At 33.8% G+C, this 130034-nt stretch overlaps 7 protein-coding genes and 1 long non-coding RNA gene across 13 annotated transcripts; 3 read left to right on the top strand and 5 right to left on the bottom strand.

Annotated features, from left to right (window-relative positions):
* The first annotated feature begins 439 nt into the window (after positions 1–439).
* LOC132609431 (uncharacterized) lies at positions 440–1462 on the top strand. The gene is made up of 2 exons (XR_009570832.1): positions 440–825; positions 1113–1462. It is a non-coding gene; the product is annotated as an uncharacterized LOC132609431 (long non-coding RNA).
* Positions 1463–26413: 24951 nt separating this feature from the next.
* On the top strand, positions 26414–30894 carry LOC132610057 (putative vesicle-associated membrane protein 726). Of its 2 annotated transcripts, none has more exons than XM_060324307.1 (5): positions 26414–26769; positions 28531–28672; positions 29182–29302; positions 29891–29953; positions 30511–30894. In XM_060324307.1, the coding sequence occupies exons 1-5, from the start codon at positions 26490–26492 to the stop codon at positions 30655–30657; spliced, it is 753 nt and encodes a 250-aa protein (XP_060180290.1). In that variant the 5' UTR covers positions 26414–26489; the 3' UTR covers positions 30658–30894. The 2 variants fall into 2 exon arrangements, with proteins under 2 accessions (XP_060180290.1, XP_060180291.1); XM_060324308.1 differs by lacking the exon at positions 26414–26769 and adding an exon at positions 27660–27944.
* A 1059-nt stretch (positions 30895–31953) lies between these two features.
* LOC132610056 (protein SULFUR DEFICIENCY-INDUCED 2) lies at positions 31954–35956 on the bottom strand. Its single transcript, XM_060324305.1, has 4 exons — positions 35681–35956; positions 34377–34589; positions 33370–33525; positions 31954–32530 (listed from the first exon to the last, which is right to left on the bottom strand). Exons 1-4 carry the CDS (start codon positions 35807–35809, stop codon positions 32123–32125), a joined length of 906 nt encoding a protein of 301 aa, XP_060180288.1. The 5' UTR covers positions 35810–35956; the 3' UTR covers positions 31954–32122.
* A 13558-nt stretch (positions 35957–49514) lies between these two features.
* Positions 49515–55124, bottom strand: LOC132610201 (uncharacterized). 2 transcript variants are annotated; one of them, XM_060324488.1, is made up of 8 exons: positions 54910–55124; positions 52344–52424; positions 52169–52254; positions 52008–52082; positions 51787–51881; positions 51390–51485; positions 51077–51229; positions 49515–49869 (listed from the first exon to the last, which is right to left on the bottom strand). In XM_060324488.1, the coding sequence occupies exons 1-8, from the start codon at positions 55030–55032 to the stop codon at positions 49733–49735; spliced, it is 846 nt and encodes a 281-aa protein (XP_060180471.1). In that variant the 5' UTR covers positions 55033–55124; the 3' UTR covers positions 49515–49732. The 2 variants fall into 2 exon arrangements, with proteins under 2 accessions (XP_060180471.1, XP_060180470.1); XM_060324487.1 differs by having other exon boundaries at positions 52169–52257; positions 54910–55122.
* A 3115-nt stretch (positions 55125–58239) lies between these two features.
* LOC132610218 (uncharacterized) lies at positions 58240–70335 on the top strand. The gene is made up of 13 exons (XM_060324503.1): positions 58240–58547; positions 60470–60619; positions 61471–61641; positions 61977–62120; positions 63190–63295; positions 63641–63789; positions 63875–64000; positions 64544–64687; positions 64906–64993; positions 65978–66351; positions 67391–67714; positions 68965–69186; positions 69974–70335. The coding sequence occupies exons 1-13, from the start codon at positions 58338–58340 to the stop codon at positions 70115–70117; spliced, it is 2352 nt and encodes a 783-aa protein (XP_060180486.1). The 5' UTR covers positions 58240–58337; the 3' UTR covers positions 70118–70335.
* Positions 70336–70742: 407 nt separating this feature from the next.
* Positions 70743–78996, bottom strand: LOC132610219 (uncharacterized). 4 transcript variants are annotated; one of them, XM_060324505.1, is made up of 10 exons: positions 78886–78996; positions 77504–77600; positions 75531–75630; positions 75136–75279; positions 74707–74765; positions 73530–73597; positions 73392–73443; positions 72486–72647; positions 71797–72396; positions 70743–71093 (listed from the first exon to the last, which is right to left on the bottom strand). In XM_060324505.1, exons 1-10 carry the CDS (start codon positions 78891–78893, stop codon positions 70878–70880), a joined length of 1506 nt encoding a protein of 501 aa, XP_060180488.1. In that variant the 5' UTR covers positions 78894–78996; the 3' UTR covers positions 70743–70877. The 4 variants fall into 4 exon arrangements, with proteins under 4 accessions (XP_060180488.1, XP_060180487.1, XP_060180489.1 ...); XM_060324504.1 differs by having other exon boundaries at positions 77492–77600; positions 78886–78994; XM_060324506.1 differs by lacking the exon at positions 78886–78996 and adding an exon at positions 78711–78746 and having other exon boundaries at positions 77492–77600.
* A 2476-nt stretch (positions 78997–81472) lies between these two features.
* On the bottom strand, positions 81473–88407 carry LOC132611518 (uncharacterized). Its single transcript, XM_060325939.1, has 3 exons — positions 88057–88407; positions 85973–87620; positions 81473–81978 (listed from the first exon to the last, which is right to left on the bottom strand). The coding sequence occupies exons 2-3, from the start codon at positions 87587–87589 to the stop codon at positions 81637–81639; spliced, it is 1959 nt and encodes a 652-aa protein (XP_060181922.1). The 5' UTR covers positions 87590–87620; positions 88057–88407; the 3' UTR covers positions 81473–81636.
* Positions 88408–110350: 21943 nt separating this feature from the next.
* On the bottom strand, positions 110351–113543 carry LOC132611133 (S-adenosyl-L-methionine:benzoic acid/salicylic acid carboxyl methyltransferase 2-like). Its single transcript, XM_060325536.1, has 4 exons — positions 113402–113543; positions 112571–112975; positions 111656–111910; positions 110351–110901 (listed from the first exon to the last, which is right to left on the bottom strand). The coding sequence occupies exons 1-4, from the start codon at positions 113474–113476 to the stop codon at positions 110563–110565; spliced, it is 1074 nt and encodes a 357-aa protein (XP_060181519.1). The 5' UTR covers positions 113477–113543; the 3' UTR covers positions 110351–110562.
* Positions 113544–130034: the final 16491 nt, after the last annotated feature.

The following is a 130034-nucleotide window of genomic DNA, read 5'->3' as shown; positions in this document are numbered from 1 at the left end:
TTCAGGAAGGAGTTACATTTTAATTATAATACTGATAAAGTTTATTGATATAAAATGAACAGTATGATAGTAATATTATTTTAAGAAATTGTAAATTTTTCATTGTTTGAAAGTTAAGATGTTAGAGTTGATATGTATTCTATAATAACTTTTATTTCATTGTATTGTTTATACTTGTAAAATTATGTTATATATAATTACAAGTTGTAAGCAGGGGTGGCTAGAGGGTGAGGCTAGTAAAGCTTTTGCTTTAGGCCCCAAAAAAAATTTACCAATGAATTTTATGGTTTAAATTTCTCTTAGATAATGTTGAAGATTGTAAAAAGAAGTATAAAATATCAATATATATCTATAAAGCTGGGAATGAACAAGGTGACGTGGCATGTCTCATAGGCGAGTATTACCATTTATCTTTTTTCTCATAATTTTGCATTTTTTTTCATAAATTTTGTCCTCAAAACCTCCAAAGAGATTTAATATATCTTTCATCATTATTGGCATTTATTCCTTTTTATGATAATCCCTCTCTCTTCCTTCTCTTTATATATTCTTTCACAATATACCGAATGTGATTTCCCCCTCATTTTTCTGGCATTTACTTCTCATTAATATCCCATTAACTATATGTTTAACTTCTTTTTTCCAAAAGAACGAGTGTAACGGCTCAACAATGAACATAATGGTGCAGTTACATCCTAAAAATTATACTATCTATTTAAATTCCAGCTAATGAATATATGGTGCAAGATTTTCTTTCATGCTTCATATCTAAATTCTTAGAAAACCGTGGCTCCTTTCCCGTCGAAGGCTTGAAGGATTGTTAAGGTGAATTATGTTCTCTCTCTCTTTTTAGTTTTGACTGTATTTTTTTACAGTTTGATATTAAATATTCAGTATGTTCATTCTATCGTTTCTTTCTGATTTTCATTGTTAGCTTCATCAAAATGATATAAAATGAAGTCTTTGTACCATAATTGGACCATAGGTTTGCGCTTTATATACTTACAGATAATTCTTATACATAAACATATAATTTGATACCATCTGCAATTTAGTTTTGTCATTTTGAGTACAATGGAATTCTTCTAACAAATTCAATTTTTTTTTGTCAGACAAGCAAGGGGAGAGTCAAGAAGATGGCATGAGAAAGTGCAACCGTGAGAACTAAAGACTGAGATTTAAAAAGATTTTCGATATTTTCTTTACAAATATTTATGTCTTTTATTTTTCTGTACCGAAGACGTTAATAATATTAGTAGTAATATACACCACTTGATAATAATACAATTTTAAATAATGTTGATTTAACTATGTTTAACCATTCAATCCATATGTGTAGAATATTTAACTGCCTTAAACAACTGGACGATAAATTATTTGTTCTTCCCATGAAAATCGATGTATGTAAAAATGTCATTTAATTTAGGAATACTGCAGTTTCTTTCTATAAATGCATTTACAATTTCTTTTTTTGAGTAAATGATTAGTAAAAATTATGTTCTCGAAGCAGTCATATGAGTAAATGATTAGTACAGATTATGTTCTCGAAGCAGTCATATGTTTTATTGCCTTTTCAGGTCTTTACACGTTGACGATTTCTTTATATATATATATATATCCAAGGTGAACATATTTAGGGAGGATTGGAATACCATATCTTGCCCATTTGACAACTTTGATTATTTTAATGAACTCTTAGTTTTAAAAGGAGAAAATTGAAATGTAAACATCCAACTCTCTGATTTGGTATTGACGATTTCAGGAGCAGGGAAGAAACTCTTGACAAATTGCATGGCATCTGAGCAGATTATACTATGATGAGACGACTTTAATAGCATAGAAGAAATTCTAGACAAATTGCATATCATGGTCTGAGAAGAATGATCAGATTGTATCACAAAAATAAGATAATCAGAGAGATCAGACAGCCTTAAAGTTATATATGACATACATAACTTTAAAACCTATAGACATCTCTCAGTAGGACTTTATGTGATTCTTTTTATTTCTATTAGAATTCTCTGCATTTTAGTACTCTTTAGATTTTCTCAATTAAATAAACTCAAAACAAACGTCATCTATTGAACATAAATATCTTCTCTAAATAAACAAACTTTAGTAATAATTGAAATATATGTTATTATAAATGATTCGTTCTCATAAAAAGAGGGATAATTTCTAAATTAATTAGTAGCATGTGAATTTTTTGGTAAAGTGGATTATATTTTATAACCGTGCGAAGCGCGAGAAAATTCACTAGTATATAATAAAAGAAAGAAACACACTATTTATGTATTAAGAGCAATATTCTAAAACTTTGAACTAAACTATTCAAATCTTCATATTATTAAATAAAGTTTTTACAATAACATCTTAGGTAATGTCTTTAAAACACATGATTAATATCTTATTGACTTGAATTGATCATCTCTAATATAAATACTAATGTTACTATATGAAGTAAAAGACAACAATTATGAAGAAAAAAAAAAGGCAACACTAATTTTTTTATGTAATTTTATCTATTTATAAAAATCTATTGTAATTATATTATTTTATGAAATACAAAAAATTAAATACCCATGGGCTTACGCCCCGTGCCTCGGGGCTTACGCCTTGCCGAGGCAAATGTAAAATGCCCTACCTTACGTAGGGATGTTCAAAACCGAACTGTTACCGATAACCCAACCGCAAAAGTTGCTTATTGGCTTATTAGTATTGGGTTATCGGATTAGCGGTTGGGGAATGGATTAAAATTTTATAATTAACGGCTTATCGGAGCGGGGGCGGATTACTCAATTTTCTTATCGGGTAAACCGTTAACCCGTTAAGAATTTATCATATTTATATTTTTAGCCCTAACATATAAAATTTGTATTGTAATTGTAATTTGTGAATCTAAAGCTAAAGCCCCAACCTAAAATATGTATCTATGCTTCTGTTAATTGTGAAAACTGTTTATTTTCTATCAATTAATTCATTCACTGTTTCTTGTTTGCCTTATGGTTTGCTAACTTTCTTGGAAAAATGGATTAACTTGCTGCATTCTTGATAGAAATATCGAATCCACGATGTCAATCTTTTTAGTTATATTCCTATCCATTTTTAAAGGTAAATCAGTATCTTCTTTCACAACCTAAACAATGTAAAATAAGATGAAACTATCACATTTTAAGTCACTTTAAAGACATATAATTTTTCTTGATTACATGTGATTTTATCTTTCATTTTCTCTTAGATTTAACCGATACACCGCTCGATAACTGCCCGCTAATTGTCAACCTGATACCCAACCAACCGATATTTTATATGTTGGCTAGCGGATTAGTATTTTTAAAAACCGATAACCGTTAAGCGTAATTATCCACCCGATCCACCCTATAAGCAGCCCTAGCCTTACACCCTCGCCTTTTAAAACACCGTGCAACAATAACTCTATTCTTGTTATTCTCAACACCAATACAGAACATAATTAGGATCCATTTGGCCATGAATTTTTCACTTTTTCCCGATTTTTTTTGTTCCCCTTATTTGAAAATCAGTGTTTGGCCATGAAAATTTCTAATAGAACTTGAAGTTCTACTTGATATTTGCAAAAACACTTAAAATCACGTTTTTCCTTTTTTTTTAATCACTTTTTACATTCAAACAACCAAATATCTTTTGCAAAAACTATAACCAAATACAATTCCATCTTCAACTTCAAAATTTCAAATAAAATGAAAAATATTAGAATAGAAAAGTTTAAACAGTGTTTGAAGGTATTTTGTTGCTTGTTAAACAAAAGTTTCGCAGTTGCTTGAAATGAAGAAATAAATCTGATGATTGGAGAAGGAAGCTGAAGCTAGAGATAATTTCAAAAAAGATGTGGATACTACAAAGGTTAGTGAAAACAAAGGTGTAGTGGATTAGGGGCAGGTACAAAAGCAAGGACAAGTACAAGAGACAACAAATGGGAAGCAGGGAAATGGAAATACTGTTGACAAGGTTAATGTGACTGAATTAATTTCTGAAGATGCGAAAAAGCAGACTAAATGGGGTGATAGGGTGGAGGAACCTGAGTGTATTGAAGATGAGGAGACAGAGAGCATTTCACAAGAAGTTTCTTCATCAGATCAAAATGATTTAAGTATAGAGAAGAGGACAGAGATAGAGGGTAACTCTTCACAACATAGAGAGGAGATTTCCACATGTGCATCTTCTTCAGATAGTATAGAAGGGCAATATATAGAGAAAAACGAAAGGGAGCATAGTCAGGAGATCAATACAGGGAGAATCCAGGAACTTGAAAGGAAACCTCCTGATGATGAATCAAAGTTACCCATCAGTAGTTCAGAGGAAATTAAAGTAGATGAGACTGAAGATACAGATAATAATTTTCAGCATAGCAATCAGGAAGTAGTCATGGTACATACTAGTTCAGGCATGCTGGATACTGTCAAGCAGTGCAATACAAAGGTCACACAGTCAAATGCAAATGATGAAGCACAAAAGCATATGAAGATTGATTTGAATGAAAAGGTTGCTGATAGTTCATCTTCTTCATTACAGCTGCTCCATGCTGAAAAGGAGAATCATGTGTCTGAAACCAAAAATCTGAATTTGTTAGCAATAAAACATAATAGCCCACATTCTAATGCTAATCTCCAAGATATTGTCTCTCATAAAGTTTCTAAAACTGAAATTCAAGAAGCTTCAGAGACGATGCAGCATATAGAAGAGGATAAAGGGATGGAAGACAGGGCCAACAACATCCATGAAGTAGCTAGAACAACTGGTTTATCACCAAAGGCCTTAGCTAAAAGTGGGAAGAAACCTAAAGTTCAGGAGGTAACTAAAACCAAGAGTTTGCATGGACTATGCTTGGGGGAGACAGTGCTAGTGGACCAGATGGTTTTACAAGCTTATTTTATCAACAGAGCTGGGAAATAGTAGGAAATGATGTCCATGCTGTAGTTCTGGCCTTCTTTGATGGCAAAGAGCTTCCTAAATCTATTACCCACACTAACCTTGTTCTAATTCCTAAGAAACAGTCAGTTCACACTTTTTCAGATATGAGACCTATTAGCTTATCTAATTTCATTAATAAGGTGATATCAAGGGTCTTACATGACAGATTGGAAAGCATTCTCCCTACATTGATTTCGTCAAATCAATCTGGACTTGTAAAAGGGAGGAGTATATTTGAAAATATCCTACTCACTCAAGAAATAGTCTCAGATATCAGGATTAGGGGTAAGCCTGCAAATGTGGTTATTAAATTGGATATGGCCAAGGCTTATGACAAGGTATCTTGGAAATATTTAGTGCATGTTTTAAGAAAGATGAGTTTTGCAGAACATCTTATTAATTTGATCAGAAGGCTGACAGAGAAAAATTGGTACTCTGTGTTATTAAATGGGCAAGCTACTGGATTTTTTCATTCCTCAAGAGGAGTGAAACAAGAGGATCCACTTTCTCCTGCTTTATTCCTACTCTCAGCAGAAGTACTGTCAAGGGCTCTTAATGCTTTATTTGATGATGATAAGTATGTTAGGTATGGGATGCCAAAGTGGAAAAATCCTCTGAATCACCTGGCATATGCTGATGACACAATCATTTTTGCTTCTGCTGATCCATATTCACTAGGGAGAATTATGCAGGTTTTGAAGCAATATGAACAAACATCTGGGCAATTAATTAATAAATCCAAGAGTTCATTCTTTATGTACTCTAAGGTGGGAAGTAACTTGTTGCAGGCAGTTGAGAACATCACTGGTTTTACTAAGGGGCAATTCCCCTTTACTTATCTAGGTTGCCCTATCTGCCATTCCAGAAAGAAAAAGATTTTTTATGCTGATCTATTCAAGAAAGTGAAAGGGAAATTGCACTCTTGGAAAGGAAAGCTACTTTCTGTTGGAGGAAAAGCTGTATTGATCAACAGCGTTCTTCAAAGCATGACAATTCATATTCTCTCAGTGATTGCACCTCCTAAGTGTGTAATAAAGGAACTTCATAGGATCTTTGCTAGATTCTTTTGGAGTAGCAAGGAAGAAGGGAGGAGTAGACATTGGGTATCTTGGAAGGATGCATGTCTTCCAACTTTGGAAGGTGGACTAGGATTTAAATCTCTCTTTGATGTATCTAATGCCCTATTTGCTAAGCTATGGTGGAGATTCAGAACCACATCTTCTGTGTGGGAAACTTACATGTGGAATAAGTATTGTAAGAAGGTGATACCTACATTGGTTCAATAGAAAGGGGGGACACAAGTTTGGAAGAAAATGATTCAAGTAAGGGAGAAAATTGAGCACGAGATTTGGTGACAGATTAAAGGAGGTACTTCCAATGTTTGGTATGAGAATTGGACTAAGTTGGGTGCCTTACACTATGTAGTTCCCATTGATTACCCTTTAAATGAAGAACTATAAGATGTGGAAGATCTTATAGATGGGGGAGATTGGAAAGGTCAATTGCTTATACAATCTTTTCCAACAGATATAGTGGAGCACATCAAATCAGAAATTCAAATAGGAGAACTGGAAGGAAATTGGGACATACCTTGGTGGATGCCTACTAGTACAGGAAAGTTTTTTGTAAATAGTGCATGGAACATTTTGAGGCAGAGGAAGCATGAAGAAGCATACTTTAAGCATTTGTGGATTAAAGGGGTGCCTTTCAAAAAATTTTTTTCTATGGAGATTATGGAAAGCTGTCCTTCCCACAGATGATACTCTAAGGAGGATAAGAATTCCTATTGTGTCAAGATGCTATTGTTGTACTAATTCACAGCAGAAGACTATGCAACATCTCTTTTTAACAAGTAAGTTTGCAACAGATGTGTGGAATTTTTTTAAGCAGGCAGTGGGAATTCAAATGAATCTCATTCAGATCCATCAAGTTATCAGACCTTGGTGGAAGATGAAGTGTGCAGAGAAATTCAGACCTATCCTACATGTTGTGCCTGCTGTGATCACATGGGAGTTCTGGAAGAGAAGAAACACTATTAAACATGGAGGACGGGTGAGCTTCAATAGAGTTATTCATGAGATAAATAGGAACTTGTACTACTTAACAAAGAGCAGATATCCATGGTTGAAAAACATTCCGTTTCTTTGGCCTGAACTGGTGGTATTTCTTGCAGGATATAAACCTATTTTGATTTATAAGATTGTCTATTGGAGGTTGCCTTATGAGAGATGGTATAAATGTAATACTGATGGAGCATCAAAGGGCAACCCTGGTCCTAGTTCTTATGGTTTTTGTGTGAGAGATTGGCATGGAGATTTGATATATGCAGAATGCAAGGAATTGGGACTTAATTCTAATGTGGTTGCAGAGGCAAGAGCAATGATGGAGGGTCTGGTATATTGTGTAAATCATGAATTTCACCCACTGATTTTGGAAATGGACTCTTTACTAATGAAGAATGTGATTGATGGAATATGAAAGATACCATGGTGTATTATCACAGAGGTGGAGAGAATTAGAAGAATGAAGGCTGAATTCAATGTACTAATACAGCATGTATACAGGGAGGGGAATACATTGGCAGATTTTTTAACTAACCTAGCTTTTGATTTTGCAGGTACAATAAGCTTTAATTCATTTACTGATTTACCTAGTGCAGGAAGGAAGATCCTAAATTTGGATAAACATCAAGTCCCAAACCTCAGGATTAGGAATGCTAAGAACTCAAGAGGCATTGATGTACTTTGACTCTGTGACACAAATATTGATAAAACTTCTAATGGTGGTATTAGCTTTGGCTCATCCCATTGAAGTTGAGTCAATAAATGTGCAGCAGCAAAAGTACAGTCATTACAAGAGTAAGATGGGAATGTCACTGAGATATTTAACTCTTGGGTTTATTGGGTATGTGGGTCACTACCAAGCTACTACTTTGGATCTGAAATTAACCATCTGGGTTAAATGAAGGAAACTTAGTTGTAGCTAGTAACAAACATATTCTAGTTAAATTGAGTTAAATCAGTGTATTTTCAAAGATGTTTCTTTTCAATCGCAAGTTGAGGACTACAATCCACCTAACTGATTAGGATTATAGAGATCGTTTGCAGCACAAATCCCAACACTTATAACAGATCAACAATCTCCAAGAATATAACAGGTCATTTCCATCACATTAGAGAATACAGTAGAAGATAGGGGACATAGCATGCGTTTTCTCACTCAGATGAAGGAAATTATAGTTTGGGAGCACCTCTTACCTGAAGGAAGATGATCTGTTTGTTATGAGATTATAACTCCTTGGATATGGATTTGCTGCACCGGTGAGAGCTTAGGTGCGAAGATGACGTAAAGTCAAATTGGAAAACCAGATCGCTCAGCCGTGGTGAAAGTGCAGTGGCTTTTACTCCGGTGAAGCCACCCACTCTAGAACTTTCCTAATTTGTGTGAGAGGAGAGAGTATATGTCGGCTACTATTTGTTTTTGTTGAACTTCATTTGGGCTGGACTTGTTCCAGCTATTCTTTTTTTGTCTTGGTTTAAAAAAAAAAAAAAAACCTGGTCTTGGTGCAGCAACTTCTCAATTCATCATCAATTTTTTTTTTTTGTTGTTTTAAGAAATCAATTCCAGTTATATAATATATTGAACCTAAATAGTAGTTTCAGTTCTGTATTAATTAATTTGGAACTAAAGAAAAGCTCCAAAGACAACCACTAATAGAATAGCTTCCACACCTTAATGCAATACAATACGTAAAAGAATCATGAATGCAATACATAAAATAATCATTTATACCTTATATGAAGTTCATTGTAGAGTTTTTGCCATTCATAATCAAGATACGCCATTGTTGCTTGTTGGAAAAGATGATGATCAATTCTTGGACAATCTTGAAAGGAGCAGGAAACGGTAATGTTTAACTTAATTGTTGACTCACCCTTTTTTTATTGTAAATTTTTTATAAACAGCTACCTTTTAGCTCTTTCTAACAATCTATAACTACATGTTCTACATTTATAATTCGTAGCTGGAGGACCTATATTTAGCTAGTAGATGCGTCGACTTAAATATAGGATAAATATAACGGAAATACACACGCTGAGAAAACTGAAAGTGTTATATTTATGGAAACAAAATCTATTCCAATTTAAATTAAAATCAATTTTTAATGTTCCCTGATTCACGCAAATATCCTCCCATTCCATATCTGATCTCATATCTCATTCAAACAGCTAACAAATTCAAAAAAATGTGAATTCAAAAAATACATTCATATTTTTAACCAAAAAAAAAAAAGGTTCAAAAACTAATTCATCAAAAAACTTTGAAAAATAACAATCTCAAACCAGTGAACAGAGCTCGTTTTAAACGAAGAATATATATCTAAATTCATCTGTTGAAATATCGAATTCAAGTTGAGTGCATAATTGAGGTAACAACGTTTTCACTGCAACTTTTTTTTTTCTGAAATTTTGAAAAATATAGTCAAAATATATGAAAAATATATCTGAAATATAGTCAACAGAAACCAGAAGAAGTAATATTGAACATAATAATCAAAATACAATTAAAATATAGCCAAAATATAGTCATATGAGTTCATAATTTAGGTAGCAACGTTTTCACTGCAACTTTTTTATTTTTTTGATTTTTCTGAAATTTTTCTAAATATAGTCAAAATATCTGAAATATAGTCAACAGAAACTAGAATAAGTAATATTGAACATAATAATCAAAATACAATTAAAAATATAACCAAAATATATATGAAAAACAACTATTAAAATATCAATCCAAAACATTAGGAATTGAAAATTCGGGTTCTATACCTCTAGTCCTCATCGGAGTAGAAGCTTTCTTAGCAATTTCACTTGAATCTAACAAAAAACAACCAAGAACAAACAGTGATAATTAATTATTTAGAGTTGCATTGTTGATTCAAACGAAAAAAAAACGAAAATATAAGTTAAATACACGGTGAAACGTAAAAATCAGTATAGAATCATATATTTTTTGGGAATTAGATTTGAATTATGAGTGAAATTAATGAGTAGTTAATTAGAGATAAACAAGGAAGTTGAACTATTATAAAACTGATTTGAAATTGGAGGAAATTAACGGATATTGGGCATAATGACGTGTATTTAGGGGGATAGGAGAGAGGGACGTTTTTTTTTTTTTTTTTTTTGCTTAAATTTAGGGGTGTGAGAAGTTATCAGATGAGTGGTAAAAAAGTGGTAGCTATAGGAAGTAAATATGTTATATTTTAGCTACTAAATATAATATATGTAAAGTTTAGTTATGTTCTATAAATAGGTAATAATGTAAGCTATGCCAAGTAAATTTTACTTTTTTATTAGCTCTTTTTTCTTTAACTTAGTTAATTCTTTTTTCTTTTAGAGATATTTAACTTTATAATCAAAATTAGCATATCTAGTTAAATCTTATTCTATTTAACCCATTTTGTACATAATTTTAAATACTTATGGAAAAAATAATAATTCTTTAATTTGTAATTATGATTTTCACTTTTTTTTTTTTGCTTAAAAACTGATTGATCGAGAGTGATATCCATGTTTATCATCACAGTTTTAAACATTGTTCGATGAGTTTATAAAGTGAAAAAAAAAACTCTGTTGTCGGGGATTTTAAAAGCTTGTACAATTTTTGACAAATTGATGATTGTGGTTCATTGCAAATGTCATCTTGAAGTTGCAGTTAAAATTTGAAGCTCTTCGAAGAAGATTTGTGCAATGTATTTGGTGATGATTTTTTTTTTAAAGAAAAGATTATCACTTTGTAATTAATAAAGAATAGGCACTTACCTGCCCTAGATATTTGCATTAAGTCATTAAAGTGAAAATATGAATTAATTAACCATGATTAAGTTCTAGAAATACATATATACAAATACATGACATGCATCTATTAATTTGGTGAACACCCGATACGAGTAGGTTTTTACTGTAATACACTACGAGATACTACCTAGCAATTTTGTAAAAAAATGTTAAAAAGAAAAATAAGTGTTGGGGGGGAGGGGGTCCAAATTAACGGGACTAATATGAGAGAATTTATATTTTATCTTAAGGGTGTGTTTGGTAGGGAGGAAAATAGTTTCTCAATTTTTGAATGTTTGGTTGATTAAAATTTTTGATTTTTTTTTCTTTAGAAAAACAAGTTTCTTTAAAAAAGTGGCATTCCACATTTATTGTGTTCTCACCACACTCCTACAGAACCACATTCCTACCCACGTAGCCCTATCCCCACCACTTTACACCTAGATCACCCACCTCTACCTCCCATAGTATTTGCCTAGATTATATACAAAAAAAAAAATGGGATAATATTTTCAACTTAGTAGAAAACCCGAGAGAATAGTAAAGAAACAATTTCTACTTAGGTGGCAACACAAGAAAATAAGTAAAGAAACTGATACTAAATTGATGGTATCAAGTCCAGAAACACAGAAGAAGAACATAATTTAGGAAGAAGAAGAGAAGAACTTAGGAGAAGTTGAGGAGAAGAGGTAGAAATCAATAGAAGGATCTTATATCATAACAATCATGCCTTGTGAATGAATACAATATCCTATTTATATTACTAGATCATGCGTAATGGAAAGGCAAATTGCAATTTGAAAACATATGAAAGGAAAAATGCAGAAAATGTGACTAGTAACTAATTTAACTACTTTTCCCGACAAAAATTGAAATAGGCAAGGATGGTGTGAGTTGGTCCGGGCACTGACATGGCATCTACGTGTCTTCCTCAACTTATAATTCACCTCTTATCCACTAATAGTTGTATCAATACCCCCTCCTTGAGCAACATCCATGTCCTCAAGGGTGAATGAAGGAAATCTTGCTCTTAAGTGAGAGGCAAACTCCCAAGTAGCATAGGACTGATCCAAGCCAGTCCATTTAATCAAGCACTAATCTACAGCTTTATTGCCCTTCTTGATCATCCTCCTATCAAGAATAAGTTCAGGTTTAGGGCAGTGGGGATTAGCAAGATCTAACAAAGAAGGATGCACAATAGCAGTTTGAATTTCATGACAGAACTTGAGTTGGTGAGATATGAAATGTAGGGTCAATGAGAACTTCTGGTGGAAGAAGCAATTTATAGGCAACAACACCTTCTCTTTCAACAATAGTATAAGGGCCAAAATATCTGGAAGTGAGCTTGTGATATGGGAAAATAGACAAGAAAGACTGTCTATATGGTTGGAGCTTCACAAAAATCCAATCTCCAACCTTAAACTATCTGTTAGACCTATCAGAATTAGCCTGAGAGATCATCCTTTGTTGAGACCTATGAAGATGAAACTTGGCCAACTGCATCTTGAAATCTCTAAGCAGCATTATGTCTTCAATGGCATCAGATTCACAATCACAAGGAAGGTAGGGCATATGTAAGGAGAGAGAGTAACCATAGAGTAGTTCAAAGGGAGAGGTGTGGATAGAAGAATGATGAGTAGAGTTGTACCACCAGTCAGCCAAGGACAAGTAAGCAACCCAATCAGTTGGAGCATCAAAACAAAAACATCTTAAATAAGTTTCAAGACACCTATTGAGCACTTCAGTCTGACCATTAGTTTGAGGGTGGTAGGCTGTGGAAGTCTGCAATGACACACCCTGAGTAGTGAGGAACTCTCTCCAAAATGTGCTGATAAAGATAGGATCCCTATCACTAGTGATACAACAACAACAACCCAGTGAAATCCACAACGTGGGGTCTGAGGAGGGTAGAGTGTACGCAGACTTTACTCCTACCAAGGTGTTGCTTTCGTTATTTGCATTTTCATATTGCTTTGAATTTATTAGCCTTATCCAACCTCTTTTTATGCTAGTGATAGTAGCAGGGAAACCATGCAATTTAAAGATGTTATCCAAGAATATAGGCATCAAGGACTGAGCATTGTAGGGGTGTGATAATGCAATGAAATGGCCAGACTTGGTGAGCCTATCAACAATCACCCAAATCACAGTTTTGCCCTTAGACTTTGGCAATCCCTTAATAAAATCCATGCTGATATCAGTCCAAGGAAGAGTAGGAATAGGTAAAGGCTGGAGCAGACCAGGAGAAGCAGAAGTGTCATATTTATTCCTCTAACAAGTAGAACACTTGTGCACAAAGTCAATAATATCAAGTCTAATACCCTTCCAATACAAATAAGCCATGACCTTCCTGATAGTAGTGTCAATACCAGAATGGCCACCTGAAGGGGAAGAATGCCATAAGGATAGAATTTTAGTCCTTAATTGGGTATCATTGCCAATCACCACGTTACCCTTCCTTCTCAGCTGATTGTTGATCCAAGAGAAATGCCTTTGAGGGGCCTGTTGCAAGGCATGGATCAAGTTCTGTAACTCTGGGTCATTAGTCCAACTAGCTTGTATTTCCTCCTATAGTAGTTTGAATTAAAAACACCAACATAGACATAAGTTCAGCCTCTTGCACCCTTGATAAGGCATCCGCACCAACATTCTCCTTACCCTTTTTGTATTGTATCTCAAAGTCAAATGGAAGTAGTTTGGCTACTGTAAATGCTTAAAGTGATACTGCAAGTTTAGGCTATACACAAGGATGTCATCAAAGAAGACAAGCACAAACATCCTAAGATGCTGCTGGAAGATATGATTCATTAGGCATTGGAATGTTGAGGGGGCATTAGTGAGGCCAAATGGCATCACTAGAAACTCATAATGCCCCATGTGAATTTTAAAGGCAGTTTTTGGGATATCTTCCACCACCATTCTGATTTGGTGATAGCCAGACCTCAAATCCACCTTAGAAAATATTGTAGCCCCACATAATTCAACCAATAAGTCATCAATGAGGGGTATAGGAAACTTGTCCTTAATGGTATGATTATTTAATTCTCTGTAATCTACACACAACCTCCAACTCTCGTCCTTCTTACCTAGTAACACAATAGGAGAAGAGAAGGGGCTATTACTGTACTGAATAACTCCTTGCTCTAACATATCTTGTACCAACTTCTCAATAATATCCTTCTTCATGGAAAGACACCTATAAGGTCTGATGTTAACAGGTTGACTACCAGGTTGTAGGGGAATTTTATGATCAAATACTCCTCTCTGAGGAGGTAGAGACTTGGGTTCTTCAAAGATTTGCTGATAATCCATGAGCATTCTACTTACTAACTCAGGTGTGTTAGTGGTTTGGAGTAGGTGCAAGGAATTGAAGTGATATTGCCCCTCTCCTGCAACTGCTTCAGGAAGTAATTGCAACATGAAAAATTGGGCACCAAATCCTTGGAGCTTGTTTACAGCCCTTGAACTGGTTAATCTGAAGTTCTCATCAACCCCTTTTAAGACATGATGCTTACCCTTGTGATCAAAGGTCATAGTCAACTCATTAAAGTCCATTGTTACAGGACCTAATGTTTTCATCCATAAGGCCTCTAGAACCATATCATATTTGCCCCCAGGAAAAACTATTAAGTCTAGACAATAAGTGGTTCTATGCATCATCCATTTAAAATCCTTGACTATGCCAGATGTGGTTTCTACAGAGTTATTACCCAAGCTGACATTACTTGGAGGAGTAGGAACAACAACACATCCCAACTTTTGCACAACTTTAATATCTATGAAATTTTGAGTGCTTCCACCATCAAGCAGAATCTGTATAGGTCTCCTTTCATTATAGCCAATAACATGAATAGTCTGAGCTCCTTGGACCCCAGTCAAGGCATAAAATGAGATCATGGGAGTCTCAGTATTGGTCCAATTCTCAACTCCCTGCTCATTCTCAAGTAATTCTGACTCCTTTACAACACCTTCAGGTTCCCCTTCCTCCAATTCTAGAACAAATAGTTGTTTTGGTAAAGCACATTTGTAGCCAGGAGTGTACTTGTCATCACACCAAAAACACAAACCCTGGGCCCTCCTAGCTTGCATCTCTTCAGGAGAAATGGTTCTCGTAGGCTTAAGGTTGTTCTGTGGGTGTGCAACTACTGGTGCTACCTTAGGAGCCTGTGGATAACTGAAGTTAGCAGACCTTCGAATTGAACCTTATCCTTTTGTTGGAGTAGCAACCATGCTGGTAGACCTTTGAGCTACTATTAGCATTCAAAGTTGCCTTAGCTAATTTAGCCAATCTATACACCTTGGTTAAAGTTTTTGGGTCATGCATCAGAATATGACCAAGAAATTCATCCTTCAACCAACTTAGGAAGCACGAGATAGCTTGCTCATTTGTAAGATTGCACTGGGATAACAATCTATCAAAGGCAAATTGAAATTCCCTCACTGAACCTGTCTATCTTAACTTTTTCAATTCAATCATGGGATTAACAAATTCATCCCCAAACGTTTCAGTAATTGCCTTCAGATACTCATCCCAGCTAGGTAGCATCGAGTTCCCTCTACATTTCAAATAGTATTGGTGCCAAGCTAGTGCTTTATCCTCCAAATTCATAGATACTAGTTTAATTCTAAGAGGCATGGAAGTCTTATCTACAGAAAAGTACTGCTCAATTCTATAGAGCTAGGTTTTCAAATTTTCTCCATTAAAGAAAGGGAATAACAGATTGTGGTTATGAGTAGTGTTATTAGTATGAGGATTGGGACCTATAATACCATTACCACCTGAATTTCCAGTTGAGCTGTTCGTATCCTTAGCACCCGGAGTAGCCATTGCTTCCTTGTTCTTATACTGGAAGTGTAGGCCATCCACTGAACTTTTAAGAGCATTAACCACCTGAAGTAGTTCAGCTTGTCGTTTGTCCATCTCATCACGCATCTCTTGGTGTTTCTGTTCCATTGCAGTACGAAGTTCCAACTACTGGGCAGCGAGATCTTCGTATTGCTCTTGTGCTACTACAAATGGATTTTCACTCGGAGTCTCAGTTGTCTTTCGTGGGCCCATGATTCGAGGTTAGGAACCTAGTTTTGATACCAATTGATACCAAATTGATGGTATCAAGTCCAGAAACATAGAAGAAGAATAGAATTTAAGAAGAAGAATAGAATTTAGGAAGAAGAAGAGAAGAACTTAGGAGAAGTTGAGGAGAAGAGGTAGAAATCAATAGAAGGATTTTATATCATAACAATCATGCCTTGTGAATAAATACAATATCCTATTTATACTACTAGATCATGCGTAATGGAAAGGCAAATTGCAATTTGAAGACAGATGAAAGGAAAAATGCAAAAAATGTGACTAGTAACTAATTTAACTACTTTTCCCGGCCAAAATTGAAATAGGCAAGGATGGTGTGAGTTGGTCGAGCTGGGCAGTGAATGGCATCTACGTGTCTTCCTAAACTTATAATTCACCTCTTGGCCACTAATAGTTGCATCAGAAAAACACTTATTTTTTGAAGAAACGTTTTCCTTCGCACCAAACGCACTCGGGTAGTAAAATGAGCCTATCCCTTTTGCGAAATATACAAGTCATTATTGTCGTCTGGGTAGGAATTTGTTGGCTGTGAGGATAGCGTATTAAAACTGGAGCATTTTGTTGGTTGTGAAAGTAGATGTTGGCATCAAACATTTAAACCATGAACCAATTTGCGTCCATCAATTGTGAAGTAACCGTCTTGTAAAAACTTTCTGCAAAAATAATCAGTGTCGGATTGAATTGATAAATTAGAAAAAAGGTTAAAAAAATTGAAAAAAGATAAATAGCATCCCTGATCAGAATTATTATTTAATTTTCCAATATATGCTGATTTTGACCACGAATTAGAATTTTATTTTCAATTTTTTTTTATATTTTTTATTATTGTTCTCGATTGCTTTGAAAGTTTTATTCTCTTTAGCTAACCAGAAGTAGGTGCTAAGAGATTAAATAGTGATGAGAGTAACAAGAGTTTAATTTGTGTTCAAAAGTAGAAAACTTAATTTGTTCACTGGTAACAGACGTTTCTGTTACCGGAGTATTCAAAACTGCATATCAAAAATAGGAATAATTTCTGGAAACCAAACTAATTGTTTTGAGGATGCAAAATAAGTAGGAGGGAAAAGGCAATTAGGAAGGTATTCTAGGTTGCCAACTTCACCAGTAAATTACTAAAAGGTCACCCATGTATTGATTATTGCCTTCAAATATCACTGTTGTTTCCTGTAGGACAAAAATATCACTATTTTCCTCAGAATATACTAAACACACAAAGTACTCCTTCTCTCCTAGTTGGCATGCCATGTCACATAAAAATCTACTTTTTTAATTATAAATTTATCTAATGGAAAACTACGTATATATACATGTTAAGGAGAAATATTTACGAACGTAATGATAGTTTTCCTTATATACAAAACATAACGATATTTTACGAAACATGATGGATTTTCATATATTTTTCGTTTTTTTAATTTTATTTTAAGAAAATAATTTTTTTTCAAAAAAAAATATTTTAAACTTTAAAAAAAAACATTTTTTTTTTGCTCAAAGGCTTAAAAAATTACCTTATATTTTTGTGTATGAAAGCTGTATAAAAATGTATGAAATGTGTATGTGCGAGTGAAATTTTTAATATAGTTTTTCATACACAAAATGTGAATGAAATTCTAAGTCTTGAGCGAGATATACATATTTCATACCATTCTCATACATAAAATTTTGAGCATAATGTTTAAGCCTTGATCGAGATATACGTTTTTCATACGCAAAATTTGAGCGAATTTTTCAAGCCTTGAGCAAGATATACACATTTCATACACAAAAATTTAAGCGACTATTTTAAGTCTTGAATGTTGTACAAAAGTTGTATACAACATTGTTGTAGTTGTATTAATTTTTGAGAAATCTAACATGAACTTTATACACAAAAATATCAGCGAAATTCTAAGCCTTGAGTGAGATATAAATTTCATACAATTTTCATACATACAATTTTGAGGTGATTTTTTAAGCCTTGAACGAGATATACACATTTCATACAGTTTTCATACCGTTTTCATACACTAAATTTTAAGCGAACTTTTTAAGCCTTGAGCGAAATATACACATTTTATATAACGTTCATACATAAATTTTTTACCCAAAAAAATAAAAAAATAAAAAAATATTTCATAAAAGTATGTTTGTTATAGGGTTTGTAATGTTATGTTTTGTAAATAGAAAACTATCGTCACGTTTCGTAAATATTTCTCATTAATATGTATATATACATAACTTGGAAGAATTAACTGAAGGTGACTAAAAAGTCTTCAAATTACTAAAGGAGACGTGTGAGGCCCACCCCACATCAAAACCCAATTAAATTTGGGATTAAGAAGATTGGGGTCCAAAATGTAATTTTTAAAACTTCTTAATCTTTTACAAACTATAAAAAAAACCCAAAACACCCACCCATTATGCTAAAACACCCACCCATTATTCAAAACATCCCAAACCCCCCACAACTCCCTCGCACTTCTTCCATATTTCAAAATTAAAACTCCCAAGCAAACAGTTAATCTCCTTCACTTAGACGTCTCTCATCTCTCCTCTTTTCTTGTCATCTTCTTCTTCACCCTCGTCTATAGGTGCCGCTGCTGCTGCTTCTTCTTCAATATCAAGGTAAAGTTTTTGTTTCACTTGTTCCAAAAGTTATTTGGTAGAAATTGATGATTTTGGTCGTAGAAAAAGAAGAACATGGGTTTGTCTTCAATGTTGTTTATTTTGTTGTTCCTTGTTCGAGAAACACTTATTTGGGGTATTTGTTTGACTTGTTGGGGGGGTTTTGCATTTGTAAATAGCGTACATTGTTCTCAAATTGTGATTTTTTGTGATGTTTTTGTTCTTGTTCTCCTTAAGATTTCGAAAAAATTGCTTTCAATCTTGTTGACTTTTTCACATAGATGAGTAAGTTGCTGCAGCAACTTCAGCACTTGTTTGACAGTTGCAGACATTTGTTAAGGTTGCTTGCTTTAAAAACCTCTATTTAGTGTATTTTGTAGTGAATATTATTGTTGGTGTTGGTATTAGTGTTGCTGTTGGTGTTGGTGTTGATGTTGGTGTTGGTGTTGATGTTGATGTTGGTGTTGGTGTTGTCCTGTTATGGTATGGTTTAGGAAAAGAAAGGATAAACAATTATTGCACATACATTTGGTGTATTCTTTTTAACTTGTATGATTGTGTGTCTGTAGTAGACGATTTGGCTGTTGTCTTGGAAGTAGATGCTTGTTGTTTTGGTTTGGTTAAGTGTTTAGGAAAAGCTTAGATAAAATCCATCGTGTTGTTGTTATTGTTGTTGTTGTGTTGTTGTTGTTGTTGTTGTTGTTGTTGTTGTTGTTATGTTTGTAGTGAAATAAATGATTTTTTTCTGTTGTTGTCCTGTTATGGTTCAGGGTTTAGGAGTAGATATCCAATAGATGATTTTTTTGTTCTTGTCCTAGTATTTATCTGGTTCTGTTTATAGAAGCTATGTCCAATAGATTTTTAGTTGTTGCAACAATTTCTACACTTGTGCCAACAAGTAGATAATATGTTGCCACAACTACAAATCTGTTGGACATAGCTTCAGTTTTTTTATTCTGTTTGTAGAAGATATCCAACAAATTTTTAGTTGTTGCAACAACTTATACACTTGTTGCAACAAGTATACAATATGCGGCAACAACTACAAATCTGTTGGACATAGCTTTAGTTTTTTGGTTCTGTTTGTAGAAGATATCTAACAAATTTTTAGTTGTTGCAACAAGTTATACACTTGTTGCAACAAGTATACAATATGTTGCAACAACTACAAATCTGTTGGACATAACTTCAGTTTTTTGGTTCTCTTTGTAGAAGATATCCAACAGATTTATAGTTGTTGCAACAAGTGTATAACTTGTTGCAACAAGTATACAATATGTTGCAACAACTACAAATCTGTTGGACTTAAGTTCAATTTTTTGGTTCTGTTTGTAGAAGATGTCCAACAGATTTATAGTTGTTGCAACAAGTTATACACTTGTTGCAACAAGTATACAATATGTTGCAATAACTATAAATCTGTTGGACATTACTTCAGTTATTTGGTTGTGTTTGTAGAAGATATACAACATCTTAATCACTTATTCAACAACTGAAGAATCTGTTGCAACAACCTATTCACTTGTTGCAACAGTTACATCATTTGTTGCAACAAATTCTTCAGTTGTTGGGGAATTCTGTTACTTGTTGTATTTTGTTTGATCAAATGTTGCACTTCTTATTATCTGTTTACTTTGAATGATCCACTAATCAGTTGAAGTTTTTTTTTTCTCCTGTGTGTAGATAAAATGTCTCCAGCCAAAAGAAAAGTTGAGAAATCAACTGAGGGTCATAGAGATAATAAAAAATCTAGATTGCAATCATCATTAGAGAATCTTGCTGATTTAGCAAAATCTATTGTTGAATCAGCAAATATAGAGGAAAGAGACGGCCAAACTGACAATCAATCCTCAGAAAGAGAGGAAGTACAGAGCCAAGAAGCAGTAGATACAAATGAACAAAGTGAAGAAGAATTAGAAGCTGAAGAAACTGTTGATGGAGTAGATGGATTGGATGAAGATGATGAAAAGGACAGTGCTTCCGAAAATACAGTTCAATTGTCGACGTTCATAGCTGAATTAAGAACAAAGAAGAGAAATAGTGTGAATGCCAATTTAATTGCAGAATCTTCTAGTAGATTGGACATAGATCATAACAGACCTTCCATTGCTGAGGTCGTCAAGGTTTTTAGTATTGACAAGTATGCCGTGAGGATGCCGTTGAATGAAAATAATGATTTGACTGTTGATCTTACGGTCAAATCAGGCATGGGCAAGAACTTTGATATGTTTAGGCTAATTCTTAAAAAGCAGGGGTTGGAGGATTTCTTTAGGAAAAGTTATTTTGGGGTGTATTTGGATCTTCCTGAAGAGACCGGTGCACGATTTCAAATGAAAATGGTATATGGGCTTATGAAGCGTAGAATTCTTTCGGATGCGAAGAATGAGCTTTGGATTAATTATTGTGGCATGCCGGTGTGCTTTGGCTTGAAAGAGTTTTCCATAGTTACTGTCCTTAGATGTCATCCTTGTGAGCTTCCTACTATTGTATTGAATAAGCCAGGCCGGACTAGCAAGACAGCCAAAGAAGCCGAGAAAGTAGGAAAGAGTGGAAAAGATAAGAGTGAAACTGGTTTGGTGGAGTTAGTTGGAAAAAGCTACAAAGGAGATAAGCTGCTTGTAGATTTACAGTCCAAAACCATGTCAAAAAAGCATAAGCAGTCCTTGTGTTTAGTTTGATTTGTGCACTGTGTTCTTATGGCAAAAGATACAAGTCTGAACATACCACTTGGTTTGCTTAAACTTGCGGAGGACTATGAGGCATTCAACAACCATGGATGGGGCCGGGAAAGCTTCAAGTTGACTGCTGAGTATTTATCGAAAGAGCTTAAGCCAACAGTGAAGACAGTCAATCTATATGGCTTCCCTTGGGCTTTCATGGTAAAGCATTTGCAATGTCAATTTCTTGTACTTTTTGTATTTCTATCATCATTCTGATTTTGCTGGTATCTTGTTTTCTAGGCTTGGGCATTTGAAGCCATTCCTCACCTCCGACAACAAGTGAAGGACTACCCTTCAAAAGTGCCTTTTCCAAGAATGCTTAGATGACTGACTGCAAAGAGCAACACAAGATTGAGTGTTGATCTTTTTAACCCTCCTTTGGAAGAGGTAAGCCTTAATACATGTATATAGAATAAACTTGATCATCTGTTGGATAATGTCCAACAAGTATGACACATGTTGCAACAAGTTACTAATCTATTGGACAATGTCCAACAAGTATGACACTTGTTGCAACAACCTAGTCATCTGTTGCATTTCATGATTTAGGACCATTTTAATATATCTACTTTTTTGTTGTGCACCCGTGGCTTTTCCCAACAGTACGGGAGTTAGAGATGTCATTCCTTGCTTCCTTTGAGCCCTTACAATCTGTTCTTAATAAAATGATTGAGGGGATGAAATTAGAATTGGCTGGAGTGACAGCCATCAAAAGGGAATTAGTTGTGGTAGATGTTGGTGGTAGTGGTGTTATTGCTGGTGGTCAACCAGTTGGTCATATCAATTCACTCCAATGATCACTCCATTTAGTGCGTATTGGACTTAGTTGATCATCTATCCTGACCCAAAACACCATGAAATTGCTTAAGTATATATATTGATCAATAAATATGATTGATTTCCATTGTTTATCACTAAATGTGGGTGAATCAGGAAGTTCACATCAATTCACTCTAATGATCACTCCATTTAGTGCATATTGGACTTAGTTGATCATTTATCCTGACCCAAAACACCATGAAATTGCTTAAGTATATATATTGATCGATAAATATGATTGATTTCCATTGTTTATCACTAAATGTGGGTGAATCAAGAAGTTCACATCAGTTCACTCCAATGATCACTCAATTTAGTGCGTATTGGACTTAGTTGATCATCTATCCTGACCCAAAACATCATGAAATTGCTTAAGTATATATAATGATCAATAAATATGATTGATTTCCACTGTTTATCACTAAATGTGGTTGATATCCATTGTTTATCACTAAATATGGTTGATTCCCTTTATTGATCACTAAATATAGGTGAATCAAGTAGTATTTGTTGCAACAGATGTAGCATCTGTTGGAGCAAGTTTAGTATCTGTTGCAACAAGTCTAGTATCTGTTGCAGCAAACTGAGTAAGTTGTTGAACAAGTCCTTACTCTTGTTGGATAAAACACAACAAGTTACCCATTTTCTGTAACAAGTCACTCCACTTGTTTGATTTCCACTCTTTATCACTAAATATGGCTGATATGCATTGTTTATCACTAAATATGGCTGATTCCCTTTATTAATCACTAAATATGGGTGAATCAAGTAGTATCTGTTGCAAACGATGTAGTATCTATTGGAGCAAGTTTAGTATCTGTTGCAGCAAGTGTAGTATCTATTGCAGCAAACTGAGTAAGTTGTTGAACAAGTCCTTACTCTTGTTGGATAAAACACAACAAGTTACTCATTTTCTATAACAAGTCACTCCACTTGTTTTATTTCTATTGTTTATCACTAAATATGCCTGATTCCCTTTATTGATCACTAAATATGGGTGAACCAAGTAGTATCTGTTGCAGCAAGTTTAGTATCTGTTGCAGCAAACTGAGTAAGTTGTTAAACAAGTCCTTGCTCTTGTTGGATAAAACACAACAAGTTACCCATTTTCTGTAACAAGTCACTCCACTTGTTTGATTTCCATTGTTTATCACTAAATATGGTTGATTCCAATTTTTTATCACTAAATGTGACTGATTCCCTCTACTCAATAATTAAAACTTGAGTCACTCCACTTGTTAGAAAAAAACCCAACATATAACTTAGTTGCATCTGCTTAAAAACTCCGATTTTTTGTAATATGTTCAACGACTTACTAGTTGCTGCAACAAGTCCTGTTACTTGTTCGATAAAACCCAACAAGTTACCCATTTTCTGTAACAAGTCACTCCACTTGTTTGATTTCGATTGTTTATCACTAAATATGGTTGATTCCAATTGTTTATCACTAAATGTGGCTGATTCCCTCTATTCAATAATTAAATTTTGAGTCACTCCACTTGTTAGAAAAAACCCAACATATAACTTAGTTGCATCGGCTTAAAAACTCTCATTTTTTGTAATATGTTCAACGACTTACTAGTTGCTGCAACAAGTCCCGTTACTTGTTCGATAAAACCCAACAAGTTACAGAGTTGTTGCAACAAATTCATTACTTGTTGGAAACTGCACAACAATTTATTAACAAGAATATACACATTAATGATTTGAACACGAACAACATATCATATAAACCAAGTTCATAATCACCAAGAATATAAATTACCATGTTAAGAAAGAATAACATTAAAATGTAATAAAGATCCAACATATAACTATTATTACAGCACAATGCAATCTACAACTATGGAGCATTTCGGCTTGGACATGTTGTTTTTTTATGGCCAACTGTTTTGCATAAGGATCATTTGTTTTTCCGCATAGCCCTCTTTGTCCACCTTCTTCCGTGTTTTCTAGAACTTAAACGCTTCACATCCCTTGGCCACCACTTGCACTTCATATGTTCACATCTAAAGCAATACACACTTCGCGAATTGAATGACATTCCTTTATAAAAGCCCGTTTCATCATCTTGAACATGGCTGGACTGTGACGATTGTGCAGCACACGGTGTATCTCGCAAGTTCGGGTATAGGGATCGGCTCACCCCCACTTCCATGGGGCTTCGCACTTCTATTATTTGGAATATCCATATCCACCCCTTCCAATTTATCATTTAATACATCTTGTTGGTCTTGAGCTAAATTATGGTTCTCGACCGAGCTTCCAACCACGTATACCCTTAAAATGGGCCTAGCTACATCTTTCAAATAAGTACGCAAACGACTCTAATCGGTTATCTTAAAAGGCAAGACCCTCTGGTTTTCAAAAGAGCTATGCATGTAAGTGATGACAAGGTCTTTCGGTTCACAAGTTAATTCATAATAGTTAATGATTAAGTTCACAAAATCATCAAACTCAACATCTCTTGGGACAGTCATCGCTATCGTCTCTAACATGTGACTACCCTTCCATCACCAAATATATCGATTGTTCACCTCGATCCATTCACCATGGCAATCAACACTTATTATTATTGAGTCCCCCATTAATGGTACCTGAAGATATTTTGTTTTAAGAAAATCAGTCATGACCAGCGCAAGTCAAAGGCCACTTAAATTTATGATTAAGTTAATTATTGAATGGTTTTTTCTAAAATTTTGGACCTAAAGTAGTTAACTTAATCACAATTTTGAGCGGCCTTTGAGCTTGGATGTTCAAAGCTGTCACAACTAGTAATTACAATGCTTGAATGTCAAGTGTTGAAATTACTCTAGGTGACAGCTTTGACCACCCCAAGCCCAAAGGCCACTTAAATTTATGATTAAATTCATAATTTAGTGGTTTTTTCCTGTAATTTTGGACCCAAATTAGTTAACTTAATCACAACTTTAAATGACTTCTTGGAACAAATAACTGACTTGTTGCAACAAGTAGGTTACTACTTGCAACAGCTCGCTTATTTGTTGGAGACAGCTTCAGTTTTTGTCTCTGTCTCGTATCAAAATGGAACAACTCTATGACTTGTTGGAACAACTAACGTACTTATTGCAATAAGTATGTAACTTGTTCCAACTACTTGGTTACTTGTTGGAGATAGCTTCAATTTGTCTGTTTGATAACAAAATGCAACAACTAAGTGACTTGTTAGAATAAATAACTGACTTGTTGCAACAAGTAGGTTACTAGTTGCAACAACTCACTTATTTGTTGGAGACAGCTTCAGTCTCTGTCTCTGTTTCATAACAAAATGGAACAATTATATGAAATGTTAGAACAGCTAACGTACTTGTTGCAACAAGTATGTAACCTGTTCCAACTACTTGATTACTTGTTGGAGACAGCTTCAGTTTTTATCTGTTTCATAACAAAATGCAACAACTAAGTGACTTATTGAAACAAATAACATACTTGTTGCAACAAGTAGGTTACTAGTTGCAACAGCTCACTTATTTGTTGGAGACAGCTTCAGTCTCTGTTTCATCCAACAACTGTAAAATATGTCCAACAGCTGTTGTAATTGATGCAGCGAGTATCATACTTTTTGCAACAAGTAACTCAGTTGTTGGAAAGAATAGGAGCTCTCCAACAGATTTCATAGTTATTGCATAAAGTACAACAGTTGTTGTAAATTATTTATTCACATTTTTTGTAATTGTTGCAACAGATTAGTAAACCTGTTGCAACAACTTCATAATTTATCAACAACTCTTGCAAAAACACTAAGACTACAACAGCTGATGCAAAAAGTTCAGAAGCTCTTACACAGCAGCTTTAGAACTTGTTGCAACAACTATACTGCTGTAACTACGAATCTGGGAAAATCAACAAATAAGGCAACTATATCCAGATGAACAATTGAAAGAAACAGTATTGTTTAACTTACCAATGGACCCGAAAACACTTATGAAGTAATGCCAGTGCCACACCAATGACATTCAATCAAAAAATTGTAAAATCGGATGATTTTTTTTTCTTGAGCAATGGCGGATGAAGAAGAAGAAGAAGAAGAAGAAGAAGAAGAAGAAGAAGAAGAAAAAAAAAAAAAAAAAAGGAAACAGCACGAAGAACAGATGGGAAGAATAAAAATGGAGGAAACGGCGCTGAAAAGGATTTTTTTTTTTCCCGATTTTTGTATTTTAGGGTTTATAGTGGTTGGGTCAAAGTGTTAAAAATAAAACTTTGGGGAAAAGTGTTAAAAGTAAAGTTTAGGGTCAAAGTGTTAAAAATAAAACTTGAGGGCAAAGTATTAAAAATAAAACAGAGGGCTAAAGTGTCAAAAATGAAATTATTGGGCAAGCTCAAAGCCCCTTAATCACTAATCAAATTTAGTCACCTCTACTCAATAATTAAAACTTGAATCACCTCCCTTCAATTTTAAAACTAAAACATCACCTATAATTAAATGTCCCACGTAACTTACCCTTTATGCTAACTCATCAAGTCCATTTACCCCGACCAAACCCAAACCCATTTAATCAACCAGCTCATGTTTATACCCATTTATCCTGGAGGATCAACAAGAGAGACAACGGAATCTTGTTGAAGTGGAGCGTCGACAGAGTAGTAGTAGTGATGGTCGTCGTCCTTCTTGCAAGACATCAAGATCTGGCTATTTATATCATGTTTGCATCGGCTGTGGCGAAGATTGACGAATTGGCGATCTTCAATTGGAGAACGCCACGATTTGCAAACATGTTTGAACCTTGTAAGTGACTTCACATGAAGTTTTATTAGTATATCAATGATGATATCATGGGGAAAATTATTTGGCATTGTGATATCTAAAAGATTTTGAGTTTTGAGCTACGTACGGCTTGTGATGTCGAATGATTGTTGCTAGGGTTAAGGTTTCATAAAATAAAAGGTGTGGTGTTGGGGTTGGGGGGGGGGGGGGGGTGCAACCAAACTAATAAGCAACGTTAATTTCTTTATTAACTTGCATTTTTCCTTTATTTTATTTCGTTGAACAGGTAATGAGTTCTACTGTTCAAAAAAAAAAGCTCTTCTTATTTTTGTGACAAAATATATTTTTAATCATCATCAGAGTCTACTGTTCAATTCAAATTATAATTACTAAATGAAACAAGAAAATAACCAATAACTTCTTCGTGTAACTTATTAACTTGCATTTTTCTTTATTTTTTTTTCGTTCAATAGGTAATAAATAATAAGTTCTACTGTTACTTTGTTTTTCGTAACTTTAGGCCTTTTAAGCTCGATTAAATGATTTAGCTAACTTTTAAAATTAGGTTGTATATACTATTCCTAAATTCCCTGTTTGTAAATGGCTAAAATTTAGAACTTCATTCAATTTGCTTTTCTTCTTTTCCATCTATTCTTTATGTCTTTCCTTTCTCCCATCTTGCGTGAAACCTATAATCAAATTTGATAAATATTTACTTGCATCGGTTGTTTACAAAAATAACTTGAAAAGTTAAAAATTAAGGTAAGAACACACTTCCAATTCATAATTCAAAAGACTTAATTAAAATGAAAGCAAGTGGAACATAATAATATAAGTTTGAAACCAAAAAATACGGAAATGCGCAAAATGCATGTAAAATATTATCCCTATTTCTCTCCTCTCCATTCCTCTCCTTTCTCCCCCGTCTTCTCTTTCTCTTTCTCTCTCTCGAATCCCTTTTTTCCTTCCATTAACAAAGGATTCAAGAGAAATTGAAAGAGGGGAGATGGGGCAACAAACGTTGATCTATAGTTTCGTTGCCCGGGGAACGGTGGTTTTGGCTGAATACACCGAGTTCACGGGTAATTTCAACAGCATTGCCTCGCAATGCCTTCAGAAATTGCCCGCGTCGAATAACAGGTTCACCTACAATTGTGATGGCCACACTTTCAATTTCCTCGCCGAGAATGGATTCAGTCAGTTTCCTAATTTCTTTCCCATTCATGATCATGCATTCTATAAATAGAAGATTTTTTTTGTGTTTGTAAATGGAATGATATGAACAATGAAGATTCATATTCTTGATCAATTGTATCTATCTATTTGTGAGGTGGTCGCGATATGGTAGAAACATAGTAAAAGGAATTCTTTCACACAAATAAAAAAAAAAATCTTGTAGGGTAAAGATCTACATCAAAGAAAGGTTTTTCTCTTTTGATGGTGGTTACCCAAAAAAAAAAAAACTTTTACGAGGAAAATACATACTCAGAAATTTTCTTGAAAAATGACCTCCGCCATACCGCTTGATGGCAAATAAGAAGAAATGTTACCGGAATTTGTAAAATATATTCGTAAATTGAGGTTTGCTATTATGAGATATGATTTTGGGTAATTTTCAATATTTGTTTGAGAAGGGGGAAGCTTTTTGGATGGCGATCGATTTTTCTTGTATGATCAACCAAATATTATATAGCTTAGATGAAATTTTATGTTTTGATTATTTTTGTTAATATGATGAACCAAACAAGTATGTAATTAAAATTTCTATGATGGATTTTGCAGCCTACTGTGTGGTTGCTACTGAATCAGCAGGCAGGCAGCTTCCAATTGCCTTTTTGGAACGTATTAAGGATGATTTTACCAAGAGATATGGTGGAGGAAAAGCTACTACTGCTACTCCTAAAAGTCTAAGCAAGGAATTTGGGTAGTCACTTTTGTCTATTATTATTTCAAGTTTAATTTATATATATCGATGGTGTAAAGAAACTTTCACATTATCGAGTTATCCAAAATATATTATTAAGAGTCTAATTTATACGCATTGACAATGTGAAGAATTTTTACATTGTTACATTACCTTTACTTATTATAACAGGTATCATTTCTTATTTTCAAATTACAAATTTCACTTTTTTATAAAGAATTACTTATAGGCTGTAGCTATCTTTTGAGTGACCTGATAGTGTAAAAACTTCTTTATACTATCAATGTATATAAGTCAAAGGTAACTCTTCATACAAAAATGAAATTTATAATATCAAGAGTAACACATTTTACATGTTATGGATAATCTGATAGTATAAAATTATTTACACTAACTATCCATATGTATAAATTAAACTCTAAATTACTTCATGTACCTTATACTATTTGTCTATAGGCATTACCAAACATTTATTTACCAATTAATCAATCAATCCCCTGTTGTTGTAGGCCAAAATTAAAAGAGCACATGAAGTATTGTGTTGATCATCCTGAAGAAATTAACAAGCTTGCTAAGGTGAAAGCTCAAGTTTCAGAAGTTAAGGGAGTGATGATGCAAAACATTGAAAAGGTAACTCTTTTATAATTAATGTTGTTTGCTCTAAATTGTGAATAGGGGTGCCAAATTTAGCCTGTAAAATTATGCCCTATATATACCCATTTGATAACTTATCAAAACATAAAAGTAAGTTCCTTTTTAGTTTGGCTGGTTAGATAGAACCATCATAAATGAAGGTATTTTTTTTAACTTTGATTTTGTAATTAAACAAATTATTAAAAAAAAAAAACAGTATTTCTTTTTAACTTGGATTATGACTTTATCTAACCCAAGCCAAATTGATTCAAGTAATCTTGACCTGGACAAATTCGGGTGGGTTATAGCCGAAGTGATTTATCAATTCAACATGTTTTAACAAGTTTAAATTTAGTGCAACTCGCCTATTTGTCATGCTAATGTCACACTTGGATCATTTTCGCATTTTGTCATGCTTTATTATTTGAGTATTCATATCTTTGTTTCGTGTGTTTTTGAAAGAAATTTTGATGTCAAAATACTACCTCAATAACTACGGTGAGAGAGTCAAATAAATCGAAAGAAAAACCGATGACAGGTGTTGACTGCACTATGAATTTGCTTAACCATGTTCAACTTTGCCAGGTTCTTGATCGTGGTGAGAAGATTGAGCTTCTAGTTGATAAAACAGAGAATCTTCGATCACAGGTTAGCTTGATGTAGCAATGTATACGTTTAATTTCTTCTATTATTGATTAATTTGAGCTTAGAAATTGTTGCCTTTTGGTCCTATATTTGGTAATAGGGGTAGGAAAACTAAATCATGAAAATATGATTCGCCCAATCTGTCCATCTGGGCATGTTATTCATAGCTCAACCTATTTTGACTTGTTCAATTTAGTTCATCTAAAATTAGGCTGACGCGTAGTTCAATTTGACCCATGAGTAACCTTGTCATGATATTTAAATAAAAAAATATTTTTTGTTTCAGATGTTATATATAGTCACAATAAAGAGAAGAAAAAAAGTTTTACTGTATTAGGTAATTAAACAAATAATAAGAAAACAACTAAAGAAGTTAAAACTTGGTAAGAGTTGGCCGGGTTGGGTTATGACATATTGTTTAGCTCATTTTGACCTAGCCTATATTAATCCAAGTAATTATTAACCCGCCCATATTAACTCATTTTATTTTGATCCGCTTAAATTCAGTCCAACCCGTTGATTTGACACAATAATTTATTTATTTTGTGTGGCATTTTCAGGCTCAAGATTTTAGGCAACAGGGGACCAAGATAAGGAGGAAGTTGTGGTATGAAAATATGAAGATAAAACTGATTGTGTTAGGGATTATCATAGCTTTGATTCTCATTATCGTTTTGTCAGTTTGCCCTCGCTTTGACTGTTTTTAATTATTTTGCATCAGACTCGCGATTTATTTATTTACCTCAAATCTACTAATTATCAGTCAATTAATGGGCTTTCCTTTCATATGGTATATTAGCACATAAGAGAAGCTGGAATTGGCCTATATTATGATGTAGATTGTATATTAATCAGGATTAGTTTGTCCTAATTACTTTGGGAATTATTCGAATTGTACTATGTTAATTTTCTTTGATGTTGTTTTCTCCAAATGAAATGTCACAATTCCGATACAACTATTTAATTTTCATACTTGGTGATTGTTTATATGACCCTTTTCACAGGAGATCAGTAAATAATAATACATGAGATCGGTAAGTAAAACACAAGAAATCCTTGTAAGGTTAATATTTTCTATTCGAGTTGTAACTTGTAAGTGGACAAAGGAGATCATTTCCTCACAATCGTTCTAGGCAGAAATGTTTGTTGACGAAAAATATTATTATTCCGACTTTTGTGTTTGAATAACTCATACGTTTTCACAGAATCAAAGGAAGAAAAGGTACAAAAAATAAAAAATAAAATGTTGGCATAGAGATCTATTCCATGTCCAGGCGATTCAAATATGCAAATATATTACACCAATTAGGAGTTAGGATTGGCATGATGTGTTCATCCGGAGCTTCGAGCTCCTCAAGCTCTTCGAGGCGATTGCTTATCGATTTGAATTTCCCTCCTCAGCCGGAGGCGGAACCAACTCCCTCTAAGCAAGAGCTACTAATTGAGTGTTAGCACCTAGTTGTTGTTAGTAAGAAGCTAACCGACGCCTTCTGGAGCACTTTCTATTTCTAGTTAGCAGCTTTTTTTTATTGCAGCATGTCAGTAGAGACAAAACATGAAATATAATTGGCATTAAAAAGAATCCAATGATGCATATAAATATGACATTTATCGGAAGTAATTGTGTCTCTCAATAGATTCAACTATTGCAAAGGATAAGGGCAGCTCGGTGCACTAAGCTCGGGAAAGGGATGGACCACGTTGCTATTGTATGCAGCATTACCTTGAACAAGCATTACCTTGAACAAGCGATCAGACAAAGTTGTTAGAAAACGTCTACTGGAATGGACCATCAGTTCTGTTTTATCCTTTTCCAGAAGGTGTTAAAAGTGAAGAGAAATGATGTTCTGTCAAGTTTCAGCATATGAAAATTGACTATAAACACTCATCAAAGAGGTCCTTCATCTAGTTACAATCAGAAATGAACTCATTCTACAAGGAATATAATCACTCTTTGCAAAAATATATACCACCATCCAGCCTTCACAACACAAAAGCAAATCAAAACTGTGCAAGAAACGTATTCAAATTGGCATAACACCATGTATGTGACAGAAACACATATGTGCATCTCAACTAGCATTTGACACAAAGAACAGCTGATGTCAAATTATCTAAACTAAAATTGCCTATTCTTCACTAACAAGTATGATTCTACTCAAACGTGAAAGATCAACAAGCCAATTGATCTCTACATGGTGAAATTTCTTCAAAAATGGGAAGTCGCCTCGATCGAAACGGGGCATTCTGGTTTATCAACTGATCAAGACCCTCAAGAAATGCATCTTCTAAGTTCCATTGGGGAGAAGGGGAAGTGTATCCAAGTGATACAAATGGCTCCAATTCTTTCAACAGTTCCTCTACGCGAATCCTTGATTTAGGATCATCCGAGCCAAAGATTTTACCTTGTAAAATGTCTTCAAGGACCGATCTTGCTTCAACATATCGCGCTTGTTTTAGTAGACACGTGGATAGATTGCATGCCTTATTGGCATCAGGGTCGATTTGTTGAGCTTTGCGATAAACAACTTCAGCAGCTGCATAGTTGGTTTGTTGCATGTATGCCCAACCCAAATTACCCTACACAATGATCCATGTAGGAGAACTGTCAAAGACTAGAACACAATATTTTTAAAAGCGAAAATGAAAATTATATCATCGACAAGGTCCATGGGGCTTGAAGTGAAAAGCGAGAGGTGAAGCAGACACTTCATTGAAGTGAAGCACCCAGTTTATAAATAATAAGGAAATACCAAACATATGTGAATATAATACTTCGATAATCACATTTCAATTAAAACAACTAATTTCAGTATCAAATATACAACAGCGTCGACATTAATCCAACTCCTCAAAGTTGAGACTCACATAATTGATCTCTTTTCGCTCGATTCACTTAGCGCGTCATTGTTGGAAGGAAGCACACATTTCTCTGGGGCATTGCTTTGCCCATATGAAAAGGACTTAACTTATATATCCCGACAGTCAAAAGAATATTTGCACTACAATGTATTTTACCTGTTGTAGTAGGTAACATATCTTATTCTACAGGTTTTTGATTCCATTAGACAAATACATTTAGAGCCCGTTTGGATTGGCTTATAAGTTGCTTATAAGCTGTTTTCAGCTTTTTTGAGTGTTTGGTTGGCCAGCTTAAAGTCATTTTGTGCTTAAAATAAGCTCAAAAAAATAATTAGGCCCATTTGACTTAGCTTATCTAAAGCAGCTTATAAGCTGTGCCAAAAAAAAAATAAGTTAGACTATCCCAACTTATTTTTTTTAGCTTATAAGCTGTTTGCAGCTTATAGACATAAGCCCATCCAAACAGGCTCTTAGTAATCTTCTAGGTGAATTCTTTCATTTTCTCAATGTTAAAAAAGTTAAAAAGTCCTGCGAAAACAGGGCATAGTTGAAAGTACCAGTATTCTGGACGTCTCTTGCTTGATAGTAACTTGGAACTTTCTTCCATGGGAACGAGCTGTCTTTGTAGGTTTACCATTAAACGCTTCTCCTTGGTAAATCATTCGTAGCTTCTGCTTCAGCAGTTCAATCTGCTCCTCTAATTTTCCGCATTTCTGAAACATTCATCATCAAATCAATCAGTGCATTGACCAAGAGAAAACTCTTGCCCAAAAAAACACTCCAAGAGAAAACTCTTGCCCAAAAAAACACTCTATCTTCAAACTAACCGTTAACATTACTAGGAATAGGAAAAGAAAAACAATACTACCTCCGGTCCCAAATATTAGCCTTTTTAGCAAACTGAAGTTGTCTGAGAATGTTCAGTGTTCTAGAAGAACAAGAAGTCGATCATTTATGTTTTTTTTCTTTCAAATCTATACTACTATTCCAATTAGTGAAGTGTTAATTGAATAAGATATCTAAGGAGAATAAAGGGTAATTTTCGACAAATGCTTCTAATACTACAGCTTTATTCGGTCTAAAAGTGCGCCCCAAAGCTTAGACGGATAGAAAAAGATCTTGTTTCATAGACTTCCTTGCTTAACAAAAAAGGATGCAGAATAATGGACTTATCAGCTCTTTTATTCCTTTTTCCAGTTCATCAAACTGTGACAAACACATAAAATTGGCTGCTAACTAGATGTCCATATTCTCTTTAACACATTCAAAGATAAAGGCAACTTCTCCATTGGATTTTAGCAACTTAAGACTAGAGAAATGACAACAACAACTCAGTCTAAGACTAGAGAAATGACAACAACAACAACAACAACTCAGTCTCAAACAACTTGGGATCAGCTATATGAATCCTCACTTCTTCATCTAAGCTCATTTCACATCATCATCAAGACAGAAAAACGGCAACAAATAGAAATCATTTCCCACCAGCTCATGCACTTGTTTGAAAAAGAAAACTAAAGGTCTTTTTCTTTTCACAATCAACAACTAGTGTGTGTTTCGTTACCTTGTATAAATCGATGAGGACATTGTCTAACGATTCTTGTGCTTGTTTGGAGCATCGGTCTCTAAAGGACTTTATAGCTTCAATAGCTTCTTCAGCACGATCTTGTTGTTTCATAACCACTGCCATGTCTTTCAATGCGCTATCCACTCTATCTCCTGCATTAATCGCCTTCCAAAATAGAACTATAGCACCCTCTGGATCTTTCTCCACTAGCTGCAAGTAACATGCATGATAAATTAGTATCAATGGCAGTACTTAGAAATTTTTACACTTATCAAACTTATACTTAGTATGTTATTTATCATTTTTACCAGGCTACCATTCATATGTCTTTACTTGCAATTACCTAACATGTCATTTTAACGGTAACTTGTACTTAACGAAATTAGTAACCTGAAAAATAAAATTGCGCTGATTTTGTAAAAATATTATTTATATTGTTAGTGGATTAAGATAAGGGAACCAAGATGACAACCAGAACAGGTACAAGGGTCTCCTAGGCCATTCCGCCATTTATATGGGAGATCAATAAGCTAAACTAGGAGAAAGTTCAAATTTAAGAACTTTAGGCTAAGCAAATTTCGAAGTTAATTTCCAGCTTGCGTATAAGAATCGTGAAAGCATATAAATACAAAAAATTCAGAGCTAATTCATTGGATGGTCATCTTAGTTAATAGACTTATAGAAATGATTTAGTAAAGTTACTTTTGTTTTATACCAATAAAAATCACTCACGTTTTACTATTACCCCATAATAACTCCTATATGAAAATTACTAGTAGAAAATGACATAAATGGCCTCTTAAGTTTGCAGGCATAAGTTGTCCTGTAAATATACCTTTATGCATAGTAAATCCTTTAAATTTATCAGAACTAAGCATTTTTGGTCTCCTATTAACACCAATAGTTAAAATTAATGGACAATCACCTGAGGAATTTATGTGCACATAAATGAATTTACATGAACCACTGTTTTAACGAAAATTCAACAACTGAAGAAAGAATAATAGCTGCATGAAATGTTAACTAATTAAAAGCCATACCGAAGATCTAAGGACACTGGAAAGGACAAACTAATTAATTAACTGGTAGTAGCAAATTAATTACTCCATCGTTTCAATTTGTTTGTCTTACTTTCCTTACGTGACACCACAAAATTAAAGGATATTTTAGCAAATTCTATATATTACCTTTATTTTAAGACGACTATAAGATTTAAAAGTTATTTTTATATTTTTAAACTTTGTGTCAAGTCAAAGTCAGACAAACAAATTGAAACGGAAAGAGTATGATGAATTAATTACCTGTGCATATTTGGCTCTAACATAGGGACTATCACCAGGAGGAAGCTTATGAATAACATGATAATTAGACTCTAACAATTGCTGCTTCTCTCCTTTCTTTGTGCATCCAATATTGTTGCTCTTCATCATCTTAATTGAAGTACTTAACAATTACCTCTTCTGTTATAAAAACAAATGATGTATCAAATAACTAGATCTTTTTTGGGTGTATACATAAAAGGGTAATTGAAGAATTTTTTCTGCAAATTGAGAGGAACATAATGAATAAAGAAGAAGCTTTTAACATGCTAAATGTTGTATCACAGTGTAAAAATGAACCTAGACTAAATATTGTCTAGGTTCATTTGTTTGTTGGCTTTTCCGACAGGTTTGTTCACCACGTATATAGTCTTGACACGTGTCAGTTTACTTTTCTATATTGGGCCTGATTTCTAGAGGATAGACTTTTGCCCTTTTCGTGTTCTTAGGTTCTTAATTGCAGCTTTCTAAATTGCGAATTAAGCGCTTTACCTCTCCGTTTACTTTTACTTGTTTACTATTTTCTTCGGATAATTAGATCAAAAAAAGAGTCCACTTAACAAATCAAGAAAGAATTAACCTTATTTTTTCATATTTGTCCCTATTAAGTGTTATATGATCAAATCTCAATGCCTATTTAATTAGGGATAGTTAAATCAAATTACCTATTTTTGTCTAGGAGTTAATATTTTTTTAAGGGATGTGCAAATTGCTAAGTGAACTTTTTTTTTATCTCGAGGCAGTATCTACTAAAAATATACTTTTATTTGTCACTGTTGACGTATCAAGAGAATTTTTCATATTTTACCCTTAATATTAATTATTTATTCTTTAATTTCTTTTCCAAGACCTAAGATTAAACATTGTAGACATCGAAATTTTAATTGAATTAATCCATATAAGATTTGGATTAAGTTCTAAGTTCGTGTTGACCAAGTCAAATTTTAGTTAATAAAGTCAGAATAATTATTTGAGTCAAATATACATGACTTGAATGAAATCCAAATTACATTTGGGTTGGCCCATTAACTTGACAAGAGAAGCCCAAGACCCGCTAGAATTACTTGGAGATCAAATTACCCCCAAGCTCTAGCTCACACCTATATAAAGGGGTCACATATCTCATTTTGAAGACATCTTGAAAGTTGCATACATCTTGACTAGAGGCAAAGGAGAGCAAGGACATCCACATTAATCTTCTCCAAAGGTCTTCAACAAGAAGGGGAGTTCGAGAGACGTCTTCCCTCAAGAACAATCCAAAGTGCTGCTCAAAGTTCTTCCAAGATTCGACACATCAACAGAAGTTCATTCTTCATTCGAGAAAGAAGCTACATTAGTCCTCAAATCAAGACGAACAACACGGAGATTAGAATCAAGGGATACATCCAGAGTTGTACTCACAACATAATCAATAAAATGATTTTTTTCTCACATTTGTTTTATGATTGCAGTTATTTATTTTCTGCTAGCAAAATTTATCGCGAACAGATTTTTGGCGCGAGCCCAGTAGGACAACTCTGCCCTTCATCTCTTTATCTCCAAAAGCAATCTACAAATTCTGAGATCTACTGTTGTAATGGCCTCAGAGAAAAACTTTGATGTTCCATCCACAAGTGTTATTGTTATTGCTTGCCCAATGACTCGTAACATGTTTAAAGCTGGTGGTTTGGAGGGATCGAAGTGTTTTGTCTTCTTGGAGATGTTAGACAAGAACAAACCGACAATGACGACTACAAGATCTGGGGGCAACACCTCATTTTCGTCGTCTGGAGAAGTTTCTCAAGAAGCTTCTACATCACACGTCAAATGGTAAGCATGATAGAGTTGACGTCTACCAAGCAACAGAAGGATGAACCAGTGATTGAAGATTTTGAGATCAAGCAAATTCAAAAAAATAAGTTTGACGAAAATTTGAGAAATGTTGGCAAGATTTTGGGCAGATTTTTAGTCAACTTTGGAGGGGCATATCTCCTAGTATATTAGGAGTTTTAAGGTGTTTCAAAAGCCTAAAATGAAGTTCGTCGAGCCTAGTTTCCAACGCAATAAACTGTTCATCGATACGACGTCGGAATAGATAAATATGGACGTTACAAGTTATGCGGGCAGATCAGAAACAGCACTGCTACAGTGCTACAGTACTGCCGACTTTGGCACCCTATATAAGGGGCAAAACCCCATTTTTTTGGTCATAAAATCTCCCAAATATTCCAGAAAAATCAGCCACAAAATAGAGCATATTTACCTCATAAAAGTGAGGATTTTGAGTCATTTCGAGTGACGGAATATTAATCGAGGTCCAAGTAACGTGTAGTCGCGATTATAGTCTTGTCTTGCATTGGAATTGGCTGGATTCAAAGTGAATATTGAAGATATTGCTGCTCTAGCAAGAATAAGATATGAATCTCTTCTTATTAATATGGATTTCAGTTTATTTACAGAGATAGAGTTATAAAATGATCATATAATGAACTGTTGATGGAGAAATTGAATAAACATCATGTGGGATGTTTATGGAGCATCTTGGTGTTGATATTATTGTTGTTGATGTTGGTATTGTTGTTATTGTTGTTGGTTATTGGATTGTGATTTCGGGCTAGGCATATAAACAGGGGAGGTGCTGCCCGAATTTCGGCAGATTATAAATGGATTTATTTGAAGGACTAAGACAAGCGTATAATGATGAGTCTAACGATTGTGTGAATCCTCTAAAATGTAGACTTGCGAGCTTGGACGAATAAGTGTAGATAATTGGAGGCTGAACAGGTATGTTAAGGCTAGTCCCTTTCTTCTAAAGGCATGATTCCTTTCTTATGAATCCAATAGGTGTTTTCAAAATGTCTCATGATCCCTTTATGTGAATCCATAAATGTTTTCCAAGAATATTATTCTCAAAAGCTAGAGATTCAAGATTCATGGAATTCTTATGATGCTAAAGATAAACGTGTTTTGTGATGACGATGATCGTATTTCTAGAAACTCCTATGTTATAATTCCTTACATATGTTTCATAACCTCCTTACTTCCAAAAGTTAGAGTTCATGATTCAAAGGCATGACCTTTTCTTGATAATCCATAAATGTTTTTCAAAATGTCCCTATTTTTCGAGTCAAAGAATTATGATTCTATAAGCTTTTTTGACAACAACAACGGACATGTTTTTACAATGTTAAGGACGATGCTAAAGATGAGAATGTTTCTACGATGATTACGACGATGATAATGATTTCATATTTAAAAGTCCCAAGCTTATGATTTCAATGTAAATATGAGAATGTTGAGTTATTTTCGTGATTTTCTTGATTTTTATTCATTGTTGTTGATCTTGCCTTATAATAATTGTTCCTTCAAGGTGAGATAGAACGATGATGATTATTCCATAATATAATCGGAGGTTACCGACCTTACGTCACTCTGATGTACTTATAGCTCTTATTTGGCTCTCATGCATGCTTTATATATATATATATATATGTATGTATGTGTTATACCCTATTTTAACCGGAGTCAAAATAGTTTAGAACATTCCGGTAATTCCGGGGTTAATTAAAGTTAAGGAGTCGCCACCTAATTATTTACAGTGAATTAGGACACCTAAAGTTTATTAAAGTATTTATCTAAAGTTGATTTGATTTTAAAGTCTACGAAATCGAAAGATCTGAGTAAGCGCTCAACTAACGTAGAGGGAAGGTATTAGGCATCCTCTAAGATCCATTAATAATGGTTAACCGACCGGACTTAATTAATAAGGCTAAAAATGTAAATGTAACAATTTACAATATTTAAGAAAATATCTTTGTAAGTATTGCTAAAGTTGTTGATAGACATCTAAGAATGTTATTTAAAATAGGACTTGTGGGGAAAGTAAAGGTATGAATTACGCTTGGAAAAGAATTCATCACTATTAGAAATGGTAACTTATTGCCTTTAAATAGAATTACCATGAAACTTAAAAAGTTTTATAAAATAATGTTAAGTTATAATTTAAAGTAGGTGGATAGTCTTTAATAGGACACTTATGTTAAACTATGCCCGGGCAAGTATGAATTTGGAAGGCCAATTTTAAAATCAGTACAATGTGTTAAACTAATCACTTATCCAATTCCATACGTCTAAATGTCGTATTCTATGTAAAAGGAAGTGCTCTATTAATATCTAAAGTGAAACCTTAAATGAAACTTAGCTTTAAATTATAGTAACTTAAGTCTTAGCAATTAGTCATACAAATACAAATAAAGGTTAGTCACGCCAAACATATAAACAAGCATCATCAACAAATACGTTAGCCAAAATAAACTCCCGATAGAAAGATTTGATTATTTCGTAATCTCCCTTTGAGCGATGTAAAACTTGAAACGATCGAGGATGCACGGCTCCGTGTGATAGCGGCGTTGTTGAGTCTCAAGTGAGACTCTTCGGCTCCGGTGTTCATGCAAACAAAGAAAAGAAAATGTAAAGGATTAGAAAGAAAACCTGATTAAAGTGATTGTGGAGAATAAAGAAGAAAGTTAAAGAACTTATGCCGAACAAATTCAAAAATATCATATTCACTATAATGTCAACAATCTGAAGAAACAAGCAAATTCTAATACTGAACATGACCAACTAGAATAGATGTGGAAGGTGTAAAAACTTATGGGATATGATTTAACGAGAAATAGGTAGAAAATAGATAAGGGAAATGTATGCAAACAATAGACAAGTAAGGACACGCGCTGTTACATTTTCCATATCTGTTATAGACATTACATTTCCATACCTAACTGTTATCCTTAGTTAAGACAGAATGAGATTGAGACAACAACACTAGAATATCATAACTACTAATCCACAAATTCAACCGATTATCAAAATGGACTGAACAGGGCAACCACCAGCTAGAGACTGTATACCGATATTTAATCCCAAATCAGATTCATATTAATCATTAGAGAACTACTCAAATCTGGAACTATGCTACACCAATATCTATATCGAATTAGTGCACGAACAAACAGTCTTGTTTCCCTGACAGGTATAATTCCAACAGCCAAGCAGACAAGTACTGAAAATCACTAGTCACGTAAATCAACATAAACATCAATGAAGAATCCAAACAGAGGTGGCACTGGTCGAAGTTGGTTAAAACCAAACTGTTATTCCGAGAGAAAAGTGAAGACGAAGGAAAAGTGGTTGTACCTTTTGCAAGTGCAATGAACTAAGGAAAATGCATTAACTCAAATGGAATTAATCCTTATTCACACAAACACATAATCTCCTTTATGCCAAAGAGTTATCATGAAGGAACATAACAGTCCATTTCTGTCCCTAATTTTAACTAACACTTCAAACAGTCACGAAATAGAGGAGCCGGTTTATGATTTGCAAAAAGAAGGAATTTGGACAACCATCATGCTAAACTACATATTCTGAACTGATCTATTCAAAACCAACACATAACCACAAAACCAAACAAAAACTGAGGCAAAAGAAATAAATAAAGGGAAAGGATTGGAAGGTTATTATTATTTTCTATACACTGATATTGCAGATAGCCTCATTTCTATGTTAAGCTTAAGTTATGAACTACAGAAAATCTCCCCATATAAAGGTTACTTGTTTACAGTGGAAATCAGCCCTGCTGAGGCTCAAGCAATCATTTGAATTATATAAATTATGTATATCAATTAACCATACTAATCAGACACAACTTAAGCATGCTAGTTGAGATTCAAACTAGGAACAAAAATTAGCATACATCCTGATTCGAACAAGAAGCTTAGAATCAATGTGACCTTGTCCAACCTAACGCATGATATGTAAGCTATTATTTATTTCCGAGACAAAGCAGAAACTCGACTAAACATGTTTATAAGCTAATCATTAATAACAAGCATAAACGACATTACTATTGTACTATCAATTAAGCATTCTTATATGTTAATCACCATTAATAGAAGATTTCAACAACAGGCTCAAAAGAACAAAGCTAAACTAATACTTGATATCAACCAAAACAGATTAAGGCTAAAAAGAAAGCTAAAGGATGAAATGTTACCCTATTAAACTGCAGAAATCCGAATTAAATTAAGACATGAACATACAAGAATCATAAAAACCAAAACCCACTAACCAATCCTGAGCATGCATAATACTTCAAGTCATAAACTGAGATTCAACCAACCAAAACAAACATGTATGAACACATAACTACTTCTTAATCTACCAAAACTGAAATTAAATTACTTAAAGAAGGATTGTTTACCTTCTTCAAGTGCAGTGAACTAGGTTCTATTCTCGGATCTACACTCAATTTTTAAAGTAACAACAGAAGGAATAAGCCACTTAATCCTTCAAAGAGTATTTCCAAGGATAGTAAAAATGTGAATATTTTAGGAAGGGTTCAGGCGTCTGAAAATAATTCCGAAACAAATGGAATTTCTAACACATCTCCGATTTAAAGTAGCAGTAGAGATACAGAAAAATGTTGAATGTAGCAAAGTATTCTGTAGTCCCCCTTTCGGTTGAGGCCTTAACGCCATTTTATAGTAGACGAACTAGGGTTTTCACCCGTTTTTGGGCGGGGTTTTTGAAGTTGAATCGAGTCAAATGGACCCGTTATCTGCATGTGATTTGCTGCAGATTCGTCCCAAAACGGACCGATTTTTCTCTGCCCTTCGGAGATTTGTTGTGTTTGAAGCGAGAAAATAGAAGGTCCTTTCTCTGTCAACGACAGAGCAAAGCAGATATAGGGACGTTGTTATGTGGAAATGGGGAAGCCAAGTCTGGAATGGTAAAAAGGGACTGAAGTTTTGGCTAAAAATGGAGGAAGGGAGAGAAGAGAGGGGAGAGGACGAGAGCGGAGAGAGAGAGAAAGATGACAACGCTGGGCGGCTAGGTTAGATGTTTCAACCGATTGAAAGGTTTTAAGGAATTGGGTCGGGTCAGACGAGAATGAGTAATGGGCTGGTCGGGTTTTGGGGGAATTAATTGGGCTGATTGGGTAAAACGAGTGGGCTGCTCCTTTTGTATTGGGCTGGCCAAATTAGGCCTTAGCCCATATGTTTTCAAAGTTAATTACGGACTGAATTAATATTTTGGGCTTCTAAATTAGATCAAATATACTATGTAGTAATAATAATAATGACAAATAATAATAAATTCCATAAGTAGCGTTAGTATATAAAATATGAGCAAAGTAATAATAGAGTAAAATATTACCTAAGTTATACATAATAAGTAAGTAGCGATGTACGACGTATTAATACTTAACAAAATTAATATAGTAGTAGAAATTATAATAAAGTAAAGGGTAAAAATAAGATATTGATTTATTAATTGGAATAAAGGGAGGGGGGGGGGGGGCAAAATTGGGTGTCAACAGTATGTATTTTCTCACACCGCGCCGCGCTATAGTCGGTCGGGCATGGCACGTAGATGTGCACACCACTGCAGTGGGCATGTTATGATATTGCCCCGGACGCGGGCTGATGATGATAACACCGAGCCTTAATGGCCGGGCATGATACTATATATGACACCGAGCCTTAACGGTCGGGCATGATATTATATATATGACACCGACCCTTAATGGCCGGGCATGATACTATATATATGACACCGAGCCTTAATGGCCGGGCATGATACTATATATATGACACCGAGCCTTAACGGTCGGGCATGATACTATATATATGACATCGAGCCTTAATGGTCGGGCATGATACTATATATATGACACCAAGCCTTAATGGTCGGGCATGATACTATATATATGACACCAAGCCTTAATGGCCAGGCATGGTACTATGTATATGTATAAAAATATTTTTTTAAAAGGCTAAGCATGCATGGCATCCGCCTTATGAGGCATCCAGATGTACAGGTTATCTCTTTTATTCCATGTTACCTTTCATGTCTATATTATGTTGTTATTCATGCCTTACATACTCAGTACATTATTCGTACTGACGTCCCTTCTTGTGGACGCTGCGCTCATGCCCGCAGGTAGGTAGGAAGACGGATCAGACCCGTAGGTGTTCTATCAGCGGATTCTCAGGAGCACTCCACTTACTTCGGAGCTGCAATCTATTTGGTATTGTCCTTATGATCATTTGTATTCCATGTAGAGGCTCGTAGACGTGTGTGTACCGTTAGATGTTTTGTATCTCCACCGGTTCATGTTATGGTATAATATATTGGTGGCCTTGTTGGCCTTATTTTGAGCTCTTGATACTTTACTGTTAGCCTTGTCGGCTTTATGATATACGCTGTGTTGTGGCGACCTTGTCGGTCCGCATATGTACATATGTGTTGAATGATCGGATATTCCTATGTTGGGCCTTTTCTGCGTGCAGGTGCTCTTTGAGTTATGGTTTATAATGTTCAAAGTAACGGATAAGTCAGGTGGTTCCCAGCCTAAGGGACGGAGCCCGTCATACTCCTGGTAGGGGTGTGACAGTTCGTCTCTCAGAAATGTCTGTTGTTGAAATGTGTATCCAAAGAGTGAATTGGGGCCACATTTTCCAAGTACTTAAGCCACGAATATTTGAAGAATTGGTAACATGAGCACACGACATGGAGTTCAGCATTGTGAACCATGGAAAGACTCCATATGTTTTGGATCCTAGAAAAGAAGAGAGAATTCAAGCGACCATCAAAGCATCAAACTGAAGAAAACATAATGGTAGGAGCAACATCACTAAAAGTCGCCGCTAAACAAAAAATGAAGGAAAAAGTTGCAAGTCAACATCCTCCAAAAGAAAAACGTCATCCAACGTTGAAGGAGTTAAAAGCAAAAGTGTATCCTTTTCCTAACTCTGATGTCCCTTCAATTCTTGATGAGTTGCTGACCAAGAATGTCATTCAAATTCCTCCATCAAAGTGACCCAACGAAGCTAGCAAAGTCAATGATCCCAAGTATTGAAAATTTCATCGCATCATCAGTCATCCAACAAAAAAATATTTCATGCTAAAAAAGAATATCATGATGTTGGTTAGAGATGGAAAAATAATCATTGACGATGAAGACATTGTCAAGGAAAATCATACTAGTGCTTATCTTTGCAACAAGAAGAGTCTGGTGCAAGAAACTCAAAGATGTAGGCCTTCTAATGCATCTTCAAAGATTGAAGAAGGAACGATCATGCTGCAATTTGAGAGCTCTGAACCAGTTGAAGTTCTCATATTAAAGGAAACTCCAAATACTCGCAAAGTGGATGGCCACTCTGACAAAAAAGATCGTGAAACTTGGACATTGGTTTCTCACAAAAGACATAAGAATAAAAAATCTTTAAAGCGTCAAATCCCAAAGGCAAAAGCAACTACAAATCGTCGGCAATTATGGAAAAGTATAAATTCCGACGTCAAGATTTGGTGCAACAATTCCGCAAAGGGCTCGAAATCCAATTACACTATTGGAGTTTTTTCCCAAACTGCTCCTAGTTGTACAAGTTTAAACTGCACATCACAAGTCTCCTCACCGCACGAGCCTAAACTGCAAGTTGCTAAGCTCTTTTTTGCACGAGCTTAAACTGCACGTTTCAACACTCCATGATGCACGAGTATAAACTGCATACAAGAAAAGAAAATCAAATAAAATACTCTTTCTGAACTACGTAATGACTTGATCCTCTTCGCTGAGGTACGTAGGCAATTTAGAATTCCCTTCTAAGTGCAGTCACATGAGTAAAATAAACTCATCCCTTCAATGTGGAGCCAAAGAAAAGTTGCTTGCATGAGGTTTCCTTTACTGCTTTTCACATGCTTGGAGAATCTAAAGACAAGCTTCGACAACTTTGAAGGATGGAGAGATTTTTCATGACATTCTTCTTACATCAACTTCTTCATAGTAGATGGATCTTGGTGCATCAGTAGGTCTACACACTTTGTCTAGGGGCATATCTACTTACTTCATGTTCATCATAGCTGCAAAAAAATGAGGTACTTCAAGTGCCTCTCTCGCCAAGTTAAAGAGGGAGATGCACCATCAATTTTCTCGTCAAGGTTGGAAAAGACTACGCCAAGTGTCAATCTCACTAAGCCGCTCGTCATTTGCACACTCCAATCTCAAGATATGGAGTTTTCTGTGAGACTGCACGGTGCTGAGAAACAAAAACGCAGATTTGTAGCTCAACTTTAAAAACTAATTGTCGTCAATCCAAAAGGATTTTCGCTTTAATTTTTGTATATGTTGTATTAATACGAGTGTAACATCTTCTGAATCAATCCCCTAATCATTTGTACAATTATACACCAAGCTACGGGTTTAGTGCGACTACACGAAACTGTCAAAAGAACTGCCAGATCTGAAGACCAACTTCGAAAATCAATTCCAGTCAATCCAAAAGGAGATCGATGGTGATTTTTGGATATGTCGTATTTCTACAAGTGTAGCATCTTCAGAATCAAGCCTCTTGTCATTTGGACGCTCCTACACCAAGATACGTACGCTTTGGTGAGACTGCGCGAAACTGTCAGAAGAAAATGCAGATCTGAAGCTCAACTTTAAAAATTGATTCCTGTCAATCCGGAAGGAGTTTTGCTTTGATTTATGGATATGTCGTAGCCTCCGAAGTCTAGTTTCTACTGGTTCAAGCCTCTCGTGTTTCTGACACTTCAACTTCAAGATATCCATGTTTTATCACGGACGCGTGTTGTGAAAGAAAAAGAAGAAAAAAAAAAGGAAGAAAAGAAAGACAAAATTCTTTGGTGAATCCATCGTACATGGGAAATGCTTATATGGATATTTTCATCAAGAATTTCCAATCCTATACATGGCAAGTTGTAGTAAAATATAAAAAGGAAATATTCTTTTGCACCATATGGAAAGATGAACCAACAATTTAAGGAAAAGAATCATATATTCTTTTGCACTATATAGAAAGATGAACCAACAATTTAAGGAAAAAGAATCTCAAATTCATGTACTTACATTTGAATGACTTTGGGTCACTAATTTTGGCTATGAATTAAGGTTACTTCAAGAAGGAAGGATTCTTTGCAAATTAAACAAGGAAAGAAAATTTGGCATGTCCATCAAATCAATTTCTTACCAAGTTTACACTTGAATGATTATGCCTCTACATGAAAACTATGTGGAAGGATCTCTTTACAATATGGAGTTATAATACAATGTTAGTCTTTGAATATTGATCAAGAAAAATTGATGCAATAAACTCATCCCCAAAATTGAAGGAAGAGTTTTGCGTATCTTTTTGGTTGTTCACAAATTCAAGTAACATTAACTTTCAAGCCACATTTCAAGAAAGTTGTCGAAAGAAGTTTTGTACGGAGACAGAGACAAAAAAAAATGATCTTCATGGGTACTTCAAGTCTCATCTACAATTTCGGAAAGCCTCCACCTCGACAAGTCTTGAAGTAGGTGGCATCTGTAGACATCGATATTTTAATTGAATTAATCCATACAAAATTTGGATTAAGTTCTAAGTTCATGTTGACCAAGTCAAATTTTGGTTAATAAAGTCGGATTAATTATTTAAGTAAAAAATACATAACTTAAAATACCCCCAAGTTCTAGCTCACACCTATATAAAGGGGTCACATATCCTATTTTGAAGACATGTTGAAAGTTGCATAGCATCTTGACTAGAGGCAAAGGAGAGCAAGGACATCCACATTAGTCTTCTCCAAAGATCTTCAACAAGAAGGAGAGTTCGAGAGACGTCTTCCCTCAAGAACAATCCAAATTGTTGCTCAAAGTTCTTCCAAAATTCAACACATCAACAGAAGTTCATCCTTCATTCTAGAAAGACGCTACGTTGGTCCTCAAATCAAGGCGAACACCACGGAGATTAGAATCAAGGGATCCATCCAGAGTGGTACTCACAACATAATCAATAAAATGATTTTTTCTCACATTTGTTTTATGATTGCAGTTATTTATTTTCTGCTAGCAAAATTTATCGCGAACAAACATCGATTAATATGGATATTGTGGTAAAATATCCATATCAATTATTATTTCTCAATGTGCGAAGTCCTAACCGGACAAGTAAAAATGAACAGAGGGAGTAGGAGGGAGTAGTTTTCTAATTTCTAAATTGCAAATTACGCAAACAGTTTACTACTACTTCATTAATGGGATTGACCTAGAGATTTGTTGGACTTTAACACCTTCACGTTTGATTTATTAATCACTAAACGAAGATTTTTAGTGATTATCATATGTTGAATAAATGAGTGGAAAATATTCTTTATTTAATATGTTTGACTAATCACCTGCATTTATTCTGTAGTTTTTATATGTTTTAAAAGGTAAAGTTAGAGTCTCGTCTGGTACGTTAGAGGCGAGGCAGTTATTATACTTTTCCCCCATTTATTACTTCCTTTACATAACTACTTTTCAATGTTATTTAAAAATAAAAATAAAAAATCGTAATTTTTGGGAAGAGAAAGAACAAAGAAAACGTCAGTGAGTTTCTAAGATATTGCCAAAAAGGAGAATTTTATAGGTTTCAGCCGGAGATTGTTGAGATTCTTTCTTACCTCAAAAAAGTGAAAAACGTACAGTACATTACAAAAAATATGATCTGACTGAATTTGTGTTGTGTCCTACGGACTATTAGATAACGAGTCCGGAGCCAAAATGACTTATTTTTGCAGCCATTAGACCAAAATAGACTGCTTTTTTTTTTATACCACTATTTCGTTTTTATATAAACGAAATGAAAATAAAATTATTTTCCTATTTTTTTATATAAACGAAATACAAAAATACAAAAAAAATTATTTTCATATTTCGTTTTTTAATAAACGAAATACAAATTTTTTTTTTTACTATTTCGTAGATATACCAACGAAATGCAAAATATATATATATATATATATATATATATATATATATATATTTTCCAATTTCGTTTTTATATGAACGAAATTAATTTTTTTTTATCCTATTTCATTTTTTAATACACGAAATGCAAAAAATAATATATATAATTTCCTATTTAGTTTGTTTATTCACGAAATGCTAAAAAAAAAAAAACATATTTCGTTGATTAATTCACGAAATGTAAAAAAAAAAAAAAAAAAAATTGTTGCATTTCGTTTATTAATTCACGAAATGCAAAAAAAAAAAAAAAAAAAAAAAAATTATTGCATTTCGTTGATTAACTCACAAAATGCAAACAAAAAAAAAAAATTGTTGCATTTCGCTACAAGTGTAGCGAAATGCAACAAAAAATTCCGGCTATGAACAGTGCTTGTGTGGGTATTTCGTTGGATAACCAACGAAATACCCATTGTGGTATAAAAAAAAAAAAGACAGCCTATTTTAGTCTAATGGCTGCAAAAATAAGTCATTTTGGCTCCGAACTCATTAGATAACATCGTTTAGCATTTCTTTGGGACACCCCACGGAAAGATACTGACTATTCTACTTTTTTTCTTCTTCTTTTTCAAAATGTAATCCAAGAAAACTTAAATAGACTAGAGTAAAGAGTCAGTTTCGTGTAATACTGTAGATAATAAGTACTACCCGTGAAACTTTACACGTATCAAAAAGTACGTCAATATTATTTTGACACTAACTAATTATGAAATATGAGACAATTCTTTTGATTTAACCATATGGTATCTAAAAGACACTACACAATTCACCAAATTCGTATCGTGTAGATTCACAGATGGAAGTATAACTCTCATGGATTCTCCATTCCCAGAAGCTCATACTAGAAATTTCTAATTAAATATACATTCCACATCCAACATGAAGGAAAAAGTATCTTTGAACTATATTTTCACGTTCTATACACTAGAGAGTCGACAAAGATCTAAATGAAATACTAATATGAAAGGAAAGCGAAGTAAACAGTCTATGTACACTGAAAAAATGAAAACTTATTACATGGCATCAAAATAAATGAATCATGAGGAAACAAGAACCAACAAAATGGCTCTCCAACTAAAGCAAAAGAAACCAACCAAAACAACAAAACCTTTGCCAAGTAACATAAACAAAACTGCATGAAAGTTCACTCAAAGAGTTTCACACTATAACAAAGGTTATGCAATATTTCTTCCTACCAAGCTATAGTTTTAACCTCTGACAGTAAACTCTTGCATATATTGGTTTCCACCACCCCTTCCTCCCCGACCACCCATCCGGCCTCGTCCACGACTATAACCTCTGCCACCACTCCAGCCTCCACCTCTGCCCCTTCCGTATCCCGTGCCTGTTGAAAGTAACCAAAAAGGTCAAACGTAAAGCTATGTAACGCATATAGTCTCAGTTCTCAAGTCTAATTTTTAGATTACATACTTTTTACAAGATAGAACTTTTTTGCAGATATCCTTCTTGTTATTGTACAGAAGGATTACTATCTCTTGTACTACCTTAGCACCAACTTGGTGCCAAGTTGTTGCATGTTCAATACATAATCTACTTACCTTCTCAAGCATAAATTCACACCGGTAAAGAACAATTTTTTTTTTTAAAATAAGGTAGCGGTAAAAAAGCTAATTCTTCTTTTTCCTTTTGTTAGTGTCCGGTACACACATTGGTGCCCTGACTAATCCGGTTTCTCCGTAAGGGCCATTAAAGTAGGAAGCGCTCCTACTAGGATTTTTATTTCATACCCAGGGCTCGAACCCAAGACCTCTAGTTAAGAATGGAGGGTCCTATCCTTCCCACTACAACCTTGGTGATGACAGAAGTCAATTCTTCATTTGCAGGAGTACTTTGCTTCTTCTCTTTTTAATTGGAAGTAGAAGTTATGGCCAAGGTAATGTAGGAATAGAATTACGTGCTGACAAGAGATAAGAGAACATACATAAAAAATAAACAAAAAGCCATTACTTTTATGTTGGCCTTGACTGGGAAGGGAAGAACTAAACTAACCTTTAACATTAGCAGTAGAATTTTAAGGAAAAGATGTCACTTGTCCAAAATATATTGTTCAAATAAAGACATCTACTTGTTGCGAGCATGGCTTCTTCACTAATGTATTTCCTTTCCATACTTGATTTTGATATGCTTTACTTGAGAGGGTCTACCGGAAACAACCTCTCTACCTTTCACAAGGTAGGGGTAAGGCAGCATACACTACCCTCCCCAGACCCCACTTGTGGGATTACAATGGGTATGTTGTTGTAAAGACATCTACTTTTCCATCTACCAAGTCTATACTTGTGGAAGACCCATTTTGTAACATGAAACATATAAAACAAGAAAACCTAGAGATCTGTGCCAGGTAAACTTTCCGAATTTCTCCTCCACCCCAATGTAGGTTTGTGTCTAAGAAAATTGTAAAATTCAAGATGACTTTCGTAAGCCTCAAAAATAAAAAATTCGCTGCAAATTTAAACCACAATGTTACTTCTTTACAAGCAAATTGACACTTTTCAACTTTTTTCCTTAATCTCAAACATTATGGAACTTACCACGGTATCCCCAACCTCTGCCCCGGCCACCACCTCGACCGGGGTGAGAGTATCCACCATCATCTGCAAATCCACCACCTCGAACTGGGTTATAATATCCACCATCATCTGCAAATCCACCACCTCGACCTGGATTATAATATCCACCATCATCTGCAAATAGCATGTATTGTTAGAATACAGGACTGCACACAATAGGCATGGATTTGAATCTCTCTGTCCCCCTTCCCATTTCTATTCCCCAGTCCCCTCTATGCATAAAAGAAACAGAGAAATGAAATCAGCTATGTAGAAAACTTATACAAATCAATACCTTGGTAGTAGTTTCCATAACCACCCCTGCCACGTCCCCTTCCCCGTCCTCTGCCTCTGCCCCTACCTCGGCCTCGACCACGGATACCATAAGAATCTGAACATCAAGTTTTGTAAGAATGAAACAGCAGCAAAGTATTGTTTGCAATGTAACAACGAAACGTAAAGGAACACCAACATCTACGCTTCATCCCCAATCATGGAACATAAATGATAAACTTCACAATTGCTATGGACCATGCTTGAAAAATCTAATTGCTGAATGGCCAAACGCAATGCCAATTATCCATGTGTAAAATCTCAAAGAACTTTTCAAAACCAAGCAAAAATAAAATTAGGAAAGAAAGCAGCAAAATTATGGGTAATATGTAATCTAACTCATATATTAACGGATTCACCTTGATTAAAATCAGAAGGGGCATAGGCTTGTTTTGCTTGCTGCAGTTGTTGATTCTCTGCTCCTGACTGATCAAAACGAGCTGGAGCTTGGTAGCTAGATACACAGCATTCACCCCATGTTAGAGAATAATATATGTATATTCTAAATGTTATTCTCAAAAAAATAGAGGAGAGGGACGACCGTCCTTCAAAATAAAGATATAGCATTTGTAGAGCTTACCCAGGAGAGCTTTTATTCAACTCAGCAGTCGACAAAGTAATTGTTATTAGCGAGACCTGGCGAGTCATCTCCAACCTACTCAAACATACATAGAGGTAAATCGACTGCCTAACTGAAGCACATATAAGACGGAACGAGAAGCAAGAATCACATGAGCTTACGGTTGTAGACCCTCTTCAAGGGGCTCATATGCGTCAGTTATGGTAGTTGAGCTGATAGATGTATCTTGATGCAACCCAGGAACTCTCTTCTGTTTTAAACATGCAAATCGTGCAAATAAAATCAGCTGCCACTCCTATGCTTAGCAAATTAAAATGGCATATCCACTGATAATACCTTTATAATCTCTGCAATGGCAACTGTTTTACTGATAGCCTGTCCCATTGCCTTCAAAACAATTTCCTTTGTTTGTTGGTCCTGAACATGATGGTAGAGGTATATCAACAAATATCATGCAATGCAGAATAACATTTATTACATACATACCTCATAACATTGAGTTAAGGCTTAAGGTAAACACTTTCAACCGCATTTAAATTTGAGCAGAAAGAAGGAAAAAATAAGAAACTTTGTGCACCGAAACAAGAATGTATAACAAGAAAATTGCATAAAGGAGCTGTGTAAAGTCACTAACCAAAAAGTTAAAAAAAAAAATTACTAATACTTAGCAAGAGCTTTCCCTTCCCTTTACTACCATTGTTTCCGGAACAAGAAAATAGACACATGGATTACAGTTGATGCAGACATAAATAAATGAAGGCCGGCCATTTTTAGCAGCCTCCAAATAGGTATTGATAAGAGTAGTTTCTCTCATAAGCTCGACAGTGACAAGCCAAGATTTAATTCACTTGATCAGCATCCGTGTGACCAAACAAGTTTACAAGGGGAACAGACTCACAAAAAGGTTATTCAGATTAATTTATGCAGCACATGCCCAAATCTAGCATTACAGATACGCAAGTGTGCAATTGAGAAGCCACATAGCCAGACACAATCAAACTTGTTTGATGAAAATCAGAGAATGGAATTCCTAACCACCTGCTTCAAGGCCTAATAACTTTGATAGTATTTTTCCACCGCTAGGTGTTGTAAAATATAGAAACTGAATGACATGCTCAACATTGGCTGGTGCTTGTCAGTAATTCCAATTGGTCATGGAATTGTTTCTTACGATTCATTTAGAAGTAATAAGTCTGCACATTCCTTTTACACATCAATTTAGAGCTCAATAACCCATAGAAAGTAGTCTTATTTATTATTATCCGGAATTTCAACAGCTACTGTATTTGAAATTAGACCATCAGAGAAGTCTAGTCCTTAAATTTGAAATTTTGCAACCTAGAAATACCACGTGCCATATTCAGAACTCACAAGCTTAGGTGAGATGAATTAGAATGCAATTTCATGCTGTTCATTTCAACTTTCATCATACATGAAGTTTCAACCTTTTCTCCTAAATTTATTTGAGAAATCAATTCTAAAAAAGAAAGAACTTTATGGAGACAACTTTAAACTTTTCACTAACCTAGTACTTAAAATCCACTTGAGTTTATGAATATTAAGAACAATACATAATTAAAAGAAAAAGGATTCATTAAATGGGCTCTTCAACAATAAGCAGAACAATAACCTGCGCTTTTAATAAATGAAGTCTCTTCATTGTGTCTTCTTCAACACAACCACTCTACACACCATCTTAAATGGTAAATGGATTAAATGGATGTAATAATGATACATGACTTTTCTTTTCTGTTATTTTCACAGCTAGAGGGCAAGAACAGAAATTTGGAAACTACTACAAACTTCAAAAAAAAAATCACTCTTCAACCATTTGGGAAGCTGAAATCTTTCCAAACCCCATATGAAAATATACTCAAAACAAGCAAGAAACAGAATGAATGAAGCAAGAAACAGAATGAATGAAGCAAGAAAATAAAAAGTAACAAAACCCAACACAAGTTGAAACTTTTCCAAATCCCAGCAGGAAACCAGGCTCAAATTCAATTAGACACAAACACTAGCAAACAAAAAAAGTTTCTTTTTATCTTCTTCACCTCACTTATGAGAATGAATAAGGGGAGTAATGAAAATACTACAAACTCAAATGAAATTTCTTTATTTCCCCCCAATTTTTAGAGCAAACACAGCATCCCAATAAATAGACATAAAAAGCAGAAACAAAACATCATAAAGCTGAAATCTTTTCAAAACCCCAGATGAAAATAGACTCAAAACAAGCAAAAAAAACAACAGCAACTACGCTCATATTCAATTAGCTACAAACATAGCCAAAAAAAGAGTTTCTTTTTATCTTTTTCACCCCACTAGTGAAAAGGAATAAGAGTAATGAAAATACAACAAACTCAAATGTGAAAAAGAAAAAGAAAAAATCATTATTTTCCCCCAAATTTTAGAGCAAAAAAACATCATCAAGTTGAAATCTTTTCAAAATCCCAGATGAAAATACACTCAAAACAAGCGAAATAACAACAACAACTAGGTTCATATTCAATTAGCCACAAACATAGCCAAAAGAAGAGCTTCTTTTTATCTTCTTCAGCTCAATTGTGAAAAGGAAAAAGAGTAGTGAAAATACTACAAATTCAATACTTCCCCCCCCCCCCCCCCCCCCCCAATTTTTGGAGCAAACACAACATCCCAACAAACAGCCACAAAAACTGAAACAAAACAACATCAAGTTGAAATCTTTCCAAAACACCAGATGAAAATACACTCAAAACAAGCAAAAAAAACAACATAAAGTTGAAATCTTTCCATAACCCCATATGATAATACACTCAAAACAGCAAGAAACAGAAACATCATAAATTTGAAATCTTTCCATAACCCCATATGACAATACAATCAATAAATGAAGAAATTAAGGGGAAAAAGAAGATACCTGAAGAAGAGTGGTGGCATAGCTAATGTAATTACGAATAAGACCTTGTGCTGTCACTCTGATCTCATTCTCCTTAATTGGTTCCTCTGCCCTTGGCTTCTCCACTTTCTGATACCTATCCATTTTGTCTCTCCCTCAACCAAAAACAACCTCTCTAGACCTTTCTTTCTTTCTTTCTTTCTTTAGGGCCAAACGTTGGAGAAGTATAGGTATATCAGAATTTTATATTTAATTAATATACTCCTGCAACTTAAAATGTTTTTTTTATTATTATTTTATTTTTGCGTTTAGGAGGATTTAGTAAATGCATGCATAAAAAACTTGTGCTATGTGCTTAAGCAATTGTACTTTGTTGTGAGTGGAGGGATTTGATGGGTTTAGAAAATTAATCTCATTTGTTTGCGATTAAGTGTATTTGTTTACATTAAGATTTAAACACTTATTTGATCAAAATACATCTTACTCATTAAGATATTGAGTCAGGGATTTTGCGGTTTTCGAGAAAGTATTTTATAATGCAAAGAAATTGATACAAGTGAGGTGTAAAAAATGAAAATGAGATACAACAACTATGGTGAAAACAGTATCACATTCACATCCATGCTAAAACATTCATTCTCTGTCAATTTTCTTTAACAACTTCTTCTTTTGTTTAGAGACTTCAAGTTGCGTACAAAGATTTTGTTGTTAACCTTTAATTACTAAATAATCATGAATTAATATGACCCCAGGCTTGAGGGACTAGTAACTCCAAATTGGATTAAATATGTAAACCTACTCTTACACTTATGGAATCATTTTCTTATTATTCCCTCTCCAACCAGTAGAGACATAACCGAAAATGCAAGCAAATACTAAAGACCTAAGACCGAACTTTTTCTTAAGGCATAAACTTTGCCTTATAAGATGGAACTTATAGTTATGACGGTCCGACATAACTTTAGTTATTCCTTAAGAAGTGTATGTCGCGTCCGACATACACGCGACCCAAGCCTTGCTTTATGATTTTTTTTTTAATTTATGCCTGAGCGGGAATTCTAACCTAAAACCTCATGATTTCTACGCATAGCTCAGAATTGCAACGGAAAGGCAAAAATTAAAGACCAATATTTTGAGGGACAAAAACTAAACTCCCAAAGGAAGGGCAGTCCCGCGAATTGCCCATTCCACATCTGAAAGATGTTCAATTTTGAATTCCCATAACTTCCTCATACTACTATTTACATCAAATTAACATATGTACAATACGTGTCATTTACCAATTCAAATATGTGCAAGTAATACGTGTCGCATGTTGAATGGATTAAATTTAGCGTAAACACCATAAAGGGAATATAGAATCAATATTCTTGCATCAAGTAGGCGATGTGATATAATCATATAAATCATATCAAGAAGTGAATTTTTAAAAGGCTTGAATCTAAACAATTTTATAATTTTTTTTTTTAAATGAATTCCACAGTAAAGCAAATGAAATCCTATTTAAGTGAGGCAGATGAGCGAAAGGAATGAGTAAAAGAGATGAGACACTAGTGCCGTTTGACCATAAAAATTATTCACTTTTTTTCGGAATTTTTTTTCACTTTTTTTACTTTTGGGCGTTTGGCCATAAATATTCGGAATATAACTTGAAGTTGTATTACGGAATACCAAAAACAAGAAAAAATTGTTTTTCGAAATTTTTTCACTTTTTTCACTTTTTTACAACTACATTTCACCAAAAACTACAATTTCAAAAACTATGGCCAAACACAACTCCAACTTCAAAAATTTCAAAAAAAGTGAATTTGTTTTGATATTTATGGCCAAACGGCACCTAATGTATTTAAAAGATTGAGGGAGAGATATTACTTCCTAATATTACTTTTACTTTAAAGATTTTATAACTCATACTATAGGTAATAGAGTGAAAACTTAGGTTGATAAATTAATAAAAATAAATTAAAAATATTACTTACAAGGATTTATTTGGAGGACTCAAAGATTAATTCATCTTTTTCTCATAAAGTGAAACAATTGACTTAGCTTTGGATTACATAAAAGACAGATAAGGGATGAAAGGTCGGGAAGGAAGAATCAATATATGTGGTTACTGGTTGATAATTGCAACCATGCTTACTGAAAAGACTATTGTATAACTATGGTTAATATATGTGGTTTTCTGGTGAAACTTTTAGTCAAAATTTGGAGGAAATATTGAAATTGTATCATTTTAAGATATTCAAAGAGGGTTTACCAATGTATCATTATTCTAGCGAATTTAAACCACGAATACTCCATTAGCTAAGAATAATACACACTCACTGTATTTACTAGCCCCAGTATGCCCAACTCGAACTAGTATAAATTTGATGCTTACCTTCAATTTAACGTTTAATATTTCGACAAATTATAGTAAGGCCCCGTTTCCCGTTTGCACATGATTTGAAATCATGATATGAAATTAGTTATTTGAAATTAGAAAGATTTGAAGTTGAGGTTTTGTTTGGCCATGCAATTTAAATTTCTTAAGTTGTATTTATAAATATAAAAACCCCACAAGTTGTGAAAACTATCAAAACATCCTCAATTTTTATACAATTCTTACCACATGAGCAAATCATAGTTCATAACAAAGTTAATACACTACTATATGATCTTTCTAAAAAATACAACACCTATTGATCGAACTCTAGTTCAATAAATTTGTTATAAATATACTACTAAGTTGCAAATCCTTTTTTTATTTTTTATTTATTTATATTAGATATAAATGGTTGGTAAACATAGTTAGTAAATATATGTACGAACTTATGAATATATTCTTACAAAATATAAACTCATGAGTCAAGTTTTACATTTAACAAAAAAAATTAAAATTATAATATGAAATTGAAGTTGAAATTCTGTGTAAATTGCATAAACAACCGCTAGTTTGAAATAAATCATAATTTCATATCGCACGGCCGTTTTCAGCTGAAATTTCACTTATGAGTGGATGTGGCATAACACCACTCATATTTTTTTAAGGTAATTTAGCTCATTGGACTTGCCAGCATTTGTTTCATGTCGTACAAAAACAAGAAAAAAAGAAAAAATTATTTAAAGAGGTAATTTGTCATCCACAAGAAATAACATGGCATAAAAACTCAGAGCACTAAAACAACAACCAAAACATTCAAAAGGACCAAATAGCAAATCTTTCACAAAAACGAACGGCACAGAGTAACACATAGTACATCCCGCCAAATAAAAATTTCATTATTAGTCCCTCAACTTCAAATAAAATTTACTTGTTCCACAATCTTCCACGTAGCTTTTTCAACTACCATATTACTCCTCAAAATCTTCACTCTTCAATTCAAGCTTCACTCAAAAAAAAAAAAAAAACATAAATTTGTATATTTATATATACATTTTTTTTTGAAGGTTTTGATTCTGTTATATTAATGGATGCAGCTGCACAATTGATATACTGTGGACTTGATCCACTGTGTCGCAGTTCACTACCGTATCGTGGTCTATCATCAAAGAAATTGAGAATTAGGAGGAAAAACGGTGTCGTTAAAGCAATTGCAACTGAGCCTAAGTCATCCGAGTCAAATACGAATACTAAACCGGTCAATGGCATTCCTAAACCAGTCAACGATGGTTCTACTGTACGTTTTGTTAATTCAATTTATTTATTTATTTTGGTAAAATTTTTGTTTTAAATCAAGTGTGATTGGTTAGAAAAAGGTAATTCCATGTGTCCCAAGTCATACTAGTATGTTTGATTGAGCACGGAGTTTATTGATTGGACAAAATTTGAAATTTGTGATCTAAAATAAATCATAGAAATTTGTGTTGTGTTGCTAGAATCATTTTATTAAGGATAAAAAGGTAAATTTAAGGTTGAATTATTAATAAATAGAGAAATGTATAATTTTTTTTAGATTGATACAATCGTATAAATAAAGGACAGAGGGAGTATTAATTTAAGTGTTTTGCTTTACTTTTTGGTATGTGTTAGAAAGACTGCAAGTTGATAATTCAAACATTCTACGTGACAAATTTAATAACCAAAATGATATTTTAGTACACTATACGTATCTTTAATTTAGGATCACAAGATTCAAAAGTCTATTTTAATTTATTAAATTCCGTGGCCCGTCAAACGAAGACACTTAAATTGAGACGGAGGGAGTGGTGGTGTTCTTTTTGGAACAACATTTCCAAAGTTTATTTTTTGTTGGTTATAAGATCAATGGTTAATTTGGCAGCTCAGAAAATGGTGGAATAGTTTCGCATTAAGGGGAAAATAAGCTGCAAATTACTCTATATATAGTGTATATTTATTAACTAGTCGTCATAAGCATTATTCTTTATTTATATAGTGAAGCAAATTTTTACATTTGTCTATTGAATTAGCAAATGTACCTTCGATTGGGTGAAATGAAATCAAGTTCTTTTTCTTCCATGGAAATAAATTAACTAATTCAGCAAATGTTGTGAAAAATGTCTCTTTTGTGTATGAATTGAAACTTCACTAAGTGTTACAGTGTTGTTCTAGAAAGTAATAAGAAAGCTACTCAAACATGGTTTATTGTAATGAGTTTATTGTTGTGAGTAATATAGTGATGTTTGGCTGATTGCTGATTGAATTTCTGTTTGGCTGCTTAGGAAGCGGTGGAATAATTTAAATTTGGAGGAAAAATAAGCTGCAAATTACTCCACATTCACCGGTGTATCTGTTATTATTTATTTGTCAATTAGTATTTTTGTTGAAGTTATTGTTACTATTATTATTGTCGTCATGATTGTTGTTGTTGTTATTCTCATTATTTACGTTTTTGATCAGTACTCTCATTATTTATTTATTTGACAAAATCTATATTTGTACTTGGATTACCAATGATACCTTCAATTGGGTGCAGTAAACTCAACTTGGTATTCATCCATGGAAAAGTTTAACTAATTCAGCAATAAGAGCCTTTTTATTCAGCAAAAAAAAAGGTTTTTCCTTTTTATTGATATCAACAAACAACAACATACCCAGTATATTCCCACAGGTGGGCTATGGGGAGGGTGGGTGTACGCAGATTGTTCCTCAGAAAAATGGTTTGAAAGAAATGCAATAGTAAAAGCTATGTTAAAACATTTGAAGAAAGAAAAGTACTGACAGTACAAATATTAAAAATAATCAAAGTAAAAGAGACAACAGTCGTCATAGGATCGAAGCATAAGATAATGCTAGCGTAAAAGTAGTAATACTGGTATGGGAATAGATAAATGCTTCACGCTAGAACCCTGCTCTACCACTGTGAAGAGTGAAGACGCTCCATTATCTACTAACCATCTACCCTAATCCTCAACCTCCATGCTCTCCTATCTAGGGTCATGTCCTCGGGGAGCTGATATCAAGAAGAAAAGAATTGTTAATCTTTAATCAGATGAAAGTTTGTTGAGTTCTATAGTATTGTTTTGGCAAGTAGTAAGAAAGCAATTATTGCATGGTTTATTCAAATGGACTTGTTGGTGTGATCATTATACTGATTTTTGGCTGATGGCTGATTGAATTTTTATATTTGTGTGTTTGCAGAGAATGCAGGATGTATCACAAGAGATCAAAAGAGTGAGGGCACAAATGGAAGAAAATGAGGACTTAGCCATACTCATGAGGGGGCTTCGAGGTCAAAACCTGAAAGATTCTTTGTTTGCTGATGATAACATTAAGCTTCGCCTAGTAGAGGTCCGTTCGTTTGACTTCCTTGTCAAAGTATATGTATGCGAACTTTCACGCTTGTGAAGGGTCTGTGGTGATGAAGATTTCATATTCTTATTGCGACGAGAAGCAGATGAGATGAAGGTCTCTGTATCCAGAATTTGTAGATATGGATGTGTCTTTTGAGAGGTCAAAGGAAAATGATCAGTCATGAATTTTAGTGGGGACAGACATTAGTAGATGATAGTAAGAAGTGTAGGATATTTGATCTTAGTCAAGTCACTGTGCCTAGGGAAATAAACTAGCTATTTAATACAAATTTCAACGAACATTCATACGGTTTTGTTGTAGGGAGAGATTTTCTTCCTGCTCTCAAATGGCCGTTCGAAAAACTATAGAAGCAATGGAGTTTGATGACTATCCCTAAAGAGGAAGAAAATTTAGTTTTTGATGATTTCCGTAGAAAGAAACGCTGGGATCTAGATTTATTCTAGTGTGATTTCATATAGTACCTAGTGCTAAGTGCTGTTGGAAACAACTATTTTCTAAAGTATATCTCGTTATATACAAAAGAAGGAGCTTTGCAGTCATCTATGGGTTCACAAATGTGAATACTGACACAGTTAAATTTTTACTGCTACCACTATTGTAGTCCAAGTTGATTGAATCTGTTGAAAGTTGAAACTACCTGAAGGAGTAGGATCTTCAATATGAATGGATATTTCCCTTCTATATCAAGATCTTTAGCTTTTGGCTTGGAAAAATATAAATGGATTTTCCGTTGTATCGAAAGGTCTTTCGCTTTTGGTTGGCTTGGGAACAGATGTCCTTTGGCAAAGAATATGTATTTTAATGTTTCCTATCTTTGTATTCTTCAGGTTGATGAGAGCAGTGAGTTCTTGCCCTTAGTTTATGATCCTGCCATCATTTCTGCATATTGGGGTAAACGGCCACGTGCTGTTGCTACCCGTATAGTCCAGCTAACATCTGTTGCTGGAGGTTTTCTTTCACGTCTCGCCTGGGACGTGATAAATAAGAAGGTTAAAGAGGTAAGCTTCACTAGATACTTATCCGCTTTTCCTGACAAGTGACATTAACAAATTTGCTTGGTCTGCTTGAGTCATCCCCACGGAGGTTATCAATTAATGTAGTAAATAAAAGAAAACGAGGATGTGTTGGAACCCTGTAACTTAGTAGAAGTAGTTAATTTCATGAAATTCCATTTCGAAAAAGGCAATCTTCTTTATGTCATCAAAGAGATTTCTATGTGTGGTGAACATTGAAATAGTGCTTTGATGCATTCATTTATATTGATATACTCATAGACCACACATTTTTAATTGTTTTTTCAATCCCATAACTATTGATCTTTTCCAATCATTAGAATGAGGTTGCTCGAGCAATTGAGTTGAGGGAGATTGTAACATCACTGGGTCCAGCATACATAAAGCTAGGGCAAGCATTAAGCATTCGGCCAGATATACTATCACCTACTGCGATGGTTGAGCTGCAGAAGCTTTGTGATAAGGTCAGATTGAAGTCAGCAGCGTGACAAATTTCTTGAAGTCAACTTTAATTTTCAGGAAACCATTATATCTGCAAACTTTAATCATACTATCTATTTTATTTAATTATACATTGATATCTGAATGGTGGATTGTGCAATTTTCTCATGTTGCTTTTCCAAAATCATATAGTTATCTTGATGACCTCAATTCATTTTAATGCCTTCCGCCTTAATATGTGGTTGTTATTCAACATTCTTTATAGAGTAGGAGATTGAGGAACTACTTTGTTAAGAAATCTTTCTTAAAAGTTATCCCTTTTCCCTATGATCCGGAATAAACCGTGACAATGGCTCTTGCAATTTTGTTGGGAAGTCTTTTTGATTGTCTGGATGAAAGATAATGCGTATCCTTGTCACAGAGGGCCAATGGAAAAGCTCTTCTAAAACCATCTTTTTAGAAAAAAATGTTTCTGTACTTAATTAATCCAGCATGAGGCATTGACTGGTTCATTTTTCGATCATGAGAATTCTTTGATCCCATCAGTATTTTCAAAGTGATGAGACTCTTTTTGCTTTAGGAAATATATTTAGAGTATCCTTGCCATGTCAGAACAGAAGAAACATTAGGAACTAGCTGTAAGTCATGGGGCTAAGAGCTGCATGCGACAAAATTAGAAATAATACTAAAGGGTGGGAGATGGGATATAGTGTAAGCTATCTACAATCTTTGCTGTTGGAATCATGCTACAGATTAATGTGAACAGACTACAATCTTTACTATTGGAAACATGTTGCACTAATCAATCTTTGCTGTTGGAATTATGTTACACTGATTAATGTGAACAGACTACAATCTTTACTATTAGAAACATGTTGCACTAATCAATGTAAGCAGAATGTTGGATTTACCATGTTTATTATCGTGTACAGCCTGCACTGCAGATCTTGTGACTAATTCCGCCCGAGTAATCTTCTCTTTTTAGGGCGGTTTTTTGGGAAGGGGCTAAAACAGACAAATGATAGAGTAGTGTAATTGAAAACACACTTTATTGTTGCCCTCTGAACTTTTAGCATTTCATGATTACTTCAGGTTCCATCATTTCCAGATGATGTAGCTATGGCCCTTATAGAGGAGGAATTGGGAGAACCATGGACTAACATCTATTCTGAGCTTTCTTCATCCCCAATTGCTGCTGGTAATCTTTCTTATCATCTGTAGAACTCTCTTTTTGAATAATACACTGAATTATTTCTTCATTTTCTCTATGTATTTCTTTTTTTGAGCCGAGGGTCTATCGGAAACAGCCTCTCTACCTCCCAAGGTAGGGGTAAGGCCTACGTACTTTCTACCCTCCCCAGACCGGTTACACTGGGTATGTTGTTGTTGTTGTTTCACTATGTATTTCTGTAATCATCCTCTTTTTGTTGGGTTAACTTAAATGTGAGTTCTTCTTTTTGCACATCTTTCTTCTGTAAAATGTAAAAGAATAGCTAATTTCTAAAGAATCTTTTTCTCTTTTGCTTCATTATGGCATTTGCAGCGTCCCTCGGACAGGTATATAAGGGCCGGCTGAAGGAGAATGGAGACTTGGTTGCTGTTAAAGTACAGAGGCCCTTTGTCCTTGAGACAGTGACAGTTGACTTATTCATTATACGGAACTTGGGGTTAGTTCTTCGCAAGTTTCCGCAGGTATTGATTGTTCACTTATATTTCCCATTATTTTCTTATCTTTGTTAGTCTGGAAGAATTAATGCTTGTTGCTTCTGCTTTTAAGGTTTCCATTGATGTGGTTGGATTGGTGGATGAATGGGCTGCCCGCTTCTTCGAAGAACTTGATTATGTGAATGAGGGAGAAAATGGAACACTTTTTGCTGAGATGATGAAAAAGGACCTTCCTCAGGTACCTGCAATTCTGATGTCAACCCCACACCTCTGCCCCAAACGAATAAAAACCCGAAACGATTAGAAATGAAACAAAGTGCGAAAGAGACGACGATAAGCCACTAAGTTCTCCCTTTTTTCCCCAATCTCCAATCTCTCCACGAAATAAGAAAAAGAAATTTTGTCTCTAACCAGTAACCAGCAATATGCCTCGTTTCAAAATAGGAGAAACCCTCCCTAGGAGGTGTGCTCCAGTTTAGACAAGGACATAGAGATTTAGTTGCTGTAAGTTTATTTTCTTGAAATCTGGCTGCGATAGGCTAAGCTATGTTATGTATTTTTATTTTTTTTGGGTTTATATGTCGGACTAAAAAAAAAGCAATGTGCAAATTATTACCTTTTTGGGAGAAAGGATAAAGAGAAGTCCGTGAACTTACTCACAGAAGAGTACATATATGTCTTTATTCTTATGATGAACTAGAAGTACAGATTTCTTTAAATGGAAATTATGATGCTTGGTGTCTCTAACAATGTTGTGGTTTGTCTTGGGAACCTTTTTCAGGTTGTTGTCCCTAAGACATATAGCAAATATACTTCAAGGAAGGTTCTTACAACAAGTTGGATTGATGGAGAGAAGTTATCACAAAGCAAAGCAAGTGATGTAGGTGATTTGGTTAATGTTGGCGTCATATGCTACCTTAAGCAGGTGATATTCTTAAACTCTTAACAATTTTTATTTTGTAATATATTAAGCTTTTGAGTCTCATATCTGGTAAACATCATTAAGATCTTGTTTTCTTGATATTTCTGTTTTATACTACCTTATCCTTCTACCAGATTGATCTATGTGGTATTTTTCTATGGATATCCTCTTGACTATTAAAATTTGTTCTCCATCTTATATTTTGTCCTTTTGGTATGCAGTTGCTTGACACTGGTTTCTTCCATGCGGATCCACATCCAGGGAACTTAATACGTACGCCAGATGGAAAGCTAGCTATACTTGACTTTGGTAAGAAGTCTTCATTTGGTGTCCTCTTTCCCGATATGTTATGGAATAGTTCATGGAAGTAAATCTATGAGAATTTTTTCTGATGAAGAACTCTATTGACAAACTACCTTCACTTCCCTTTGAACTTAATTCGATTTGGCCTTTTGCAACTTGCTACAAGGTCGTGCATTTGCTCTAGATTCTGAATTTCCCAAGCTGTTAGCCATCTGTGTCTCTGTATGAGCTACAGTTGTGAGATCCCATTTAACAAGAACAACATGAAAGCATTTCAATGTCATTGGCTCTTTAATGCTTCGTGGCACTTTAAGTTGATGTTCATTGGCATGTAGTAATGGATGACTCGTAAAGAATGTCTAATTGCTGAAGTCGAGTTATTAGATTGAGGGTCCATCCTCATGTTGCCTAATAGTACATGATAGTTCGCCTGCCCTGATCAGGATATCGTTTTTGTAGGGCAATATACTTGCTGAGAGTATGACCTTTTGGTTAGGTGTAACCCAGATATTCTCTCGCTTGCAAAAGCTTAAGCAGGGCTTACAGGACTTGGAAGTTGACATTCATCTAGGAATTTCTTGATCAGTATCTTATAGTTGATTCCTCTTATCATTACTTTGAAATTAATAACTGGGCTATAAGATGATATATTAGTTTCATTCTCTGCTAGTGCACATTAGATCTGCAATTCCTCTAATACACCGCTGTTAATTGATGAGTTAAGCTCTTTGTATTATATTGGCCTTAAATCTCTACCATCTGAGCAACAATTAGTTTCTTTGTTTCTCCTGAAGTTTGATGCTTTTCAACTGTTGAATATCCACCTTACGTTTCTTTGTGATTATCCCTCGTTTTCTTGACTGTGTGTGTTGTTTGGGGGGGGGGGGGGGGGGGTGAGGGGAGGTAAGGTGCTTACTTTCTTTTTTATTTATCAGTATCTTACTCTTTGATTGCTATAAGTTGACAGAAATTGTTAATTTGCTTTGGCAGGCTTGGTTACAAAATTAACAGATGATCAGAAATATGGTATGATCGAATCCATAGCTCACCTTATTCATCGAGATTATGGTGCCATAGTCAAGGATTTTGTGAAACTAGGGTTCATTCCCGACGGGGTCAATCTGGAACCCATTTTGCCTGTACTTGCCAAGGTTTTTGACCAGGCACTTGAAGGTGGAGGAGCAAAAAATTTTAACTTTCAGGAGCTGGCAGCAGATTTGGCACAAATAACATTTGATTATCCATTTAGAATACCACCCTATTTTGCTTTAATAATTCGAGCAATAGGCGTGCTGGAGGGGATTGCTTTGGTGGGAAACTCCGATTTTGCTATAGTGGATGAAGCTTACCCATATATAGCACAGGTACGCTCATATGGTGCCACAGTTCATTTATTCTCTTATATATTTCATTTACATGGATTCAGATTACTATAATTGTGTGATATAAAAATTGCCATCTCTGTGAGCATACTTTGATGATCTATCTGACAATGTTAGCAGATAGCATTTTTTTCACACTTGCAACTTACTAACCTTGGAGTCTAAATTTGGTTGTGCATTTGAGTCTTACTTGGGAGGGGCTGTCAAACACCATTGAGATATGTCTTTAACCAAGTTATACATTTCCTACTTTATGCAAAATAGTTTAAATTTGGACTATAGATCTCATTAACGTTTCTGGTACTAATATAAATAGGACGTGCTTACCAGTATTTTACTCCTTTGGTCCTATATTAATTCTGCACTCGTTCTCTTTGGTCATAATAAAAATTGGTTAGTTTCTTTAAAAAGAAAAACTTTACCCATTATTATTCTTTGACATAATTTCTTTATATGGGACCCATAGTCTATGCTTCTCATTACAGCTTTTCCTTTTTATTCTTCACAAACTAAAAAGTCACTCACAAACACCAAATATTGTGCCTTTTAACGCGAAAACAATAGACATTTTTAGCTTGTCTTGGCACTCATGCTGATCAATGGAGGGGTTACTACCTCGTGAAAAATTAACATTTTGAAGGTAGAAAGCAGAAATGTGAAAAAACAAACATGGGCCAGAGATGTACAACTCATGTGTGGGTTGGATATTTTGTGTATGGCAGAACGTAAGAAAATATCATCTTACTTTAAAAAGTAAAAATAGGAAAAACTAAATGAGAACCTATTGCGGCAAAGGTAGTAGCATGGACCTCTGTCTACTACACCACTTGTGATAAATGGCATTCCTATAACTCTTCTGAGAGCTTAAACTTAGAGGAGATTTCATTCATTGATTTGGTTCTGCAAAGCTTAGTTCGACCAATGTTGTCCTTCAGGTGTCACTTTCACGTAATTTTAAATATCACCACTTTTAGATAATTTGAATTCTCATATTTACACTATGTGCATTTTCTTTCTTCAGAGACTGCTGACAGATGAATCTCCGCGGTTACGGAGTGCTCTACGTTACACAATATATGGGAAATCTGGTGTTTTTGATGCTGAAAGATTCATAGATGTTATGCAAGCATTTGAGAATTTCATAACTGCAGCTAAGAGTGGAGGTGGGGAGAGTTTGAATGGGAGAATGGCAGAGCTTGGCATTATGCAAAATCAAACAAATAGCATTATTCCTTTTCCTTCTTCAAGTGGTTATCAAACAGAGCAGCCAATTCAAACAAGAGCAGCATTAGCATTTCTGCTTTCTGATAAAGGGAATTTTTTCCGTGAATTCCTTTTGGATGAGGTACGTCTACTTGACAGATGCTGTACTTTCTAGTTTGTACTAGATAAATTGAAGCCCGTGCTCGCACGGGCCCAACATGACTGTTTAGAAATTTCATAAAAATTTCATATAGAGCAAATTTAAAAATTTCTATTGGTATTTTCCCTATTTAATAAAAAGAGAAAATATAGATATAAATTCACAAATTTGTTAGATATTTTAACCAACACTTTGTTGGCCCTAGACAAAAACTTTAGAATAATTAAAGCAATAAAGTAACTTAATCCTACAATTTTGTCAAGAATCGTTGGTATTACGGCTTAATACATCGACATTTTTTTAAACTTGCCAAAAAAAATTCATTTAGACACTCAAACCACTATCTGTTTCAATTGAGCACCTGAACAAGTGATAAATTGTTCCTATTAGACATTTCAAACTTAAATTTTGATAAACTTTCTGCACGTATTCTCAAATGCTCATTAAATAAATAAGTTAACCAATTAAAATATGTCACCTCATTTAAAATACATTACCCTCATCAACCTCAATTTGAACAAGCTTGATGTATTAAGCCTACTATTAATTATGGTAACATTCTTTTTTTAGTTTTTTTTTAATTTTAATTATAAAGCACTACGAATATAACATTCAGATTTCTTTTTACCATTGTATAACATAATAATATAAATTCACGAGGATGAGCCATTATGCATTATTGTCCTAAAGGTCATTCTTTTCAATTTCTTGCTCATAACTTGAACTTATAATTTCATGAGGATGAATTATTGTACGTTATTATCCTGAATAGCTTACTTTCCAACCTTTTGCTTAGCAGTTGAATTTATAACTAAGGAGCGTAACTCATTATTGTACAAAACTAAGTGTGTAATTTATCTTAACCGATAGTAGAAAAGATTATCATTTATGTCACTATAATGAAAAATATTACATGAAATTTCAAAGCATAAGCGTAATTTTAGACTATCCTATCTAGATTTAATTTAATTTCTTTTGCTGAGTTTTCTTTGTTTACGAATTATAGTTATATATCAAATTAATTAAGACGAATAATTTCTTGGCTCAAATAGTAAAAGGAATATTATTACGTTTGGCTGTGAACATAAAGCTTGTGAAAACTCAAAACTTGTCAATATACTGAATTCATTAATATTTTAAAAGAGACGATTTGCATAAAAAGACATTCCTTTTGAGACAAAACAATATTAGTATTAAGAATAACGAACTAATTTGCAAAATAATGCAAGCAGATAGTGAAGGGGATTGATGCATTATCAAGGGAGCAGTTGGTACAGATAACGGCATTCCTTGGAATTGGAAATGCAATGCCAGTATTCAGTATGGTTCCTGCTGCTTTGGTACCTATTAGACCTGCTGCACTTGTACCCTATGTAACTGAGGAGGACAGAGTCGTATTGAACAATGTTCAAAAGATTATTCAATTCTTAGCTGCTGGGAATGCATCAAACCAGGTATCTCAATTTTATATTATGGCAAGTTTATCTCTAGAGGAGAATTAAGTACTTCAATTTGCATCCAACACAAGAAAAGAGGTTGGTTCTGCCTCTTGCTGGCAGAAAAGTTGCAATTGCTCCTGTGCCAGTAGGCTTAAGCATAAAATCATGTTACCAAGGTCTCCTTTCATGTTGAATTGAACATTGTTAACTTGGTATCTACATGGAAAAGAATTCTTTGTTTGTGATCGAGGCCCTTGTGGGTGATAGTGGTATTGGGAAAGTGCCATCCTCTCAAGACTAGAAAATTTCTTGCTGACTGCCTCTGAATCATCAAACCCAATATGTTTCATACATCTGCTCATGGAATTTCTGAGATTTCAAACTCCCATGTACGTTTTAGATGTGTTTCCTGAAATCTTTGCTTCTCTGAGTGTGCGCTAGAGTCAACTTTCTCGACACATTGTTAGAAATAGCTGTAGGCTGTCATAACATTCCACAAGCAGGTTAAAGAAAGACATAATATCTACCAGAGTATCACTAGTTATGGGAGACGAATTATATCTGCATGAGAAAAGTTAAAACAATATTTGAAGCCTCAAAACACTTCAATTTTGCAAAATATACTGTTAAGTGTCTAAATTCGAACGCAAGAGGGACTTAGATTCTGAATATTTCGTTTTATTTGATGATGTATACATGAAGTGTACCTAATCTACTTAAGTAAACTAACGTGCATTTTGATTTTGCTACTTAATAAAAGTTAACCTACTGTAAAAGCATCATAACTATATTTCTTTCTCAGGGTTTGGAGGGAGCAGCTGTCTCTAGAGTGATCCAGGAGCTTCTTCCAGTGCTTCCAGGCCTCTCGGCTAAGGTTCTTCCAGAGATTCTTGGTCGACTATCTTCTCGTGTGATGGCACGCTTGATACGAGATGCACTGTTGTAATTTCAATAGTCTAACCTTACAGTTTTCCCTTCCTGAATTGTGGTGCATATATGATTCACAAACTTGAGAGTAAATAGAAATAGAAAAACATATTTATTGTGCCCTCTTGTGGCCTTTACCAATTATACTGACTAGTATAGTTTCTGTACTTTATCAGAACAGATGTAAACTTCCATATATTGAAACGATGTGATACTAACAGCAATTCCCTTACAATATGTATGATTTCTCTGGATCCACATATGGCAAGCTCCTCTGTTACTAAGTTAGTGTGCCAAAGTAGGCAATTCGAACATAAATTTGTAGGAGGTTTTTTGGCCTATGGCAACGTGTAGAGTATATTCTCATCATCTACTATTGAGGTGTGAACCTTTGTACTAACCAGCTAGGTTCCATAAATTGGTAAAGAATAGACACTTTTCAGTTAAAACTGGGGTTGATCCTACAGAAATATGCGAGGATATACACCTAGCTTTTGTCCCGAGGCACTTTAACAAGAATATCTGAGTGATACTTGCACATTCCCAGTGCAGAGTGTAGTATGTAACGCGCAATGAAGATCGCAAAGAAGAGGCTTAAACGAGAAAAAATGCAAAACAAAATTCCAAGTATGGGGAGTAAGAGATACAGTTAAACAGTTTGGATATCACCGCGATTCTTAATACACAGCGAAAATGATTATTGAAATTATTTATCATATCAACAAACAAAAGTTTAAGACAATCCCACCAAATATCATTGGGAAAATCCAACAGTTACATCATGTGAAAAGAGGAAGCAACTTGTCGCCCGAAGCATATGAGATGATCTTCTTTTTAAGTGGAGAGATATATTGTGCCCCATTGAATGCAAGAGCCCTGAGAACATTTATTGGCATGAAGTCAATAGAATATGCCTTCTGAAAACCATCTAGGATTGCCATCATTGTGATGTTTGCAGCTTTCCTCTCTGATTCATATTTCTTCAGAAGAGTTACCTGTGAGGATTAAAATTACCATTATAACATGTAATGGAAAGGGGAAAAAAGCCAACACTGTCGTAAAGGATACTCAAAAATTGTAAGTGAAATATTATTTGCATTACAACAACGATTACTACTATTATGCCTCGATCCCAAGCAAGTTGGATATTACTTGCATTTGAAGTAATGCAAATTTTATAGCTAACAAGTGTCATTTTGATTGTTGAATAGCTTTTCCAATTAGTTAGCATTGTGCTCACTCTTTTTTGGTACGCCATACTCCAGTAAATTATATGAGGGATCACTGGCAAGTTTTGAAGCAAATTATTTACAGGGGAAAACATCCTAGAATTCCATAAAGGATGTATGACATTATCAGGCTTATGAAGGAAGAGACATCGCCATCGTTCCAAATTTGACACGATCTTGCTAAAAAGCATCTAGAATCCGTTATTAGAAAAAGGCACTTATGATCTAACTTATGTAGATTACACCAGAAGAAAGAAGCTTCAGGACTTTACAGATTTTAGATTACACAAGATTTAACATAAGTTAGGCAGAAAATGTAAAATCCTAAAGCTTCTTTCTTCTGGTGTAATCTACATAAGTTAGATTAGTGAATAATCCTACTAGGTGATTCTAGATTACATCAGAATAAAGAAGCTTCAGGACCTTATATTTCCTGCCTATATTTACAAAGAAAGGAGTAGGAACATACCTCCCCAATGTCAGATCCAACTGCAACACCTTCAGCAATGACTTTAGAAAGAGAGAGCGCATCTGCGAATCCCATATTAACTCCTTGGCCAGCCAGCGGATGAACTGTATGTGCTGCATCACCAATAAGAACTAGACGTTTTGATGCATAGCTATTAGCATGCATTAAAGACAAAGGGAAGGCCAATCTCTGAGAAGCTAGTTTAATAACTTTCGGTGGAACTTCAAAGCCCTCATGTGTTGATGATGTGTTGTCAGCTTTGAGCCAAGAAAATAGACTTCCACCCTCAAATGATCTGGATTGTGGATGAGGACCATATCCACCGTCCAGTGCATCATTCACTGCTTTTACAAAGTCATCCTCTGACATCGAATTCCGGTCAACAGATTCCTTGGGGTCCATTGACCAAACAATGTTACTGAACTTTTCACCAATGGGTAAAAGTGCAATTGGACCATTAGGAAGAAATCTTTGCCAAGCACAGAAGTTCTCTACAGCATGTTCTACTGTACAGATGATTGCGCTCTGCGAGTACTTCCATCCAGTTGTTTGTATTTTTGCCAGCTCCCTAACACTTGATTTTGACCCATCAGCTCCAACCTGCGACATGTTATCTAACTCATCGTTTGAATTGAAAATATCCTTCAGAATATTCACATTTAGTGAAACATAAAACTTATTGAGTTTACCACTAACTTCGCATACATGCTGTTACCATTATCCAGTTCCAACCTTGCTGAACTTCCACTAGCAGATGATGATGTGCCACTGGAGCTGGTCATTGAAGACTTTGCAGGAAAGGTTACTGAACTTAACCTGGACGAGTATATTGTCTTCTGAAAATCCTTATTCTGTCAAATTATCACCTCCAGTCAAACATTATCACCAGGCAGTCATTGACATAAATCAAAATGAGGAATCTAAGGAGTTACCAATTAAATACCAATAAGTACAGATTAGAACTAGAATTTTTTTTTTCAGCTTTCCCTGTTACACTAATCTATTACTCAAATTTTGAAGGTAAAATTAACCCAGACACTTTTCAAGTAACATCAACAATCCAGTTGGAGCATCTTTGTACTCGGTATTTTGGGCAGTAAGGGAGACTAGCCTTTCAAGTTGAAACAAAGTAGGTTCTCTAACATTAGAGTTTTTCTATATTTTCTACTGACATATAGATCTTATTTTTAAAATAAGTAGTTACTGACAGATAAATCTCTAACAAGTTTAAAAGGATGACTAGCAAATACTAGACCTAATGTAAGCTTCCTAAGTCTTAGTCTCAACTACTTGGTATTGCCTATGGATCTTTTTCATTCCTTGTGTTCTATTTTTTGCTAAGCATTCCAGGATATTGTAACAAACTGCTACACAAGTTACAAGTATTTTTAAATTTTTTTGGTGGTGGAGAATGGGCTTCTGAATAGTAGGGGAATAGAACGCAGAAGAGTGTGCCTTTTTAATGTGATTGAAACCTTATACCTAATTGATTAAAGGTGGAGTTGCAACCACAATTCTGCAACTCCGATCTCCATAACTAGGGATTCAACGTGCTTTTAACTGCAGAATAAAATTTGGTCGATATGCTCAAATACCTGTATGCATGATAACAGGGATTTGTGTAGCACCTTATTCTCCACCACACACCTAAAGACAAAACTCAAGCATCATCAGGAGTCAAGAACATCATAACTATGAAAGAAATTTGTTACCTCAATAAAAGGAATTTTTACCCGAGAACATCTGCATCAACATCTCTTGCATTGTACCTTGTATAGCCCAGACCAGTATAATCCCAGACCTATAAAGAAATAAATTGCTAATGATCAAAAGTGTGAAACTGTTCCACGATTCAATCCCATAAAAATGAAGTTATTTTGATGTCATGATGCAATTTGTAACAAGGCAACTTAGCAATTACAAGAATCTATAGTCCCATCAAAGACAAATGTCAATTCTCACAAGTAACAGCTTTCCAGATCTTTTCTTGATAAATATATGAGAAGACGAAATTGATAGCAACAATGTTCGTCCAACCTTTACATTACTGAAAACTAGGATATCTTGATGGTTGAAAGTGCATAGACAGTTAGCTAAGACGTGCTTTGTCATGTGTCTCTTAGTTAAAAGCTTGGTGTTACCATCTGCTGTCATTAACATGACAAGAGTGAGTATAGACACAGATACTGAAACTCTGAATCAAAGAAAACTATTTCCTTAGCATACATTTGGAACACAGATCCATAGCCCGCTTTTACCCTTCTTTTTAATTGGGGATTGGCTAGAGAAGAGGTAATCACCCTTGGTCATTGATAAATCTTTTTAGAGACCCTTCAGTTCCCATTACACGGAGCTAAGTGTCCTTCATCATCAAACTATCTTCCTCCTTGTCAGGAAGGAGTTTCTTTCTTCTACATTGCAAAAGGCTCTATATCGCTATTAACAGCAAACATAAATACGTAAACTTACTCGCTATAATTTGAGAAAGTATTCACTGCAACTAGTAAACATTGAAATTTTGCTAGCAAGCTCACAATGATTGAAATTTATTTGGCAAAAACAAGATGTCTAAAAGCACGTTTCAGGTACGGCAAGACATACTCCTTCTGCCTTAATAAATGCATTCATGGACGTAGCTGACAGAGCTCTAAAGAGAAGAATTTGAGGAACACATAATATGGAATAACTACAGATAGATATTGCAATAAGTTGAACCTTTTATAAACATACATGATAAAGACAATGACCGTAGAGAGATAAAATAAGGTGTTATATCAACACCTCCCCTATATATTTTTTTCCACCAAGTCCCCCATATTAGCATTTATAGTAATTATTCTCAGCAGAGGATGGGTGTAAATTACTCCGTTACGGAACTTACAAGAATGAAGGTGTAGTTGGCAAAATTACCTGCATTTTATCGAAGTAAGCATGACGGTGCTGCTGAACAAATTCCCATGCACCCATATCTGAAAACCAAACGTTCTCTCGTGATAATCTCACATGCTTTCCATTAACAGGTGATGATGTTTTCATGCAAATCAAACACGTTCAAGCAGAAAGCAACAGCTACTGGTACACGTACAGAAAACGTCACGTAATGTTCTTTTGATTTGCTAAGTAATAGTCTTCCAACAGGTCTTTCATCTTTTTCTGACCGTTTTTCACTTGCTTTACCAATACAAGGATTTTATCATACATTTTCAGCATGGGGAAAAAACTTCTATTCATTATGCAACCCGTTAATGTGATGGCAGAGTACACAGATCAAATTATTATCAGTACAAACAGAAAACTCCACAGAATTATAAGAAAATTGAAAGATAAGTACGAGGGTACCTTTGAAGAAAGAAATGGTTGCAGGTGTGACCGTACTGACCCGTGGACCTGGGGGGTCCTCTTTCTTTATGTGAAAGTTATTCACCAAAGCAGGATTACTGTCAATGATGGCAACACTTAGTTGCTTTGTCAATGGCATAGTTGCTGCAGAATAGTTTACAAGTTAGAAGAGGAGTTGACATGTTGACAACCAGTTCAGTTCGGCACAGTATATATTAATTCACAGTATCAAGGTTTTACAGAGAGTAGCAAGTTCAAAGAGCAGATGATTAAAATTTCTAACCAAAAGAATTTCTAAACCATTGAAAGTTTCAACTAATATTTTGGAGGACACCTTTAGCACTGTTAAAGCATTAAAATACCTATTTCAAAAGGTTAAATAAAAACATACTTACCTAAGGAGCACGCTAGAGCCATCCCAACCATACCACCTCCAACAATAGCAATATCATATTGGGGCATGTCATATGCCAACTCTGGCTGGTTCAAAGGCTCCTATGCAGTTAAAAGAGAGATAGATTAAAGTGAAGTCTTGAACCCTAAGCAGTCTTACACATGCTTCCTCTTAGTTGAACATACACAAGAGCTTGAAACTATATAGCAGGAGACCACAAAAAGGTGATACCTCGTAAAAATAGATGATTACTGTTAAGCTATTTATGTTCACACTAGACCTAAACAATGCAAGGTCTATTTACCCATAGGAAACCATAAGAAACTTGAAGGTCATAAGGATAGGGGGCAGCCCGGTGCACTAAGCTCCCGCTATGCGCGGGGTCCAGAGAAGGGCCGGACCACAAGGGTCTATTGTACGCAGCCTTACCTTGCATTTCTGCATAAGGATATAGAAAGACTGCAAATAACTACAAGATAAAGCTTTTTTAATAGAAAACAATACAACAACAACAACAACAACCCAGTGAAATCCCACATCGTAGGGTCTGGGGAGGGTAGAGTGTACGCAGACCTGACTCCTACCAAGGTAGGACGGCTGTTTCCGAAAGACCCCCGGCTCAATAAAAGCATAAAAAGAAGTCAGATACGGTTAGATAAGGTTAAGAGATTCGGATAAGAGATTTAAAGCGATATGGAAATGAAATAATGCAAGCGACACAGATAATACAGGATAATCAGAGCACAGAAAATAACCGATAATAGCAGAAATCAGAGCAGATGACACAGGATAACCAAAGCACAGGAAATAACACATAATAACAGATAATAGCAGAAATCGGAGCACAAGAAATTATATTGCAATAATGCAACTACTAATAAGAACGGATAACTAGGGCTGCATATCGGTCGGTTCGGTTCGGGTTTCAAAATTATCGGTTTAACTTATTGGTTATCGGTTTGTAGATATATTAAACCGTTAAAGAACCGTTAAAATATCGGTTAATGGGTTATCGGTTAATCGGTTGTTGTATGTTATCGTTCGGCTATCGGTTTAACCGTTAAGATTTCACACAACAAAAAAATGTCTTGACCACAATATGAACGGTGACTGGTTAAAATTGAGGTAATTGGCAGGTTTATCCCGCTTAATCATGATTTATAATTGACAATGGGTTTCAACCCACAAAAATATCAAGAAATGGATGTAGTTCCATATATGACTTTTCTTCATTTGAAAACTAATACTGTTAAAAGAAGGTTATTTTGCCACCATCTTTCAAAAGGTTAGATTAAAATCACTCCTAACCCATAAACAGAACATAAACAGGCAGCAATTGAGTTTAAATCTTAACATACATCATATGCAAACACAACCTGAGACTTATATATATACAGAACATAAACAAGGCAGCAGAGCATCTTAAGTGTATAACCAACAAAACACAATACTATGTTTCAGCCTTAATACTATCAAGAAGGCAGGTTGTTAATCATCTTTACATTTCTCCATCATTCTACGGTCTGCATCTTTACAGGGGTTAGTAAACTACCTATGAACACCAACGCTATTGACAGGACCATAATTAAGCTATAGATTAGAACTTAGAAAACAGCCCATAGAACAACTTCTAGTGGGCAATGGGCAGCAGCGACAAAGGCAAAACAGTGCACAACAACTTAGTTAAAGGGTAGAAGTGTAATTAATTAAATTGTTATCGGGTTATCAGGTAACCCGTTAACAAAAATGGTCAACCCGCGACCCGACCCAATAAGCCATTAAGTCAAAAACACCACCCGGTACCCGAACCGGTAATCCATTAACCCGAACCATTAACCCAATAACCCAATAATCGGTTCGGGTTATTGTTTAACCGTTAACATGCACAGCCCTACGGATAACGAGACTATTTTAATAGAAAACAATAAGAAAACAAAACAAATTGATAGTAAAGAATAACACCTTTTCACTGACCAGATCAGGAACTATAACGCCTGCATTACTGCATAAAGTCCTCTGCACAGATCTGAATCCATGAATGTTCGACACAATTCTTCTGGCAACAGAAAGCCTAAGACAGGAATGTACTAGCTTACATAGTTGTCACGAAATTAAAGATTTAAGGAATAATCAAATACGGCAAAATATTTTATACTTCACTATCAGCACATATTAAATGGTACTATCTGTTAAAATTTCCACATGCACAACCACAATTTGGAATAATGTATGAGATTGGAGTTATTCTAAAACACTCATATAAACAACACTGCTCTCTTGATGAGTATATTCTCAAACCAAATTCTTGTTCCCATCAAACAGGGTAAAACGAACAACGTTACTAGGACATCGAAGCAACCTATCAGCCTATTCCTACATGATGTTTTTCTTCCAACAGATCTACACAATTTTCTAGGTAGTTATGCAGCCATAATCAGAAGAAAGACCTATGCATTCCGTCAATCGTATTATCCGTCCCTGACAATAGAGGGCTGCACTAGTGGTAGATCCCTAGGAGGTTCGGAACACGAGCCACAAAGGGAGAAAGTGGTTATTCTACACTGCTGATCTCTCCAGGGTGGGGCAAGAAATAACTAACCAAAACAAAACACATACACTCTCTATAAATCCCACATTTTTATTTTTTTTATGTTGCTTAAAAAATATGAATCAAAGCTTCAAATAGTTCTGGAATTCCAATATCTAGCTCTGCAGCTAAGTAACGAAACTTCAAACCAGAAAACTATAAAATTTACTAATATTATTACTATTAATCTTAACTTTTAATATCATATCACTTGCTTCAATCATCACATAGACATTATCAATCTATACAAAAAAAAAAAAATCATATCATCAGAACACTACAAAATTTACAAACATTATTACTACTAATCTTTAATATATATATTTATTTAAAAAAATATTTTTTCACTCACCAGAAAACATTTCCAATGAAAAATAACTACTACCATACCAAACACACCATTCAAGAAGTCATTTTTTACCATTTTGGTTGAAACCATTTTCCATATTTCAAATAAACCAAATACAAGAAACCACTTCGTATAATTAAACAATTATATATCATACCAAACACAATTATAAAAAATACCCACTTATAATTTAAAGGGAACAAACAGAATAAAAAGTATGCATTACCAATAACATAAATATATACCTATGTTGATGTTGTGACGGTCATAAATTTCAGGAAAAAAGAAAAAAAAATCACCTTGTTACCTAAAATTCTTATGGGTTATATTTCAACTAACTGAAATATTAAAGTAATGTTTGTAAATGCAAGTTAAAAACAGATTAATTTTGTGAAAAATAGATGAAAGAACATTAGGTACCTGTTCATGTTTGCTATGTTGCTACGTGGAAGGAGCAGAAGAAGAATAACACTCGTTTTGTAGTCTGTTTTATAGGGGCAATTCTGCGAATTGCCCTTTTTTGGGGTGGTCTTTAAATTTTGCCCCTCATATTTGAAATCTTTAAATTTTGCCCTTCGCTAAATCTCATGGGTTTCAGGTTCGAACCCCCACACAATCAAAATTTTAAAAAAAAATCGCGAGGCAGAGTTTAAATTTCACTATGCCCCATCGGCACACACTTGTGAAGGAATTAGCAAAGTTATGCCGGACCCGATATACTTATGCCTTATGGGCAGACATGGCATAAGTATGTCAGTTCCGGCATAACTTTGATAATTCCTTCACAAGTTTATGCCGGATCCGGCATAAAAGTTTGCCCATTAAAAGTATGCCCCCATCGGCATAAACTTGTTCAGGAATTACCAAACTTATGCCGATGGGGGCATACTTATGCCTTATGGGCAAACTTTGCCTTGAAGCATATATATGTATTTTTTTTTTTAACTTTTCAAGGTAAACCTTTAGTAATGCCTTAACTAAAAGTGTGCCCATAAAACATAACTAAAAGTATGCCCCATAAGGCGTAAGTTTGCCTTACAAGGCAAAGTTTAAATTTTGTATGCCGGAGGGGGCAGACTTTTAGTTATGCCGGATCCGGCATAACTTTAACTTTTTCTTAAAGATTGTATGTTGGATCCGGCATACACTCCCCCAGTTCTGTCTTGCGAAATTATTTTTTTATTTTATGCCTGAGCGGGGGTTCGAACCCAGAACTTCATGTATTCGCTCATCTTTCCAAGCAAAGGGCAAAATTTAAAGACCACAAATTTGAGGGGCAAAATTTAAAGACCACCCCAAACGAAGGGCAATCCGTGCAAAAAAATGGTTTTATTGGGCAATTTTAGTTTGGGCCCAAATTTGTTGGATCATACAGAAAAATTAGTGATAGTTGCTTGGAGGACAACTATTTTAAGATAGAGCCAAAAATTATGAAATGTGTAATATCTAGCTGCTTCGTAACTAAATTTATGTGGCAGTGTGTGGAGGTCAAGAATTAGGGTAATGGGTAAATCAGGGGCTGGAGTTTTAGCATTATTCTTGTAGTTTCTTATTTTTAGTTTTCTGTTACTGTTTGTTGTTTCTTTAGATTATGTTGTCTTATTATCTTGTTATTGTTTGCTTATTGCTACTTTGTATTTTTCTTCTTTCTATGAGCCGGGAGTGTCTCGGAAACAACCTCTTTACCTTCCCAAGGTAAAGATAAGGTCTGTGTAGACACTACCTTCTCCAGACTCACTTATGAGATTATACTAGATATGTTATTTTGTTGTTGGGAGTGAAATTAAAAATTTTGGGTCTGAATTTTCAAATTTCAGTCATATGAGATTGAAGTAGGAGATAGTCAAGCCTTATTTCAGGATATTTCTAAACGTCTGAAGTTCACATATTACTTATGCAGTTCGAACTTGAGAAATTTAGGTACAAAGTTAGGCTTGGCAGTCTCAAATTCACACTCGCACGCCTGAAGTTTGAACTACCAAACCTAATTTCGGAACCAAATGTCTGAAGTTGGACATCACAGGTCTAAAGTTGGTTCAATTGATAAATCAAAATCCCATCTCAATAATCTTTCTAATTTTTTTTCCTATTTATCTGATTGTTTGTGGAGTATCCCTTTCGGAATTTCTCCTAAATTCATTTAAATCCATATCATATTGAGGCAATTTGAAAGAGGAAGAATGGAGATTGAGCAGATTTACTTGCTGGCAAAGCATTGTGGCATCTGGCAATCTTTGGTTGAAATTTAATGTAAGGATTTGATAAGTTGAAGAAGGTTACAATAATGGCAATTTGCCAGCACATATTATATATATAGAACTTCATAAAGAAAGGGGTGTGTAGTAGGTGAAGATGAACTAAGGCCTCATTCATTTTTTTCTTTTTTAAAGCGTGGTATTTGGTCCAGCTTATATGCACATCGATGATTTCACCACGTACTTGCATTGAGTACACATATCAAGTAACTCCGCCACTAAAACTTGGGTTGACTGAGGGAAAATCACCTAATGTTTTTGAAAACATTTTTCTCTTATGGTCTTTATTTAAACACTGTTCTCTTATGGTCTGTATTTCAACTTCATTGACCGTTGAACAACACCTTTTGAGCATATGACGACTAAATTGTTAATATAAGGTCAAATTAGCTGGAAAATGACTAGTAGGGGACCTCAAAAACTTAGCACAAAAAAAAGAGCAAATAAACTTTAGAGAAGTTCCATTGCAAAGCGCAGGTCATTTGTCCCCACACACTATCTTCTGTAACATAAAATGTGGATCCAAAAATGACAAACTTGAATTGAAGGATAGGGGAAATAGAAATTTTAGTTGGAGCTGCACTTTCACAGGCTAAATCAGTAATATACTTGTGGCCAGATACCACATTCCACTTTTTTCCTTGTGTGTCAAAGTACACTTGTTCCATTAGCTGTTGTAAGAAAAACCATCGCTATGGTCGATCAAGAAATATATTTCTATGTCAAAGCCAACAGGGAACATAATTAAATCATGCGAACAAAAACAATTGTTCCACATTGATAACAAGGATTTGGAAGAATCGCGAATTTCAACTTTTATACCACCCACAATGATTTAATCAGATTTCGAAAAATACTAAAACAAGATCAGCCAATGAAGAATGTAACACGTCTTAGTATGAACCAAGTGTTTCAGCTACTGTTTCCTACTCTTTCCTTTCTTCGCCTTTTCCTTTTCCTGCATTTTCTTTCTCTTTGCTTCTGCTGATATCCACGTGTAACCTTGAGGGACAGCAAATGGATCTTGAACGGTTTCGATCCTATTACTTGGACTGCTTGTAGAAGAACTAGGCCGTTGATATGGGGCTTTTATCCACTGAAACCATGATGAACTTGAGGGCTGCGACACTGATGGACTCTCCATGCCTGAACCAGTAGGGCTGGAAGGAGGAGTTTCGAACTCATCTAGTGGCTGCAATTCTTCAAACTTAGTGAAAGTCACCAATACTCTAATAGTTGGAACAACCGGAATTGCTACCTGAAACATACAAAGGGATTCTTAGCGGAGTGAAACTTAACATATAGGTAATTAATACTCCTATAAAAGTTTGTTGCTTCCTTGTAAATGTGTATATGAGCTTTTAGAGATGCAACTTTACTGAGAGACAATTCATGTCAGAAAGCTTTAGTTGGAGGAGACTAAAGGTACAAAATTGAGGTCACTATTATGAGAAATCAAAAACTACTAAAGAAAATCTCCCAGAATTCTAAGTCAACACCCATCACACGATAGCAAGTCATGCTCACAAATAGCTAGTCTAAGGAACACGACGGCACAAAAGTTTCTATAATAGCAACTAGTCAAAAGAAGAAGTTTCCACAATAGCAATTTCAGGGGAAAATTTACGGAAATCTTCATAATAAAATGAACGCATCTGATGATTCCTTTTCTATGAATTATGTTCAGATGGAAGTTCCATCCTCATTCCAAAGGGGATTAGGCCAGCCATGCTCCCCTCTGAGCTAAACTCCTCTCTGCTACTGCACCTTTTTGCCCCAAGTACCCTTGTGACTAACCTATGCAAGTGCCAAAGCTCTTTTTTTTTTACTTATGTTAATTATCTAGAGGCATGACACACCATATAATTCCTAGAAAAACTACATCATTTGTTCCCATGTTATAGCTAAGAGCATCTGCGCTATACAACCTTCTAGGAATAAGTCTTAACAAAAAGTAGCTTCATACAGCTTGACCATGAAAACATTAACAGCAATAATGCCTATCTTACATTCAATTGCACTTAAGTACCTGTTAAGCTTCATTAATGATTTGTACATGTAAAAAGGTTCAAAATCCTATCCTAAATGTTAAATAATGATTGCCCACATTTCGCATGTGTGGTTTAATGGTTGCACACAACATGAACTTACAAAGGTTTACTCCTGCATTGATGCCTATTAAAATTCTATCGCATTGTGATCCTGTTTCTAGATTATGTTTAATTGGTCTGTATTGGAAGTTCACTCCAATCCTTCCAACACTAATCATGAGTACCTAGAGAGTCCAGCTTGCGCACACCTCTATTCCACCAGGTACTTGCCACCTCCCACATAGACTACTAACTTGAGAGGCTACCTGACGTAAAGTGAAACAAATGTGGAGTGCTGATTGACAGGTTGGCTGAAGTGAGTTGATCAATCAGCTTGTAACAAATGTGGACTGCTGAATTTACGATCAACTAACATGGACTGATGACAAATGCGGACAACAAGGGCCATGTGAAACAGATGCGCTACTGGATCCTAGACTTCAAACTGCATATGAAGAGGACTTCAAGGACTGTTCTCCTTTGCCTTAGCTGGCCCCCTCCCTTACAACACTTTTCTCTTCTTATATTAGGTTTCACTACGGGGTTATGATTTTGGAAACATTGGTCATTTGTACTATCTCTGTTCCATTCCAAATACAGGCTATGAATATCTGACTATATCCCATAGTCGCAATCCACTAGACTTTGTTCAAACATACCAGATGAGTATCAAGGGTTTAAGTTGCATCCATTGTGGCTATAGTCCACTTTGCAATATAAGGATCCCTAGGAACTAACAACAACAACGTACCAGGGTAATCCCATAAGTGAGTCTGAGGATCCCTAGGAACTAACCTTGTGCCGTATAACCTCACCTCTGTGATTCTTATATCAATAAAGTTAACACTTCTCTATAGATAGACATGATACTCTATGATAGACACCCAACTTTCTATACAAATAGAAACCTCATCGGTGCACCAAAAAGACTTAAAAAAATAGGAGGCTATTCCTCATATGTATAAAAGTCATGCTCTTCCCCTTGAAAACTATCATAGTATCCCTCCATACTATTCACATAAGTGCTACTGGGGGAATATTCCACACCCGGCATCTTCTCTTCCGTCCTCAAAAAGTCCCAACTAAATATTGCATCCTTCATAATACTCGGCGTGGAAATAGGTTGAAGTTATTTATCATCATACAATCTCAAATCCATTCAAAAAATCAAATTTGTGCCTAATTTGACCCATAATTCTTATAACACATCAGAATACCACCTCTAGCTTTTCTCTCCAAGCCAACTCGACTAAGCCAATAAATCCGTAAGGGAGTTTTAGAAGGGTTAAATGTCATCACGTCAAAAGTTCCTTTTCTTAAGAAGGTAATCATTATCCTATGGACAACATTTAGTTAAACCAAACCTTAATATCCACAACTATTCAAACTATTTTCTCTACGACGGAAAGATGATGTTTATTTGCAACTGCAAACTTTTATATCCTGTTTACCATATTACATCCATACATATTTCTTAAAGATCAGATAGCTAAGTTCCAAGACTATCACCGTAAAGCACGATTCACCCGTTCCATAACCCCAACGAGCTGGTTGGAGCTAAATATTAGATCTTAGGCAAAAGAAGAAAAGATCCCTTTCCCATCATTTTAGAGATCCTAGGAACCATTTGGTTTGAGGATAGTGGAGTATATAAGGGAATTGAGGCGTACCTAATATTAAGTGACGTTTGATTTGTGTTCCACTAATGGGATTATGCTCCAATTATAATCAGATTTTCCAATCTACTGAGCGTTGACAAACCCACAGCATTAGCACCCAAAAAGTCTGACTTGGCTTGCACTTAACAACACCGTTATCTGCTGTCTTCCACAGATAACCTTTTACTTCTATTTTTGTAGTAGTATGTGATGGAAAAATATTGTCAAAAGATAATAATCACAATTTACAACTACATGCTATATCTAATCTTGATTATCACTATGTACACTATGTACAAAATAATACGACAATAATAATCAAACATTTAAAGAACTTATTCAGTTCCATCAAAAACTCCGCCTGTGTGAGCTCGCTCACATTGCCGGTCCCAAGCCCGGATAAAGGAGGAGGGTTGCCGAGGGTCAATCGGAAACAGCCTCCCTACCCAGGTAGGGGTAAGGCTGCGTACATCTTACCCTCCCCAGACCCCACTATTGTGGGATTCCACTGGGTAGTAACCACCATTCAGTTCCATCAAAATACCTCACCAACATTCTTCCTAGTCCTTCACTATATCCCATTCACATCCATAATAAATCACACTAAAGCAAACATAACACAATCCCTCCTATTTCTGACCATGGAGAAAGCGATCCCTAAACTCCATTGGGGATTCAGAAACAAGTATCATTTCCCCTAATCTTAAGCTCATGGCACTTCACCGCTTAATGTGTTTAAGATTCATTACCCTGATCTTACCACCTTTTGGAGGAAGTGTACAAGGTGAGTAATCACGAAAACTTTTCAATAGAAACAGCATAAAATCCTTGACGTTATGCAACCACACCCTCAAACTTCTTAATTTATCAATCCAATAAGAAGGCCAGATCACCAAGAACCAAATCTATTATCGATCTTCAAAAATTGAGAAAAGCTTGCTGTACAGTTCAAATGATATAATTCAGTATAGTAAAACTCGGAACAGAACATTTGAATCATAAAAAATACTTCAACTAAAAGTTAGTGCACAGCGCGCCCTCCTTAAGAGAGAAGTTTAACTCTCTGTGGAATGATACTTATCCCCCAAGAGAGAGAGAGAGAGAGAGAACTTTCTTTGGAATGTTGTCTCCAACTTATTGTTACCTTTCTAAAATATACTGCCTCCAACTTATCCAATACAATCTTCCTTTAACATTTCCATCCACCAGCAGTGCAGATTTATATCTACTGCATTTTATTTCTTTATCATTGTTCAAACTCAATAACGTTTTCTTCCCAAATATTGCCTTAGTTAAATGATGTATATTCTCAACAAACTGTAAAGAAAATGAATCCTACATTAGGAAATTCACAGTTTACTACATATAAAATATATACAATAATGGATAAGTGTCAGCAAGGACTATACATGACCAGTATATCACTATTCAAACCAACGAAAATTCAAAATCACATGAGTGCTGGACTAGGAGTTAATTTTAGCTGTAAGTACATGATGCATACCTTAACTGGGAAGGTTCCTTTTGGGAGTTTTGTTGTGAGCATTTCCCTCAACCGCCGGATAGCTTTAACTTTGTTAGCCAGAATGTCAAGCAAAGGAAGCAGCTCTTCAGTTCTCAATGGGAAATCTGGAGAAAGCCAAAGTACGGGCCTCAATCCTTTCTTGTACTCATTTTCTCGGCCTCCATCTTTGCGCCGATTTCCATTTTCAGCATTGCTAGACGTAGAAGCCTTTGCATCTCTTCCTTGTCTAAACTCATCCCTCGTCACCCTGACATCCACGGAATGTCTCCCTGGCCTAGTTTCATTTAAAGGTGGAGAACCCTCAGTATAATTGCCAACCTTCCCCTCGACACATATTGAATTTCTAGGTGGGACAACTCGTTTCTCCCCTTCTGGCTTAATATCCCGTTTCCTCCAGCTGTTAAACCACCTCTTCTTATCCTGCTTATTGTCATCAATCCTGCAGCCATTTATCTCCTCAACGGGTATATCCCTTTGTTCATAACAACTATGGCGATGTGCAATGATCCCATCTCCATTCTCATTGCTTACATCTGAAGAGTCCGACTTGAGAGCAACCTCAAGCTGCTTTCTTTCCTCCTCAGTCAATATATCGTCAAACTCTTCACTCTCTGTTTCATTTTCATTGCAAGAATTGAAAAATTCATCGTCCGTCATAGCTCCGGGAACCCTCCTTGATTTTATGCTCACAACTACATTGTGCATATCATATACTTTAGCTTTCCAAGAACCTACCATCTCCGTTTTCTCCTGGCGCCTCCATGTTGTTTGTGGCAACAGAACTGCTTCGGTGACATCGATCCCAGGCCTGAATATATTCGTTTGAGACATTGCAGCAACTTCTTGTTGTACTTCTGCCTCGGTCGCTGGAGCACCAGCGCCGTCTAAAGCATTCATAATTTCCTTTTCTTTATGTGAGATCATGCAAAGTGATCCAGGAGCGACTTTACCGTCCTCAGAACCATCACCAAGGAAAAGAATGCTCTGATCGGAACGCTGAATTCGGAAGCCATCAAAGCCAGCCAGAGTCATATCAGCCCTTAAATTTGCACCCCTCTTCCAAATCTTATATGTATCTGAAGGTGCAATCCTAGAAATGAAAGGTATGACAGAACTCTCGAAGTGAAATGTTATTTCCATATAAAAGTCCCTCATCCTCTTCATCGTCCCAATCAACCGAGGTAACCTTCTACACCATTTTGCCCAGGCTAAAGGCTGGTAGTGCCTAACTATGATCTTCGCGATCCTTTCTTCCCTATTACATATTGCCTCCTGCAAGGCACTCCAACCATGTTCATTCTGCAAACTCCAATCAGAACCAGCAAGCATAAGCATCTCGGTTGCTGTCTCATCACCGAGTTTGACAGCCAAATGAAGAGGGCTATCCCGGTTAGGAACATCCCGTCTATCGATCACAGCAGAAATAGCATCAGCCTTAGCTTCCTCAGCAAGCGATACCGCTTCAGTATGAATCTCAGCAGGATCACAAAGCCGAGGCAACGAAGCGATTATCTTCCTCAGAGAGGCATAATCTTTCAAGACTATAGCTTTGTGCACAGGGCTATGTGCATATTTCGAAACATCAATACCAGCCATGCCTCAAAAGTATTCAAAGACCACCCCTACACTATAATTACACTGCCATCAAAGACTGGAAGCAACCACACAACCAAAACAGTAAAACAACAACTCTCCACCTAAAATCAACAGTATATAGACAGGTTACCCTAAAAGATTCAATCTTTCCACTTAAAACACAACATTTACCAAATTCTCCAAACACCCTTTACACAAAACAAGACAATAACAACCATACAAAGTCTTTCCCCAAAATCAGTTCAGATAACACCAATTGAAATCAACAGTATATAGACAGAATGGCCTAAAAGATTCAATCTTTCCACTTAAAACACAACATTTACCAATTTCTCCAAACACCCTTTACACAGAACAAGACAATAACAACTCATACAAAGTTTTTCCCCAAAAGTACCATTTTTTTTACAAAGAGTATGGAATCTTTAAGGGGGGACCCAAAGAGTAAAAGTCAAGAAATCACACACCTTGTTGTTGTTCTTGTACAAGTACAAAAAAGACCCAAATTTGGTATCCAAAAAGGCAGACCCTTTAGTTCTTGAACCCACAAAATAACCCTTTCTTTGAAAATAGAAAAAAGAAAAGAAAAAATGGAGATCTTGGTGATCTGATCCAGATCAGACAAACCCCAAAAACATGCATGTGGGGTGGTGCAAAGAGTCTTGAAACAAATAGAAAACACTTTTCTTTTTTATAAAAGAAATTGTGAGGAATTTTTGGGAGAATCTTTGATAAAGCAAAAACCCAAAACTGAAAAGGTGTTAACTGTCAAAGGAAAGAAAAGAATCAAAGGTAAGAAAAAAATATAAAAAAGTATAGAAACCCCACTAGTCAAGCAAAGGGGGGACATAAATTGTTTCATGTGAAAAAAGGAATAAAACCACACCCTTTTGTTAAGAGAAAAAAAAAAAAAAAAAAAAAGGAAAGAAATTTGCAAAGTATATTCTAGAAGAAAAATGAAAAACAAGAAAGGAAATTTAAAAAAATACCCTTTTTGCCCTTTTGTTACCTAAAGTGAAAGAGAATTTTATAAAATAGGGAAATTTTGGAGTAACAAGAAATGGAAAAGTTATTGGGGTGTATCCGTTTTTATGTAGGGGGTGTGGGAGTCCCAAAAAGGGTAAGGGCTGCATGTGAGCCTGAAAAGAGGGAACTTGATTTCCTATTTCAATTTTCTTATTAAATGCTAATCTATTTACTATATTTGGCTGATTGAAATATCTTTCTTTCAAAATGTTGAAGTTTTTCCTTCTTTTTCTTTTTCCTTTTAATAATAATCTTGAATTAAATTAGTAGGCGTTTGGACATGCGATTCCATTTCATGATTTCATCTCATGAGATCCAAAAAGACATGATTTGAGATTCCAAATCATGATCAAAAAATTTAAATGTAAAAGTTGACCCATAAGTTTATATTTTGTAAAAATAGATTCATAAGTTGGTGATAGATTTACCAATCATGTTTACCAACCATTTATATCAAATGTTAAAAGATCTACAAGTTGGTAGTATATTTATAACAAATTTACTCTGGAGGATTATATTTAAGATTAGTTACACTACAATCGCGGATGACATAGTCTTGATTGACGAGACACGCAGCGGAGTGAACGCTGAGCTGGAGGTTTGGAGACAAACTCTGGAGTCTAAAGGGTTCAAATTGAGTAGGGTCAAGATAGAGTACATGGAGTGCAGGTTCATTGACGTGACACATAAAGCTGGCGTGGAAGTGAGGCTTAGTACCCAGGCTGTCCAAAAGAAAAAACGTTTCAAATATCTTAGGTCTATTATACAAGGAAATAAGGATATTGACGATGATGTCTCACATCGTATTAGTGCAAGGTGGATGAAATGGAAGCTCGCTTGAGGAGTGCTGTGTGATAAGAAGGTGTCACCAAAACTTAAAGGCAAGTTCTACAAAGTGGTTGTGAGACCGACTTTGTTGTACAGGACAGAGTGTTGGGCAGTTAAGAGCTCTCAAGTCTAAAAGATGAAAGTTGTGGAAATGAGAATGTTGCGATGGATGTATGGGCACACCAGTCGAGATAGGATTAAGAATGAAGACATCCGGTGATCCGGGATAAGACGGGAGTGGCATTAGTGGATGACAAGATGCGATAAGTGAATTTGAGACGGTTTGGACATGTGAGGAGGAGAGACACGGATCCCCAGTGCGGAGGTGTGAGAGGTTGGCTATGGACAGTTCCAGAAGAGTTAGAGGTAGGCCGAAGAAGTATTGAAGAGAGGTGCTTAGACAGGACATGGCGCAGCTCCATCTTACCGAGGACATGACCTTAGATAGGAGGTTATGAATGACTCAGATTAGGGTATAAGGCTAGTAGGTAGTCCCACATATCCCTTCATACAAGTAGTCGCAGTTTTGATCTGTAGTCTATTGTCCTTTGATTCTTGCTACTATATGTTGTTTCTTGTACTTCGATTATCTTATTTTAACTGTGGTAGCTACTGCTTTTTTTTTTTTTCTCAAACTGCTTTATCATGACTTTTTCACTTTCGTTAGTTTCATTTTCATATTGCTTCGAACCGCTTGTGCTTATCTGGCCTTTTCTCGTCATGTTTTCTCTTGAGTTGAAGGTCTTTCGAAAACAACCTCCATATCTTCCAATATAGAGGTAAGGTCTGCGTACACTTTACCCTCCCCAGACCTCACATTGTGGAATTTCACTGGGTATGTTGTTGAACTAAAGTTGAATCAATTAATGTTGTATTTTTTAGAAAGGCCTTTAAGTAGCGCATTAATTTTGTTATGAACTATGACTTGCTCATTTGGTAAGAATGTATAAGAATTGGGAAAGTTCTGATGATTTTCACAACTTGTGTGGTCTTTATGTATATAAGAAAAATACCACTTAAAAATCTCAATTGCATGTCCAAACAAATCATCATGATTTCATCTTGTAATTGCAAATCATGTCCAAACGGCTCCTTAGTACTCTCTCTATTTTAATTTACATGTCCTATGTTTCTTTTTATTCTATTTAGAAAACATTATTTTCTATATTAACTCCAACATCTCACATGATATAGTTAATACCACAAGATTTAAAAGTATTCTGATACATTATACATACATCTTTAGTTTAACACTACAATATCGAAAGTCTTTCTTATTTTTTTCTTTTAAACTTTATGCACGATTAAACTAAAACACATAAAAAAAACTGAGAGATACTTCCTCTATCCCAATTTATTCGTACTTTTTGTTAATCAAGAGTCTATTTAACTAATTTTCGAAGCTAAATTGAATTAGATTAGCTTAATATTTGAAAATTATAAACTAAAGTATCTAAAAACTATATACAAAAGTGCGATAAGTTGCAATTCTTCACATTTCAATATGAAAAATATTTATATTTTAAAATATTAATTCGAATTCATATAATTTGAATCTCGACACACAAAAAATATCACATAAATTAGGATAGAGTGATATTTTTTTAGGAGGAAAGAGAGATGCCACATTGTCACGCCCCGAACCATGGCCTGGGCGTAACACGACACTTGGGCCTTGCTTGCATGTGTCCGAGCGAACCTCATGGCTTGCTTGTCAACATGAGCATCAAAACAATATACTCTATATGATGCAATTTAAATGAATCATGAAAATGTAATTTGCGGAATAAAGTCTTGAAATTATCTCATAGCGTGACAAAACATGAAAACGTAATAGTCTGCAAGCATGAAAACATAACTGACTCTGTGAACTAACATCTCTCTATGAAACCTCTAAAACATGTCTGAATACTAACTACCAGGATATGGCCCTGGACTACCATAACTGAATACTAATGCAAACTCCAAAACCTGTATCTGCACCGTGAAGTGCAGGCCCCGGGCAAAAGGGACGTTAGTACATGGTGAATAGTACTAGTATGTAAAACCTGCTGAAATGAAGAACATGACATAACATAGGTATAGGACATGAACTGAAACTGAATGTAACTTGAACATGAGCATGAAACGTGAGTAAAGTCTGAAAACAGTAAATCAATGGAAATACATGTATGCAAAACTGCTTGTAACGTGGGGAACGCTATAGTACAACCGACAACATGATCTGGTACTTGCGTCCTACCAGCAGAACACTCACACCTTGCCAGGGATATGAGATTTAAGTAATAATAAGCATGTAAGGATCCAAACTGCATAATGAAGGTGTTGCCTCCTTGCTGACAACCCTTATCCTACAGTGGCTACGTAGTTTCAGGCTATCTGAGCCTTCTCGGTTAACTAAGCAAATCCCAAAAACATGAACATGATATAGTTGGCTAAGAAGCCCATGATTTTCGTGAAATAACTTGTAAATAACTCGTAATCATGATTTCATGAAATAACTTGTAACATGGTTTCATGAAATATCTTGTAATATGGTTTCATAAGATAACTTATCATAATCTTGCAAACATGTTCTTGATTCATGAGTAATAACAATAGTTCATATATATATATATATATATATATATAATTGACTTGAAAACATGCTTGTAACTTGGTAGATAAAATCATAAAGTTTCATACAAACATAATGAGAACACATGAGGAAAAATTCATGATTCATGGATTTAGCTAGGGTTCCTAATAACCGTAATGGAAGATTAGGAATACAATAACGAATATAGATACAAAATTCATGTACATAAATACATAAATACGGGCTACTAATATGTTGGGTTTAATGCCCTAGGATTTAAACTTCATGGATATCAAGAAACGGAGCATGGGGAAGAACGTAGAGATTCCCACATGTGGATGGAAGTTCTACATACCTTAATTGCTCCAAAACTTGAATTAAAGACTTGAGTTTTGGAGAAGATTTCCTAAATCTTGATTCTTGAACCTTGAGATGGGTTTTCTTGAAAACCCTAGATTAGGAACAATGATTTCTTGATTAGATTATTAGAGTATATGTTAGAATTGAGATGGAATAATTAGAGTAGGCTTACCTTGGTGTTCTTGATGATGGAAGAGGGTAGGAGGTCGTTCTAGGGCTTGAAGGAATGAAAAATAATGATTTGAACTGATATGGACGAATATATACTGTTCTGAAAAAATTAAATTTTACACTCAGTTAAATACTGGCCGTATTTTGAAATACGGGCCATATTTTGAAATACGGTCCGTATTCCGTATGGACTGCATTGTGTCTCTTCAGTAAAATGGCCATAACTTTTTGCACAGATGTCCGTTTGGCCCCTAATATACCGTTGGAAAGGTATTTTAAAGCTCTACAACTTTCATCAAGGAAGTTTTCCCAAATTCCAAATACGTTTTGAAATACGGGCCGTATACTGAAATACGGTCACTGTTCATGGGCGTAAACCACCATCTTACAACTGAAGAGGAAATTTCAAATTCCTACATTCTTTATCTGGTTTTCTAAGTCTAAGATCATGGTCAAAGCTTAGGTTAAAGGTACGGGTGTTACAATTAGTGTAAGGCTTGTCTTAGGCAATCCCACATCGGTTGGGGAGGAGAACGAAGAGTGCTTTATAAGTGCTTGGATACCTCTCCCTTGTAGACGCGTTTTAAAACCGTAAGGGGCAAAGGCTCCAAAGCGGACAATTTCTGCATGCGGTGGCCTGGGCTGTTACAATTGGTATCAGAGCCGGTGTCGGGCCAGTGGTGGGGCAAACCTCAGCGAGGACGCTGAGTCCCAAGGGGGGGTGAGTGTAAGGCTTGCCTTAGGCGAATCCCACATCGGTTGGGGAGGAGAATGAAGAGTGTTTTATAAGTGCTTGGATATCTCTCCCTTGTAGACGCGTTTTAAAACCGTGGGGGGAAGTCTCCAAAGCGGACAATTTCTACATACGGTGGCCTGGGCTGTTACACACATGCTTGGATGAGGGCTCAAGAAGAGTGGAGTGGGAGTAGGATAGGTTAAATAGGCTTGCACATGACTGAGATTCTTTTGGTTCGGCCCTGACCCAACCCAGTTTCCTTTTCTAATGCACGCACAAAAGAATTTAAAAGTTAAATCAAGTTAAGATGAGTTGCTAGTTTGGCCATTTGATTATAAATTTATAATCTGAGTATTTAACTCCTTTTGTACAATATTCTAAAAACACCATGTATTTTATTTCCATGTTTAATAAAACGAAAATTAAGAGAATATAAATATTTGAATGTAGAAAAATTGTGTTGTGAATTGAATGTTAAAGTAAATATTGTAGATGCATGAGCATAATTCCTAGTAAATTTAGCTGGAGAATATATAATTTAAAGAACTTTATATTAATGTTTTAGAGGATATGGTTGGTAGTTAAATGGGTGAGAGGAGTTGATCCACGACTGCATGGGGACTGTGGAGGCACAGAACTCAATTATGGAGGATAGTGACTAGAAATAGGGTAGAATAAAACTTTATTTGTATTCTATATTCATTAAAATTATTTTAATATATTACGATTAAGTAACAAAATTGGAAGCAGAACACACAAACACACATTCTAGTTACCAGAGTACGATTTAGTGATAACTGATCATAACAGTGTATATGAAGAGAAATGTGGTTATAGCATATTTACCACGGATTCGACTTACTTAAAACATTTTTGACACAGAACGTTAACGTACATATACACATAAAAATTACAATTTGTTTTAATAAATAGTAAATTTTGAATTTATAATTTCAAATGCGCAATAAGTTCCATGATAACAATTTAACGGCCGAACCGATCAAATCTAGGAAAGATGAGTAAGATGTTCTTTTTCAACCGTTTATCGACTCAGTTCAGATAATGAGAGAAATACGAAATATGAGTAAAATATGGATAGAATAAGAATGTTTAATGCAAAGAAAAACAACCACTTAATTTAAAAATCTTCTTTAGTATTATTTTTGCAGCACTTAATTTGGGGGAAGCGTTTATATGCGTTAATTAATTCTCATGCAACGTTTCTGCTTAATAGATGCAAAATAAATGCTGGGAATTAACTTTCGTTCTTTCCAGTTCCTTACCTAGCTAGAAGGCTAGAAAGCAAACACTACTACTTGATCAGCTATGTTTGGTTAGAATGAAATTTAAGAGGATAGAAATAAGAAAATTCAAAGTAAATGGAGGTGTAGAGATTATTTGCTTTGTACAGTAAGAATAAAGGAGGAAATGAAGTAAAGTTGAGTTTGGTATATAATCGGTGAAGTCAAAAAATTCACTAAAAGGCTCAACAATACTCATTTATGTATAAAAAGTATTATTTGACTTTGACCTATATATCTTTGAATGGTGACCAATTCCACTTTCAGGGAATAATATTATACCCCAAGACATAAACTGTCCAATCCTTCCAAAATTGGATAGAATATATTCCTTTTTTTAAAATAAATTATTTATTGGTCACAAATTTTTCTTAATCTGCCTAAAAAATAATATATTTAGATATTTTAAAGCTAATACCTTTAAACCTTTTATTTGATCCTATTGAGATGATTATCTAAAATTAGGATTATTTTAGACCATAAATTTTAAAATTACAATTAATAAAGTGAGATGAAATTGATAGAAGACAAGGTTCAATTTGTTGTCCTGTACCATTCATTTTCATTTCCACCTATCTTTCGCGCTTATGAGTTCACTAGAAAAGGCTAAAAAGAATTTACAATAGTTTATTTAATGCTTATCTGTTGATTTTATTTTATTTATGGGTTTCGGTAAGTCTTCTTTTTTAAAAACTTTACGTAAGTCCAATCCGTCATTTGAAATACTGAGTCAATATTCAAATAAAGAATTTATTTAACATGTGACCATGCACGTGATTTACATATTTTGGTTAATTTATTGATTTTACTTGCTTATCTCCAATTTCACTCTTCGTATCTCTTCCTGATCAAAAGTTAACAGATTGTTATTCACTAAGAAAAGTGTCGTTTGATTCCGATTTGATCCAAAAATAGGTGTCCGAAATCAAGGAGACACTATTAATTTTCTTTTTTCACATATGATTTTATCCAACAAATGATCTACAAAAGTTTAAGGAGAGATAAGTGGTAATCTGAGAAGATATAAAGATAACTTAATCAAATATATCTTTATAATTTACTATATTAAACGATTTTCTCAGTGAATGAGCTGAAATTTTAAACGGGATTTTACAAATTGTATTTTGTTTTACAAATCTCATTAGAAACCGTGTTTTATAACAAATCGACTAAGCAAATGTGTTCCATGCATCGCATTAGTCAAATACGTTTTACAAATTACATTTATCAAACACGTTATATATAAATCGAAGTTATTAAAAGCGTTTGAAAATTATATAAGTAAGAAATCATTTATTTAAAAAAACAATCATAAAAAAACATGTTATTTCGAACCAAACACCCCTTTAAAGTAAATGTTACTAAAATAGTACTTAGTAAACATGAAGATGATAATTCTAACTTTTGACCCTAAACTTTAGACAGAGAACAACTTTAGTTCTTTTATGTCAAGTAAAGCCTCATGCAAAACACTGTCTCAAGGACATCTTGTTTTTGTATGACTGATGTAAACAGCTAACCACTGTCTTTTCTTTAATTAGTTAATTAATTAACTTACTTTGTAAATTAAAGAATGTTTTTACCAAAAAATGTAACAAGAGCATAATGTTTACACAAGGGATAATTGCACATTTGGTCGCTATTTTATTTGACTAAGTGCATAATCTTCAATCAATTGAAAAGTGTCTTCTGGTCATTTTACATTAAAAAAAATATGTGATGTTTATACGATTTTTTGAACTATATTACTCCCAAATATGGAGTAAAAGTACAAATTAATTTAACATAATATATTCATATTTTAATGATTTAGCACTTAATAATCATTAAAGTTGTGAAAATTTAAAATTAGAAGAATTAAAAGTGCACATATCAATTAATTGAAGGCTCAAATATACTTAACCAGAAAGTACAAGGACCAAAATCAATATTATTAATATTTGATTGACTAAAAGTGATAATTTTCCTTTACACAAAAGGATTAAATAATCATATATTCATATCACATGATGGTCATTGTTCTGTTTAGTCAAACTAGTTCATCACCCTTTTCTGCCGACATAATTGTCTGAAAAGTCGCCACCTAAAGTAATTAATAATATTATCACGTGATTCAGTGGATGTAAACAAAAAACACCAACATGGTTCTTGCATCAACTAAGTACACAAGAGACAAACAATTGAAATAATAACAGAAATTTTGTACCATTAATAAATGTTTATGGAAAAGATACATGTGATTAGACATGTTACTGTTTGGATTATTAAGCATATAATAATAAAGAAAAATAATATTGGAAATAGAAAAGATCATGGTGCTGCGTAATAGTTCACTTTAGGAAGATAAAAGATTATTACGGGAAAGGCTATTTCTCCCTCTTTTTCTTTGTAGTTCAAAATTGAATAAGTTTAGACGAGGCATATCATGAGTCAAAACTGAAATTATGACAGATATGTATAGTTTGTGAATATAGCACGAAGTCACATAGTTCTGTCATAATTAGGATGCAAAATTAATCGTGAAAAGGATTAAATAAAGGAGAGAAGTATCATATGTGAAATGAAATAAATAAATATGACACGGAAAAAAATAGAAAATTGAATTGAGATGAAATACCATTAGTGAAAACTTGAAATCATGATAATCCGGTATGGTTTGTGAGTTATCAAGTAGGATAGCTAATTGAATATAACATGAAATCATATCGGTTTGTCATGATTTGCATATCGTTTTAAAATGTATTTCTTGTCTCTTCTTTGTTTGTAGCTTTAAAATCATAATAATCAGATATATATTTTGTGAGTAATCCAACACGACATATAAGTTGAATACAAGATGAAGTCATATCAATCTATCATGTTTTGCTTGTCTACTCACTTTCACCCATTTTGGTTCCTTGCCTCCATCTCAAATCTGGCGCTTGACTTATGGATATTTTAGTATGAAATAGTTTCATTAAACTTAGATGGCACAAAAAATAGCAGCGCAAAAATATCCCTTTTGCGCAAATCATCCGCTTTGAATACCTTGATCCATTTGAGTCCAACTACGGTCTAATATTATCAATAGTTCTGAAAATATATTGAGTTTTAAATTAAGTCCACTAAGATGAATTAATGTTAGCACACGAATTAGAGTAATGCTCCTGAAATATAGTCCATACCCATCGGAACTCTTGTAGGATAATTTTCTTTAATCTAAATGTTTTTAGGGTATGAATTCAATCAAATAAAACCAAAAGTATTCTTCATCTTTTGCTGGACATTTTTTTTGTGCGGATTGCCCTTCAAAGACGCTGGTCTTTAATTTTTGTCCCTCAAATTGCTGATCTTTAATTTTTACTCTTCGCCTAATGTCATGAGGTTTGGGGTTCGAATTCCGTCTTAGTAAAATAAAAAATTGCAAGGCAGAGTTTCTTAGCAAAATTAGGTCTATTGGGGAAAAAGTTAGGCCTTAAGGCAGAGTTTTGCAAAATTTCAACTGAGTTAAAAAAAAAATTGTCTTAATGCAAACTTCTGTCTTAAGGTTGAGTTTTGCCTTATGCCTGAAGGCAAAACTCTGTCTCGCGATTTTACTTTTTAATTTTTGACTGAACAGGAGTTCGAACCCGAAACCAAGGAATTTTTAGCGAAAGACAAAAATTAAAGACCAAAAAATAAAGACCACCCCAGAATCCTCAATCGTGCAAATTGCCCTTTCTTGGAGGATCGAAGCCTTAGGGCCCAACGTGTTCAACATATTATTTGGCCCAAACCAATATAGCCTTCTAACCCAACTCGTATTCATTCCTTTCTATATCTGGGAATAAAAGGCCCAAGAACAAGAGTTACTAGACAATAGGGACAAACTGCACAAATTCCCATTTTAACCTCTATTTCAAAAAATAAAAAAACTACATTTTACAAGGATTTTAAAGTTCAAGTGTTTCAAAATCAATTTCAAAAATGTGGATATGAAGATGAAATCACGTGTCTAAAATTGTAAAAATTTAAACTGTCGGGTCTAAAATTGAATTTTCTCAACGCCTATTTTCATACTTCAAGTCTGAAATTTGAAAGAAGTTTGAATTTTCTCAACGCCTATTTTCATACTTCAAGTCTGAAGAGTCTGAAATTTGAAAGAAGTTAAAATTCAGATAGTCAAAATTAGACCTTTGAAGATATAGAAGCACATGTCCTTGTTGGGAGGGGCCTTAAAACAACATTTTCTATAATACATACAGTATCTCGTAAGTTACAAATAGATGACAATCATTAGTGTAGCAAAGGCCTTTTGTTGGAAGTTATTTGTTAAGAAGAATTAACCTAAATAGTCGTCCACTAAACTACTTAAATTGAAAATAGCTTGTGAATTTATAATATATATGTATAATTCATGTATATTATGTGTATAACTACATAATCTATATATAATCTATGTATAATTGCTAAGAAAAGTAAACTGTGAATTTGTCTAGCTATTTGTATATAGATTTTTTATTTTCCAGCTAGATTATTCTCCCTTGTTTCTCATCAAGTTAATTTATATCTTCTCAAAAAATTTGACCCAAACATTTCGATAACGCACTTCACCATAAATACAAGAGATAATTATTATAGATTTCGATAAGAATGAACTTATATTTTCGCCCACTTCATACACACACAAACAAAGCATAGTACTCCATCGAATAAAAAATCACATGTATATGAGTTGTACTTTGACGACTTTCTAACTAATAGATATGATTTCTTTACCACAAAGAATCTAACATTGTATTAATTGCACATCTCATTGTGTCGTCGGGTGACACGATTAGTTTATCAAAATATAATTATTCAATTCTCCACGCTCCCCGATGTATTTTTACATCCCACAGTTTCGGCAGATCGCTTAAGCCCGTTCATCTTCGGCGCAAGAGCGCTCGATCAGTGAGCTATTACACACTCTTTCAAGGGTGGCTGCCAACAACGGGCACAATCGATTGTAGATCCCACATGATGCCTTGTACCCTCACCCAACCTTGTCTCTCGCTTGTCGACTTGAATCGAGCTAACTTTTGATCGAGGACTACCGGTGAAAAGTGTTTGTAGCGTCAATTCCTTTCGGAAGTTTTGTCGGGTTATTGATTCGCTCATTTATTGTTCAGCCGATTATGACTTGACGAATCACCCTAACTCTTATATGTAGCTCAAATTGATACGAGAAATCTGTTAAAATATTTAAATAAACAAAAGCTTTTTATTGTTTGATACGTTTTATATAGCTATAATGAAGAAGATTTTTTTTATTAGTTTGAGAATTAAGCAAATTATAAGAAAACAAATAGAAAAATTAAAACTTGATAAGAGTTTGGCGTGTTGAGTTATGAATTATGATCACTTATTTAGTCTATCTTGACTCATTCCATCTTGGTCGAAGTGCACAAATACCCAATTTTAGGACCACCATTTAAGTCAAATCCCGCAGTGCGTCAAAATTCGCAATTCTATCACTTCGGAACGACTTCAGATATGTGGTGCTTGAAGTTTCATATGGATAAAATTGAGGCATATATATATGACTAAAGTTTAGGTACATGTGGTAAAAGTTCAACCATTTATGTTTGGACTTCATCAATATGTTGCTGAATTCAGTCATTTTAACCTGAACTTCAGTTATATGTAATTTCAGATATTTTAACTTCCGAAGTAGAGAAACGAACAAAAAAAATATATTAAATAATGGGTATAAGTTAAATAGCAGTGTACAAAATAAGATATCCCGTGAAATTTTATATCCATCTCCACCCAACTAACTTTTGGACAGATTGACAATAGCATATATTGTAATAACTCATTTTTTTAAAATAAGGGTTTGTTTGGTAATTTTTGCTAAAAGGAATTAAAAAGAAAATAGAAAAGAAGGAATTTAGCGGGCCAAGTCTAAAAAGGAAAAGGAAAAAAAAATAAAAAGGAAGGGCTGAAGCCCAAATTTGAAAGAAAAGAGAAGAATGATTTAAAAACAAAAAAGGAAGCCTATGTAACAGAAGCAGAAAAGGCAGAAGCAGCAGAAAATACGCAGAGAAAGAAAAGAAAAGGGAGGGAGAAAAAGAAAAGAGAAAAATAGGGATTTTCAACCCTAATCATCAAGGTAATGCTTCTAATCTTTTATTTAAGTTTATTAAGTAATTATGGGTGAATTTTTGTGGAGAAAACATGGGGATATTTTGAGGAATTGAGAAAGTTTAGCTCTAGGGTTCATCAACCAAAATCATTGATTTGAAAGGACAAATAGCGTTAGATTTTAGACTTCTATATATCGTTGGAATTCTCTCGTTAAGGCCTTTCCGAAAACATAAGTCTTGTCGGGTTTTGAACACATTGACCAAAGGGCGTTTTCGTCCTTTAAAATTTGACTTTAACCGTTTAAGCCTCTAAAAATATAGAAGTGGTTTACCCTAAGGGTTTTAACCATTCTAAATCCGTTTTTGTGTAGTTTGAGGTAATCCGGAGACTCGAGAACGCAGTTTTGATTTATTGGGAAGTGTGCTTGAATTGTGAATTTGAGATAAGTGAGACTTTAAGCTTTGAGTACTTGCTTTTCAAAACCCGTTTTAAAAATATGTTTTGTCTGCCTGGTCCATGTGTTGAGGCGAGCGTGTGCTTGGCAGAATCGGTGGTCCTTAAGACTAGCCACACATAATATATTTTCAAATACTCTAAAACTCTCTTTATAAATTGTTTTGTGATGTGATACAGTTGAGAGTCGTGATATTGGGGCATTGTGTATGCTTCCCTTAGCATTGTGTATGCTTCTTGATTATATTGGGACATTGTGTATGCTTCCCTTAGCATTGTGTATGCTTCTTGATTATATTTTGGGGCATTGTGTATGCTTCTCTTAGCATTGTGTATGCTTCTTGATGATATTGGGGCATTGTGTATGCTTTTTAATGATATTGGGGCATTGTGTATGCTTCTTAATGATATTGGGGCATTGTGTATGCTTCCCTTAGCATTGTGTATGCTTCTTGATTATATTGGGGCATTGTGTATGCTTCCCTTAGCATTGTGTATGCTTCTTGATGATATTGGGGCATTGTGTATGCTTCTCTTAGCATTGTGTATGCTTCCTGACATATTTGGCACATTGTGTATGTTGCCGTGGATTCATAGTGTTGACTAATTCTTTAACTGCCACTTATGACGGTTCGTAGTGTAAATTGTGTTGAAATGTATAATATATTTGATAAACAGTGATTTGGACCCTGGTTGCTATTATATAATGATATGTTCATGTGCATAATATTTTTGTGCTTGTTGTGTGTTTGTATTTTCTAACACTATTCCAGGGGTATTTGAAGTGCTTGGTCGAGGATCTTACTGGGTTATATTTATGTATAACTCACTCCTTACCTGCACGTCCATGCAGATACTGTCGTTGAGAACGAGACTGGTAATTGAAGATTTCGTGAGTGGATTCTGTTGCTGAGGTGAGCCACCGCATTGTTCGTGGAGGCAGCCATTTCAGCTTTATCTAGTTATTTCTTTTATTTTGGGTTTACATGCCCGACACTCAAACTCATGTAACTCTGTTAGATGCTCCATGGTCTTAGCGTGGGATGTGGGCTAGAGATTCTTTTTATCTTAGCGTTGATTGGTTTTCATAAATCGATTATGGATTTGGTTGGCGACTATTTCGCATTTTTATCATTAATAACGTTGTTGGACCTGCACTTATTTTCTTTTAGCGCTTTTGTAAATGATTAAGAGTATGATATATGATTCGTCTGGCGGGTGGTGTTTGCTGGGTATCAATCACATCTAGCGGGTATTTTGGGACGTGAACATATATATTTATATTGATACAATCCATATTGGTCCATTCAAATTTAGCCCAAAATTAGTCATTTATTATCAACATTAATTGTGTTATAATCCGATCCCAGCAGCTTTAGTCCCCTCTGTTGTCTCTTCACCCTAAAACTGTACCTAAAAAAAGTTGTTACTTTTCACGCTGCATACGTCATATATGCAATGTATCATTCAAAAAATGAATTAAACGTGAGATCTGGACCCTCAATAATACATGTTTTCTTTTCTTTTTGGGTATGGTTTGGCACACATCTCAAGTTGGTGTAATCACTTCAATTCTTTCTAGGCATAATCTGATCTCTATACAGTGAGTACTACAGTCAATTAAATCAGTTAAAAGGTACCTTAAAAAGAAAGGAAAAAAAAAAAAGAGCGTCAAATCTAACATTTCTTATATCTTGCTATATTATTGAAATATAAAGTTACTGCTAACTTAAGTGACCAATGATAGCATTATAAATGGAGAAAAAGTGAACCTTGCAGACCATCTACTGCAATATTGAAGAGTGCGATGCCTTTGGAATAATTAGTTGAAATTAAAAAAAAAGGAAGTTAAAAGATTATAAATGTATATCCGCATCGGTTATTTACATCAAATTAATGTAATTTTTTATAGTTAATTAATTTAATAAGATGATAACATACAATAATTAATCATGATTAAGTAATAATGGTATATGTTCCAATTCCAACACATATTATACTTGATGTAAACGCCCAGGATAAACTTTTACCAAGGTGAAATACTCGACGAACATAACTTTTACTTGAATTTTTTTGTTTATAAGATTGTTATTTCATTTGAAATACTTATCAAACAAGTCTAATAATTAAGGACTTGTAGGATGCAAAAATTATTATTAGGGATGTCTTTCAAATTTTAAGTTTAATTACACATTTTCAAGTATCGGCCGTCATTTTAAATGAATCTAAAATATTAGTATAGTCATAACTGATAAACAGTAGCGGAGACATGATTTTTATCAAAATTAGGTCCATCATCTAAAATGAGTAGACAAAAAGAATTTGACCCTATATATACATTGTGATTTTCCTACGATAGAAGAGGTTTAGATGAACTCTCTTCCGCCCCTACTCTAACTTCGGCCCTATTGGTAAGATTATACAACACGTGATATGCGATCTATACGTATCACTGATTCAAACCTTGTTGTGACAACAATCTAATATGTAAATATAGAGAAAAATAAAAAGCAGATCTTTGTTTCACCGAGTTTGAAACTTGCTCGTACGAGGATTATTCAGTAAAAAAAAAAGGACTAAAACTAAAATAAGTATAGACATGGGTTCTTTGCTTCCATCAATAAGTGAAAGAAAGGGAACAAAAATGTCAATAGCACTATGTGATATTTCAGCAATTTAGCCAAAAACAAATAAAAGATTAGACAACACTAATCTAGCCAAAGCAAATCTGAGATAAAAGCAACTCCGATCCTCATGCGTAGCGAACAGTTTGAAGTTTACATGTTTAGTTCTATAGGTTTACTTTTTATGGCCCAGCTGAAATGTTTCGACACCTTTAGCCTTTAGGTATCGAGAATCTTTCAAAAATAAATAGTTGGATCTCTTTACTGTTTGCTATGTCATGTGAGATGTTTCCATCGCTTTTACTATCCTACTATATTTATAGTAACAAAATATTTAAGGCTTAAGCAACACAATTCTCAAAAGTTTTTTTTTCTTCTTTTTTCTTAAATTCCGTTCCCAATCAAACAATGTCACATGGTAGAAATTGAAACGAAGAAAGTTATGTTGTTTTATGAAACGATCTACTTGAGAAGGGAAGATGATGGGGGAATAACAGTGGAGGGATGAAGGCGATGGTGGAGGAGGAGGTGGGAGCTATTACAGTCAAATACCATTCAGTCATTTAATTTATAAAATATATACACAGTGTACAGGTAATATATACTTTATACTAAATATACATACCTATACATCATATATACAATCGAAGTGTATAAGATAGTGTATACTTCGGCCGTATTGATAAACTAGTAGGCTCAAAGATACATTTAAGTAAAGTTCCCATAAAAAGAAGGAAGGGAGGGGATGGTAAACAAATGGCAGGTTTAAAGATAGCCATTGTGGCAACTCCATGTGTTATTATTGTACTTAAAATAAATTTGAAAAAAATATGTGTAGTTAGCAAATACGGGATGGTCGCATATAGGGGTGTACATGTACCGGGTTGGTTCGGATTTTTTAAACACCAAACCAAACCAATTGCGTCGGGTTTTTAAATTTATATACCAAACCAAACCAATAAAATTCGGGTTTTTCAACCTCGGGTTTTCTCGGGTTATTCGGTTTTCACGGGTTTTTCGGGTTTTTTTTTTCGGAATAGCCTTGATACAAAACATATAACTTTTACTTCAAATATTTCTTTAGTCCTAGTAAGGTACAACTATATAATTAAGGTGTTTCTTAAGAAAATAACACAAAATGTGAGAAAAGTGATGACATTGTATTAAAATATTTAATAAAAGCTAATAAAATCGGTTAAAATAAATATTGCTAATTAACAAGTCATAAAGAAAATGATCATAATCTAAAAATATTAAGTCATGCTAAAATAAGTACGACAAATAAGTATTAATTACATGACAGAGAAAAAAAACTTTTATGTATTTTCACTCTCTAAATCAATTATGCAAAACTAAAGACTAGATATCCAACATTATTGTCATTCCTAATGGTAAATTGAATTTCTTTTGTTAGCATTAGTGTTGAGTTGGTTTTGGTTTGGACTTTATTTGAGTTACTAACATCCATAGGATATAAAACTTATTGGCGTTCAAAATTCTAAGTTCAAGCTTGAATAATACGATAATAGATAAAAAATTAAGAAAAAATTTATGAAATATTTATAAATTACATTACAAATAAATATTTTTATGTATAAAATATTTTAAAAATTGAATACATGTAATGTCGGGTTGGTTTGGTTCAGTTTGACTTTTTTTAGTTAAAACCAAACCAAACCAATTATGATCGGATTTTTTTTTTCTACACCAAACCAAGTCAAACCAAACCACTAGTCGGGATTTTTTTTCTCGGTTTATCGGTTTGGTGCGGTTTGTCGGTTTACTCCGTACACCCCTAGTCGCATAGGTGAGCTCTTTTACGGAAAGAGGCACATTAGATATCGCGTTTGTTACGTGAAATGGCCATATGTTGGATACTGTATAATTAAACTGTCGGAGAAAAAAATTGTAACACTAATTATGGGAAAAGGGCCAAATATACCCCTGTACTGTGAGAAAAGGTTTAAATATATCCTTCATTATACTTTGGATCCAAATATACTCTTGTTGTTATAGTATGAGTTCAAATATCCTCCTCTACCGTTAAGTTTGTCTAAAGTAGACATCCAATCCTACGTGTCAATGACATTCGATGAGGTGGATGCCACGTGACATGTCACCTCAATGCCCTAACCCATTTTACCCCTCCCCTTTATTTGTTCTTCTACCACTAAAATTTTCTTCCCTTCCACCACCATTACCATCATTAAAGTCACATCAAGTGAAGGTCGACAGAAGCAATTAGTCCAGAATTCAAAGGAATAAAGACTGTAAAGTAGCAACCATGAGATTTCCTTGTTTTCAATGTAAACTGTATTACTATTGGTGTCATCAAAGATCTTTTAATTTGATGAATCTCTCTCTTTTTTGGGCCCTTTGATATAGAGGTTTTTAATTAACAACTTAATTGATGATGTACAATGCAACTAAGAACCAATATATTCTGAAAAGATTGTGCAAAGCAACACATGGATTTCACTAGCTGATAATTTTTTCCCCTCGGAAAACACAGGTCCCGTACAGTGCTGGAAAATCCATCTCCATTTTTAATGGCATGGTGGTGGAGGGAAGGAAATTTTAGTGGTTGAAGAACAAATAGAGGGGAGGGATAAAATGGGTTAGGGTACTGAGGTAGCATGTCACGTGGCATCCACCTCATCAAATGTCATTAACACGTAGGATTGGATGTCCACTTTGGACAAACTTAATGGTGGAGGGGTATGTTTGAACCCATAGTATAACGGCAGGGGTATATTTAGATCCAAAATATAACGCAGGGTATATTTAAACCTTTTCTCATAGTACAAGGATATATTTGGCCCTTTGTAGGGCTGTTCAAAACCGAACCGCCACCGATAACCCAACCGTAAAATTGTCTTATTAGCTTATTGGTAGTGGGCTATCGGATTAGCGGTTGGGGAATGAATTAGAATTTTGTAGTTAACGGCTTATCGGTGCGGGGCAGATTAAACAATTTTATTATTGGACAAACCGTTAACCCGTTAAGAATTTATCATATTTATATTTTTACCCCTAAACATATAAAATATGTATTGTAAACCTAAAACACTAAAGTTTATAAAACACTAAAATCTAAAGCTAAAGCACTAAAGTGAAAGTCTGAACCATTAGTAATTATCTTCGGTAAACTCTTCCATTAACCATAAATTATTATTATTATTATTATTATTATTATTATTATTATTATTATTATTATTATTATTATTATTATTTTGTGTTGGAAGTTACTATTGCAATAATTGTGGTTCCACAGAAAGGTGGTGAAGTGATCACCATCGGAAGGGTTGAGATTAAACTTGTGAATTCTTAACTGTTAAGTCTTGCCCTGTGGTTATGGGGCTTAATTGACTTCCTAGTTGTTAAATTATGAATAAAACGTTTGTCTTTCAAGGCAAAAAAAAAAAAGATAGTAGTTACGTGATTTAACCGATACACCGCCCGATAACCGTCCGATATCTTATCGGTTTGGCTAGCGGATTAGTACTTTTAAAAGCCGATAATCGTTAAGCTAGACCGTTAAGCATAGTTATCCGCCCAATCAGCCAGTAGCCCTAGCCCTTTGCGACTAATTATTGTATATGGATTTCCAAAGACTTCTAAAGTAATTTTGTGCTGTTCCACTGTTGCCCAAAGAGAGAGAAATAGGACAGCAACTTTATGGAAAGTTGCAAAATAAACTAACACTTCTTTTACATCTTTTGGGATACACAGCCCATATCCCCCTCAATAATGGTGGGACGCGACCACTTTTCCCCGCCCTATACATAAGGCATTTTTTTGTGCGGAATGGCTTTCAAAGGCACTGGTATTTAAATACTGACCCTCAAATTGGTGATGTTTAATTTTTATCCTTCGTTAAAAATCTCTTGATTCAGGGTTTAAATCCGTGCTTAGTTAAAAATTAAAAAAAAATTACAAGATAAAGGTTAGATTTGCAAGGCATAGTTTTACCTCAAACCCAACCTGACCAGGCAGAGTTTGTACCTGATCAGGCAGAGTTTTGCTACCTTCAGGCAGAGTTTGAGACTCTACCTTATGGCCATGCAGTTAGGGGTGTCAATGGGACGGTTCGATAGGTTATTTTTAAAAAATTATACCATCCCAAATTTTCGGTTATTTTATTTTGTATAACCAAAATTAGACTTTTCAAAATCGTCTCATTATCTCGGTTTTTCTTTGATATCGGTACAGTTCGGTTAATTTTCGGTTATTTTAATTTTAAAGTGTCACCTAAAAATACACCATTATTAAAATGTAACGACGCAGACCTCCACAAACCTATTTGTAGCACACCATCAAATAAAACTTCTGTATATTTCTTTTGAAATATTTAATGTAAAAGCTATTAAAAAACTACACAAAATATTTAAACTGAAATGTGTTATATCAAGTAGCAAGACAACAACGATAGCATCATCACGACGTGAATCCCTCACTAATTGACCAAGAAGAAGAGTAACTTGTCAAAGACAACAATGTTGATCAATTGAGCCAAAACAAACATCATCTTATAGGCCACTGAAATCATAAGTTGAATTTGATACATGTATGTCCAGTGGCCAAAACTTTTTTATCTTTGAAACATAACTTATAAAATATATATTATATATATTCAATTTAACGTATTTTTAATATATAAAATATATTTCATACATGTAAAGTTATTCGGTTCGATTCGGGACAGTTTTAAGCTTAAATAAAAAACCACAGTTTTATTGACAAAACACTATAAATCGGTTCGATATGATTAGGTTCGGTCAGTTTTTCATATTTTTTTGACACCCCTACTTATGGGAGAGTGTTGCCTTCAGGCATGACAAAACTCTACCTTAAGACAACGTATACCTGAAGGCAAAACAATACCTTAAGGTATAGGTCTGCATTACAACAATTTTTGGTGCTCGGGAGCCAATTAAAGTATCGTCATTTGCAGTTCACTTGAATTTAGTAATTTTATGTGTACATATATATATTAAGGAATTCACTATAAATGTTTATAAATATTTGATTATAAACTCACTTATTATATGTTAAGTTAAACCATTGTAAAATTCAGAAATTTAAAATCTAAAGAAATACACACATAAAGAAGTCAATAGAATTCAGGATTTAATATATATTATATATATCTAAATATTATTTTAACTTTATATATATAATATAATATTTTTAAAAAGAAAATTCGGATGAACCCCATACGTCCCCTAGCTCCGCCCCTAGCCGTGTGCATAAATTAACAACCTCGGATTTTGGAACCTATATCCATGTCTACTAAAGCTTATTTATGCAAGCTAACCGAATTATAAGCGCATAGAAATTGACAACTTTTCTGTAAGTTAAATTAGCCAAGTTTCTCAATCTAATAAAAACAATGCAACAATTAGGGGTGTACAAAATAAATCGATAAATCGCACTAAATCGATAAACGGAATCAAACTAAGAAAAAAAAAATTCAACTAGTAGTTCGGTTTGACTTAGTTTGGTGTTGAAAAAAAATCGACCATAATTGGTTAGGCTTGGTTTTAACTAAAAAAAGTCCAACCGAACCAAACCAACCCGACATTATATGTATTTAATTTTTAAAATATTTTATAATAAAAATATTTATTTATAATCTAATTTATAAATATTTCTTCAAATTTTTCGTAGTTTTTTTTTTTTTTATCTATTATCATATTATTCAAGTTTGAATTTAGAATTTTAAATTTCAATAAGTTTTATATCCTATGGATGTTAGTAACTCAAATAAGGTCCAAACCAAAACCAACTCAACACTAATGCTCACAAAAGAAATTCAATTTACCACTAGGAATGACAATAATGTTAGATATTTATTTTTTAGTTTTGCATAATTGATTTAGAGAGTGAAAATACATAACTTCAGTTTTTTTCTTTGTCATATAATTAATACTTATTAGCCGTACGTATTTTAGCATAACTTAGTATTTTTAGATTATGGTCATTTTATTAGCTTTTGTTGAATATTTTAATACAATGTCATCACTCTTCTCACATTTTGTGTTATTTTCTTAAGAAACACCTTAATTATATAGTTGAATCTTACTAGAACTAAAGAAATATTTGAAGAAAAACTTATATGTTTTGTATCAAGACTATTCCGGAAAAAACCCCGAGAAAACCGAATAACAAAACCCAAATTTTATTGGTTTGATTTGGTGTATAAATTTAAAAACCCTACGCAATTGGTTTGATTTGGTGTTTAAAAAATCCGAACCAACCCGGTCCATGTACACCCCTAGCAACAATCAACACTTTTCCATGGACTAACAAAGACCAGATATTTTGTTTGGTACAAAACCTTTCCGAGAAATACTCCTTCCCTTCACTTTTACTTGTTCAGTATTCTAAAAATAGATTTTCACTTTTACTTATCACTTTTAGCATATCAAGAGAAGACAATTTATTTTTTCCTATTTTACCCATAGTATTAGTTACTCACTTCAAATCATTTTTCAAATCCAATAAAAATATGCATCATTTAATATGGGTACATTGATAAATTATGTACTTTATTTATTATTTCTTAAATAACGTGAAAAATTTAAAATGAACAAGTAAAAGTAAATGGAGAGAGTACATCTTAAATCACTCATAGTACACAAGACAATGACTACATAAATTAGCACCTCAATCACATATGAAGTGCCAAAAAAATAAAAAGAAGAAGTAAATTGGTGGCCATGCATCACGCAGCGTGAATTTGAAATAAAAGTGACATTATGAATTCACTGAACTTGCTCTAGATTCGCCTTTGACAATAAATGCTGTCAATTTGTTTTGGTCAAGGAGACGGTGACATTTATAAACTCGGTTTTCTCTTTGGCCATGGAGTCAGAAAGAATTTTTTCATATTTTTGGAACACTAAATCCATCAGTTTTGGACTAAATTGGCTCACAAGTAAAGGCTCAGCCACAGCTCTCATGCACCTTGACACATTGTAGGCACCATTACTCTCATTATTAGAGGCATTCCAATGGACTCTTGTAGATTCCAAACAATTAATGGTGAATGAACCTTCCTTCTCAACAACGTACTTCACTTCTGCTGATGATGGTGTATATTGAGGAATATTGAATGAATCCACTTTCTCTTCTTCTATCAACCCCTGCATTAATTCATATTAAATTTTAGGTTTTAACGCATTGCTATACATTATCATGATAGAACTGTACTATATATCCGTACTTATATATGGCAGATCATTATAACTTTATTTTTCAAGATATCATATCAGATTTGCTATGAGTGGTTGTATATTATTATAGGTCAACTTAATTTGATGCTGTAAAAACTTCATACACTATTACTCTGTCAGTGCACCGGAAACTTATAGTTTTACAGGGGCCAAAAAAGTGAAACTTAAGAGTTATATGCAACTACTATATTATTCATCTTTTAAGGTTCTTGCAAAGAAAAATTTAATGAACTTAAGTATAAGAGCTTTTGTCTAAATTATCATTTATCTCTCCTTAAATATTTCACCTAATTAACAGTACTACAGGTACAAGTACAGCAACTGTACGCAGGCTTAGATTTGTGTTTTTTTTTTTTTTTTTTGCCAAAACGAATAGAAGTTAGGAGGGGAGGGATTAAGTACTTTTTTTTTTTTTTTTGGTTTGTGCCTTTTTTCTTCGTTCTTTTAATTAATTGAATATATAGAGATGAATATGAGCTACTATATATTAAGATTACCTACTCTTAGCTTACTCAAATTTTGTCAGGACATAGATAGACTACCAATTATTCTTCTAAGAAGAAAAAGATGTATACTTGGTAAATATTGCAAGTTGAGGTAAAAATATATTTAACATAACTAACCAAAGTTAATTAACTTATTATGTGTGAGACAAAAAGTTTACCTCAACAACCAATTCATTAAGGGCCATGGATAGAAGGGCCCAAATATAGCAACATTCTTTGCTAGAAGGATCTTCACTTTCTCTTCCTAAAAAGGTTAAAACCATTTTACCACCTTTCATCAATTCCTCCGAACGGTAATTGAGAAATTTTGAAAAATCTTTTTCATATTGCTTGTAATATGCTTTTATAACACTTGGTGGACTTGTATTTGCCATGTAAATGTTTCCTTTGTTCTTCTCAGTTAGATCAGGAACCTGATAAATAAAAGACAAAAACAGAAAAAAGATATATATCCTTAAGTGTTAATCTCAGTATTTAGTAAAAAGAGATTGCAACCTCTTTTCCAAGTTTTTTTGTTCTTTGGTTTTGCATGGCATATGGGATTATTACGTCATGCAATTGTTATGTTATTAAGTATTAATCTGTAAGATGATTTTATTCAAAACTATAACTTACATAGTAAAAAAATCTTATTTTATCAAGTCTTATAAGATATTAATATGTAACTTTTCATAAAAATGTGATTATAATTTTAAAAATAAGAAATATAACTTATTAGTTACTCTTATAACTGGCGAAAATAATGTGACAGTGTAATTTTATTTTAAAATTTCGATATATACAAGTTAAACCATCCTATTATCCCACGGACCAGTCAACGATTGGCAACTTTTGAAAAAGTATTCTTAAAAACTTCTGTGACTGTCAGAAGAATTTTAAAGTATGTTAGTGTGAGTGTCAGCAAGAACTTTTCTTTGAAAAAATAAAAAATAAGAAAAAAAGCTTCTTGAGAAAACTTAAACAAACACAAGTTTTCAAAAGAAAAGAAAAAAACTCTTTTTGTTCTTTAATTAGGTAATTAACTTGTATAATAGCTCAATTAGTTAGTAATGGAATGTAGAAAATCAGCATACTTGAGATAGCCACATGAGACTGTAACTGGAGTGAACAAAATGCAAACTCTTTGAAGGAAAAAGTCTAGTATAAAATGAACCAGCTACTCCACTAAAAAAACATGGACCAAATCCTTCTCCAACTTGCTTTCTCAAATCTTCTTGAAATTCCCCCAGTGACTGGAAAATTGTGTTAAAATCATTGCCAGGAAGATCATTGAAGTGAAAATAAAACTCTGGTAATTGTAGATTGTGTTTTTCTCGTTCTTTTTTGACGATTTTAACAAGATCTGATACCACCAAAAAAGTGTTTGCTCCAGAGGAACAACCCAAATCTGCAATGCATAAGGCTTCCGGGAAGAGACTACAATAGAGATCACTTATGGCTTGCTCCAGTATTGGCTTTGTCATGAGAATCACCTTTCTCTGTTCATAAAAAAGAATCAGAAAGAAGGTTAATTCCAAAATATTATAAGGACCTATGAATTAAAATTCAGAGTTTAATAACTTACGTACATTAACATGTGCATGTATGATTATTTTATACTATTAGATCACCAAAAAGATAATTAAAAGTAATGTTGCTCAAATTCTTAAAGAATATTGTCGGTGTATGTCGGATCCTCCAAAAATCATATATTTTTTAAGGATCCGACACAAATCTATACAAACAATATTTTACGTCCGAGCAACATAGACTATGAGTAACTGCCCATGATAAGTAAGAATATAAGTTTTATAGTGATGATTCGCGGTGTAAACAAGATTTATGCTACTGAACGTGATTTTATATCTGAACGTATTAGTTACTAGTAATGATTCCATGCATTGATAATTCACGTTAATAATTACCTGAACCAAAGAATTGTTGGCATAGCTAATGTCTCCAATTCCTCCATTCATGTGAAGAACATCAACAACCTTCATTTTCTTTTTTTCTTGATTGATCTTTCTGTCTTTTTAAAAAAAAAAAAATTATAATGTGGGATATATATCACTCTTTGCTTGATATAGAGTCTAGACAATGTTCACCTATTTATAGGAGGATGCTACTGAAATTTGTCCAGTGAACTTCCAATATTGTCCCTGACAGAGATGGCTTTATGAAATAAGTGGGTCCAAAATTTTATTTTGAGTTTTGGACATGCAGAAGGCTTTAACTTATTTAAAAAGTTCTTATATATTTTTATTTGTATTTATTATTCTATGATATGCAAAGTTGTTAACTGTTTGTTTTACTCTTTTGATGTTGATTTTTCAGTTAACAATATACCAATTCATTTACTTTTTTCTTGATACATTATTGATCTCATGTAAAAATTAATTTTACTAATTTTAATTTTCCAAAAATTCTTTGATCAGTTAACCTACAACTCAGTCACTACATTTGGTCGAAAATATTTACTTCTAATTAATACTTTGTAATAAATAATATATAAATAGGAGTAATTTTGTGGGATGGGACCTACAGAGATATCCCACAAAATTATTTTATCCCACCTTTTATATGGGATAACTTGTCTCATCATTTATAGGATTACGTACTAAATATTCATTTATTAATTAATTAATGATAGCTTAATACATCAAAGTTTATTTGGAGGGTATATATGTGTTTCATTTTTTCCATCTATTTTCTTTCCAATTGGGGGCAATGGCCCGTGCTAGCACGTGTCTAATATTATGAAAATTGAAACTATTAATATATCTTTGTCAAAACAAAATATCACGATAAAAATATGCACAACCTAATATATATTTTATATATTTTCTAATATGTTAATTGAGTTTTTTGTCTTTCATTAATATTTTATGTAATTACTTAATGATTACCCTTTTCTATATATTAGAAAGGATGGTTTCAACATGTATACTTAATGATTACCCTTAAGATTAGAAGAAATTAACAAATCTCTCTTGATTAAAATGGACAAGTAAAAAAGAAAAACTTATTCTTTGTATAAGGGACAATTAAGAACAAAGAATAGGAATTTATGACATTTAGGGTGTGTTCGGTATGAAGGAAAATATTTTCCGGAAAATGTTTTCCAGTTTTCTCATATTCGTTTGGTCAAAATTTTTGAAAAACATTTTCTTTAGGAAAACAAGTTCCTTAAAAATGGGGAAAATGATTTCCCTAATAAAAGCAGGGAAAACAAGTCCACAATGCATTCCACCAACAACCCAACCACCAAACCCCAACCATTCCCACCCCCCAAAAAAATTAATTTTGTTTTGAAAACAAAGTTTTGATTTTTTTTTTGTTTTTTGCACCACCCACCCCCACCCCTACCCTCAACTACCAAACCCCAACCACTCCTACCACTCTACCCCACCGCACCCCCCAACCCCACTGCACCCCCACCTCACCCCCCAACCCCACTGCACCCCCACCTCACCCCCAACCCCAACTACCAAACCCCAACCATTTCCGCAACCATGCACCACCCCACCCCCCAACCATTCCCACAACCCATGCACCACTCCCCCCATGCCGCACCCTACCCCACCTCCCTCCCAGCCCATTTTTTTTTTAAATCTGTCATTTTTGTGCAGTCTAATTCCCATTTAGAGCTACAAGTCTCGCCACATAATGCTTACTACACATATTAAGCTTATTCTTGAAAACAAATTTGGTTTCTACACCATCATATCCCTCCTCCTCCCCTCCCACCCCCACCACCCCACCCCCTCCCACATAATTTTTTTTAAAAGTTTTCTTTTTTGATTCTCTACACCCACCCCCCGCACGCATCCCCTATCCCTCCTCCCACCCCCCGAATTTGCTACTTCCTATTTAATTTTACCTTTATTAAAAAAATTATACAAATTGAAAGTTTGCGTGGTTATTGGAGGGGGTGGTGTAAAAATCCGAAAAAATAACTTTTAAAACTTTTTTTAAGAATTTTTTTGGAGGGGGGGTGGTGGTGTCCCCGGGGGGGGGGGGGGGGATATGGTGGTTTAGACAATCCAGAAAAAAATTGGGGGTAGGGGGTGGGGGCTTGGTGTGGTATGGGGTGGCGGGGTTGGGGTGGAGTTGTGGGGCTTGAGTGGGTATTTTCCTGAAAATATTTTCTACCAACCAAATGAACATGAGAAAATAAGTAAGAAATTTACTTATTTTTCGCTACCCAAACGAACATGAGAAAATAAGTAGAAATTCACCTATTTTCCAAGAACACATTTTTCAGGAAAACATTTTCTTCCATACCGAACACACCCTTAATTACTTTTAGTATTTAATCATGATTATATAAAGCAAATTATAACCTGATTAAGTTACTTAAGTATATTAAATTTACCCAATTTGGTATAAACTTGGATGTAGATAGTAAGTATATATACCCTCTTCTTTTTTGTCATAGTATTTACCATTCCCTAAATTCAAATGGAAATATAAGGAGGAAATTATTTACCCTGCACCAGATTCAGATGGGATATATATGAAAAGGAAATTAAAGTAAATATGACATTATCACAGGTCTTACGTTAGTACTTTATCAATTTGAAAAGTTATGTGGGCGCATCTATATTCAATGACATTTCAAATGTGAAAGCTGATCTGCAAAATTGTTTCAAAGACTATATCACATTGACTTTAAGCATACATGTTGAAACCATGCTTAATATATAAAAGATGGTTTCAACATGTATATTTAATGATTACCCTTAAGATCAGAAGAAATTAATAAATCTCTCTGGATTAAAATAAATAAATAAAAAGAAAAACTTATTCTTTGTACAAGGGACAATTAAGAAGAAAGAAAAGGAATATATAACATTTAGTTACTTTTAGTATTTAATCACGATTACATAATACTCCCTCCGTTTCAATTTATGTGAACTCAGTTGATTGGATATGACATTTAAGAAAGAGTGAAAACTTTTGAAGCTTGTGGTTCAAAATAAGTCTTGAATATTTGTGTGGCTGTAAATCATTTCATAAAGTAAATTTGTTTCAAATTAGGAAAGAGGTCATTCAATTTGACACGAACTAAGAAAGAAATAGGTTCACATAAATTGAAACAGGGAGAGTATGAATTATAACCTCATTAAGTTACTTAACTCTATTAAATTTACCCAATTTGGTATAAACTTGGATGTAGATAATAAGTAAATACCCTCTCTTTTTTTCATAGTATTTACCCTTCCCCAAATTCAAATGAAACTATACGGAGGAAATTATTTACCCTTCACCAGATTCAAATGGGATTATATATGAAAAGGAAATTAAAGTAAATATGGCATTATCACAGGTCTTACGTTAGTTCTTATCAATTTGAAAAGTTACGTGGGCGCACCTACATTCAGTGACATTTCAAATGTGAAAGTTGATCTGCAAAATTGTTTCAAAGACTATATTACATTGACTTTAAGCATACATGTTGAAACCATGCTTTCTAATATATGGAAAAATTTGTCAAGGACGTTTTGGTCAATAAATTCATCACCGAAATTTTTGTCAAAAGGATCCATCACACACTTTAATTTTCTTAGTTAAAATTTTCATTGTCAGAACCTACGATGGAACACGCCATTTTTTTCTTCCTTTTCGGAATCTCAGAAAAACCCGCAGCTGCTATTTTTTGGGGCGCACTAGATAACTTGCTCACTATGCAATAACTTGCAAACCACACAGGAGATGTTAATTGCACCAGGCAAATCCGGTGCGACGAGCTCTGACTAAGAAGTCTAGTGGTGAGGGAAATCGTTCCTAGGTCTCCTGCGTGGAAAACCACTCAGTCAACCAACTTAGCCATTCCTTGCGGTAAACTCGCCATGTTAATAAACAAAAATTTAAGTTTTCATGTCTGTAACAAACTTGTGACAGATGGGTATCCATCACAAATTCTACTTAATTTTCCGTCCAAATTTATTTCTATATTCGTATTGAATTCTCAAACATATATTCAAAAATTATTTATGACTAAATTTAACAAACAATTGAAAAGTATGTGTATATGTACTTTCACCGGTTGTATTGAGTATTGACAACGTTAATAGCACCGACTCTTGATTAATATAAAACATTGATCTCAAGTAAACCTGTCAACCGGTTCCAACCGGAATCGGACCGGGAACCGGTTAGGAAACCGGCCGGTTCCGGTTCCAAAACCGGAACCTCCTAACCGGTTCCAAAACCGGAACCTCCTAACCGGTTCCGGTTAACCGGTTTTAAGGTCCAAACCGGAACCGGTCCGGTTTGGATTCGTTAAAATATTTTTTTTTTGTTTTTTGTATTATATATATATATATTATAGTATTTATTTGTATATTGTAGGTATATTTACATATGTTATACAACTTTATAATTAAAGTTTAAATATTTACTGACTAACAGCCTAACAGCAAGTCAGCAATACAGAATAGTGCTTTTCGTACACATATATATGTATAACTTACATATACTTATATATATCAATATATGTATAACTTACTTATATACTATATACTATATATACTTACTTATATACTATATGTACTTACTTATATACTATATACTATATATACTTACTTATATACTATATACTATATATACTTACTTATATACTATATGTACTTACTTATATACTATATACTATATATACTTACTTATATACTATATATACTTATATATGTGTATAACTTAATATATATAGTATATACACTATATATACTTATATATATGTACTATATACTATATATACTTGTATATATGTACTATATACTCTATATACTTATATATATGTATAACTTAATATATATACTATACATACTTATAAATATGTACTATATACTATATATACTTACTTATATACTATATATATTTATATATGTGTATAACTTAATATATATAGTATATATACTATGTATACTTATATATATGTATTATATACTATATATACTATATATACTTGTATATATATATGTACTATACTTACTTATATACTATATTATATACTATATATACTATATATACTTATATTCCTAACTTAATAAAAGTAAAAATATGAACACAAGTAAATAGAAGAAAGCTTAATGAGCCATATATTTTATTCATTCTTGGATAACATTTATTTGCAAGTTGTATTTTTTTTTAACTTGCAAATAATACATGAGTTATACAAAAATAGTAGAATAATAAAATCACCAATTTTGAACCATTTCGTTAATTTCCCCCACATCATATTCGGTCATGGAAATATCTTCAAAGTCTTCCATTTGGTCCGGCCCACTAGCTATCAAATCTTCAATTTCTTCCTCTTCGCCTTCTTCCGCTTCTGAGTTTTGGTTGCGTCGCTCCGATCTAATCCAATCTCGAATGCACACTAGTACTTGCAAGCTAAAGCCGGATAATGAATGTCTATGGTCTCCAATTTGCTATCTTCCTTGGCTAAATGCGCTCTCCGAAGCCACGGTTGATACTTGAACCGTAAGGATATCTCGAGCCATTCTTGAAAGTACCGGATAGCTTGCCTTGTACTTCTTCCACCATGCTAAGACGTCCACCTCATCCAGTTGGCTGATATCCACATTTGGCTGCATCAAATAAAAGTTAAATTCATCAAAGTTTGCAGTAGAAGAAGAAGTAGGCTGTGAATGTAAAACTTTTAAACTCGACAAGCCCTTTTTGCTACTCTGAGAAGTAGTAGGGCGTGGAGCAACGGGTGTAGCACGTTCTTCCAAACTAGAATAATGAGTAAAAACTTTTCTAAACTCATCATCAATAGCGAGATCGGCTTCAGCTAAAGATGGTTGAACCTCCTCTTCAATTTCTAAAAATGTATAAATTTGACTAACCAAATTTTTAGTATAAGACACTTTTAAACAAGGCTTTAAAAGGGAACCCAATATAAATAAAGTTGGGATGGGAAAAAAATACTTCTTAAATTTGATTGTCATTTCAAAAATAGCCACTTGATAATCGGGTTTATATTTATACTCTTGTAAAACTCTAGCAATTTCCGCTAAGTAGGCTAAAATTCCGGTTACCGTGGGATAAAATTGTCTAGAAAAAGCAAGAGTTGCATTATAAAAATTTTCTAAGAGTTCAATACATTCTTTAACATCATCCCAATGCGAATAATTTAACCAATCATCACTATCAGTATTATATTTGTTGTGAACTTGTTGTATGGGAATCCTATACTCATATGCTTGTTGTAGCATAATGTAAGTGTAGTTCCACCTAGTCTCAATTTCTACTTGAATTTTCCTAGGTCTAAGGTTATTTTCCACACAAGCATTCTTAAAATCTCTAATTCTTCCCCTATTAGCATTACAAAAAAGAAACGCAACAGCATTTCTAACTTTTTGAACAGAATCATCAAAATGCATAAGACCATCTTTAACAATTAAATTTAAAATGTGACAACTACATCTTACATGAAAAATATTTCTTAGAGGAGGGTTTATTTCTCTTTTTAAAAGACCAATTGCCTTTGTATTATTAGAAGCATTATCTAAAGCAATACAAAGTGTTTTTCTATAAATGTTAAAAAATCTCATTATAGTAGACATTAAATCGGCTAAAAATTTTCCATCGTGACGACCTTTTCCTTCGTCGTACAAAAAAACTATAATTCTTTTTTGCATAACCCAGTTGTCATCAACCCAATGACATGTAATAGCAAAGAAATCTAAATGGTTAATACTAAGACCCAAATCAGCGGTAAGACAAACATTACAATTTAAAGAATTAAATACATGGCGCAAATAAAATCTATATTTTTTAAACAAATCTATAACATCGGCTCTACAAGTACTTCTAGGAATATCCTTAAATAACACAGTAAGACTTGATACAAGACAAAGGAATAACAAACGTAAGTTTGTCTCTGTGTAAGAACAAGCATAATTTCCGATAGTTTATTAATTCCAGCATGATTTGCCGTCGATTGTATTTTTATTATTGGTAGGATTATGACTTCTTATTTATTTATTTATTTATTTATTTATTTATTTATTTATTTATTGTAGTACCTCCACTGTTGGCTCTCTCTCTATCTATATATATATATATATATATCATTCAATTAAGTCATTCTTTAGATAGTATATCATACGTGTACTGTGTGAACTAAAGTCAATATAAGTAAACAGTGTGATGACATCATCAATGTAATTACTCCATTATCGTTGTTAGTAGATGACGTATGCTCGTACGCCAAACATTTTAAATTATAGTATATCTATGTGTATGTAATTGTGTACAATTATAAAAATTTACATATTGTGTAATGATAATATCCCATAGTTTATTAATTCCAGCATGATTTGCCGTCGGTTTTATTTTTATTATTGGTAGGATTATGACTTCTTATTTATTTATTTATTGTAGTGTAGTGCCTCCACTTTTGGCTGTATATACATCATTCAATTAAGTCATTCTTTAAATGGTAAATCATACGTGTGCTGTGTGAACTAAAGTCAATCTAAGTAAACGGTGTGATGACATCATCAATGTAATTACTTCATTAGAGTTGTTACTAGATGAAGTATGTCCGTGCGCTCCATATTTTGAATTATAGTGTATGTAATCATGTATAATTATATGTGTATGTAATCATGTATAATTGTATGTGTATGTAATCATGTATAATTGTAAAGATTTATGTATTGGATAGTGATAATATATATATATATATATATATATATATATATATATATATATATATATATATATATATATATATATATATATATATATATATATTATATTGCTAATAAACATATATAAGTTTGCACTGTTCTTTTGCATATATATAGATTCTAAAGAGATTTGCATTCACGATGAGACAATGTGCTACCTCAAAAGAGAACCAAAAAACGCTAACAACAGTCAATGTAATATAAATTGTAGTAATTAAATGATTTAATTAAAATTACACAACCAATTAAAGTGAAATTAATTGGTTATAAAAATAAATATTTTACTATTATTCTACATAAATTATATGTATAATAAAGCTTTTTTCAATAAAAATGTATAATCTTATTTCCCAAATATAGTGTACAGGTAAAAGTAAATATGTAATGTATTTTAAGGAGATAAGATAATTATTTTTATTTATATAGATGTATCATATGTTAATTTTCATAATAAAATAATAAAAATAACAAAGAAAATTAATAAGACATTTTATCAATAGGTGAAAATTATTCATGGAAGAATGGAACAAACGATATATACATTGTTAGTGTAAAGAAGTTTTTCACTATCAAATTTCATTTATTTATTGTGCATAATCTGCCTTATTTTAATATTATAAATCTCATTTTATATTTTTTGAATGATGTGGATAGGTGAATACCTTTTAATTTTTTTTAGTATCTTGTTTATTATTCTATTACAATAACTCTTTTGTATGGTAATTACATGTGCAAATAATAGTTAATTTTAACTTTTTTGTGTACATCTCGTTTCAATGAGATAAAATTAGAAATATCACCTCATTAAAAAATGAATCAGGAATGAGTATCATCAACAATGACACAAAGCATTTAAGAGGAGCACTTATAGTGGGGCCACGTGAGATGTCACATCAATTGAGACACACTTGACATTTAGAAAAGAGGCTTGGATTTTTCATCATAAGAAATTTAATTATTAACTTATATGCAAAGAAATACTCTTCTTTCTCCTTACTTTGCTATGAAAAAACCTTTGATTCACTTGATATTATAAGGATTTGCTATTGTAGTTAAAACTATATGAGAAGATAGAGATACATCCTATACGTACACATAAACATACATATGTAGCAACGTTGGTTTAAAAGGAGAAAAAAGAAATATGAGAAGTACACTTTGTTGTTCCCAAACGGACCAAACCTCTATCACTTAATATTAACTCCGTAATTATGAAGGAACATTAAGAATTTATGGAGACTTTTCCATAGCAACGTGTTAACAGCATGTAACACATATCCAAGTATCGCCACCTAATCAATTTTCAAGAAAAGATATCAAAACCAAATTGGAGAACAAAGAAAGTAAAATGGGCATCCCTCCATTAGCTTACACGTAACTAATTGTACATGTGGGCTTGGCCCACTTCATTTATCACCTTTATATATAGTTAAGTCTATTCACTTAAAAATAAATCACAGAGAGGCTTCGATTTTTTTGTCATAAGAAATTTATGTCCAAGCTTTGAGGCTTATAAGCACAAGTGTGCAATGCATGAATTTTTGTAAAATAACTGTGATGCCCCTCAAAGTTGCCAAGCAAGCATGTTGACGATCCTGCCAAGTGTTCATAAATTTAAGCTAGTGTTTGGCTATAAATTTTGGATCACATTTGAAAAATATATCTTTAAATATCTGCTTGGTCATAAATTTTGGATTAAATTTTGAAAATCTTGTCTTCAAAAGAATTTTAAAGACCTGTTTGGCCAAGCTTGTAAAAACAGTTTATTTTAAAAAGTACTTTAAAAAAAATACTTTTGGCTAAAAGTAGTTTGTGTTTGGCAATTAATTGAAAAAGTACTTTTGAGAAGTAATTAGTGTTTGGCCAAGCTTTTAAAAAGTGTTTCTATGTGTATTTTTCTCAAAAGTACTTTTGGGCAAAAACTATTTTTTTAGCTTCTGAAAAACTGCTTCTGCTATTCCCCAAAAACACTTATTTTCTCACAAAAGCTTGGCCAAACACCTCACTTTTTTTTAAATAAGCACTTATTGAAAAAATAAGTATGTTTGGGGGAAAAAATAAGCTTGGCCAAACAGGCTATAAGTTTCAAAAACTGGTCTCCGTTCACAAAACTTCTAAATTTTCCAAGTCAAATGCATGTTTACACAACTTAAAGTTTAAAAAACAAAACTTCAAAAACTCAAAATTTTCACTTTTAAAATTTCAAATTCAAAATATATGGCCAAAAGGAAGCCAATTTTTTTAAGCGGAGTTAATTAAATGATTTTAAAATTTATGTTCTAAAATAAGTTATATATTTGTGTGCTATTAAATCATGTCATTAAGAATTAAACAAATATCTGATAAATATTATTAACATTGGTGAAAATATTATCCAGAACAACAACAATTTAATAATCAGTACAAATTTATTAGCTATTTCTGAATAATGTGCGATAAAGATTTTTAAAAAATTGTGTTAATCTGATTTTTTTGAATAATTTAATTTGTAATCTATTTCTGAGCTGTCTACCTTAAATGATGTGTACTCGAGCAAAGCGTAAATGAGTTTGTTTCTTTAATCTATTTTTTTTTCACGAGTCTTTATTAATTTTTGGGAATATATAGTTAGTACTTTGGTTTGAGAAACTAAAAAAAGAAGAGATACGCACTGTCATTACAGTGACATTAGCAACTTAGGGGAATGAAACGAAAAAGAACAAATTGTGGGCCCACCATGAAATGTAATCTTTCAATATGCTAAATGATGAAAATGCCCCTCGGATATATAGAAGGACGGACGACGATCACTGACACCAAACTCTTGCTTTTATATAGTAGTAATTATTAATAACCTGATGGAGATTCATTACAGAAACTCCACCGATGCTAAAGCATAACTACAGGAAACAAAATAAAATTTGCGATTCTCCTTGCCAAGGAGGGAGTTCGGAAGAAATACGTTTGGGACTTATGACCAAACATGTTAGGAACTACTTTTAAACGTTAAATACTGCGATGTACTAGTAATCTGATAGGAAAAACTACTGAACTACCACAGAGCTCTAAACCTCCCACTAGCTTTTACTTACTTTTTGGTCTATTATTAAGTATTCACTTAACCAAAAATTGTGTGTGATGTAAGTCCGCAACTTAATATATGTTCTATTCTATCTATTGAACCAAAATAAAATATAGTAATTGTGTTGACAAAGTTAAAAACGTCGAATCTTGATTTTAAAACATTAACGACGGACTTGGTCGGTATAAAGACATAAATTACGACAATTTGATTTCAGCATTATTTGCCTTAGTCTTTTTTTTATTATATAAATCTTATAATTTAGTACCTCGACTTTCACTTTATGCACCATCTTTAGATCATGTATCATACGTACTGTGAAGTGATGTCAATATAGTGCAGTTATTTTTACACTAAAATTATGACAGCAAGATATATTCATTATTATTTTTATCATTGTTGTTTGTTAATTATTAACCTAATGGAGACCTAAAGACCAAAGTAAATCATTAGTCGGCATTATATATAAAATACTAGACAGTCTATGCCTGTGCTGCGCACGGGCCCAACACTTTAGATTATAGTGCATCTATGTATATGTAGTTGTGTTTGAATATTGTTTTTATGTATATATATATATATATATATATATATATGTATATATATATATATATATATATATATATATATATATATATATATATATATATATACAATGTTCAAAACACGATTAATATAACATTGTAGTTTGTGCTCCATATCTAAAACTTTATTATATTAGTGTTTGTTACGAATACAAAATTGGCAAATTTATTAATATTTTTTAAAATAGAAGACTTGTTTAAAAGGAAACTATTCTTCTCTCTTTGAGATAAAACAATAGCAATTTTAAGCATCAGTTGATACTTTCATTTTAATTCGATTGATTTAAAGGTGTAAAATACTTATTATTTTTTTATCAAATTTTGATTTGGATAATTCTAATTCAAATTATTAAATTAATTTTACATGTTTAAAACGAAACAAAGTAGAAATTGATTTTATATTTAAACGAAGAAATGCTATTTTTTAATTTTTGGTAAATATTCTCGGTTTAGCTCATTTTACTTGTCATGTTGTCTTTTGCATGATTTTTTAAGAAAACATCGATTAAAATTATAATTTGACTAATTTACCTTATTCATTACTTGATCTCCATTTGATATATTTTTTTACGACATTAATCTTTTTTCACATTTATTAGAGTAAGAATAAAAATAAAAAAGTAATTAAATTCTATCTTATTTTTAAATATAAATATTTTAAGTATATTTATTTTAGTAAACATAACAAATAAATGACATGGCGAAATAGCAAATACAACAGTTTAATATCTAGATTAGATCTCAGGCTAATATAAAAAAAGAAAAAAATTGTATGGTTTGACTACATAACCTTTTGAAGAAAAGCAATTTCATTTGCTTCCACTAATGGATTGATACGAATGTGGCAATGAATCCATCATTATTGACTTAATGAGATACTTTGGAAATTACATGAATATTGTTTGATTTTTTAATATGGGGTGCACTTTTTTTTTGGACATTATTAGTTTGCACTATTTTTTTTTTGACATGGGAACCCGCAGCCGCTACCCTTCGGATGCGCACAGGGTAAACCCAGCTCCTGTGCAATAGCTCGCAAACCACACAGGAGAGGTAACCCGCACTAGGCAAGCCCCGTGCGGCGAGCTCGACTAAGAAGGCAAATCCCCTGCTGTCGTAGGCAAGGGTTTTCGAACCTCAGACCTCCATTATGAAAGCCCCATGCTCAGCCAACTGAGCCACCCTTGCGGGTGATTAGTTTGCACTATTTTTATGCACATATATATATATATATATATACACACACACACACACGCACTATGTTCAAAACACGATTAATATAACATTGTAGTTTGTGCTCCGTATCTAAAACTTCATTATATTAGTGTTTGCTACGAATACAAAGTCTCCACTTTTTTTTTGACATTATTTGTTTTTTTAATATGGGGTTCACTTTTTTTTTTCCCCGTGAGTTTGGAGATGGCGGGTTCCGCTTTTTTTTTTATTGCTTGGTGTTGTTTAGTATGGGGCCCACCCTTTTTTTTTAAGGGACAACGGACGACGAAGCATGGGTCGTCCCATGCTTCGGTATAGTTAAAAAAAAAAAAGATCTTTGCTTAGCTACTTTTGTAATTGAGCAATCACCTAACCAAATTTTGAGAGACAGCTCATTAACTTAAACAGACATGAGACCCACGAGAGAATTTTAAATTTTAAATTGTTATTGATATCTTCATAATTTTCTGGATATAACGTTGTGCAATTGATTAACAGTTTATCTTTGTTATAACTAGAGTCAAATTCAAGATTTGGAGTTGATAGAACATTTCGATAATAACCTAAAGTTAACTTTTGTAATTGAGCAATCACCTAACCGAATTTTGAGAGACAACTCATTAACTTAAACAGACACGAGACTCACGAGAGAATTTTAAATTTGAAATTGTTATTGATGTCTTCATAATTTTCTGAATATAATGTTATGCAATTGATTAACAGTTTATCTTTGTTATAACTAGAGTCAAATTCAAGATTTGGAGCTGATAGAACATTTCGATAATAACATAAAGTTAACTTTTGTAATTGAGCAATCACCTAACCAAATTTTGAGTGACGACGCATTAACATAAACAGACACAAGACTCACGAGAGGATTTTAAATTTGAAATTGTTATAGATATCTTCATAATTTTCTGAATATAAAGTTGTGCAATTGATTAACAGTTTATCTTTGTTATAACTAGAGTCAAATTCTAGATTTGGAGTTGTTAGAACATTTCGATAATAACCTAAAGTTAATATACAATAATAATTAGGCTTACAATCATCAAATATTTATTAATTTTAATATATTATAATATTTAAGCAAATATTACTAAATTCATGTAAATTATTAAGTTATCATCTAAATTCGCCACTTATCACAAGAGGGCAATTCGTACGAATGCCCTTAATTTGGGGTGGTCTTTAAGTTTTGTCCTTCAAATTTGAAATCTTTGGTTTTTTCCCTTCACTAAAAATCCCTTGTTTTCGGATTCGAATCCCACTTAGTCAAAAATTAAAAAAAAAGTCGCAAGGTAGTGTTTGGATTTGCAAGGTAGAATTTTACCTTTAGGCCAAGGCAGAATTTTGAAGCAGAGTTTTGCATACAAAATTCAGCCTTAATACCAAAAATTAGTGCTAAAATTGCAAGGACGCCCCACCAAATACTACTCCGACAATAATGCCCGTACTACTAGATTTCTTTACTCTGCGGATGCCCCTAGAGAACAACATACACATTGACTCAGACTTCTAACTATCAACTTCACTAAGATGAAACGCTAAGATGCAGTTCGATAGTGTTCCAAACAATAATTTGAATTTTCAGCAGTCAATTAATGCCAGTACCTTCAGGCCAAAACCCTGCCGCTTTGCCTTCAAAACACTGCCTTGCGAACCAAAGATACATGCAAACCAAACATCTGCCTTGTAAAATTCCTTCTTTTTTTTCACTGAGTTGGGTTCGAACCCAGAACCTCAAGGTATTAGGCAAAAGACAAAAATTAAAGACCACCAATTTGAAGGGCAAAAATTAAAGACCACCCCAAAAGAAGGACAATCCGCGCAAAAAAAACAAAAAAACAAAAAAACAAAAAGAAGATCACAAGATACATGCATGCCCGCAATGTGCCAAGCAAACAACAAACTTGAACTTGGGTTTCAAAATGTGACATGGTTTTAAAATTTTTGGTTTTTGGTTGGTTAGATATTGTCATAATATTAAAAAAAAATGCTTGTGTAAGTTTAAGTTGGTAATTAAAAGATTCAGAAGAATAAATATATAAATGACAATTGAGTTGGCGAATTTCATTATGACACATTACTCAAACACAAATTAGTCTATCCATCTTGACTCAAGCAATTTTTTTATAGCTTATTGACGCAACGACGCTTTCAACCTACCAAAATTTAGCACATGCAACACGGGTATTTTATAACCAAAAATCTAAATACTGAGGCATTGTCATTAAAACAAGTACTTAATATAATTAAACAGACCATAAAATGTAGTAATTAAGTTTGTTGATACTAACTGTAAGAAATTGATTGATCTAATCGTCAAAAAGACCGAACAAGGCTTCTTGTTCCTCAGATTCTTCAGCTGCTTCTTCCTTCTTATCCTGATTTGTGTCTACAACATCACCTTGAGAAACAGCAGATTCAACAGCTGTCGCAGTTTCAACTGCAAACTTGCTAGGATCCTAAATTAATTTACCAACGAAGAAAAAAGATTCAGCGTTAATAGAACAAATACTAATAAGAAAAAGAAAAAGATTTACTTAATGTTGCATCACATTCTCAGCAAAATAACATAGAATTTAAGCATTTATAGTTAATTATCTGGTAAAATGGCAAGAGAAGTCATGTTAAAATTTGATACACTGTTAGCGTATATCTAGATGGTATATTAAACACAAGAACTAGAAAAAACTGGAGTGAAAATAGCACCCCTTAATAAGTTAGTAAGAGTCCGGAATCAAAATGATCCAATAAAAAATCAATTGAACTAAAATACCCTAAGAAAAAAAGGGACACCAAAATAAACCAATTGAACTAAAATACCCTAAGAAAAAAAAGTGACACCAAAATAGCTTTAACGCATCTTTTTTATGCGTTATGTAAAAAACTGTTCGTTACCGAGCTTTAAAACAAAAACAAAAAAACTTGCATAGCGCAGTAAATAGATGCGCTATGTGAATCCAATTAAAAAGATTGTTATATTATAATTTTGTTGTCAACTTTCTGGCAAATGGCATCATTGTAAGTATTACTCCCTCTATTTCAATTTATGTGAACCTATTTGACTGGATAAGATATTTAAAAAAGAGTGAAAACTTTTGAAATTTGTGGTTCAAAATAAGTCTTGAATATTTATGTGGCTGTAAATCATTTCATAAAGTGAATTTGTTTTCAAATTAGGAAATAGGTCATTCATTTTGACACGAACTAAAAAGGAAATAAATTCACATAAATTGAAACAGAGGGAGTATAATTTTGTTGTCTTAGAAAATGATTATAATACTTTTCTAAATATTATATTTTCGGTTGCCTAAGACACTTAAATTAATAAAGAGGGAAATTTATTTTTCGTAAGCATAAGCTAAGTATTATTTTTGGCTGTCTTAGAAAATTATTATAATTATTTTCTAAAAATAAATATAAGCCACTTAAATTGATACGGAGATAATTATAATTATTTTCTTATAAAAAAAGTAACACGCTTAAATTGGCACGGAGGGATATTATTTTTTTGAAGCATAAGTTAAGTATTATATTTTTTTTGTTGTCATAGAAAATGATAATAATTATTTTCTAAATCTTATATCATTGGTTGATTTAAAAATGATTAAATTATTTTTTTAAAAAGCAAAGCAAGACACTTCAATTGACACGAATTTGGGATATTTTTTTTTGTAGGCATAAGCTAATTTTATATGTTTGGTTATCTTAAAAATTAATTATAATTATTTTTATAAAAATGTAAGACACTTAAATTGACATGAAGGGGATATTATTTCAAAGCATAAGCTAAGGGTTATATTTCTTGTTGTCATAGAAAATGATTATGATTATTTTCTAAATCTTATATCTTCGGTTGTTTTAAAAAATGATTAAATTATTTTCTAGCCTAATTTTATATGTTTGGTTATCTTAAAAATTAATTATAATTACTTTTATAAAAATGTAAGACACTTAAATTGATATGAAGGGGATATTATTTGGATCA

Source organism: Lycium barbarum, chromosome 9, assembly GCF_019175385.1.
Source record: "Lycium barbarum isolate Lr01 chromosome 9, ASM1917538v2, whole genome shotgun sequence".
NCBI lineage: Eukaryota > Viridiplantae > Streptophyta > Magnoliopsida > Solanales > Solanaceae > Lycium > Lycium barbarum.
This window is presented reverse-complemented; position numbering and strand designations above follow the sequence as displayed.

Coding starts and splice junctions, on each gene's coding strand:
- LOC132610057 (XM_060324307.1), top strand. CDS start 26,490: ATGCTAACTCATCAAGTCCATTTACCCCGACCAAACCCAAACCCATTT. Junction 26,770..28,530: donor TGCAAACATGTTTGAACCTT/GTAAGTGACTTC, acceptor TGGATTTTGCAG/CCTACTGTGTGGTTGCTACT. Junction 29,954..30,510: donor CAGAGAATCTTCGATCACAG/GTTAGCTTGATG, acceptor TGGCATTTTCAG/GCTCAAGATTTTAGGCAACA.
- LOC132610056 (XM_060324305.1), bottom strand. CDS start 35,809: ATGATGAAGAGCAACAATATTGGATGCACAAAGAAAGGAGAGAAGCAG. Junction 34,590..35,680: donor TTAGAGCCAAATATGCACAG/GTAATTAATTCA, acceptor TGTTACTTGCAG/CTAGTGGAGAAAGATCCAGA. Junction 33,526..34,376: donor TCCTCATCGATTTATACAAG/GTAACGAAACAC, acceptor TGAATGTTTCAG/AAATGCGGAAAATTAGAGGA.
- LOC132610201 (XM_060324487.1), bottom strand. CDS start 55,032: ATGGATAGGTATCAGAAAGTGGAGAAGCCAAGGGCAGAGGAACCAATT. Junction 52,083..52,168: donor CTTGAAGAGGGTCTACAACC/GTAAGCTCATGT, acceptor ATGTTTGAGTAG/GTTGGAGATGACTCGCCAGG. Junction 51,882..52,007: donor TTGAATAAAAGCTCTCCTGG/GTAAGCTCTACA, acceptor CTGTGTATCTAG/CTACCAAGCTCCAGCTCGTT.
- LOC132610218 (XM_060324503.1), top strand. CDS start 58,338: ATGGATGCAGCTGCACAATTGATATACTGTGGACTTGATCCACTGTGT. Junction 60,620..61,470: donor TTAAGCTTCGCCTAGTAGAG/GTCCGTTCGTTT, acceptor TGTATTCTTCAG/GTTGATGAGAGCAGTGAGTT. Junction 66,352..67,390: donor CTTACCCATATATAGCACAG/GTACGCTCATAT, acceptor TTCTTTCTTCAG/AGACTGCTGACAGATGAATC.
- LOC132610219 (XM_060324504.1), bottom strand. Junction 74,766..75,135: donor AACCATTTCTTTCTTCAAAG/GTACCCTCGTAC, acceptor TTTGGTTTTCAG/ATATGGGTGCATGGGAATTT. Junction 73,598..74,706: donor CTTACTTCGATAAAATGCAG/GTAATTTTGCCA, acceptor ATTTCTTTATAG/GTCTGGGATTATACTGGTCT.
- LOC132611518 (XM_060325939.1), bottom strand. CDS start 87,589: ATGGCTGGTATTGATGTTTCGAAATATGCACATAGCCCTGTGCACAAA. Junction 81,979..85,972: donor AAGGAACCTTCCCAGTTAAG/GTATGCATCATG, acceptor TGTATGTTTCAG/GTAGCAATTCCGGTTGTTCC.
- LOC132611133 (XM_060325536.1), bottom strand. CDS start 113,476: ATGAAGGTTGTTGATGTTCTTCACATGAATGGAGGAATTGGAGACATT. Junction 112,976..113,401: donor CCAACAATTCTTTGGTTCAG/GTAATTATTAAC, acceptor TTTTATGAACAG/AGAAAGGTGATTCTCATGAC. Junction 111,911..112,570: donor GTCTCATGTGGCTATCTCAA/GTATGCTGATTT, acceptor TTTATTTATCAG/GTTCCTGATCTAACTGAGAA.